The 119,265-nt window shown below is 38.8% G+C and overlaps 5 protein-coding genes, 1 long non-coding RNA gene and 2 other non-coding genes across 11 annotated transcripts; 5 read left to right on the forward strand and 3 right to left on the reverse strand.

Moving 5' to 3' along the window:
- Nucleotides 1-24,852: 24,852 nt before the first annotated feature.
- On the reverse strand, nucleotides 24,853-24,959 carry LOC141593544 (small nucleolar RNA R71). Its single transcript, XR_012521621.1, has one exon. It is a non-coding gene; the product is annotated as a small nucleolar RNA R71 (small nucleolar RNA).
- A 14,251-nt stretch (nucleotides 24,960-39,210) lies between these two features.
- LOC141591969 (exopolygalacturonase clone GBGE184-like) lies at nucleotides 39,211-43,018 on the forward strand. The gene is made up of 5 exons (XM_074412496.1): nucleotides 39,211-39,537; nucleotides 40,480-40,788; nucleotides 41,306-41,595; nucleotides 41,968-42,187; nucleotides 42,582-43,018. The coding sequence occupies exons 1-5, from the start codon at nucleotides 39,367-39,369 to the stop codon at nucleotides 42,828-42,830; spliced, it is 1,239 nt and encodes a 412-aa protein (XP_074268597.1). The 5' UTR covers nucleotides 39,211-39,366; the 3' UTR covers nucleotides 42,831-43,018.
- An 11,229-nt stretch (nucleotides 43,019-54,247) lies between these two features.
- Nucleotides 54,248-67,637, forward strand: LOC141591968 (putative GTP diphosphokinase RSH1, chloroplastic). Its single transcript, XM_074412495.1, has 24 exons — nucleotides 54,248-54,514; nucleotides 54,670-54,872; nucleotides 56,579-56,749; nucleotides 57,664-57,729; nucleotides 57,817-57,909; nucleotides 57,986-58,117; nucleotides 58,242-58,337; nucleotides 58,415-58,492; nucleotides 58,573-58,644; nucleotides 60,120-60,227; nucleotides 60,531-60,628; nucleotides 61,188-61,248; nucleotides 61,355-61,417; nucleotides 61,520-61,576; nucleotides 61,680-61,781; nucleotides 62,064-62,216; nucleotides 62,329-62,460; nucleotides 62,568-62,654; nucleotides 62,729-62,800; nucleotides 64,307-64,393; nucleotides 64,731-65,154; nucleotides 66,498-66,559; nucleotides 66,643-66,711; nucleotides 67,187-67,637. Exons 1-24 carry the CDS (start codon nucleotides 54,487-54,489, stop codon nucleotides 67,271-67,273), a joined length of 2,601 nt encoding a protein of 866 aa, XP_074268596.1. The 5' UTR covers nucleotides 54,248-54,486; the 3' UTR covers nucleotides 67,274-67,637.
- Nucleotides 67,638-79,140: 11,503 nt separating this feature from the next.
- On the reverse strand, nucleotides 79,141-81,550 carry LOC141590971 (uncharacterized). The gene is made up of 4 exons (XR_012520564.1): nucleotides 81,287-81,550; nucleotides 80,432-80,619; nucleotides 80,275-80,325; nucleotides 79,141-79,318 (listed from the first exon to the last, which is right to left on the reverse strand). It is a non-coding gene; the product is annotated as an uncharacterized LOC141590971 (long non-coding RNA).
- Nucleotides 81,551-83,275: 1,725 nt separating this feature from the next.
- On the forward strand, nucleotides 83,276-94,340 carry LOC141591970 (uncharacterized). Of its 3 annotated transcripts, none has more exons than XR_012521014.1 (15): nucleotides 83,335-83,710; nucleotides 86,003-86,164; nucleotides 86,333-86,398; nucleotides 86,544-86,687; nucleotides 86,755-86,868; nucleotides 87,563-87,664; nucleotides 87,748-87,933; nucleotides 88,493-88,582; nucleotides 88,660-88,794; nucleotides 89,404-89,526; nucleotides 90,829-90,914; nucleotides 90,988-91,600; nucleotides 91,730-91,807; nucleotides 92,217-93,382; nucleotides 93,866-94,340. XR_012521014.1 is itself a non-coding variant. In XM_074412498.1 (14 exons), the coding sequence occupies exons 1-14, from the start codon at nucleotides 83,459-83,461 to the stop codon at nucleotides 93,258-93,260; spliced, it is 3,195 nt and encodes a 1,064-aa protein (XP_074268599.1). In that variant the 5' UTR covers nucleotides 83,276-83,458; the 3' UTR covers nucleotides 93,261-93,738. The 3 variants fall into 3 exon arrangements, 1 of the variants encoding a protein (XP_074268599.1); XR_012521013.1 differs by having other exon boundaries at nucleotides 93,888-94,340; XM_074412498.1 differs by lacking the exon at nucleotides 93,866-94,340 and having other exon boundaries at nucleotides 83,276-83,710; nucleotides 92,217-93,738.
- Nucleotides 94,341-96,394: 2,054 nt separating this feature from the next.
- Nucleotides 96,395-99,759, forward strand: LOC141591971 (large ribosomal subunit protein eL19z-like). Its single transcript, XM_074412499.1, has 5 exons — nucleotides 96,395-96,707; nucleotides 97,818-97,940; nucleotides 98,655-98,968; nucleotides 99,088-99,137; nucleotides 99,513-99,759. Exons 1-5 carry the CDS (start codon nucleotides 96,596-96,598, stop codon nucleotides 99,544-99,546), a joined length of 633 nt encoding a protein of 210 aa, XP_074268600.1. The 5' UTR covers nucleotides 96,395-96,595; the 3' UTR covers nucleotides 99,547-99,759.
- LOC141593409 (small nucleolar RNA R16) lies at nucleotides 98,139-98,225 on the forward strand. Its single transcript, XR_012521493.1, has one exon. It is a non-coding gene; the product is annotated as a small nucleolar RNA R16 (small nucleolar RNA).
- An 804-nt stretch (nucleotides 99,760-100,563) lies between the features above and the next one.
- On the reverse strand, nucleotides 100,564-106,749 carry LOC141591972 (putative ethylene response sensor 1). 2 transcript variants are annotated; one of them, XM_074412500.1, is made up of 6 exons: nucleotides 106,434-106,749; nucleotides 103,784-104,701; nucleotides 102,279-102,647; nucleotides 101,924-102,190; nucleotides 101,482-101,597; nucleotides 100,564-101,077 (listed from the first exon to the last, which is right to left on the reverse strand). In XM_074412500.1, the coding sequence occupies exons 2-6, from the start codon at nucleotides 104,681-104,683 to the stop codon at nucleotides 100,837-100,839; spliced, it is 1,893 nt and encodes a 630-aa protein (XP_074268601.1). In that variant the 5' UTR covers nucleotides 104,684-104,701; nucleotides 106,434-106,749; the 3' UTR covers nucleotides 100,564-100,836. The 2 variants fall into 2 exon arrangements, with proteins under 2 accessions (XP_074268601.1, XP_074268602.1); XM_074412501.1 differs by lacking the exon at nucleotides 106,434-106,749 and adding an exon at nucleotides 106,041-106,428.
- Nucleotides 106,750-119,265: the final 12,516 nt, after the last annotated feature.

Genomic DNA, 119,265 nt, shown 5'->3' on the forward strand with positions numbered 1-119,265 from the left:
AACATTTTAAAGCGATGTAGTTGAATTGTTAAATATTCAACTCGTAATATTATTTTGTAAATATAGGGTAACTAAAAAGTAAAAAATAATGGTATATACTTCATACCTTTATTAAAATAGAAGACACTCTATCAATAACTTATTTCTAAATGACAAACAAAAATTGTTCTTTACTCTTCTTTACCATCTTAATTTTATTTAATTATGTAGAGATCAAATAAAAAAAGATGTCTAGGGTTCCTAGGGTTTCTGTCTAACGCTCTTAGGGTTTTCTCCTCTTGCTCGGGGCTTTTCTCACGATTTCGATCGTGAGTTAGGGCTTTGTTTCTCGTTTTTGTTGTTTGTTTCTTACGCAGGTACAGGAGATGAGTAGCACAAGGGAATCCAACCGAAAAGGAAAGGGGCCGATGCACAATGATGCCGAAGGGGTTAGGGATGATCGTGGAGGATTTGTTTGGGAGGAAGAACCTGATGATTCTCGTGGGAAATCTATACTTGTTGCGAAGTTATGGGGGTCGAGGCCGATTAATGTGCGTGCGGCTATCGACACAATGATACGAATATGGAATCCGATGAAACCGGTTACTGGGAATGTGGTGGATGCCAAGGAGAAGACATTTGTGTTCCGTTTTGAGGGAGAACGTGATAAAGCGAGGGTTTTGGAGGGCCAACCGTGGCACTTTGAGAAGTTCGTATGGTGCTTTAATGAACCTAACGATTCAGGTAAGGTTACTGATGTACCTCTATATCACTTTCCTATGTGGTCGAGAGTCTATGACCTCCCCCTGTCGGGGAGATCTAGTGAAGCTAATTTACGGAGGATTGGGACGTGCTTGGGAACCTTTCTTGAAGCTGACAATGGTTCGAACTGTGAACTTAATAGGGCAATACGGGTTCGTGTTATCCGTGATGTACGACAGCCCCTGCAGGCAACTATACCCATAACCATGAAAGACAATAAAATTGTGCGCTTTGATGTGAAATACGAGAGGTTACCCATATTCTGTTACGGGTGCGGGGTAATGGGGCATGGAGAGAAAGACTGCGAGCAAGGCCCCTATGAAGATGATGAATTACAGTTTGGGGAGTGGCTGAGAGCATCCCCTTGGAAAATCACTAAGACGTCAAGTGAGGGTACGGGTAAGGCAAGAAGGAATCTGAGCACTGTTTTTGAGGACGAGGGGAAGAAGGAGGCAGAGAACGATATTGCATTGATGATTGAACGCTTACAAGCTATTGCACTGAACCTAAAAATTAAGAAGGGAGCTGATAACTCGAAGCAAAATGAGCAGGCTATGGTGAGGGAGAGCGGGGAGCAGGCTGTGGTGGTGCCTAACTTGAATGATGTGGTTAGTGTGGATGAGGGCAGAAGGAGTATTGATACTGAGGTGGGGATGGGAGCTGCGAAGGGGGGGGAGGTGGAGTCAACAGTTGACGGGGAAATAGGGGATGAGTTTATGGTGCTGACTGGGGATGAGGGAGCGGTACAGGAGGTAGCTGGACAGGGGGTTTGGGAGGATGGTGGCAGCAAAGGGAAGTTGGGTGGTAAAAGGAGAGAGTGGAAGAAGCAGGCACGCGTTGGGGGAGGGGTAGAAAGCGGCTGCGAGGGGGTCTGTGTCAGTGGAGGAAAACGGGGGAGAGGGGAGGAGGCAGCTTTGGCCGGGGGAAAACGTTTTAAAATTAATCCAGACGGGGGCGTCTTAATACCTGAGGCGGAGGTTGAGGGTACTCAACCCCGCCAGGCCCAATGAGTCTTCTAAGCCTCAACTGTCGGGGCTTGGGCAACCCCGACACGGTTAATGCCCTACGGACTCTGGTCCGTAGGGAAGCCCCGGCCATGATCTTTCTTAGCGAGACGAAACTTTGTGGTCGTGATATGAGGAGGGTCAGGGAGAAACTTGATGGGTATAATGGGATTGATGTGGATAGTGCTGGGAGGTCGGGAGGTCTCGCTTTTATGTGGAGGAAAGATATTGATTGTTCCTTTGTGTCGGCTTCTATGCACCACATGGATTTTCATATTCGTGATGGGGATAAAGAATGGAGAGTAACGGGTTTTTATGGATGGCCTGCGGTGACTGACAGACATCTTTCTTGGGACTTACTCCGACTGCTGAACGGACAATCCTCATTACCATGGCTTTGCATAGGTGATTTTAATGAGATTTTATACTCTACAGAGATGAAAGGTGGGAGTCGAGCGCAATGGCAAATGAATAATTTCCAAGCTGCTGTTGATTTTTGTGGATTAAAAGACGTGGCATGGGAGGGCTATGCTTTTACTTATGATAACGGTCAAGCTGGAGAAAATAATAGACAATGTATGCTGGATCGCGCGATGTGTAATGAGGCATGGCTCGACATTTTTCCTTATGCGAAGAATTATCATCTAGATAGGGAATGGTCGGACCATGCTCCACTGAGACTGATTTTTGATAGACGCGAGATAGGAGGGAAAACGAGGAGTAGGTTCCGGTTCGAGCAAGTTTGGGTTGGTGAAGAGGGGTGTGAAGAGGCTGTTTGTCGAGGGGTGGTAAAGGGACAGGGGAATTTGGTACATACAATTCAGGCATGTGCAAAGGAGCTCCAAGCGTGGAAGAAAATAAGCATTGGCAAAATTAATCGGGCATTGGAAACGAAACGTAGACAATTGACCCGATTAAACGAAGGTGACAGGTCTGAAGCCGCGGTACAAAAAAGAAGAAAACTTATTGCGGAAATTGCAACTTTGTATAAACAAGAAGAGCAATATTGGCGGCAACGGTCTCGGGCTCTATGGCTGAGAGATGGGGACCGGAATACAAAATTTTTCCACTCAAAAGCAGGGGAAAGAAAGCGAAAGAATTTCATACCGCTGCTGATCGATGATGAAGGGCGCGAGTGTATTGGTGACGAGGAGGTTGCAAAAGTTGCTGTGGATTATTTTGAGAATTTATTTCAGACATCCGAACCAACAAGTTTTGACGATGTTCTACTGGGTTTGGAAGGGAGGGTCACGGACGGGATGAATTCGCTGCTGAGGATGGAATATCGTGAGGAGGAAGTGGTGGAAGCGCTTAATCAGATGCACCCACTTAAAGCCCCGGGTCCGGATGGTATGAACGGTCTCTTCTTTCAGTCGTATTGGCATGAAATTGGCCCCCAGGTTATTACTTCGGTGTTGAATATTCTGCGAGGGATTGAGAGTCCGGAGCAACTAAATAAGACCAACATTGTTCTCATACCGAAGAAAAAGGCACCAGACAAGATAAGGGACTTCCGACCCATTAGTCTTTGTAATGTGGCCTACAAACTTGCGTCGAAAGTTCTGGCAAATCGACTGAAGCTGTTTCTAGGAGAGATTGTGTCAGAAAACCAGAGCGCTTTTACACCTGGCCGACTGATTACTGACAACATTCTTACGGCCTTTGAAGTGTTCCACTTTATGAAGAACAACAGACAGACGGATGGGTACATGGCAATGAAACTCGACATGGCGAAGGCCTATGATAGGGTGGAATGGGTCTTTCTGCAAAGGGTGTTGGTAACGATGGGTTTCGACATGAACTGGATTAGACGAGTTATGAGCTGCGTGACAACAGTCACCTTTGCCGTCCTAATTAATGGGTCCCCCTCGCGGGAATTTCGACCTAGCCGTGGGTTACGCCAAGGCGACCCGTTGTCCCCATATCTATTTCTCCTATATGCTGAGGCGTTGTCGAATATGTTACGAAGGGCAGTTGAATATCAGGCGCTGCATGGCATCCGTGTTACAGCTGCAGCTCCGGCTATCTCCCACCTTCTCTTTGCTGACGATAGCATATTCTTTGTGAGAGCAACGATACAGGAAGCTGATGTAGTAAACGACATTCTGAGACGATATGAAGCTGCTTCCGGGCAACTTGTGAGTTTGGAGAAAACAACTGTTGTTTTTAGTAAAGGAGTAACCAGTAGCCAAAGAGAGGCTGTGGCGGCTAGATTAGGCGTGGAGGAGGTTGCGGAACACGCTCGTTATCTCGGTCTTCCGACGGTAGTGGGTCGATCAAAAAAGGTGCTTACTGATATCATTAGAGATAAACTTAGTAAAAGATTACAAGGTTGGCGCGGAAAAATTTTGTCTAGGGCTGGTAAGGAGGTTCTGATAAAGGCAGTGGCCAATTCACTCCCTACCTATGTGATGAGTGTGTTTAAAATTCCGGCAAACTTTTGTGATGAACTAAGAACTCTTGTAGCACGGTTCTGGTGGGGCCACGACGAGAGTAAGCGGGGTATTCATTGGGTGTCTTGGCGAAGGATGGCACAGCCTAAGGGTGCTGGGGGTTTGGGGTTCCGTGACTTCCGACAATTCAACCTTGCACTTCTTGGAAAACAAGCATGGCGCTTGTTAACAAACCCAACTTGCCTATGGACCCGGTTAATGAAAGCGAAGTACTTCCCCAATGATGAGTTCATGACTGCTAATTTAGGCCACAATCCTAGCTATACTTGGCGTGGGATTTTGGAAGCGAGAGAGGTGTTGGTGCGTGGGATGAAGAGACGTATAGGAGATGGGTGTACGACAAGGGTGTGGGGTCACTCGTGGCTGCCTAATACGAGTACAGGCCGTATTATTTCTCCATGTCCACACGGCCTAGAGAATTTGACGGTTGACGAGCTGATGGTGCCGAATACTACTGAATGGGATGGGGACAAATTGAGTCAGCTGCTCCTTCAGTTTGAAGTACAGCGTGTTCAAGAAATCCGCATAAGCCCGAATAAACCGCCTGACATTTGGTATTGGGGATTTGAGAAGGATGGGTCGTATACAGTCCGGAGCGCGTATAAAATGCTGGTAGGTGACTTGGGTGACATGGCTAGTGGATCGGACTGGACTAGGGGGAAGTGGTTGTGGAATCGGCTTTGGAACTTTTCGGTTTGGCCCCGTGTGAAACTCTTCTTCTGGCAACTGTGTAGTGAAGCACTCGCAACAAGAGCTAACATAGCAGCCCGGGTGGGAGGTGAGTACTCTCTTTGTTCCTTTTGTCATTCTAATGTTGAGTCGAGTCTGCATTTATTTCGTGATTGCAGGGTGGCTAAGTGGGTATGGAATGGCTTGGGGTTGGGGGAGATGACTGACGTGATGGGTGGGGATGTAAAGGATTGGGTGGAGGGGTGTTGGAAAACAATGTGTAGGGAGGAGGGAGCGATGTTGATGATAGGATGTTGGGCCATTTGGGAACACCGTAATAAGGTAATCTTCGACAATGTGGAGGTGATTCCGGAGGACGTGGTGAGGCGGGCGAGAGATGTTGCACTGGAAGGGATTGGGGATGGTGGAGTTGAGAGGATAGTGGGTCGACGAAGCAACCAGGGGGACTCTAGAGGGGAGGACGGTTTGGGATGGAGACCGGCGCGTATGGGGTTTGTCAAGATAAATGTAGATGCGGGTGTGAAAGAGGGTGAAGGAGTGTGCACGGGTGTGGTATGTCGGGATGAATATGGGAAAGTGCTGTGGGGTATGTCGAATAGCCGGAGCCAATGTTGGGAGGTTCAGTTTGCAGAAGCAACCGCAATTCTGGATGGTCTCGAAGAAGCAGCTGCACGTGGATTGCGTAAGGTGGAGATTGAGAGTGATTGCTTACCGGTGATAGAAGCTATTCGAGATAAAAAGCGGGGACGATGCATGTTTCATCAGTTACTAGAGGATATTATTTCTTTTAGTCTTTCTTTCGAGTCTGTTATTTGGTCTTTTGTAAGTCGAGTCAATAATTGTGTCGCTCACGAATTAGCTCATTGCGTTCCAAGAGTCGTAGGAAAGGTTGTATGGGAGGATGGTCTTCCGTCTTCTGCGAACACTGCTGTTATTTTTGATCGGTTATTAATTGAGTAATGCCTGTAGGCATTTTTCTTCACAAAAAAAAAAAATTGTTCTTTAAAAGAAACCAACTTTAAACCACCACGTACGGCCATATAAAATAATCTGATATAATTACTCTAATCCACATAATTGCACAACGTAAGGCCATATAAATTAATCCTAACATAAAACTATATACTGTATTTTTTGCACTTTGTGTAGCGGTACAACGTGAAAACCTTCTACAATTAATTGTCAAAGTTGACGCATTTTTAATGAGACCAAATTTCTTTTCAACAAAATACACGGGTCGATAATAATTTTTTAAAGCTCATAAATCATACTTCTAGCAAACTTGACTCAAAATACAATTACCGTTTAATAATTTACAAATTATAAAATATACGTTTTTATACCGTGAGACGGTCCACTTTTGTAAAATAGAAATAAAAATAATAATTCATTTATTGCTTATAAATAAATAGTCTTTTTACATTATGTGACCGTCTCACAACATGAAACCGTCTCACGATAGTATTTCAATTATGGTTTGCCCATAATGTTAGATAGGCTTGGACTGCTATTTTGACTTGATAGTCGTGCATCTTATTGAGTTACATAAATTGATAAGAAAAATATATTAACCATGCATCGAAAGAGACCGAGTTACATAAAATAATATAAAAATATTTTGTTGATTATTAACAAAAAAATTGATGTCTTTGTATGAATAAGTAGCCTTCATTAGCTTGCTGCCACCATCAGTCCATCCCACTACCTCCTCATCAATCTCCCTCCATTCATATCATTTCCTCCCCTACTTCTTTTCACCTCACTTAACCTTGTCTATCGGATCATGTACATAACTTTTTCTTTCAATCATCCTAACCCAAATTTCATTTATCACCCTCATCAACCTCACCCTATAAAATCGTATTTTAAAGCAATTTTTGTGCAAAAATCATGTATCCCAGGTGTTTATAGCATGAAATATGTAGATCCGTGTTTGCATGTATTTAATGACATGATTTTTGGTCAGTAATATTGATTTTCGATTTTTGTTTTCTTTTGTAAAGGTTTATTTCGAGTCAATATAATATTAGCGTAATTTCCCTATTATCAAAATATTTCGATCTACGACATTTTCGTGTATTAAGGAGTTTTTAATGGTTTTATTTAATTAAATTTCCGGTAAAATTATTTTTGCCTTCTACAGAATACTCTAGTTTTTTCTAGATTTTTGTAAAGGTGTAGCAACAATCTTAATTTTTAAATAAGACTTGTTGGGTTACTATCATGTTTATTTCACTGTTTTTGCACACTAATGTTCCATATATTTTCACTTAATACTCTTACAACTTTCTATTGGTATATATATGTACTTGGTTTAATTAGCCTTAAAAATATAAGGGAACTTAATTATTTTGCATGCTACATTTTTTTCCCTGGATACGATAAGATAATGTTAAATGTTAATTTTCCTTCTGCCTGAAAATAGGTAGTTGCAATTTATATGATATATTATACCGTAATTTCCTCTAATCGTTTCAAAAATATCTTAGATTTTCAATCAATTTACAATTTAAAATTTTCTACTACGTATTAAATTTTGTACGTAAACAACAGAATTCTTTTTTTTCTGTTTTTTCTAAAATAAGTTAATTTTAAGATTTCTCTAAAATTAGTTTCATGCAATTTTAAAAGGATGAATTGTTGTAAATAATTGTAATTGTAAAAGTTAGTTAATCTGGATATTTTTATTTTAAATTTTACTCCATTGTAATTTATTTTTTATATTATGACGTTTATTTGTATTTTTAGCTTCATTATTAATGTTGATGTAATTTATTAAGATGCACCTCCAATGAAATCATGACTTATCAAGTTATTCTCCTAATTAAATTGTAACATGTACGTGGTTCCTATTTTTCAGGAAAAGCAAATGGATGTTTGACTTATTGACTTTCAACCACAGAGCGCCACATAAGCTCTGTGGTTGTTGCTTTAATAAATAGGATGCCACTAAATGGCCCACCTCCTTTTACCAATAAAATCCACCCTAGTCTATTTCTGGCCCAATTAGTGTTCCTAATCCAATCCACCCTTCACTACCCTTCCCTCCAAATTATCCTAACCCAACCCATATACTCCCCCAAATCCATTCAAAAAAATCTCTCATTTAATACCCAACTCCATTTACTCCCATCATCTCATTTACTCCATTCATCTACCCAATCCGTCTATCATTATCTCCATTCATCCAGAAACTTCCAAACCCTAAATCTCTCATCTCTCTCTCTCTCTCTCTAATGCCGCTTCCCTCATTCATCCTCATCTCAGTAAAACAAAAAATCCGTCATTCATTACCCTAGATCTATTAAACCCTAAATCTATCTTGTATCTTGATTACCTTTCAATCATAAATCGTTGTTCCTATCTATTTATCAGTGTTCTTTCAATATAAATAATGAATCCTTCACATAAAAAATGCGCTCATGAATGTTTGATGTGTATGCTTGATTGGTATCGTAATGGTTCATCTAAAGATGAGCAAGAAGATGTTATTAAAGACTCTGCGCCTAATTCACCTCCTCCAAACATCGTTGTTCCTGATTCCCTAGATCCTGAAGATTTAGGGAGTCAGGTCTTGGAGACGGAGTTCGATGTTTGGTAAGATTCTTTTCCTATTTTGTTGCCTATCCTACCACTCTTCACATCTAACTTCTCACCTATTAACCTTGGTTTTTTGGCTAGTCTCCATACGTTAGATATGCTTCTATCACTCAAACCGTATCTTGCAGCTACCTCTTTGATGGTGCCACGAGAAAGCTTACCATTTTGCGACTTTTCGAACATGTAAATGGCGATTTCTGTCCGCTGATCTTCTGTCATGCATTTGAAGCCCATTTTGCTGTAATTTTATGTTTGTAATTTAATGTTATGGACTGTAAGAATTTATGGATTGTAAGGTTTTTTTTGTTGTGTTGTTACTGAATGGAGAGAAAGATGTAATTTAAGGACAAATTTGTTGTAAATAATGGTGAAGTAGTACTGTTATATTGCTGGAGTTCCTCGGTTTTGGTAATATAGAGTTGACAGGAAGTGGAGGGAAAATGTAAAGGGAAGTTTTGGTGGGGGTTTTAAAATGTTGAATATTTTGGTGGGAAGATTATCCCATAATCAAATCAGGTTTAGAGCCACATTTTATCATTTAATAAAGCAATATGCACAATTCCAAATGTACTTCTATTGTTTCTTTAATTTTTCTTAATAGTTGTGCAAAACTCCAACTGGTAGAGTGGAGTTGAATGAAGGAAGTAATTGATAAATCAGTTTTAGTTTTAAACTGACATGAGATGACTAGTAACTTCAGAATGATTCGATGGATGATCGTTAATAACGATCTTACTTAATAATAATCTATCAGTCCGTCTTGCTTCAGACCGCCTTATTTCAGACCGCAATAAAACCTCTCATAAGTGAGAAGCACATGGGTGGTGGGACACCCCCATGTGCTTTCCCACTCACACCCTAAATGGATTTTTTGTGAGAGAAAATGGTATCCGTCTGACCATTTCAGACGGATATGGCGGTCTGAAATAAGAATTTGTGATAATCTACATACGATCATATTACATTTTTAATTTTACCTTCAAAATAATTAAAAGCATTTATAAATAACTTTAAAATTAAAGGGATATTATTCTCTCGTGTACCCCTCAACTTTTTCATTTTCTAAGATGTACCCTTCTTTTCTTGCAAAAAAATTTTGACCGTCAATAACTTTTGGCTACAAGTTCAGAATACGAGAGTTTTTTTTTTAAATTAACCGTCTTTAAGAGGTCTTCAGTTTGAAAAAGAATTCACCGACATCTCAACTCGTAGTCGGGAATTATGATCGGTCAAAGTTTATTCGTTAAAAAAATCTTTGACCAACCATAACTACCGGCTACGAGTTCAAAAAACGGTGATTTTTTTTTTCAAATTCAAGGTCTTGACGAAATAATTGGTTTGAAAAAAAAATACCGTTTTCTGAACTTGTAACAGAGAATAATTGTCGGTCAAAGTTTTTTTGTGAAAAACGAAGGGTACACCTTAGAAAACAAAAAAGTTCAAGGGTACACGAGAGAATATCCCAAAATTAAATTATCAATTTCAATATGAAAGTATAAGATTAAAGATATGTTGATATCTTGAGAGTTGAGCTGATAGTGACTTAAACGGAACCCGACGCAATTTGTCACCCGATGATGACTAAATAGAATCTTAACTAACTTGAATACATTATTGATGGGGCATATTCTGCACCCGTTGACCGAGTCAACATATTGAGCAAGGTCAAAGATATCCACAAGCAAGTCAACGACTTAGACAGCCTAACCGACGCAGCCCGTCGGCCTGTCTCTTGGGTCTCGGCTGGGACAACTGGCCAGCCGGGGCACACATCCGCGAACTCATATCCAAGACCCCTTGGCGGCGAGTCAACAGGGCCCGCCGGCCTGCCATGGGTCCCTCGGCCGAGGGTAGATCAGTCTTTCCACCTGTTAGCCACTTGGCCACTTGGCCACTACGTGACAAAAGGTGAAAGTCTATAAATACTCCTCAACTCTCATTGAGGAAAGGATCCACAATTCAACCTAAGAATCACTATTCATCTGGTAATATCTTCCTTATCTCTCTACAAAATATACTTCGCCAAGTAACAACAACTTATCTCTTTAAGTCTACTGACTTGAGCGTCGGAGTGAGTTCGCTCGGTCCAAAGCCGAGCCCTCAGTTTGTTCATTGTTTCAGGAGACCGAAAGGAGGATTCAATCAAGGACGTCATTCTACAAGCACGGGTGGTAACAAGTAACTGCTCTGGAATTACACCCGGAACAATTGGCGCCGTCTGTGGGGAAAGATACTAGAAGCTAGTCACATTCATTCCCAAACAAAAAAAAAACAAAACAAAAACCCACCCAAAAAGCTAAGAAGATGTCGAAACAACAAGAAGTATTCGTGACCGACGAAACCGAATTCTACCAAGATGATACCGTCCACAATTCTGGGGTTGCGCAGCCCTCCACCGGCCGAGTAATCCAACCGGAGTACGGGATGCCAATAATACCAGATACGCCGCTGCCCGCCGACCAGGTCACCATCATGGGACATGTGGTCGATGCAGCTAAGCTAAAACTACTCCTGGACCTAATTGGTAGCACGCCGGCTCACACTGTCACACCGACAAGAGCGGCGACACCCGTCCAGGAGACCAGGGCCCAAAATGTGACTCCGAGAAACTTGAACGGAGCACTAGGAGAAGCTGACCCTGTCAAGACGCCGGGGGAGCCCAGAGTGCTAGTGATAGACCTGAGTCCTTCCCGCACTCGCGGGAGGACGGCGTCGCCGCAGCACCGACGAGGCATGCCCCAGAGGAGTGAAAGAAGTCCGACTCGCCAGAGTCAGAGAAGAAGCCCGACTCACCAGAGTCGGAGAAGAAGCCTTTCCCGCCACGGGGAGAGGAGCCGGACTAGGGATGCGAGGAGCCGATCGCCGCGTGTCGTTCGACACGTGGTCAGACAGCCCCTCAGCGCCTACGTTCTAGAGACCCCGGTGCCGACTAAGCTAAAGTTGCCACCCATATCGTACAAAGGAGAAGGCGACCCAACCGACCATGCCGAGGCTTTCGAGTCTTACATGTCGGTTTGGGAGCAACCTGATAAGGTTTGGTGCCGAGTCTTCCCAACGACACTGCATGGGATGGCACAAAGTTGGTACAAGGGGCTACCCGATGGGTCAGTATACTGTTACGCCGGTCTAAGGGACGTATTTTTAGCCCAGTATTCTTGCAATAAGAGGAGGGCCGTCGAGACATCGGACCTCCTGACTATCAGACAGGAGGGAGGCGAGTCTCTCCGGAGTTATGTGAAGAGGTTCGACGCCAAGGTTCGTGATTCGTGAGTGAACAATGGCTGGCGCCTTCGCACTGATGAAAGGCCTCCCAAGAGGAGACTTAAAAAATGAGCTCATCAAGTGCGGCGGCCTGAACCTAGACTCCGCCAGGAAGATGGCCGATCAGGCCATAAAGGTGGAAGACTATCACAAAACCTGGGTAGGCCCCAGCGAGACCGGGCACTCAGAGAGTAAGAGCCGCCGGGAGGACAACCCAGATGAAAGACGCCGTGACAATAATAGGTCACGGTCTGACAGGTCCGCCAGGAAACAGAACTCGGTGGGTGCCGAAGGGAGTTCGGGAACGTACTACCAAAAGCGGTACAATGATCACACCCCCCTGGTCGTATCTGCCGCCGAGGTCTTCGCCCTGAGCAAGAACGAGGGTCAGAAGTGGGAAAGGCCCCCCGGGCCGAGGGGGGACGGTGACACGAGCCAGTACTGTGAGTACCACGGCCACACCGGACACCTAACTGACAACTGCCGGCATCTGAAGAATGCCATCGAAGAGCTGATCCGGAAGGGGAGCCTCGGCAAATATGTTGCCAAAGGCCAAAAGACTGATGCCGGCGGTTCAAATAAAAAATCCGTCTTTGAACGGATAGGAGTGATCCATGTTGTCATCGGGGGCAACGAGAACGGCGGGTCCGCTCATGCGCACAAACGGCACCTGAATGAACTATATCAGGCCATCAACTTTGTGCCCAACACAGCAACCCCCGCTTCCAACATCCCCGATATAACTATTGGGAAGAAGGACTACGAGGGAGTCATCGCCCCTCACAGCGACCCACTTGTAGTCCACTTGGACATAGCCAACCACCTGGTGAAGAGGTGCCCGATTGACACAGGCGCCTACACGAACATCATGTACAGAGAGTGCTTTCTCAACCTCGGTCTGAAGGTTGAAGACTTGAGCCCCTGCACCAACCCATTGTACAACTTTTCTGGGGTCGGCCTGGTACCCCTGGGGTAAATTAGGCTGCCGGTGATGTTCGGCGAGGGGAGTGCGGCCAAGAATGTTATGTCTGAGTTCGTGGTCATTGACGGCTCGTCTGCCTACAACGTTCTCATAGGCCGGGTCACTTTGAGTGAGGCCGACGCTGTGATGTCCATCCGGGCCTTGACATTGATGTATGTCTCGGACCGGGGGGAAGCGCATAAGCTCGTCTCAAAGAACGAGAAGGATGAAGTAGTCAATGTCCAAGTATCTGCCAGAGGGTGCAACATGCAATCCTTCAAAGTGGCGAAGAAATCAGAGAAGGGGAAGAGCCCATCCTTGCAACAGGAGGGCGAACGCATGGATACCTCCGTCGGCATGGTCGAAGGAGCGGAGACTGAAGAGGTGGAAATTGCCTTTGATGAGCCATTGGAACGCTGAAAATCTCAGGAAATACTGTGTATAGCGGCGGAGGTGCCCAAGATAATTGTTGGCACCCCGACGCATGTTTATATCTAATAAAGAACCATCCAAGTTTTCCATCAGTGCATCCCCTCCATAGTCATATCGAGGTAGACGCCACGGCCCAAGCCGGGCAGTCACCCCAAGAAGTAGACGCCACGGCAGTCACTACCAGCGCAGTTGATACTCGCGAAAGCGACCAACATGCCATAGGAACGTATAAGTACAGTTGAGACGCAATTCTAGCCGCCTCGGCCAACCGAAGGCCTGGCAGAGGAAGCGATCAATATGTCTACAGATACGAACGCTGTCGCGCCGTAACCTCTAGTCCCCTCGGCCAACCGAAGGCCTGGCAGAGGACACAACGGTCGATACGCTAACATGTTCACAGCGGCGGTTGGGAAGCGCAAATCCGACGCCTCGGCTAGACCGAGAGTGAAAGAGGAAGCGACCAACATGCCAACATGTTTAAAAAGACGTTAAACACAGTTGAGTTATGCATTCTAACTGCCCCGGCCAGGCCGAAGGTAAAAACGAAAAAGCACTCAATTATTAACGCAAGAAGACAAGCAAAGGATTGTGATCAAAGCCCCGGCCAAAGCCGAGGGCCCAAAAAGATAACAAGTTTATTAAAAATGATTACAAGTGAGGAGAATACATACGACGGCCGTCCCCATAGGGATAAGCCAAAACACAACCTACCAAAGTTTACAAAAAACAAGGAAAAGAAGAGCAAAAGATTACAGACATATCGTTTAAGCGCCAAAATATGGCAGGGAGGAAAGGCTTAATAATTGGCCCCCGAACAGCTGAAGCTATCCGAGATGCCGGGGGAATCTGGTGACAACCGCCCGTCTCCCTATGCCTGTTGCTGCTGTTGCTCGCCATCAGCGGCGTTAGCAGCATCATCCTTGGTAGGCGACCCAGAAGCCGTCTTGGAAGCTTCAGCCTCAGCAGCCTCAGCTGCCTTCATCCTCTCAGCTTCCTCCTTGGCCGCCTTAGCCTTCTCAGCAAGGGCCGCCTTCTCCGCGGCCTCCTCTTCCTCCTTCTTCACCTTGGCCTCCTCTCTGGCCTTCTCCTCCGCGGCCTTCTCCTTGGCTTCAAGCTTGTCATCAAGCATCTCGTCAAATTTTGGCCATGGAAAGGAGCCATCAAGAGGAAAGAGCTCCCCAATCACTTCCCGGGCGGCTTCCTCGGCCAGGTCCCGGTATTGGGCACACATGTTGGGAAGAATCTCGCGTTGGAGCATCTCAATGTCCTCCTCCCTCTGGGCGATGATAGCATCCTTATTCCGGACCACCTTCCCCTGGGCCTGAAACCTGGACCTCCATTCTTCCCTCTGCTTAGCATTAAAATCGGCGACTTTCTGAAGGTGGTCACGCCCCTCCAAGCGACTTAGCGGCTTCGGCCGCCGTGACCTCGCCTTGGCTCTCTCGGCGAGGATCGCTGTTCAGCGTCCTCCCGAGTTTTCTCTCAAGCACGGATCGCCTCTTGACCTCGGTCTTGGCCCTCTCAGCTTCCTTGTTCGCAGCGTCGAGTTCAAGCCTGAGCCGCTCGAGCTGTGGGGCAGCTTCGGCAATGGCCTTCTCTTGCTCCACAATAAGAGCACCGGCCGTATCAACCCACTTCGACAGCAACCGGGCCAAACTTAGGCCCTCCGACTTAATCTGGAGGGGGGTAGGCTTCGGGAAGGAGGTGACAACGGTGGCATCTTGACCACTTGCCTGCGCAGTTTTCTTCTCGACGCCGTTCAAAAGCGTGCCGGTGGACGACGGCGGTTGATCTACAAAAATTCAATTAAAGCATCCGTGTCAACATACATGGACATACCGAGAGAGCTTTGTCATCGAGAACGCCTAATGAAAGCTAAGTCCGAGCCACAGGATAGATCCGTACCATGCTTGGCCTTCTTGGTCGGAGGTCGCATTTCTCCGCCGGCATGGCAATGAGAAGCATCGGCGGCGGTAGGCTCTTTCCTCTTACGGAAGAGAGGGGTTTCCATTGCCAAGGTGACCACCTCCTCGGCGGTAATATCAACGACCTCCACCGTCTCTTTCGGGTGAAGGGATGGGAGGTGGAAGCGATGTCGACGCCGTCGCCGCCGAAGACTTTGTTTTCCGCGTTCGGCGCGGCATGTTACCAAAGCAACCTTTGCACCGGGCCGCCGCCACATTTAAGCCCTTGTTGCGATCCATGAGGTCATTCGGCGACGTTCTGCGATCACGAGCTAGAGCCTTAGGATGCAAATCAACAACGGTCTTGTCCTTGGCAAGCCCCATTCTCCGGAGGATATCCTCAGACAGGTCCGGGCCAAAATGATCTGCAAAGGAAACAAAGCAAGAGTTAAGTAGAAGAAATAAATCAAAGTTCAAGAAACAGAAACATTGAGAGCAGAGATGGGCCTCACACCGACCCCACTCACCCTGTGCTAGGGCCGGTATGAGGCCGACATGGCAGAGCAGCTCATCCCGAAGAATGATCTGCGTCGAGGGAATCCATCTCTTCGGCACCCCATTCTTCTCCGCCTCAAACAGCCTCATCGCCAGCTTCTCATCCGCATTAAGAGGAACCTTGCTGGCGTCCATCTTAAGCTTACTCCGGGTGACCCATTTGCCATGCTCTGCCTTACTCTCGCACCGCAAATTAACTTGGTCTTTGGAAGGACCGGGCGTGGATAGTCACCCTAAGACCTCAACGTACACCCACCGATCTTTCCAGTCCTTGCAGGAGGAAAGCTTATAAACGGAGACGTAACCCGGCTCCATTTGCACGCTGTACCATCCGACGCGACCAGGAAACGACGGCCGAAGGTGGTGAAGCCGACGGAATAAATTAACCGTTGGGGCCTCCCCCTTAAGAGACAGAGCCAGACAAAGCCGACTATGGTCCTAATAGCCAACGGGTGCAGCTGGGCCACGGCGACGTTCATGGCTCTAATGATGGCCATAACGTATTCATTCAGCGGAAACCGGAGCCCGTACTCCAGGTGCCGGATGTATACGCCAATGCAACCCGGGGGAGGGCAACAGACGGCCTGACCCTCCTCAGGGATAACAATTTTGTATCCCCTGCCGAAGTAGAAATGGCCCTCGAAAAGTGTTTCGCCTGAACAACTGGCGAACTTGTGGGTCCAAGCACGGTCAGGGCCGACTTTATAGGCGCCGCCGTGATCCATGACGTACTGCCTCCCCTCATTAGGATGAGCCCTTTCAGCATCATCACCGTCATCATCACCGTCATCATCAACATCATCATCATCCTCCCAATCCTCCAAAGCTTTTGGATCAACTTCGGGAGAAGGAGACCTAGGGCCCCCAGACCTTATCGGGATGGCGTCTAGTATCTCCTCCTCATCAAGACGCGACGGGGAACCCCCCGGCGCAGAAGTACTAGGCTCGGCGTCAGCAGAAGACATGGTAGCAACAATTACTTAACAAAATAAGATATTGAGAAAAATTTGTTTGTTTACCTTGAAGAAAAGCACTAGCCGAAGTAACGACTCTGAAGATTAGAAGAGAAAGAAGCCCTCGAAAGTTTAGAGAGAAGAAAATTTTAGAGAAAATGAAATTGGTGGCCAATTTCAGGACTAACTGCCCTATTTATAGGGGAAAGCCCATGAAGAAGGACCAATCAGGGCACGGCCCATGAAACGTCAGCCAATCAGCGAACAGACACGTGTCGGACATGCAACCACGGAATGTCAATCGTTGCGGTTGAACGTCAATCAACGCAACAGTGACCAAGCGTCTTCAACACGCCCCTTCATATCTCTTTGCCTATTCATCTTCCTCAACAAATTCCTAAGTATCTGTTATCCGCCGGCCACACGATCAACCAAGCTAGGTAGCACCGGCCGGGAGCAATCGAAAACAACCGGCACTCTCAACCCTGGTCTCGGCCAGCGTCACTCTCTTTTCCACATCGGATGCCCTTTACACATCCATGTGGAGGGGGGGTATGGTACGGCCTAAGCAGAACCAAGCCGAGAAAGAAATTTTTTACTTGCGCAGAATATACGCTCAACATACATCGGAGCCCATACCACGGCATAGACTACGCTGGGGGCAAATTGATGGGGCATATTCTGCACCCGTTGACCGAGTCAACATATTGAGCAAGGTCAAAGATATCCACAAGCAAGTCAACGACTTAGACAGCCTAACCGACGCAGCCCGTCGGCCTGTCTCTTGGGTCTCGGCTGGGACAACTAGCCAGCCGGGGCACACATCCGCGAACTCATATCCAAGACCCCTCGGCGGCGAGTCAACAGGGCCCGCCGGCCTGCCATGGGTCCCTCGGCCGAGGGTAGATCAGTCTTTCCACCTGCTAGCCACTTGGCCACTTGGCCACTACGTGACAAAAGGTGAAAGTCTATAAATACTCCTCAACTCTCATTGAGGAAAGGATCCACAATTCAACCTAAGAATCACTATTCATCTGGTAATATCTTCCTTATCTCTCTACAAAATATACTTCGCCAAGTAACAACAACTTATCTCTTTAAGTCTACTGACTTGAGCGTCGGAGTGAGTTCGCTCGGTCCAAAGCCGAGCCCTCAGTTTGTTCATTGTTTCAGGAGACCGAAAGGAGGATTCAATCAAGGACGTCATTCTACAAGCACGGGTGGTAACAAGTAACTACTCTGGAATTACACCCGGAACAATTATATATTTACCCGACAAAACTCAAACCAGATATGAGCCACCCCGCTTTGACTCATCTCATAACCGACTTTAGTGATCAAATTACCACCTCTTTACCTCTAATTGTACATAGTTTGAGCAAGTTCGTCAAGCTAAATCTGAGCCGAGCTCGGCAAGACTCGTTCAAATTGAGAGCTTGTTTGATTTGTTTTGTATAAATTTGATATTTTAAAATTATACTCCGTGTATATTTTAGATTATTATGTTGATTTGGTATATACAAGTATATCATTTTATATTACTCCGTATATTTTAATATTTTATAATTGTATTTGTTTTCAAGAATATCCCCTATCTACTAAAAGAATATGTGAACTCTATCATTTTCCCGTCAAAAAGCATATTCTTAAAAAAAGGAAACTAATGATAATTATGTTCATTCACTAATTAAGGAAACTAACAATTACAATTTAATTTATCTATAATATTCATTAAAATTAATCTTTTCATCAAATTATATAATTTTCACTCAACTTTAAACTATGTTATTTTAATTAAAATAAAAAAATTGATATAAAACTATAAATTGCTAAATCTTTTATTGATCCTATTATTAGTTGACCCATATTTTGTATAAAACGATAGTTGTTATTACTTTCGTGACAAAGAAAATTGAAAAAAACAAAAAATATTATAACTTGAAACTCATTAGTTTTATGCTATAAAATATTTTAATTATAATATATTTCAACTCATTACTCAATTCTCTTAACTAATTCTCAGTTCTAACTTTTATTTATTTAAGCAAAATACAATGATGACAAATGTAAACAATTATAAGGTATCAATATTATATAAATAATTTTATAAAATTATTAAACTTTAAATACCGTGCATATAATGCACATGGTCTAAAATAGTTGATCATTAATTAATTACTTCATTTGTTATTTAAAAGGCGGAAAATGGAAGAATAATATAATGGCAAATATAACTCAATTTAAGCTCCTGAATCAAGCTTTTTCTTGGCCGAGTTCAAACTTCAATTAATTTTGTACACTCAACGCGCTCTGAGCTTGAGCTCAATATTCTGAGCCGACCTCGAGCCCATCAATACTATATATTAATTTCAGAAACCAAGGGACTTTAATGTAATTAAAGAAAGTTATATAAATTAATTATACTATATAGTTTTAAATTACTAGCACCGTGTGATGGATCCGATTAAGGGATCTCAATGCAAATATTATATAGTTTGGATTAAAGTTAAATTATATAGAAGCTTGGTAATTTTCCTAAACATTTGTAAGAGACTAAAACATGGTCAATTTCCTTAAAATAAAATAATTAAGATGGTTAATTTCAAGAAGACTAAAAAAAAGATGTTTGGTAATTTTCCTAAATATTTATAGAAGACTAGAAGATGGTCAATTTCCTTAAAATAAAATAATTAATTAGTACAAAATGTACACTTATGATATTAATTATTATCTTCATAAAATTATATATTAAATTTAAAATCTATGCAGTTTTATTAAACTTTATAGTTTATTAGATGTATAGAGATGTTAATTATTTAACATACAAAAATATAATATAAGTAGGTTATAAATAATTCAAGTTAGATTCCATAATATATAATACTAGTATTGGTGCCCGGCTTCGCCCGGGCTACCTCTACTTACCATTAATTTTTTTTCATTAAATAAAATTACTTAAAGTGACATAACCCATAAATTTATCACTAATATATTTTTCTATGATATATCCTAAAATTACGATGAAATAAATTTTAAGACAAATTAACTACTCCCGCTATTAATATTTTACTCTTATTAATGAAACAATAGTAATAACATTTCACTACTTGCCCGTAATCATTGTTACTTTCACTACTCCCGACGTAATTATTGTTACTGTCACTACTGCCGCATTAATATTGATAATTTCACTACTCTCGCCGTAATTATTGTTACTTCCACTATTGCCGCATTAATATTGATTATCTCACTACTCCTGTTGTTGTTTCTACCACTTTCACTAATCTCGCTGATAATATTGTTACTTTTACTATTTAAATGAGTGATTACTATCATATAACTATATCCAATGTTACCACAATTCTTTTCTTTACTCACGAAATTACTTTTACTACTTAGGCATGCGATTTTAAGAGGATTATATATTTATATAAATATATTACATATATGCATTAAATCAAATCGAAAGAATTATGCAATATTATATAGGGTTATTTCAGAACAATAATCCATCCTATTGGTGGTCTGCAATAATCACTCCATCCTATCAATAATCCCAATTAAATTCAACCTAAGCACCATACCTTCCAATATCGAACCAGCTTATATTATGAAATCTAACTTGAATTATTTATAACCTACTTATATTATATTTTTGTATGTTAAATAATTAATATCTCTATACATCTAATAAACTATAAAGTTTAATAAAATTGCATAGATTTTAAATTTAATATACTCCCTCTGTTTTTTTTTAATTGTCATTCTCACTTTTCGAGACACTCACTTCTCTCTTCAATATCTCTCAAAATATATGACTAAATATGTTGAAATGTATACTCATATTAAAGCTCTATTCGTAAGGAATTTTATAGTGTAATTTTTATAATTTTCCGACCAATATATTTTTGTATAAATTGAATTCAAAGACTCACTTCGTAAATTGAAAACGTCAATTATTTTAGAACGGAGGAAGTATAATTTTATGATGATAATAATTAATACCATAAATGTGCATATTTATACTAATTAATTATTTTATTTTAAGAAAATTTACCATATTCTAGTCTTCTATAAATATTTAGGAAAATTATTAAGCATCTTCTTTCTTTTAGGCTCCTTGAAATTGATCATCTTAATTAATTATTTTATTTTAAGGAAATTGACCATCTTAATTAATTATTTTATTTTAAGGAAATTAACCATGTTTTAGTCTCTTATAAATGTTTAGGAAAATTACCAAACTTCTATATAATTTAATTTTAACTCAGACTATATAATATTTGCATTGAGATCCCTTAATCGGGTCCATCACACGGTGCTAGTGATTTAAAACTATATAGTATAATTAATTTGTATAACTTTCTTTAATTACATTGAAGTCCCTTGGTTTCTGGATTTAATATATAGTATTGATTGTATAATTCTTTCGATTTGATTTAATGCATATATGTAATATATTTATATAAAATATATAATCCTCTTAAATTGCATGCTTAAGTAGTAAAAGTAATTTCGTCAGTAAACAAAAGAATTGTAGTAACATTGGATATAGTTAATTATATGATAGTAATCACTCATTTGAATAGTAAAAGTAACAATATTATCAGCGAGATTAGTGAAAGTGGTAGAAACAACAACGGGAGTAGTAAAATAATCAATATTAATGCGGCAATAGTGAAAGTAACAATAATTACGGCAGGAGTAGTGAAATTATCAATATTAATGCGGCAGTAGTGACAGTAACAATAATTACGGCGAGAGTAGTGAAAGTAAGAATGATTGCGGACAAGTAGTGAAATATTATTACTATTGTTTCATTAATAAGAGTAAAATATTAATAGCGGGAGTAGTGAATTTGTCTCAAAATTTATTTCATCGTAATTTTAGGATATGTCATAGAAAAATATATTAATGATAAAGTTATCGGTTATACAACTTTAAGTAATTTTATTTAATGAAAAAAAAATTAATGGTAAGTAGAGGTAGCCCGGGCGAAGCCGGGCACCAATACTAGTCAAAGCTCAAGCTCGGATCGACTTGGTTATAGCTTTCTGGGGAAGAATGATGGAAGGGTGCTGGTGGACCTACTAAAACCAATCCAATTTATATTGGTAGGGGTGTTCATTGGTCCGGGACCGGACCAGACCGGGCCAAACTCTCTGGACCAAAGACCAAATAAGGGTTAAGAGGTGGACCGAGGACCGGACCATATTAATATTGGTCCAGTCCGGTTTGGACCATAAAAACACGTGGACCGGACCGGACCAAAGTGGACCAAATATTATTGTCATTGACATGTTTTAGCATATAAAAGTAGAACTCGAGAAGTTCGTAATGATCAAAATAAACAATATTATTTTCTTACAAGATTTAGCTACATAATTACACATCTTAAAATACGTGTAAACAAAGTAGAAAATAAAATCAATAATAACAAATTTAAAAATTCTTTTATTACATAACTTCGGTCCATGGGTCCGGTCCGCGGTCTATTCGGGTTGGTCCAGGACCGGACCGAAGATCAAAATAGAGTAAATAGGTGGACCGTGTACCGGACTGATATAGGATCCTTTTACGCCTTTTTCCCCTCTATTTTCATGCCAACCGACTCCATTTGAGTCGGTTTTGATCGTTATTTCTCGTGTTTTGTGTCTCGATTCCCTTTTACTATGACATTTTGGCCTCCTTGCAGAAATTAAGGCGGGAACGGGTGAAACGAGGCAAGGAAGACGGGTTGATTTGGCTATGCATGGAAGTAGAAGGAAATGAAGCTGAGGAAGCACCCCCAGCCGGTGGCCCGGCAGCCGGCTGGGAGTGCAAGTATTTGGGATTGAAGCTAAAACCAAGCAATGAGGTATTCCCAGCCGGTAGCCCGGCAGCCGGCTAGCCGGCTGGGAGAACGTTCAAGCTGAAGACACAAATTTTTGAAGGAAGATACAGGAATCTCGCGGCCGGTCAAAGGCCCGGCAGCCGGCTGAGAGTTCCCCCAAAGGCTAAAAGTCAAGTTCAAAGTCAAAGGTGTCCCAGCCGGTTGACCGGCCAAGCATACCTGATGACTTCAAAATGTTCATTCAATTTCCAGGAAACTCCCAGCCGGCCAGAGGACCGGCGGCCGGTTGACCGGCCGGGAGTTCGGACTCGTGTTTTCAAAGCCCATTCCAAATTCTATCCTAATCCTTGTGGAAACTATAAATACCCCCCTCCTTAAACCCTTTGTACACAGAACCCTAGATCCAATTTATTTCCCTTTTCAAGTTTCAAACTTTGCTAATCTTTTTGTTAATCTTTCCTTAATTAGAGAAGTTCTTCAATTAATTAGTAATTGAATTTGGGTTTGTAAGAAGATTGAAGGTTCCTCCTTCTTTATTATTTCTATCCAAATTCCTCTTTTGCTATTGAGTTGGTATTATTTCTCTCCCTATTTTCATTAGTTTACATTTGTTCTTCCTTCAAGTTTGTTTGATTGTTTGTGTTAAATTTGCATTGTTGTTGGTTTGTTGATGTTGTTTTCACCATTGTTCATCTTTTCATTGTTCATCTTTTCTTTGATTCTCTTTCCTTTGTTCATCTTTTGCTAGTTGTCCTCAAAGACTTAATCTTTGAGTTGATTGGGTTAAAGATTGTGTCTTTTAGTTTAACCAACCTTGTTATTAGATTAAATCATCTTTCTTTACAACTATTGTTGGATTGTTGCATGTTTAGTAGTAAAATTCATCTTCCCACCATATTTATGACCAAAGTTTCCATCTTTATTGTTTATCTTGCAATTAGGACCATGATTAGTGAGTAGTCTTCCACTAGGGCTCGGTTTGACCCAACCTGAGTAATTTCACTAATTGAATCTCATATAGGCTAATTATTTGGGGAAATTGGTGAGGGTAGTTTGGAGGATTGATTTGGGATTATGGATTGACTTTTGGGTAGTGTTGATTTATGACCCTTGTCCACCAACGAGAGTTGGTTAGGTTGTGATTTGGATACCCGGAATTTGACCCTATTGCTAACCTTGGTTGAGACCGAAAGGGAGAACCGGGTAGGGCACCTCTAAATTAGCGTTTGAAATCGACCCTCGAGAGAGGGAGTGGGATGACCCGGAAATTGATGGGGCTTAATGACCTTAGCAAATATTGGACTACCTTGGGAAAATGCATGTTTTTGGGGTAGTCGGGTGTTGAGTTAGGGATTCCGACCTTCGAACCCGAGAGGGGGGTTGGTGGGTAGTGCTAGTGTCCTATTTCGAACCCGAGAGGGGGGTCTTAGGCGAATTAGAGCCGTCACCTCCTCACCTAGCTACCCTTATGATTAGCCTAGAGACTTAATTGCATGGAGTTACGAATTGTTTTGTAAGAACCGAGTCTTAGGCTTTTAAACTATTTGATTTACAACTTTTCATTTTCTCTTGCTCATTTACCTATTTCTTATCTAGTTTGGATTTGAATTTGTCTTTGGTAGTTCTAGTATAACCATTTCATCCCTTATTGCCGACTTAGCTAAACGATAGGATTATAACAATTAGTAATCTTTTCAACTCCTTGTGGGATCGACCCTTAATAGTGTACAACGATAAAATCGTGCACTTGCGAGGTATAGCTTGACTACCATCAAGTTTTTGGCGCCGTTGCCGGGGAGTTCGGCTAGATATTAATTGTTTTCGTTCTTGTTTAGACTAAGTCTTTTGTGTTACTAATCCTTCTCTTAAGTGTGTAGGACTTTTTGCATGGTTAGGAGAGCTCGAAGAGGTCACCAATTCGTCCGATTGACCACGAGATCGAAGCTACCGCAAGAAGACTAAATTCACTCCGTAGAAGAGGGTTTATAGAAACACCAATTCCTCAAGAAAATTTAGTAATTGAGGACCTTCGAGAAGAACCAAGTGCTTTTGAAACTTTCGAGAATCCCTTTGCAACTCCGGAAGCGGAAGTAACAATGGCCGCGGTTCCTATGCGAGATAACTTGGCTCCGAAAAAGATGGTGAATCCGAGTATTGTCAAGCCACCTATTCAAGCCAACAATTTTGATGTGAAAGCCACCTTGCTACAACTTGTCCAAGGGAACCAATTCGGAGGGGGAGCCACCGAAAACCCCAACGAGCATCTCAACGTGTTCTTGGATAGTTGTGACATGTTCAAGGCCAACAGAGTGACGGAGGACGCCGTACGCCTTAGGTTTTTCCCTTACTCCTTGAGGGTAAGTGCCAAGGAATGGCTTAAAAGTTGTGAACCCGACTCTCTTCGGACTTGGGACGATGTCTCTAAGGCTTTCCTAAACAAGTATTTCCCGCCTCAACGAACCGCAAGAATCAAGAGTGAGCTCCAAGGTTTCACCCAACAAGAAGATGAGACCCTTTATGAAGCATGGGAGAGGTACAAGGGCCTCCAAAGGCTATGTCCTCACCACGTTATTTGGGATGATGAGCTCATCAACAATTTCTATGAAGGGTTAAACAATGAGATGAAGATGAACCTTGATTCCGGCTCGGGGAAGGGAGCATTGGATAAGATAGATCACAAGACGGCGAAAGAGCTTATCGAAGAAATGGCTTCTCGTACCTTTCATTGGAACAATGATAGGCACAAGAGAAAAGGGAAGTCAACGGTCGAATCGGCCAACAATGTTGAGGTAAAAGAGATGATAGAAGAGCGTAAGCAACAAGTTGCCTTGATGAGTTCAAGCAAAACATCTAGCAATTCTTCTATGAGGAACCAAGTCTATAGTTGTGAGCTTTGCGGAGACCAAGGACACCCACCCAATGAGTGTCCTTTGGTGGTTGGAGATGGCAATTGTATGGAGCAAGTGAACGGGATATGGGAGTCTAGTCCGGCCAAGCAAGCATTTAACAATAACCAATATCACCCCGGAATGAGAGCCCACCCAAACTTCTCTTATGGCTCTCAAAATGTCCAAAACCCAACCTTCCAACAAAAATCACAACAACCAAACTTTCAAGCTCAAAAACAAAACACAACATTCAATCAAGGTCCACCGGGTTTCCAAGGAAGAACCTTCCAACCAAGACAACAATTTCAACCACTCAACCCACCCAACAACCCGCCTTTCCAACAAAACACCCAACTTTTCCAACAAAACACCCAACCAAAGTCAAGCTTGGAACTCATGATGGAACAATTGATGACTTCCCAAAACCAACTTGCCAATACTCAAACACAATTCATCAACCATTCCACTCAAAAACATGACGAGACAACCTCATCCATCAACCAACTTAGGACCCAAATGCAAGCTTCTCAACGGATGACGGACAACCAAATCTCCCAATTGGCTACCCAAATGAGCCAACTACAAGCCTCCCAAGGGAAATTCCCGGGTAAAACCGAGGAAAATCCGAAAACCATGAATGCTATCCACTTGAGGAGTGGTCGAGATTTGGAAGACCAAGCATTTGTCAAGAAGAGGAAGAGTAGTAGACCGGGTGAAGTAGTCGACCCTCAAGTTGTGGGTGAACCTCCTAAGGTAATTGAAGAAAAGGAGGGAGAAGATGAACTTGTGGAAGTTGTTGTGGAAACTCCAAGAGTGATTGATGAACCAACAAGGGTGGTTGAAGAGCCTAAACAACAAGTTGTAAGAACTTATGTGCCACCAATTCCTTTTCCACAAAAGTTGGCGAGAGCTAAACTTGAACAAAAGTATGGAAAGTTCATGGACATGATGAAGGGTATCAACATTACCATGCCTTTCATTGATGCCGTAAAGGAGATTCCAAGCTATGGAAAGTTCTTGAAGGAGCTAATCTCAAACAAAAACTCCTTGAGCCCGACAACTACGGTGAACTTATCCAAGGAGTGTAGTGCAATTCTTATGAATAAGGCTCCTCAAAAGCTTGAAGACCCGGGGAGTTTTTCCATACCTTGTAAGATTGGGACCGTGCATATTGAGAGAGCTTTGTGTGATTTGGGGGCAAGCATTAGTCTTATGCCCCTCAAAATTTTCAAGAAATTGAAGGGTTATGAGCTTTCAACAACAAGGGTTTCTCTCCAACTTGCGGATAGGTCGGTAAGATACCCAATTGGTCTTGTGGAGGATGTCCCGCTCAAGGTGGGGAAACTTGCATTCCCATGTGATTTCTATGTAATGGACATCCCCGAGGACTCAAATATTCCCATCATATTGGGGCGCCCTTGCCTTGCTACGGGGGGTGCCATGATTGATGTGAAGAATGAGAGGCTTTCTCTACAAGTGGGCGAAGATAAGGTTGAATTCTCCTTGAACAAGGCTATGAAAGAGCCTTCGGAAGAAAAGTCTTGTTATATGATAGATGTGGTAGAGGAATGGGTTGATATGAAGAAATTTTATGAAGACAAGGGTTTGCAAGGGCTCCTTGAGGGCAAGGTAAAAGATTGCAAGGAGCATCGGGAGTATGCTTTAGCTATGGAAGCAACAATTGAAGAAGACCCGGATAAAGAATTTGAGAGCTTGAGAGGAGATGGTAAAAAGGAGGAGAGATCTACGCCTCCTCAAGTGGAGTTGAAACCTCTTCCCTCTACTCTTAAACATGCTTTCCTTGGCCCTAATGACACTTACCCTATTATTGTCAATAGTGCACTCAATGACACCGAACTTCAAAAGTTACTTGATGTTGTGAGAAAATACAAGGATGTCATTGGGTACTCAATTGATTATATCAAGGGGATTAGCCCTTCTTTTTGCACCCATCGCATTCATTTGGAGGATGAGAGTGCATCTTCCATTGAGCCTCAACGCCGCCTTAACCCCGCTATGAAAGAAGTGGTAAGAAGGAGGTGTTGAGGCTCTATGATGCAAGTATAATTTACCCTATCTCCGATAGTGCATGGGTGAGCCCGGTGCATGTTGCGCCAAAGAAGGGCGGGGTCACGGTAGTCACCAATGATAAGAATGAGCTAATTCCAACAAGAGTCACAACCGGGTGGAGAATGTGTATAGACTATAGACGCCTCAACAAGGCAACTAGGAAAGACCATTTCCCCCTCCCTTTCCTTGACCAAATGTTGGAAAGACTTGCCCAACACTCTCATTTTTGCTACCTTGATGGGTTTTCGGGATTTTTCCAAATTCCGATTCACCCTAATGACCAAGAAAAGACCACCTTCACGTGCCCGTTTGGCACCTTTGCTTATAGGCGCATGCCCTTTGGGCTATGCAATGCGCCGGCCACATTTCAAAGATGCATGCTAGCTATATTTTCCGAATATGTTGAGAATATCATGGAGGTGTTTATGGACGATTTCTCCGTCGTAGGCACCTTATTTGATGGATGTCTAGCTAATTTGGGTAAGGTCTTGAAAAGATGTCAAGAGACCGGTCTAGTCTTGAATTGGGAGAAATGTCACTTCATGGTGACATCCGGAGTTGTTTTGGGTCATGTAGTGTCAAGTAAAGGCTTGGAAGTTGATCAAGCCAAGATTGAAGTGATCAAAACTTTACCCCCTCCCACTAATGTCAAAGGAGTTAGAAGTTTTCTTGGGCATGCCGGTTTTTACCGGAGATTTATCAAGGATTTTTCTTTGATTGCCCGACCTTTAACATTGTTGCTTGGAAAAGATGTGCCATTCGAATTTACTAATGAGTGCTTGGATGCTTTTAATAGGTTGAAGGAAGCTCTCATCACCGCTCCAATTATGCAACCTCCCACTTGGGGAGAACCTTTTGAGTTGATGTGCGATGCTAGTGATGTAGCGGTGGGAGCGATGCTTGGACAAAAGAAGAATGGTAAACTTCATGCCATATATTATGCAAGCAAAACCTTGGATGAAGCCCAATCACACTACACCACCACCGAAAAGGAGCTCTTGGCGGTCATATATGCCATGAACAAGTTCCGTTCTTACTTGGTGGGCTCTAAAGTAATTGTGCACACCGATCACACGGCATTGAGGCACTTGCTAATCAAGAAGGAATCAAAACCACACTTGATTCGGTGGATACTTTTGCTACAAGAGTTTAATAATGAAATTAGAGACAAGAAGGGTGTGGAAAACGTGGTAGCCGATCATCTTTCTCGGCTATTCCATGTCAAGGGTAAGGATGGATTGCCAATTGATGACTCCTTGCCGGATGATCAATTATTCGCACTTGCTTTAATGGATGTCCCTTGGTACGCGGATTATGTCAATTACTTGGTATCCGGGGTCGTCCCACATGGTTATGACTCCCATAAGAGAAAAAAATTCTTTCATGATCTTAAGCAATATTTTTGGGAAGAACCATGCCTTTACAAGTCTTGTGCGGATGGGATAATTAGAAGATGCATCCCACATGAAGAAGTAAAGCCCATAATCTCTCATTGCCATGACATGCCAAGTGGAGGGCATGGTAGTTCAAGAAAAACCGCCGCAAGGGTACTCCAATGTGGTTTCTTTTGGCCTTCCCTATTTCATGATGTGGCAACCTACGTCAAGGGGTGTGATAAGTGCCAACGAAGCGGCAATATTACAAGGAGGGATGAGATGCCAATGAACTACATTCTAGAGGTGGAGGTATTCGATGTATGGGGAATTGACTATCAAGGCCCTTTTCCCTCATCCAATGGATATGAGTACATCCTTGTTGCGGTGGACTACGTGAGCAAATGGGTTGAGGCTATCCCGACAAAAACTTGTGATGCAAAGTCGGTAGCAAAACTCATGGAAACGATCATATTTCCAAGATTTGGGGTTCCACGAATTGTGATTAGTGATCGTGGAACACATTTTCGGGAAAGGACTTTGGATGCTCTTCTAAAGCGACATGGGGTGCAACATAGGCGTAGTCTTGCCTACCACCCACAAGCTAACGGCCAAGCCGAAATCTCAAACCGCGAGATCACGATGATTCTTGAGAAGACCGTGAGCCGGTCAAGGAAAGATTGGTCAACCAAGCTCAATGATGCATTATGGGCTTACCGGACCGCTTTCAAAACACCGATAGGAACTTCACCGTTCCGGTTGGTGTACGGGAAGCCTTGTCACTTGCCGGTAGAGTTGGAGCACAAGGCGCATTGGGCAATCCGACTTCTTAACTTTGACTTGAAGAGTGCCGGAGAGAAGCGACTACTTGACATCAATGAGCTAGAAGAGTTTAGGCTAGAGGCTTATGAGAGCTCTAGATTGTATAAGGAGAGGACCAAAAGATTCCATGACAAGGCCATAATTCGGAGAGAGTTCAAGGAGGGAGAGTTGGTTCTCCTCTTTAACTCAAGGTTCAAGTTGTTTGCGGGGAAGCTTAAGTCTAAGTGGTCGGGACCTTTCACCGTGGTCCGAGTCTTTCCCCATGGCGTAATTGAAATATCCGATGGAGATCAAGCTTTCAAAGTGAACGGGCAAAGGCTCAAGCATTACATTGCCGGAACCCCTATCATAAAGAATGTGAGCTCCATCGCTACCTATCTTCCAAATTATTGATTGTGATTCATGACTCCGTCGAGCCTACGACATAAAACAAGGGCGCTACATGGGAGGCAACCCATGCAACTTTGTAAATATCATGCATTTAGGTAAAAAATGAGGAATTTTGGACGTATGATACTTGTCGTTTTGATTGATGTCGGTTACGATTGTTGAAGAATTTGGGATTTTTGTATGAAGAACAAGCGTTTTACCATCTATTGGCCTTTATCCGACGTCATGAGTCGGTTTTGAAAGTCGAAAACACGAAAGTCGAGGCCAATAGGTGTTGGGATATGAGATAGGGGCATATTGGAGAAAATGTGATGGAACGTAGTCCCAGCCGGGTGACCAGCGGCCGGTCTCCTGACCGGCTGGGAAGTTCCTGTAACTTTAATTAAATTTCGTCATTTTGAAGGATGTGTTGTCCCAGCCGGCCGGCCGGCAGCCGGTCCACCGGCTGGGAATGCGTATATTGGTGAAAGTGTGACAAGTTGACTTGGAAGCGAAGTCCCAGCCGGCAGGCCGGCAGCTGGTCCACCGGCTGGGAATGCGTATACGAAGGAATTGATGATTGGGTATCCTCCCAGCCGGGTGACCGGCGGCCGGTCCTCTGACCGGCTGGGAGTTAGCTGTAACCTTCAAAGAAATTTTCAAAATAGCCCGTTTTCCCAGCTGGTTGAACGGCGGCCGGTCTTCTGACCGGCTGGGAACCCACTGATGCTTTAATTTACCCGAGAAACACCCAAATCCCTTCATTATTTCGCCTACTTCCTTCTCTCACTCTAACCCTCATCACCCTCCTTCATTCCCATCAACAACCAACCGCTCCCACCACCCCCTACCACCACCCTACCACCATCAAACCCACCACAACCTCTTTCCTAACCATTACCCTCCATCAAAATCACAAATATGGCCCCAAAGAAAAGAGTGAGAAAGGGGGATTTGGCACTACAACAAGCGGAGATGGTAGCGGCGGCGGCGACCGACATGAGCACCGATCCCGACTTCCCGGACATCCAATTCACTTCAATCACCATGAAAGGTAAATTTGTTTTATTTAAGAGACGCCCCATTACCCCAACCCGATTTATCGATAGACAATCCATGCGGGAGTTAGGGCTAGACCAAGTTACTCTCGAATTATTTGATGGGGTAGGAATGAAAATGATGTACGGGATTCATGAGAAAACCTATGCCCATCTCACATGGGAATTTTTAAGCTCCCTTCGTCTTGACAAGCATCGACAATCCCAAAAGGTAGCCTTTTTGCACTTCCGATTGATGAACAAGGACTACTCCTTGACCCTCCCAACCTTTGCTTCCCATTTCGGGCTTGACACAAGCCCTCCCCATAAGGCACCCGAGACCTTTGACCATGGTGCCTTATGGAAGGCCATTACCGGTTTAGATGATGTTCCGGGGGTCAAGAGAGCCGCTAACACTGTCCATAATGCGGCTATTCGGGTTTGGCATCGGTTTATGGGGTGGACTGTTTTCGGCCGAGAGGAAAATCACAATTTCCGGACGGAGGAATTGGAAATTCTCGGCTCTTATCTTCGTTCCAACCCCACTACCTTCAAAATCGACATTGCCCACCACTTGGCCCTTACATTGCAAAGACTAAGCAACTCTCCGGGGTCTTTTACTGTAATTGTCGTGGGTGGGCTCATCACCCATTTGCTTAAGAGGCTCAATAGGAGGGTCAATTTGAGTGGTATGAGATATATGATCGGTGATACGATGCTTTTCAAGAATTATATCCACCACAACCTCGGTTGGTTGAAGACCAACCCGGATGATGGCCTTGACTATTGGCAAATTCGGGTGGATGGTGTTGACAAAAATTCTATCCCTCTTCCTAACCCCGACAAGATGAAAGTGGTGCCTAACTCGGAGTACTATTTGCTTGAAATTGAAAACCTTGAAGACCCCTCAATTCCCCAACAAATAAACCCAAATCTTCGGTATACTCGTGGCCGACCTATCATTCCCGCAAGGTCTACCTTGTGGTATGCCACACCATCTACTCCTTTCGTTGCCGGGCCCTTCCAACAAGGGGAGGGGTCCTCTAGTCACCAACCACAACAACCGCCCCCTCTCCACGCCGACCTCATTTCCTTCATGGAGGACATGAAACTTAATATGGCAAACGCCGCAAGTGAGCGGCATGGGCTTCAACAACGGCTTGACCGGATTTACTATGACCATTCCCTTGGTCAATTCCCGGTTTATGATGATATGATGAGGCACCAATACAAACATCCTTCCAACCTTCACCCCTCTTACTATTTATTCCCGGATGGCGGACATCCGGAAGATGGGAGGATCCTTTACGGAGATATTAATTTGCAGCCCGACTACTATAATGCCCCGGTCTTTCCCACCCCGCCTACCACTCAAGGGGAGGGACATGACACGAGGTGGTTCGGGAGTGCCCCTTCTATCTTCAATGAGGGCGGGTCTAGTGGTGCCGGAGGGCACCCGGAGATGTTTGTCGGCATGAGCTCGGGGATGGAGGATTTTAGTTCGGATGCCCCTTTGAACACGGACGATTTCATCCGTGAGTCCGAGTTCGGGGCGACTCAAGGTGATGGTGAAGGTGATGATGATGATGGAGATGGTGATGGAGACGGTGATGGTGATGACGACTATGAGTAGAGCCTAGTAATGAGGGCTCCACTCCCTCCCTTTTCAATTCAAAGCCTTCGGTTTGCTCCTCAGATTCAATCCAAATGACAAGTACAATCTCTCCCTTTTATCCAAAAATCTCTCATTCATGTTTAATTTCTCGCATGCATTTAGTTAGAAATTCATATAATTGAATTCATATAGGATTGCATTAGATTTCAATTTGTAATATATTGTTACATTTAGTAATTGCATTCACTTAGCATAACTTGCATTGTCATTTACATATTGCATATAGAATAGAGCATGCATTGCATTTTCAAAATAAAAACCAACTAAAAATTTGAAAAATGACTAAAACCACCAAAAACAAGTTCTTTTATTTCTCCAAATTGCCCTCCCATGTCTATAAATAAGTATGGGGAGGGCCTAAAAAAAACCTAAAACATGTCTTTTCATTTAAATTTCCTCCACACATTTATTTCCATTTAGAAGTAATGTAAATAAATAAGTGTGGGGAGGGAGTTCTTATATCAAAAATCAACAAAAATATGTCTTTTTAATTTTTCAAAAACAAAAATCACAAAAATATGTTATTTTCCTTTTGAAAAATCAAAAATAAAAAAATATGTTCCTTTCTTTTTCTTATTCACTCCCTGTGCTTTTGTCCATTGAGGACAATGTACATCTCAAGTGTGGGGAGGGAAATATCCACTCTTGTGAATATTTGTTTATACTTGTAAATACTTGTAAATTTGATAAAATTTGATAAAATGCCTAAAAATTGAATTTTTTTTGAAAAATTCAAAAATATTTGCATTGTATATATATGTTTTGTCTAACCTTTGGCACGGCGCATTGACCACTTGAGGTAAAAAGGAGCTAGAAGACCGCTTGGTATAATCCTTCCTATCTCTTACTCCTTTTACTATTCTTTCTTTTTGGTATCTTGGATATTTTGAAGGAGAATGGGAATTTTGTTGCCTTGGGTGTCTCCTTGGGAGACCATTTGGATTGTTGGTGTTGATGTGCTGCTAGGATTAGTTCAAATTGTTACATGGTTACCTTATGTTATTCCCTTTTCTTGCTTGCATTTGTTCACATGTAAATATGTGTTGCATTTCCTTCATTTTGCATTGAGTTTGTATATAAATTTTTAAGGAAGAACATGGTCAAGGAAGGGAACCAAGTACCCCCATGATGAACTAATGTGCCCAATTGTGCCTTTCCCCTCCTCGTGACTCGCACCCGTGGCCTCTTAGTTAGCCGAGGAAGGAGGGCTTGACCAATGAGTTTAGACCGATCTTGTGAGACCTAGGGCCGTAGACTAGACCTTTGGCTCGACTTAGCTACTCAAAGGTAAGGGTAGAGCCTCCTAGGGTGGGTACATTCATACCCCGCCCTCATCTAGGTTCGAGAGTAGGTATCCTCGCGAGGCGTGTCACATCATTACGCATAAGTGTGTCGCATCGTCCTTAGACCGTGAAATTGCATTACATTTTTGTGCACATGATATGAAGCAAAAATCAGTTTTTTTGAACCTCACATAGCCAAATAGCCTTGTTTTCTCCCCTACATCGTTTCCCTTTTTGATTCACCCCCTTTGAGCTTAGCCTTTTCATTTGGCAAACCCACCTAAAATAGCTACATTCCCATAACCACCCTTCCTTAATCAAGAATTGGTCGGTTTTTGTAGTTGTGTTGTAGGAGGTGATTTGGGTCGTGACGGTGGATGGCTTGCACGTCCACTTGGGTCGGATTTCGATGTGAATTTGGTTTTGTATATAAATAAGAGGTTGTAAAATTGTAATGAAAAGCAAAATAGAAAAGTGAAAATGTCGTGAAAAATCAAAAAAAATAGTGAGTCATGTTGTATATATGTTATAAAGAAAAGAAAAAGGCAAGCAACACCCCTCCTCATCATTAAATGGGGTAAAAAAGCCGTTGCTAAATAAAAAGGGCAAATTGATGTTTTTCCAATGATGAGTCGGGTTTACACATTTTTTGCATGGCTTGGAAAATCGAGCCGTTGTTACGGTGTAGACGTTACCATTTGTTGAAATAAAAGGAGTTTTATCAAATTTTTCCTACTTGAGTTGGGTTTATGCAATTTTTGCATAGTTTTGGTCATCAATGCTATGTTAGGGCATAGACGTGTCTCATGTGTTGCAATAAGAGATGGGATGTGATGTGTCGATAATTCTTGATTTGAGCCCCCACATGTCCAAACGGTGCTTGCACCAACCCCGTTTCGACCTTCTCCTTAGCCCCGTTTTAACCCTTGCTTCATTTTGCGTGCATTCTACCATTGTTGCATTTCATAGGATATAGGACGATCTTACACATTAGATTGCGGGCACGTTTTCGCTAGTTGAGTGATTTTGGTTACTATTTGTCACAAAAATCACCTTGTTCTTTCATTGAGTGACGAGTGAAAACCGTGAGGATGTCGTTGCCTTGGTCCCCTTAGTCATGGGTCCTTTGGTTGAATCTTGTGTTGGTTTTGTAATTCTCGGCGGTCTTGCCCTTTCTCCCCTTTCCCCGCTCTTGAATTTGTTTCTTGAGCATTGGTCACACGAGGGTTGCTTGAGTCATGCTTAGGGGTTGGCACCTCAATTGGCACTTCTGAGACGGTACTCCCGACCAAGACTGTGTTTTGTTGTTTGAAAAATTCGGCCACTTAGATGAGGAAAGTGGATCATTTTGTTAGATACATTCTATTTATTGATTACGTGCTTTCATGATGGATGTGTCAAAAGTTTTGTAGCAAGACCCAACTTGCCTTGCAATAGGGCACTCTTCCCTCATGAGTGTCAAATTGCGAGTTGAAGGGGCGTTGAGTGCGCTAATACTCGATCGGCTTAGGTAGTAGTTTTGTTGAGTGATGCTTATATTGTGCACCCACTCTCCGTATTTATCTTTTTTTTGTACATTGGTTGAGGACTTACTCGGGGACGAGTAAGGTTCAAGTGTGGGGAGGTTTGATATAGGATCCTTTTACGCCTTTTTCCCCTCTATTTTCATGCCAACCGACTCCATATGAGTCGGTTTTGATCGTCCTTTCTCGTGTTTTGTGTCCCGATTCCCTTTTACTATGACATTTTGGCCTCCTTGCAGAAATTAAGGCGGGAACGGGTGAAACGAGGCAAGGAAGACGGGTTGATTTGGCTATGCATGGAAGTAGAAGGAAATGAAGCTGAAGAAGCACCCCCAACCGGTGGCCCGGCTGCCGGCTAGCCGGCTGGGAGTGCAAGTATTTGGAATTGAAGCTAAAACCAAGCAATGAGGTATTCCCAGCCGGTAGCCCGGCAGCCGGCTAGCCGGCTGGGAGAACGTTCAAGCTGAAGACACAAATTTTTGAAGGAAGATACAGGAATCTCCCGGCCGGTCAAAGGCCCGGCAGCCGGCTAGCCGGCTGGGAGTTCCCCCAAAGGCTAAAAGTCAAGTTCAAAGTCAAAGGTGTCCCAGCCGGTCAAGGACCGACAGCCGGTTGACCGGCCAAGCATACCTGATGACTTCAAAATGTTCATTCAATTTCCAGGAAACTCCCAGCCGGCCAGAGGACCGGCGGCCGGTTGACCGGCCTGGAGTTCGGACTCGTGTTTTCAAAGCCCATTCCAAATTCTATCCTAATCCTTGTGGAAACTATAAATACCCCCCTCCTTAAACCCTTTGTACACAGAACCCTAGATCCAATTTATTTCCCTTTTCAAGCTTCAAACTTTGCTAATCTTATTGTTAATCTTTCCTTAATTAGAGAAGTTCTTCAATTAATTAGTAATTGAATTTGGGTTTGTAAGAAGATTGAAGGTTCCTCCTTCTTTATTATTTCTATCCAAATTCCTCTTTTGCTATTGAATTGGTATTATTTCTCTCCCTATTTTCATTAGTTTACATTTGTTCTTCCTTCAAGTTTGTTTGATTGTTTGTGTTAAATTTGCATTGTTGTTGGTTTGTTGATGTTGTTTTCACCATTGTTCATCTTTTCATTGTTCATCTTTTCTTTGATTCTCTTTCCTTTGTTCATCTTTTGCTAATTGTCCTCAAAGACTTAATCTTTGAGTTGATTGGGTTAAAGATTGTGTCTTTTAGTTTAACCAACCTTGTTATTAGATTAAATCATCTTTCTTTACAACTATTGTTGGATTGTTGCATGTTTAGTAGTAAAATTCATCTTCCCACCATATTTATGACCAAAGTTTCCATCTTTATTGTTTATCTTGCAATTAGGACCATGATTAGTGAGTAGTCTTCCACTAGGGCTCGGTTTGACCCAACATGAGTAATTTCACTAATTGAATCTCATAGAGGCTAATTATTTGGGGAAATTGGTGAGGGTAGTTTGGAGGATTGATTTGGGATTATGGATTGACTTTTGGGTAGTGTTGATTTACGACCCTTGTCCACCAACGAGAGTTGGTTAGGTTGTGATTTGGATACCCGGAATTCGACCCTATTGCTAACCTTGGTTGAGACCGAAAGGGAGAACCGGGTAGGGCACCTCTAAATTAGCGTTTGAAATCGACCCTCGAGAGAGGGAGTGGGATGACCCGGAAATTGATGGGGCTTAATGACCTTAGCAAATATTGGACTACCTTGGGAAAATGCATGTTTTTGGGGTAGTCGGGTGTTGAGTTAGGGTCCGACCTTCAAACCCGAGAGGGGGGTTGGTGGGTGGTGCTAGTGTCTTATTTCGAACCCGAGAGGGGGGTCTTAGGCGAATTAGAGCCGTCACCTCCTCACCTAGCTACCCTTATGATTAGCCTAGAGACTTAATTGCGTGGAGTTACGAATTGTTTTGGGAAGAACCGAGTCTTAGGCTTTTAAACTATTTGATTTACAACTTTTCATTTTCTCTTGCTCATTTACCTATTTCTTATCTAGTTTGGATTTGAATTTGTCTTTGGTAGTTCTAGTATAACCATTTCATCCCTTATTGCCGACTTAGCTAAACGATAGGATTAGAACAATTAGTAATCTTTTCAACTCCTTGTGGGATCGACCCTTAATAGTGTACAACGATAAAATCGTGCACTTGCGAGGTATAGCTTGACTACCATCACGGACCAAACAAAATTCGGTCCGGTCTGGTTTGGACCAAATGGTCCGGTCTGGTCCGATCTTTGATCTGGACCACTGAGTAAACATCCCTATATATTGGCTTTACCCAAAATCGTTTTAGATGTAAATAACAAGAAATGACATTTATCTATCAACACGACTTAGCTAGGCACCATTCTTTTCGACTGAAAAAAGCTGAACTGAACTGAAGTAAACTTAATGGAATTGAACTGTAGTTAATTTGTGATTTATGATTAGATGAGCTGAATAAAACTGAATTGAATTGAACTGAAATGAGCTAAACTTAAGTCAAAAAGAGACCGTTCTTTTCGACTGAAAAGAGCTGAACTGAACTGAAGTGAACTTAATGGAACTGAACTGTAGTTAATATGTGATTTATGATTAGATGAGCTGAATAAAACTGAATTGAATTGAACTGAAATGAGCTAAACTTAAGTAAAAAAGAGACCACTAATTTGTGGTTAAATGGTTAAATATGTATGTAGTAATGTATTATCAATATCCCCAATCCCTATTTATACGGGTTTTTTTTAACATGTGCCCTAAGGGCATATGATAAGAAGCTAAGTAGGAAAAGATTTTCAACATTATATCACTAATTATGGTAAATATGAATTTCAACTTTAATTTGTCATGATTAGCTTATTATCATGTGCCCTAAGGGCACATGTTATAAAATCCGAAATAAAATGAGCACATGCGTCTTAACTTAAAAATAGTCAAATAAGATAGATGAGATAAAAGTAGAATGTCATTTTACCAAAAAAAAAAAAAAAAAAAAAAAGTAGAATGTCAACAAAAAAAACTTGCCCTATTTAACAAGTTTTAATTTTACGGCATGCATGCATGCAAATAAAAATTCGTCTTGAGTTATACTCCCTCCATTCAACTCCACTTTACATGTATTCCATTTCCGTCCATTCAACTCCACTTTACAGGTTTCCTTATTTGGCTAAAAAAATGACAATTCTATCCTTATTGAAAATCTTTATTTACAAAAAATGCCACCCAAACCCCACACTAACTCACCATAAAACCCCACCTTTATATTTTTTTAATATTTTTAACTTCTTCTTTCTCTTTCCCCATGTACTTTTAATACTTTTTTTATCCGCTCCTTAATATCCGTGTAAAAACTAAAGTTGCAAAGTGGAGTTGAATGGAGGGAGTATTAATCTGTTTCAAAGTACCATTAACTATACGCCTTGAGTCGTCTTTGGTTAAGGCTTATGAAATACGAACGAATGCCAAATTGTTTATGCTTCATTGTCTCCATTTAGTAAAGCAATATGAATACTATTTTTTTGTACTTCCATTAAAATGAAACTTTTAGTTAATTAATTACTTAATTCAAAACAATATTGTCTCTAGTATAGTTTTTTAGTGGCCAAGGTCAAACAAATACGGAAAAAAAAAAAACTAAAATATGATAATTTGTTAATTGTAGCATCCTATTATAATTCTGATTCCCTAATTCTTGGAGAAATTAAATTGGTAAATTAATGTTAGGCTAAACTAAAAGATAGTAATAGATAATACTAAATATAAACGAATTAACAATTATTCCTTATGAAATTAGATAAACAAAAACAAAAACAAAATCAATATAAATTCCGAATAATTCAACAATAAATCAGATCTTGAATTTTTTAAAAAAATAAAAATAAAAAAAAAGTTGGTCTTGTAATATAGACCTAAACAACCCTGGAGCAAAGAGTTGCAAGGTCACACAATAATGGCGATTAATAATAATGTAATTGTATTAGGCCTATTGATATCGTCAATGTACAGTGGCCTTGCTACGACTGCCTTTGCATTACCTGCGGTTTTTGATGTAACCAAGTATGGTGCAGTCGGAGATGGCTCCCCTGCTACTACTGATGATGGAGACTCGGCCAATTCCTTGGTAATTTAAAAGAACGTCGTTTGGTCTTGTATACGATTGTTTTATGATGTATGACGGTTTTATAATAATTTATGCAATGTATAAGTTATTATGAGGTCGTTGGATTTGTCTTGTTTATGAATTTATGAAATATGGTTTTGTTTCATTTATTGTTCGATTAGTTTTAACGCTTTTATTAGATGGAAATTTTATTATGATAAAAACGTTATAATCATGCAGAATACTATTTTGTTTTTTAGACTTAGGTATATGAGCCAGTAAAATATTAATCGTGATAGAATAATTGAGAATCTTTATTTCGTTATTATTGAGGTGTTAATTTGAACACAAATTCTTGTTTAGGACAGATACTTCCGTGTTAGACAAGAATTCGTGTTGTTTTATATCATTCCTTTTTACAATAGAATTGTATTGGCCTTGGATCATGTAGTATTTTTGACTTTTTTGTTTTGAAATAAATTAGGTCAATCAAATTACACAAATTCTTATTATAGACGGACACTATCCATCTATAATAAAAGACGGGTCAAATACAATACCACTTTCCTAATAGGACAAACAACAAGTGGGATGGTGGGGCAAAAAATGCCACCACTTTCATTGTATTTGACCCGTCTATCGCTATAGACGGATACACCCGTCTATAGCAAGGTTAGCTGAATTACACAAATTGTTTGTTCATGTGTTGTTCAATGTGTAGTTTTCCTGAACTGCATGCATACAAAACTTACATGCACGACTTAGAACTTTTTTTTTTTTTTTTTTTTTTTTTGGAGACGATGAACTTTAATAAATAAAAGGAGATTATATAGTATTTGATTACATTTAAGACTACGCCTTGTTATTTAATGTTCCCCAACATTTGAAATATATACAAAATTTACTATCTTTTTACCATTGTATATTATCAAATGATGATGAAATGTACGTATACATACGCAGGCGTTTATCCAGGCATGGAGGGCAGCATGCGATAGCCCCGGGGTAACTAGAGTAATAATTCCAAAAGGAACATTTATGGTAGGACCTGTTTTATTTTCAGGACCCTGCAAAGCTACCGTGACCGTTGAAATTCAAGGAATTGTGTTGGCTAACCCTGATGTCACTCTCTATTCTGAACCCGAATGGATTTTATTTGAGAATGTCGATGGTGTAACCCTCACCGGCACTGGTGTAGTCGATGGTAACGGTCCTAAGACTTGGAAGTTGAACGATTGCGCTAAGAGTTCCGATTGTGCACCTCTCCCTACTGTAAGCTTCTATTATTTCTTTCATCGTGTTCTCATACCAGGTGTTATTAATATCCGTTTTTAAGTTTTTATTATGAAATTGGTTTTCGAAGTTCCATTTTAGGCTATGTTTGATAAAACTAGCTTAAAAGATAGCTGAAACCTGAAAAGCTACCCAAAACCTAAAAAGGTAACTGATAAGGTAGCTGAAAGGTAAGAGCTGATAAGGTAACTGATTATAAAAAAAATGTTTGATAAATTAGCTGAAAAGGTAGCTGATTTTGGGTAAAGTGACGTAAAAATTTATGATAATTATTTAATATTATAGATTGAAGGGGTAATAAATGGAAGATAATTAGGTAGCATTTCATTTCAGGTAACTTATTTGACCAAATAAGCTACTTGTCAAACACGTGCATCAGGTAGCTGAAATTTTGGTCAAATAAGCTACCTGAAGTGTCGTGTTAAAACGGAGCCTTAATAAGTTATTATCTCTTTTACTAATTGATGAGTTGTTTGAATTATATATGCACTTGCAGTCTATAAAATTCCACAGAGTTAACAACGGAGTGATTGATGGAATTAAATCAGATAATGCTATGTTCTTTCATATGTTTATTACCAATTGTCAAAATGTGGCAATTCGTAATGTAAAAATCACTGCCCCGTTCAACAGCCCTAATACTGATGGTATTCACATTGGTGGCTCTACTCTTGTCAATATTACTAATTCCATTATTGGAACCGGAGACGATTGTATATCTATTGGACACGGTTCTAAAGACATTACTGTAACCGGTGTAACTTGTGGCCCTGGTCATGGTATCAGGTACACATATCCATAATTTACTGTGTATCAATCAACAATTCTCCCTTGTGACGGTCACAAATTGCGACGGGTAAATGTGACCACTTTTTGATAAAATGTAACCACTCAAGTACTGTTCATAAAATGTCGCCTTAAAAAAATGGTCACATTTTATCAAAAAGTGGTCACATTTGGCCCGTCGCAAATGTGAACAGTGTTTGTGACGGAATAGTACCCGTCACAAGGGAGAATTTGCGTGTATCATATAGTAACACAATTAGTTTTCCTTAAAATGGATATATTGCTCAACAGTAAAACGGACATATCCGTCTTAACCAAATTAATCTAGTGATGAATCATGACTTTTTTTTTATTTATATTGATGATTGATAGTATTGGGAGTCTTGGAAAATATAACAACGAGCTAGAAGTGAGCAAAGTGCTAGTTAAGAATTGCACACTTATTGGAACTACAAATGGTGCAAGAGTTAAATCATGGCCAGGGAATAAACCAAACAAAGCCTCGGGAATTATATTTGAAGATTTGATAATGGACCATGTGAAGAACCCTATTATTATTGATCAACAATATGGCAAGAAAAAGAGCACCGAGGTAATTTATTCAAAACTTACAAGAATTATCTTCATTTTAATTTTAATTAAATTTTACCTTCAATTGAACTATAAAAAGGGTACGAAAGATACTCAAAAGCGGTACAAAGAAATGATCTTTCAATAACTTATTAAGAGAAGGTCTCTTTTAAGATTTATCACTAAAACTCTAGAGAAACAGTTATTATGACTCATGGTAACATGTTAATTTCATACATATTTACATAATAACTGTACTCATTTTATTATTATTAATCATAATTTATACTTATTTTATTATTTATATTTCCATTTTTTCTTTAAATTATTGTAAATTAGTCTTCTAATTAACTTCTTGAAAAACCGTCTCTGAGCAAACTTACTCGATTAATTGCTTTTGTGTATTGATTATGCAGGCATCTCATGTGAAGATTAGTGATGTTCACTTTAGAAATATTAGAGGAACCTCGACCACCAATGAAGTGGTCACTTTAGCATGCAGTCCAGCTATACCTTGTGAAGGAATTGAGATTTCAAATATTAACCTCACTTTTGATGGGAAACAAGTATTACATAGGAAGGTTGCTCCTAATCTAGGAGTTTTGGCTATTTGTTCAAATGCTAAGGTCACTTTTAGTGGAAAACATGATGGAATTAATTGCTAAAAATTTAGAGGAAAAAAAAAAACAAGAAAAATGGAAAGAAAATTCAAGAGAAAAGTAGGGAAGACCAAAACAAGTAGTGCTTGTTTTACTTTGTAAGGTGTATCATGTTTTTTTGATAATCTATTTGATAGTAGACATATGAGGGTGTATAATTGTTTTTCCAATTAAGATAATTTTGTTCTCAAGTACTCCATTTATCTTGTTTATTAATTTACATTTTATATTATTTGTAAAGAGTATATATGTTGATTAAAAATAAACAAATCATTAAGATATATAGAAAGTACATAAGATCAATTGAAATACACATTCATTTTATGTTGGTTTCAGGGCAATACTAAAGTTCTTATTCTTTAGAATGTATATACTTCCATAGATTAAAGAACGAGAGTTAGTTCAAATAAGAGCTCTCTTACCTCAATCTAAGGTAACGGTTTAATTCTTACCAGCGATATAATGCGCTCATTTGACAAAAAAAATTTGTATACATATATCTTAATTTGAAAATAAAAATTGTATAATCACACCATGGTTCCAGGGGAAAATGTATGAGTTTGATAAAACATAAAGTAGATTATTATGACGGAACAAAACCCAATATATAAATGTCGGAAAGATTACGCTAGTAGGATTTTAAGTACTTCCTCCATTCAACTCCAATCTACCACTTTTTTTCACGTTTGTCAACGCGTGTTTTACGCGCTAAATATCATTAGCTACGTATTTGCAAAAATTAGAAAAGTTAGATATTTTTAATGTACTCGTAAAGACGAATCAAACAAGATCCCACATGAATATATTTCCACTTACGTATCGGGAGAAAATCGAAATTGAATACACAATTGTAAATAGTATATAAAAGTGAAATAGGTAGAGTAAAGTTGAATGGAGGAAGTACTATAGAAAAATGTTTATGTTTGGGTGTAGTTATCAGAAAAACCCTTATACTCCCTTAATTAAACATTTTCTTCACCTTTTTAACTCGATCAATTACACCAAAAAAATGTCAAATCTATAAGGTCACATTATCGCCAGTCTCCAAATCAAGTTACGTAATTAACAAAAACATTCCACCTTTTTAAACTCAAAGTTCACAGATGAGTTCTCAAGTTATTTGTAGACAATTTTATTGCACTAATTTATCGAATAATTGAAGTAAATTATTGTCTAGTTGTTTAATGCATTTCCAATACAATTGGTCTCCCTTGTGACGGGTTACCATTTGTGGCGGATATTTTGTGAGATAAAATGGTAACAAAATGGGTTAGTGGAGAAAGGGGACCACATGAATAGTGTTGCAGAGAGAGAAAAAGTGGGTACATTGTAAGGTAAAATGGTATCCGTCTTCAGCTTGTGACGAATATCTCATGTCTTCAATGAGAATTTGTGTTTCCAATATAGGTAGCTTTGAGATGTTAATGGGTTCTTTTAAAGCCAAGTGTTTTAATTGGGTGAAACCCAAAAAATCATATTTGGGGATTAACTATTACAATGCTTGTTATGAGAGACTTTTACTTTTGAATTTAGAAGATCTTACCGGGTTTTTATATAGAACTAGTTTTTGAACCCGTGTAATGCACGGGTGGAAACGAAAAGTATTATTAAAAGTAACAACTTACATATTTTTTGGATTTAGTAAATTATTAAATTTTAGAAAATTTCACTTTGTCTACTACCCATACACTTTTGATACTATGATTTTTTTTTAATTCGAAATACTATGATTTTTTTCTCGACTTTTGATAAGTTATTAGCAAGTAGTCGAAGTAGGCGGCTGAGGTAACTTAAACTTGTCAAAATTGAGCTGATCCGAATAACCCTACCTGACACCCAAATTCAGGACCAAAGCTTGATCTGAACCCGAATTGTGTAAAATAATGGAACTATTGCAATGCGACACATGTTATTTTCCTACCCCGTTGACGTATCAATGTTCACGTTCTCGTACGCATTTAAGTAAAGATGTATAAAATGGTTTTCCTACCCCGTTGGCATATCAATGTTCACATTCTAAATTCTAATACCCCGTCTTAAACTTTATCCTCATCAAATAAAATACATAGGACAAAAGCATAATATCTAGGGATTAATAATAAGCTTGTCCGATCCATCCAAATACGGTGTTATTTAACCCCATCTTAAGAAATACCAACTATGCATTTATAATGTGAAGTATCAAAATGGTGGTAAATACAACCATAACCGTTGTGAATTTCTACGTCATTGGTTAGGGTTGTATTGTCACTTGTGTAAAATTATATGGTAGATATATGTTTTTAAATCAACCTTAATTAGAGTATCTGCAAGTTAAAAGACGTATTGTGAAGAGTAGATTAGAGCACAAAAAAAGATGAATCAAAGGATAAGTTATTTAACATATCAATTTATACGAATCCAATATTAACCTCCATCAAACTCGTCTCTAATAAATTGTTCAATCAATTTGTGTTAGTTACATTTCTTGAAAGATACTCTCTTCGTCCAATTCATTTATTTCTGTACCTTTGGTTAAAAGACATCTCACAAAGAATATCAAAGATAAACAAATGATTTTGACGGAGGCAGTAATATGGAGTACTCCAGTCCAATCTACTCATTGGAATATTAATTGGAAATGAGTCCTTTTTTTACGTTAATGATGATAATCATAATTGGAATAATCATAATCCAAATCATTTTAAATGAATTTGGCCAAATTAATATGCTAATTTTATAATTGGAATATTAATTGGAAAGTAGTCCTTTTTTTCTTAATTTTGTGGGAGATGCTGTTGTTTGAAGTTAATGAGGATAATATTCAAATTACTGATGAGTAAGATGTAGGTAGGGTCAAGTCTCTTATCACCAACAATTATTTAAACCCAATTTAGTGTGTAAATCGGGGTCGAACCACGAGGATGGAGGGGTTTCTATTTAGCCTAAATAGGAGTCTAGTCTAGTTAAAAATGAAAGGAAGGGAGTTGAATTAAACTACTAGATGTAACTAATGCAAGCAATTGCGAGGAAATGTATACGATTGATTAAAGGTTATGACTTTCGAGTTCATCTAAATGGTTTAAGGGGCAACATGATGATTTAAAGGGTCTATGGTGAGAGTTTATCCTAGGATGATGAATCAATGTCTTGATTATCCTAAGGGTGACCAATAACTTTCATTAAGAATCACACCTCTCTTAAGCAAACAACAAGACCACCAAAAACTTTCATTCAATGGAGGAATTAAGCAACAATGAAAAAAGGCACAAGCTTTCACTCATGCAAATCATCAAACACCTTGTGTGCAAGATTAAGAAAGATAAACAATTTCACCAAAGACTCAAATAATCACACAATCATGCCTGTTCCGGGTGTAATTCCGGAGCAGGATTTGTTACCACGTAAGCTCGTAGAATGATGACTTTGCTTGACTCTTCCTTTCGGCCTCTCCTGAAACAATGAACAAACTGAGGGCTCGGCTTTGTACCGAGCGAACTCACTCCGACGCTCAAGTCAGTAAACTTAAAGGGATTAAGTTGTGTGTTACTTGGCAAAGTATATTGTAGAGAGATAAGAGAGTTTGTACCAGATTAATTATGGATTATTAGCTTATTTTCGGATCCTTTCCTCAATGAGGGTTGAGGAGTATTTATAGACTTTCACCTTTTGTCACGTAGTGGCCAAGTGGCTAGCAGGTGGAAAGACTGTTCTACCCTCGGCCGGGGGACCCATGGCAGGCCGGCGGGACCTGTTGACTCCATGCCGAGTGGTCTTGGATATGAGTACGCGGATATGTCTCCCGGCTGGCTAGTTGCCTAGCCGAGACCCAAGTGACGGGCCGACAGGCTGCGTCGGTTAGGTTGTCCAAGGTGTTGACTTGCTGTGGATATCTTTGACCTTGCTCAATATGTTGACTCGGTCAGCGGGTGTAGAATATGCCCCATCAATTTGCCCCCAGCGTAGTCTATGCCGTGGTATGGACCTTCGATGAGTGTTGAGCGTATTCTGCGTAAGTAAAAAATTTCTTCCCCGGCTTCTTCTTCCTCGGGTTGGTTCTGCTCAGGCCGTACCGTATCCCCCCTCCACATGGATGTGTAAAGGGCATCAAATGTGGAAAAGAAAATGGCGCTGGCCGAGACCGAGGTTGTGAGTGCCGTGTACTTTTGATTGCCCCCAGCCGGTGCTGCCAAGCTCGGTTGAACAGCGGGCCGTTTGGCAAGTAGATACCAAGGATCGTGTTGAAGAAGATACGTCGATTGGCATTCTGTCAAGGAGCGTGTTGAAGAAGTTTTGTAACTGTTTGTCGATTGACATTCCATGGCTGCATGCTTGACACGTGGCTCGGCGTTGATTGGTTGACGCTTCATGGGCTTTGCCCTGATTGGTCCGTTTCATGGGCTTTGCTCTATAAATAGAGCAGTTAGCCCATGATTTTGGCCGCCAAAAATTCACTTTCTCAAAAAAATTTCTTCTCTCTAGCCTTCTTTGACGAAACTTCTCTCTAGTCTTCAAAGCGTTACTCGGCGTAACACTTTTCCAAGTTAAACAAACAGATTTTTCAACTTTTATTTATTAAGTATTTGTTGTCATGTCTTTCGCGATCTTTGGACCTAGTAATCTGCGCCGGGGCTCCCGTCGCGCCCGATGAAGAGGAGGCACTTTGGTTGTCACCCGTTAACGTTGGGGTCCCGGGCCGCTTTCTCGAGATTGATCCAAAATATTTGGAGGATTTCGAGGATGATGGTGATGATGTTGATGATGACGGTGATGATGTTGATGATGATGGTGATGATGAGGAAAGGACTCATTCCGATGAAGAGAGGCCGCATCTCTTGGATCATGGCGACGCCTGTAAGATCGGTCCTGATCGTGCTTAGACGAACAAGTTCGCCAGTTGTTCAGTTCGAACTTTTTGAACATCATTTCTCCTTCGGCAGGAGTATAAGATTGTTATTCCTAAAGAGGGTCGGCCGTCTGTTGCCCTTCCCCGGTTGTATCGGCGTATATATCGACACCTGGAGTATGGGCTCCGGTTTCCTCTGAATGACTACGTCGTTGCCATTATTAAAGCGATGAACGTCGCCGTGGCCCAACTGCATCCGTTGGCCATCAGGACGATTATTGGTTTTGTATGGTTGTGTCTTTTCAAAGGGGAGGCTCCAACGGTGAACCTCTTCCGCCGGCTCCACCATCTCAAACCAACTACCCTAGGCGGCCATGGATGGTATAGCATACAAACCGAGCCGGGCTTCGTCACCGTGACCAAGCTAACGTCTTGCAAGGACTGGAGGGGGCGGTGGGTGTACGTTGAGGTTCCGGAGGATTATCCGCTGCCTCGGTCCTTCCAAAGACGCGTCAATTTGCGTGCGAGAGCAAATGGGAGCATGATAAATACGTCTCCCGGAGTAAGCTTAAGATGGATGCCAACAGGGTCCCTCTTAATGAGGACGAAAAACGGGCAATGAGGCTGTTTGAGGCCGAGAGGGATGGGACGCCGAAGGGATGGATGCCCCCGACGCAGATCGTTCTTCAGGATGAGCTGCTCTGCCACGTCGGCCTCATACCGGCCCTCGAACGGGGTGAGTGGGGTCGGTGTGAGGCCCATCTTTACTTTTTATGCTTCTGTTTTTGAACTTGTGTCATTTCTTTTGCTTAACTCCTGCTTTGTCTTTTTTGCAGACCGATTTGGCCCGGAACTGTCTGCCGAGACCCTCAAGAGGTTAGGACTTGACAAGGACGGGAAAGTTGTTGATTTACATCCTAAGGCCGCGACACGTGATCGCAGACCGGCCCCAAACGACCTTATGGATCAGCAGTTGAAGGTTTTGGATGCGGGGGCGGCTCAGAGGAAGATCGCCGGTAACGTGCCGTGCCGAAAGCCAAGAGCAACGTCTACGGCGGTGACGGCGTCAACTTCAGTTCAACCTTCAATCCCTGCAGTTCAAAAGGAGAAGGTGGTGGTCGTTGTTGATGTCGATGAGGAGGTCACCGTTGCAGAGGAATCTCCTCTTCTACGTAAGAGAAAATAGACAGCGTCTGCTGCTGCCGCTGCTACTGGTACCGAGGCCGGCAAAGAAATGGGTCCTCCAACCAAGAAGGCCAAGCCTGGTACAGATCTAACCTGTGGCTCAGATTTAGCTGGTTCATTAGGCGTTCCTGATGACAGGCTCTCTGGTATGTCAATAAATGTTGACATGGATGCTTTGTCCGAATTTTTTGTAGATCAACCGCCGCCGTCTACCGGTCCCTCTGAATGGCTATTAGAGAAGCGGCCTGTGCAGACGGGTGATAAGAATGCTGCCGTCGTCTCCTCCTCCCCGAAGCCTTCCCCCGCCCAGATTAGGAAGATGCTGGCGAAGTGGGCTGACGTGGTCGGTGCTCACATTATGGAGCAAGAAAAGGTCATGGCTGAAGCTGGCCATGCGCTTGAACGGCTTGAGTTTGATGCTTCTAAGCAAGAGGCCGAGAAGGCGAAGAAGGACTTCCAGGCCGCTGAAAATGATTTCCTCGCTGAGCGAAAGCTCAGGGAGGATGCTGAGAAGGCGGTCATAGCCGAGAGGGCCAAGGTTGAGGCTGCGGAGGCTGACACCGCTAAGCTGCGGGAGGAGCGGGATAAGCTTAAGCCTGCTTTCGACTTTGCTGTTAAGAAGAGGGAAGATTGGAAGTCTCTGTATTTGGCTCAGTCGAAGGCACACAGGAACACAAGGTCCATCCTCGCCCAGAGGGAGGAGGACATTGAGACGCTCCAAACTGACGTCATCCCTAACATGTGCGCCTAATACCGGGACCAGGCGGAAGAAGCTACCAGGGAAGTAATCAGAGAGCTCTTTCCTGACGGCTCCTTCCCGTGGCAAAAATTCGACCAGCTGCTTGATGATAAGGTGGCTGCTGCGGATGCAAAGGCTGCGGAGGAGGCAGAGGCTAAGAAGGCCGCTGAGGAGGCTGCGAAGAAAGCGGCCCATGCTGAAAAGGTGAAGGCGGCCAGGGAGGAAGCTGAGAGGACAAAGGCAGCTGAAGCTGCCAAGTCGGCTTCCGGGTCGCCCACTGATGGTGATGTCGTTATCTTGCGATGGCGAGCGAAACGAGCATAGGGGAGACGGCGGTCGTCACCGATTCACCGGCATCTCGGATAGCTTCACTGTTCGGGGCCAACTATTGAGCCTTTCCTCCCCGCCATCTTTTGGCACTTAATTGTCTTATGTCCGTAACCTTTTTTTGTTCCTTCTCTTTTTGTAAACTCTTGGTAGGTTGTGTTTAGGCTATCCCAATGGGGACTACGCCGACTTCTTTCTTGTATTACCTGTAAATACTTTAATAAGAGTTTGTTTATTTTGCCTCCGGCTTGGCCGAGGTCTTTATCTCATTTTCTTGTGAGTTGTCTTCTTTCGTTATTAATTGAGCGCTTTTTTCCCGTTTCTACCTTCGGCTTGGCCGAGGCAGTTAGAGTGCGTATCTCAACTGTACTTAACGTTTTTAAACATGTTGGCGTGTCGGTCGCTTCCTCCACCGCCCGAGGCGGTCAGATTTGCCTTTCCCAACCGCCGTTGGGAACATGTTAGCGTATCGGTCGTTGTGTCCCCGTCACTCTCGGTCTGGCCGAGGCAATCAGGGTTACGGCGCGATAGCGTTCGTATCTGTAGACGTGTTGATCGCTTCCTCTTTCACTCTCGGCCTGGCCGAGGCGTCCGATTTGCGTTTCTCAACCGTACTTATACGTTCCTAAGCATGTTGGATCAACTGCTGTGGGGCAAGTCGCGTTTCCCTCGTCACCCGCGGCTTTGGCCGAGGTGATCGAGTTTACGTTTTGACTGCTGTTGTAAATATCTTGGTATGACTATGGGAGGGACACTTCATTTTGATAGAAAACTTGGAACATTCTTCATTAGATATAATCAAGCGCTGGGGTGCCCACAACGGTCTCGGACACCTCCGCCGCTATATGAAGTATTTTCTAAGATTGTCGGTGTTCCAGTGGCTCATTAGAGGCACTACCTCCATGTCTGTCAGCCGGTATGTACCCGGCCTCATTTCTTCAACCACTTTGTAGGGTCCTTCCCAGTTGGCCGTCATTTTGCCATGGATGTTTCCTTTGTTGGTGGCGGCCGACTTTCTTAGGACTAGATCTCCTACTCTTAGGTCCCTTTTGTGGACCCTTCGGTTGTAGGCTCTTCTCATTCTGTTTTGGTAAACGGCTAAGTTGAGCCGTGCCGTGTTTCGACTTTCTTCGACCAGGTCTAGGGAGGCTTTCAAGCCTTCCTCATTTTCGACTGGATTAAAGGTTTGCGTTCTGAATGTCGGCACCGCTGCTTCAATTGGTAGGACGGCTTCAGACCCAGACAAGGTGGAATGGACTGTATCCCGTTGCTTCTTTCTCCGTGGTTCTAAGGGACCACAGGACGCCGGGTAGTTCATCAGCCCACCTTCCCTTTAGATCTTCAACCTTCTTTTTCAGCCCGTTTAGGATTGTTTTATTAGCCGCTCCACCGCCCGTTGCTCTGAGGGTGGCAGATGGAGGAGTATGCAAACTTGATACCGAGTTCTTCTAGCCAGTTCATCACCGTGTCACTCCAAAACTCTCGGCCGTGGTCAAATACCATGACTTGGGGTAACCCATCGATTCCACTAAGACTTCCCCTAAGCCCTAGAAAGATTACTACTCACTCATGTTCAAATTGTTCAAACAAACAAATGAAAAAGAACAAACAATCAAAGGGGGTGGCATGGTAAGGATTCTAACAATGATAAAAGACAGGTTAAAATGTAAACAATTGATTAAGCAAGTAAATAAGAGAAGAGATGTACCAACAAAGAGTAAAGATGATTACGTTGATTGAATTAATGAAGAGAATCCTTCAATATCTCCCAATACAATCCAAGAAACCAAATGTAAACAATTGACAAATACTACTACTAAACTAATTTTACTAAGTAATTAATAATAATTGATATTAATTAAGGAAAGATTAATGCTTTAATTAGGGAAAGATTGCATAAATTAAGGAAAATTTTCAGATCTAGGGTTGTGTGTCGAAAATGAATAAGGGAGGGGTATTTATAGTTTACAATCATTTAGGTCAAAAATTACAAGGAAGTTCAAAATGCGGGAAAAGGAGTCTGAGCCGGTCAACGGGCCGCCGGTTGGAGGACCGGCGCAAAACCCGCTGGAAGTTTTTGGTGTCAATTTAAATCGTCAGGTGTGGTGGTGAGCCGGTGGGGACCGCCGCTTTCGGACCAGAAGCCCCAGAGGAGGACTTCCGGTAGGTTGGCCGGTGCCGGCTAGCCGCTTGGAGTCTTCCTTCACCTTTCAACTTCAATACTCGTATATGGGGACTCTCGGTGGTGGGGCCAGGATTCAGGCCGACCTAGGAGTCCTGCTTCTCTTCTTATTCACTCTTCTTCTCTATGCACGCCTTGTAAGCTCCTTAGCTAGCTCCTTTAACCCTCTCCCTGATGCAAAAACCTGCAATGAGGAACATAAAGCTCATAGTACGGGACTAAAGTTACAAAATGGAGCTAAAAGGGTCAAAAACCGCGTATGATCGGGAAATATGCATAGAGAAGAAGGATGAAATTGACAAAAAATGGGCACTCATCAATTACACCTGCCAAATTTAAAGCAAATCACACTATTGTTATTTGAGGTAAATTTACAATTCTTAACAATTAACAGTTTGGCAAATATAATATATGGTAATAATATTTTAATATATAGTCGTTCACCTGGTTATGACACGTGACATTCAATACGAAGTATACATCAAGATGTCCTACTATAAAAGAACATTTGGAGTTGTTTTATGGTAAAAGAGTAACATTGATGTAAGATACCAATAACTTTATCGAGTATAAATTAATATTTTAACATAGATAACATCTTTCCTATTATCTTATTCTATCTAATATTCTCTAATATTTGAAGTATAAATATAAAACTATAAAAAAGGATAAAGCGAAAAACGCAACTAAATAAAACAATCAATGACTCCCAATAGTTATCAAGTTCCTTGGTGGGTCTAATGCACTTTTGGAGTCTAATGGACTTTTGCAAATTGAAAATGAACAATATGATAAAAAAAAATTGAAAAAAAATGACATAATTCTAATTTTTGTTCCTTAAATAAAATTTACCCTAAACGAAGGCAACGAATTTATTCGCCTAAAGTGTAGATTAGACGGAATCCCAACAAATCACGATTTAATTCCAAATTTAATTTAATAATGATAATTTCCCCTAGTTAATTCCTCCAATAAGCTCTCCATATTATAGAAATAATATCATATCAAATATTCATGTGTTTAGGAAGAAAGCAAATGACACGTGGCGTAGGAGTAGGTGTTGACACGTGGCGATCAAAGGGGCAGCTGGTTTCAGTTTTAATATAATGCTGTATATGATATGATATGATGAAATTATTATCGAATTTCCCTTTAAAGAATGATATGGTGGAATTTGACATTTTTGGTGTAATTAACTGAAAAGGGAGAAGAATGATTAAATGAGGGGGGAGAAAAAGGATTGTACATCGGATGTACTACATCATACTTAATGATTTTTTGAGTTTTTGTGTATTTTTTTCGAGTACTATATAGTTTATAAATTACATTTTAGTTTTATGATGTCAAAAATCAAATTTTTTTGAGTTATAATGTAACTTTTTGAGATTAATTTTTTTTTTTTTTGAGCTTATATGTAATTTTTTTGAGTTATAATGTAACTTTTTGAGATTAAAATTTAAGTAAATAAACTCAAAAACTTTAAAATAAAACTCAAAAATTTTAGATTAAAACTCAAAAACTTTATCTTAATACTCAAAAACTATACCATCTGATGTACTACATCAGATATATAATCCACTTGCTGATGAGGGGGAAAATGTTTTTAAGAGGGCGTATTTTGTAAACACTAAGGTTATCTGGTAGGAGTTAATAAGATTATCTTGTAAAATAACCCAAAAATCAAAATTCAACCAGCCTAGTCACTGGCGAGCCGACTTATTCACCGATAAATATGTCGGAATTAAAGTAAGGGTCACGTCAATAAGTATTGTAATAGAATATAGAATATAAATCAATCATATACGAAGTACGTTTATCTTATACAATTTAAAATATCCTAAATTATTTACGGAGTATATTTGAACCCAAATTCCAAACATAACAATTCAAAAGACAGATCACACATTCACACTAGAGCTATAGACCAATAACCATGTCTAATTGTCTACCCAATTTATCAAAACAAACTTTCTAACCACAAAACTAAACACCAAACCTAAATTAGTCGTCAATCAAAACTAAGCAAGCAAAGAATGAACCACAATTTATACACCTTCCCATGATAATTATAATTAGTCGTCAATCAAAACTAAGCAAGCAAAGAATGAACCACAATTTATACACCTTCCCATGATAATTATATCTCCCATATCCTTCAACACCATACACCTCTTATGTTCTCCTCTCATTCCCTTCTCCAACCAAACGCTCACCTTATCAAATATCAATCCAACATACACAACACAAACACACACCTTATTATCCATTAATCAACAACAAATACACTACTCCACTAATCTATCAACTCTATATCAACTTCCTTAATTTATTCACTAAATTAATCGCGCAAATTCCTCTTCCTTCGATGTTCTCTTCGATTCTCGATGCTTCGCTGTAGATTTCTATGGCCTCTTCTCCATCAACTCTCTCAGGTACTAATTCAATCATCTTCTTCGCAAATTCCGTAATCTTCTTGTTTTACTCGATTTTTTGAGGTTTTTTGGTCGATTATGCGAATTTTGTCGTAATTCTCGTAATTGAATGACGATATATTGATATGTGTGTTGAATTGTTGAATTTTGTGTAGTTTCGGTTGAATGCGTAAGCGTTTGTAAGCTAAAACCATGGCGAGGAGGCGGCGGTGGTGGTGGAGGAGATTGTAGCGTGTATTCTTGTGCGTGGAAGGCGCCTAGGGTTCTTACTGGTTCTTTGGCGAGTACTACGCAGTGTTCGTTGTCGTCTTCGTCTTCGTTGTTCTCGAGTGGTCAGAGGATTAATCGGTATAGATATGTAAGTGAACTTGTTTTATGACATTTTGAGGTGATGATATTGATTCTGATGCTAGGAAATGGTGTGGTTATAATGTTAGTTTTTCTTTTGGTTCAATTCGAAAGTTTTGTTGTAGTAATTGATTGTGAAAAATGTTGTAGTAATTGATTGAGTAATTCGAAAGTTTTGTTGTAGTAACTAATTGAGAAAAAATGTTGTTTAATAAAAATGAAGATATTTGAAATAGATGTTTTAGGAGCGATAGTTGGAATGTGATACTAGAATTGGGAAGGTGAATGGATACATAAGCATAGTTGCCGGTAGTTAGTTAGAAGGTTGATGAACATTTGTTTAGTTCTGAGTAAGACGGAAATGAAATTGATATTGAAATATAGTCAGTATGTTTTAGGAGTGATAGTTGGAATGTTATACTAGAATTGGGAAGCTTTAATGGGATATAGAAGCGTAGTTGCTGTAGTTAGTTAGAAGGTTGATGAAGATTTAGTTTCATTTGGAGTAGTATTGTGAAGAATTCGGCATGTTGTTTGAGATTATTCCATTGTGAGAATGTGATACGGTTATCATTTTTACCTACAAATCAACTCAACTAGAAATGTAATATAGCCGATGCAAGGATTTGTTTGTTCTTTTGCTACGTATTGACGTTATTGGTGAAGGCAGAAAATATTATTAGAAGTACCCATTGCTTTGGCTCACAATGAAGCTAGAAAACAACTATTGCCAAAAGTATAACCGAAAGAATGTGTAGTCCCTGAAGAGAGACGGGAATTATGCAACAAAAGATACCTAACAGGACACATTTCTATAATTGCTTGCCCTATTTTCTACTAACCAGGTCATGAAATTTAATGGTAAGAAATCTACTATGGAAACAAGACACCCTCACTGCTTTTTTACATCTATGATCAACAATTAAAGAAGGAATATATGCTTCCTTGTCCAAAGGTAGTTATTCCTACGCATGGCACACTGCATGCAACTCTAAAGATTGTCATAAATGTTTATTCTACCTAGGATCATAGTCCGACAAAAGCCACTTACTTTAGATGGAGATTCAGATTTCCTAATGTGTTTCATCACCAATCCATAGTTAGTAGAATTGGTCTGGTGAGAGATGTCATTAAATATTTAAAATTAAAATCACTTGAACGATATTCAATATCCAAATTGTCAATTGAACGATATTCAATATCGAAAGTAAGACCTTATCTCATCTATCTTCTACTCATAAGAAGACCATTTCAAACGGAGATCCGATGAATGCCCGGTCAACTCGTAGATAATTTAGACAATGGCATTTTGTAATATATGAAGACAACATCGGGAGTGTGCTGAAAGACCAAACATTATTTCCCGAATGGAGCTATGTCTTCTAAGTTCTGTCTACGAAAATATGAGATAATGTTGTCCACTATTCAGCCGCGTGTTTACTTCTGGACTCTGAAAAAATAGCCTGAAAATTTGTATCGGGCTATTTTTTCTTGATATTGTTCTATTATAGTATGAAATTTGCTAACAAAGGGCTTTACGCTTTCGTATCTCTACTTGTTAGAAACATAAATGTTTTGCACTTTTATTATTTTTTGTTTACTTCCATCCTTTTCTGTTTTTTTGCTTGCAGCCTCTTGCAAGTTGCTATAACTTTTATTATTCAATATAATGTTAGATTACACCGCTACTGACTATGTGTTTGCTATTTTAACCAGAGATCGAGGGTTGGAGGCAGTGATTGGTGCGGGGATTTCTGCTTCAAGGATTTGAGTCAGATCTTTAGTTTTAGCTTGGAAGGTCTTAGTTCTAAAAGATGGAAATGCGAGTGTTCTTCATCTTCTGATTCAGGCTCTTTTGATGATATTTCGGCTGAATATTTGTGGGAGGTATGCATAAAACACAAACCTAATTTATATTAGTGATAACATTTCTTCGTCAAGGGATAGAGGTGATATGATTACATAGTGATTCGTTAGTCCGTAAACACACTTTGCTGGTGAGACCCTCAAAATTTCGCATTCCTTATTAATTTTCGAAATTGTTGTCTCAAAAGAAGTGATCGACATGAAAGGAAAGAGTAAATACTAATTCATGTTTGGCATTGATGCGAATCACGTAGAAGGATTGGAGTTTGCAGCGGAAAACCAAATAACAAAGAATAAGTTTGATGATTGATTAACAACCGTTAATAAATTAACAAAGGAAAAAGATGAACCGTTTTTGTGCAAACTCAACCAAGTTCTAAAGTTGAACAACCGTTCAAGGGGATTAAATTCTCAATTCAGTAATTCAAGTCTATACAAAATAATACGTAATACAAGAGAGTAGTATTTTATTACAATGCATAAAGGCTAAAGCCTTCCTCAAAGGAATAGCCTACTAGGATTAGGAAACTTAGAAATAACCTACTCGGCTTAAGAAACTAGTTTTTCACCTATTAGAGCTAGAAAACTAAAAATTAAACAAAGGAAAGAAATCTATCGTCTAAAACCGTCCTGGACGTGCCCCAATAGTTCTTCGCGCCCGTAATCTGTTTCCTCAGCCCAAATTCGTCTTCAGATCGCGACTCCTTTTCCATGCTGAGTTCACAATCCAATTCGCTTCGGCTTTGATTCTCCTCCATTGATACACCTCGAACGTAGTCTATAACAAAGCAATGTCTCATTTCAATTAAAGGACTATACATCTATATGTTTATTATAACTTCTTCTCTGTTCCTTTTGGAACAGTCTTTGTTTTTATGATGTCTGTCATTAGCTTGGTCTAAATATTTTATGTTCTACTTTCTAATTGCTCTCAGGATCTTTTACCCGCCATTTCGTACCTGCCTGTTGGTGAACTCAATCTGGTTCAGAAAGCTCTCAAGGTATAAGTTATGAGTTAGTTCCCTTGGTCACCGACGAATAATTTATTTCGAATTGCTGGTTTGAAGTCCTATAGTTGGTTTCTACAGCTAGCTTTTGATGCTCATAATGGTCAAAAGAGGCGGAGTGGAGAGCCCTTCATCATCCATCCAGTTGAAGTTGCACGCATACTAGGCGAACTTGTAAGCTGGCACAAGCTTTTATTTTTTCTCATTTTATTTTGCGAGGCTGTTTTATAGATTGTGGTTATGATCCTAGGAATTGGATTGGGAGTCTATTGCGGCTGGATTACTGCATGATACAGTTGAAGATACAAATGTTGTCACTTTTGAAAGAATTGAGAAGGACTTTGGTTGCACTGTTCGTCGTATTGTAGAAGGGGAGACCAAGGTGCATCGAACAGTTCACAGCGACTTATAATAATCAATATTTGATTGTGGTAAAAGTGCAAAGCTACTGTATCAATATGTATTTGTCTCTTACTTCAGTTTTTGTACGATCATCTTATATTCAGGTATCAAAGCTGGGGAAGTTGAAATACAAGAATAAAACCAGTTGTGATGTCAAAGCTGATGATTTAAGACAGATGTTCCTGGCAATGACTGAAGAGGTGATGGACACCATTTACTTGTAGCTCTAACTTTCAAAGTGTATTTCATCAACTAATAGTTGAATCTTCTGCTTCAGGTTCGCGTCATTATTGTCAAATTAGCCGATAGATTGCACAATATGCGCACACTTTCACACATGCCTGCTCATAAGCAGGTAATGTGATAGTTTGGTTAGTGGGTTGGATACTTTCTATGTGTATTTTCTGTAATCATTAACATTTTTATTATATCTAGGCAAGTATAGCTCTGGAGACGCTGCAGGTGTTTGCCCCTCTGGCAAAGCTGCTAGGAATGTACCAGATTAAGGTATGTGTAGATTCAAAATCTCTCTCATTTTGTAGCTGTTTGTTAGCCACAATTTGACTTGTTTAATACGGAGTACTTTAATGTGCATCATCTTGCCTCTACTTATTGAACTCACTATTACAGTAGAGCCTCGTTTGGCCTTCCTGTGTTAGCTACTAGGCTACCTAATTAACTAATTACGGATATATCCCTTGCAAGACTCTAGTGTGCATACAAGTTTCTCATCCTTGAAATTTGGCAAAACCTCAATTAGTATGTTTCCCACCTGCTTGAAATTATAGGTTAAATTCTTATCAAACTCTGGTCAATTTGTGTGCTTATATACCATATGTGTCATTTTATTTCAGCCATCTTTTTGTCCTTGGTTCCTTTTCTGTGAATCACAATCGTTTCTCCCTTGAGTTTTATGTACAATAGTTGCTACCCTTGAGTTTAGAGATTATCTTACAAGGAATGTCATTTTCTGGAGATAATATATGTAAAATATTCATGCATTCAAGTTCTATTCCTCCTGTTATCTGCGATGGTTCTTTCTGCGTACTAAACTTATGAGTGGAGTAAAAGTGTGTCTTATGATAGATATATTGGGATTTTATCGAATTAAATATGTTCTGAAGCTTGTCTCTGTTTTTCATGTTGTTTTTCAGCTTGATTTTTCTATCATATCTGTGGCCTTTATGTATATATATGTGGCTCTATTTAAACGAATACTGAGCACTGTCCATTTTGTCGATTTGAGTCTAAAAGCATAATAGATGTCTTTAGAAAGGAATGTATCAGGACAAGTCATGAGATGAATGGTGAGCTTTGTTTTTTCTAGCATCGGTTGAAATTTTGCTATCAACAAGACCATTTGTATAGGCTACTGGTAAATATTGTTTAAAAAATAATCCCTCCTATTCTATTTGTTGTTCCCTCTTTCCTTTTCCATTCAATTCAGGTTTTGTTCCCTCTTTCCTTTTTTGGACAACTTTGTGTGGTCCAAAATCAATTTGATGTTGGTTTATGTGTATTGTATGATCCAAATTGATTACCTTATTTCTTATGCCCAAAAGAAAGGGGAACAACAAATAGAGTAGGAGGGAGTATTATTTATCAGTCTCGCTTTACAGGATTCCAATAGGTAGTTATAGGAAACAGATCATATTTCTGTAACATCCACAACTATCTGGATGTACATAACTGTGCTGGAATATGAAATGCATGATTGTTTTGCTTTTTTGAACGGAGCATGATTTTGCAACACACTCTGTGTGTTTGCTCAAGGGCCTCCTTGGATGCCATAAACAGGTGCCTTTGAAGCACTGGGCTAATGTTGCTTGTATTGATCCTAGTTTTTTCCATATCTGTCATGATATAGGCGCTTGCCTGAGTTTTCTGTTCTTACTTCCTCTGAAATCCTTATAACTGTCTTTCTCTTTTACTATGGAATCATAAGTTCTGAGCATTTGGTTGTTTCTTGTCTGGTGCTGCAGTCCGAACTTGAGAATCTATCGTTCATGTACACAAATACTCAGGACTATGAGAAGATCACTAAAAGGGTTGCTGAGCTTTATGAAGATCACAAAAAAGAATTGAATGAGGTGATTATTTCTACTGCTGCTTACTGTAGACATGAGAACTTATTCTATAACTTTGTAGAAATAACCAATGTAATCTATAACTCTGTTCTTGGTGAACCAGTTCAGCCTCCCTTTAGGTTCTCGACGACTCACGCAATATACATAATATCTATTTTATTGCTAGAATTCTGTTGGGAGTTGTAACTCTTGGAACTCTTGGAAAGTTATGATTATTTTGAAGGCTGCATGAGAAGTTGAGGAATATATTGTAATTATGACTTGTTTCATTCTTATTGTTCATAGTACACTTTTCCTTCTTTCCAGGCAAACAAGATTTTGGTGAAAAAAATTGAGGAGGACCAATTCTTAGAACTTGTTACTGTCAGAACTGAAGTGCGTGCTGTAACGAAGGAGCCATACAGGTCCAAGAGCTTTGTCTTTGTTGTACTGAAATTGCTGTTGCGTTAAATCTTCAACACGTTTTCAATTAGACCGATGTTATTTTGTGCTAAAAAAATATTTCAGCGATGCGTTTTTTTTTTAAAGTTGTGTTGCTAACATAGAGGTAGGGCTGCGTACATCCGACTCTCCCTTTACCCACTATAAAAAATTGATGCATGTTAGTTAAGTGGAGGAAATGATATCGCTGTAGATGAGAGGTCATGCTTCATGGAAATGCTCGTCTGTTTTGATTTTGTGTGCTCCATTTGACATTTAAACATTTCAATAGAATTGCCATAGTGTTCATGGTGCTAGAGCTATCATTTTTGTTGTATGGCAGATCCTCAGGGTTTTTTCTCATTATAGCCGAGTAGCTTTAAGATTGTAGAATCACTATTCACGTCTAATTGTTTGTATTCATAGTTATATTCAGCATGTTGATAGAGCATGACTGAAAATGACTTTTTTTTCTGATTTTCTTTAATGCATTTTCCTCGTGTCTGTATTATTTTATTGAGCTTGTGTATTTTGTTTATGTAGCATCTATAAAGCTGTAACTAAAGCAAAAGTTTCAATCAGTGAGGTCAACCAGATTGCTCAGGTGTGTAGGATTGGTTTTAGGATGTTATCTTATATACAGGTCGCTAAATCAATTTAAGGAACCATTTATCTCTAACTATAGATTGCGGGTTACTTTCTTTTTTCAGCTCCGAGTTATAATAAAGCCAAAACCTTGCATTGGAATTGGCCCTCTATGCAATGCTGAACAGGTTAGTATCTGTATTTTTCTCAGTTGTACAAAAGCTTTTGCCCGACATATCGACTTATTTAGTATTTACTACTAAAAGATCTTCTTGCTCTGAATTATGCAGATATGCTATCATGCTCTTGGCCTTGTCCACAGTATATGGACTCCAATTCCTCGATCTGTGAGTCTTTTGATCTCTATATGATAGGGCCTCTTTATCAAATTCAACGGAAGTTCCCTTGTCCTCACATTCGTTAATTTTCCTTCATCTTCATATAAAACAGGTGAAAGATTACATCGCTACCCCAAAGCCTAATGGCTATCAAAGTCTGCACACAACTGTCATTCCATTTCTTTACGAGAGCATGTTCCGTTTAGAAGTTCAGGTTACTCTCTAACTTTTACTTTTCTTCTGGACATGTCTTTCGCATCACTTTCGATGTCGTCCATCATAATATCACGTTGACTGTGTGCGTGCTTATTGCTTCATCTGTCTCGTGTAAACTGTCTCAAAGTTGACATTGCCGTCTGTAACTCTAGCTTGCATTTGCAAGATCTTTGTTTCTCACATTTATCTAGAGAATTGAAGGTCTTAGCTGTTATAATGCCTGCAGTTCTCACGATACACTTCTTTACCTTTATTCTTTTACATTCTTTCATATTTTCAGATAAGAACAGAAGAAATGGATTTGATAGCTCAAAGAGGCATAGCGGCACACTATTGTGGGAGGGTGTTGACTGATGGTATGGCTGCGCATTTGATGCCCAGATATTCAATAGGGAAATCAGCCTGTTTTAGAAACAACAATGTTGCTCTCAGGGTATTGATTATATTCTTTATTTTGATTTGTTATTAAAGTACCTTTTTTGTAGAATACTTTCATTATAAGCACCCCACTGATCACGTGATTGATGGCTTCTTTATTGCTCTAGATTGGCTGGCTTAATGCAATCAGAGAATGGCAAGAAGAATTTGTTGGCAACATGAGTTCTAGGGAGTTTGTGGATGTCATCACTCGTGATCTTCTTGGTAGCCGTGTCTTTGTATTTACACCGCGTGGAGAGGTATAAAGTGTTAATTATATGTATATGAGATTATTTAAACCATATTAAACAAATTGTTTTTATTTGTTTCTTTGTTGCGATACCTAATTTGTTTGTTGGGCTGGCAGATAAAAAATCTGCCGAAGGGAGCAACTGTTGTTGATTATGCATATATGATACACACAGAAATTGGAAACAGAATGGTGGCTGCAAAGGTATCCCTTCAGATGAGTTAAACTTGAGCACCAATATTTAAAAATTGTGTCATCAGTGGGCTATTTTTTACTAGGTAAACGGAAATCTTGTTTCTCCAACACACGTACTTGCCAATGCAGAAGTTGTGGAGATAATAACATACGATGTAAGCTCCCCCTCCCCCTCCCCCTCCCTCCTCTCCATCTCTCTATGTGTGTGTGTCCCCCTTTCAAGTCTTAATTTAGAAATGTCAAGTATTGTGGTATGAATTACATACATCCGACCCCCTTATACACCACAGTCAGGAGTACCTATAAGATACTGGGGTAATGATGTTGTGCCGTTGTGGCAGTATCAGAGAGGTCTTTCATTATCATGTTTTCATGTGTAGCCGGGTAGGTCTCTTAGTTCGTTCCAAAACTTTTTTATATGTGTGTCACCTTAATAGTGTCTTTTTTGTACATAGGCATCACCCATTCACCCCCTTTATATCCCTTAATTAATAGTATGTCTCCATGAAAAGAAAGGTTATTTTTAAGCTTTTAAACCCCCAGTTATCTGGAAATTAAGGTTTAGTGAAGTAAACTACTGAAGCAGACCTATAAGGCTATAGAAGATTCTGTGAATGGTTAAGATACTGTCTATGGATAATAGAAAAGGCTGACTTTGTGATTGCAGCAGTTAATTTAGTTTTGTCAAAATTCACATGAATTAAGATATTATCTGTGAACTGCATTTGTATTTTGAATATTTTGAAGCAAAAACGGATCCTCTTTCTCGGTAGGGTATACCTTGTATCACTGCATACAACAACATTACCCCAGTGGCCCAGTGCCTCAATGGCTCCCTTAAATTGTGGGGTCGAAGATGTCGGATGTACGCAACCTTACCCTTGTGTTAGCAACATAAAGAGGTTGTTTATGAATTACCAAAGGTTGAGTATAAATATGAAAATTGGGGTATTGTGGGTTAATATATTGCTTCCAAATAATTTCACTTCGGAGTTATATTTGAATTATTTTTATCCCCACTATTTGAAAAATAATGCTTGATGAAGCAAAGATATATTCTACTGAACGTCTTAAATAACATAAGTGGAAGCCTTTATTAGGTTTTACTCTATGATGGTCCAATTATCGATTAGGGATGTTCGTATTAGATATCGCTTTGGGAATTGATTATGGAGCTCGCCGTGACTGTCACAGCTTGGTCTCTGTCTTTGCGCGATAAATGCGTCCGATACCTCCTCAAAATGTGGTCCTGGTAGCGCGGTGACCTCAAAATGTGGTCACAGTAGGGTGGTAACCTGAAAACCATGATAACTCAGTCATAATTCAGTGTCGTGGCTGGTATAGTGGTATTAGATGCCATAGAATCATAAATGAGCCAGTAGGCTTACTCTCTTTGTGCGGAAACAAATTAGAAGTTGTAGAATTTCTATCAACTGACATATTATAAGTGAACTGATTTTGTTGTTTTTGAATCTGGATCTTTCCTTTAGGCAGTTTATAATTAATGTCAAACTCTCTCGTAGTATCAGAAATTTATCACAGTTTAGTTCTGCTTCATGTGCGTAGCCTGCTTATATGTTTCTTCAGCTCTGCTGGTTTAGTACATACACCAGTCATCAAACTAATTTGGCTGTGCTATGGTGTCTAACGGCATGTCTCAGGCACTTTCAAGTAAATCAGCTTTTCAGAAGCACAAGCTGTGGCTGCAACATGCCAAAACCCGCAGTACTAGGCACAAGATTATGAGGGTGAGCTCGCTGTAAACTTGTATGTGAAACTGTTACTCCCTCCATCCCATTTATATTTTATATTGTCCTAATTGACTTTAATGGTCAAACAATGTTGACCTTGATCGATATTTTCTCATAATATACAGTAGTTTACAACTTTTTAAAAACGAACATATGGAAATAGTTGGTGTGATAAATCAAACATCCAAATAGACGTTATATGTTGGGAAATTAATGGTTAAAGTTGACATATGTTGACCAACAAAGTCAAATGAGGACAATAAATTTCGGTTGGAGGTAGTATACTCTCTCTAGAGCATCATATTAATTTTAAGATTTTTTTTTATTTTTTTAGTTTTTGAGGGAGCAAGCCTCATTGTCTGCTGAAGAAATTATGACTGATTCAGTTGGAAACTTTATTGCTGATTCTGATAAGAAAGATGTAGTTGAGGAGAGTTCTGATCTTTCCAAGATGAGTGAGATCTTTGAGGCATTGCTTTCTAGAAGCTCGGAAGATCTTCACCCACAGAATGGTGCTATTCAACTCCCAAAGGTAAATGGAAAACACAATAAGCAAGTGGAGAAATCAAGCTTGAAGGAGTGGGGGCAATTATGGTCTCGAGATAATGATGTTGCTAAGACGATATTTGCTAACAAGGCAAGGCCCAGGGAAGTTTTGCCTGGTCTCGAGTGTTGGCAGAGTAGCAAAATTGCTGCTTGGCACAGTCTTGAAGGAAATTCTGTTGTATGGCTCTCTGTTATTTGTATTGATAGGAGAGGTAAATTTTCATCTCTCTCTCTGGAAATGTTTTCTGAAGTTTCTTAGCTTCCTGTTTACTCATTCTATCCCCGAGCATTGCGTATGTGCTTGTTGATATCAAGTTAGTTAAAAGGTCCATCACTGAGGTGATCCTGATAGTTGTGAATTTGGCGAATAAAGTATAGTACTTTCATTCTCCTGCTTGTTCGAGTCTATTTGTATTTTATAATTTCAAGAAGCCGAGGATTAACCTTTAGAAGCGGATAACCATGGAAAGCTCCTGGCATAACATACTGAAGTAGGCAGATGGAATATGGGGAATATGTATTTGGGAAAGGAATAAGTTTTTTCTGTCGATATTTGATGGCATTTATTACTCCTTTTGCGTATAATAGAAGTTGGCTTCTTAGAGCAGTAGCAACAATACGTTTTGAAGGGAGATCTAACTTAGGCACAAATTTACCTTGTTGTGGGATGTAGTTTGCAGAATTTCACCCATAGATGTCCCCACAGATAAACGCGTTCGTGACTTCGTTCTGTAAGGAAGATAGAGATGGAAGGAATGGGAAGAATGAGGGAAATACATGAGGTGAGGCGTTTGGTGCAGAGTGAGCTATGCTTTAAGCGTGTAATTCATTGATGGAAATTGTGGGTGACTAAAAACGGAGGATGAATGACGTATAAGGCCTATGAAAACCAAATCCTTTGCCCATACTTAAATGTAGATAATTCAACATTGACAACCCCATTTATTTGCAGAGAAACCCATTATATGTTCAGAATATTTCAGTACAATTTCCATGCGCATTATATAATTAATACTCCATAATTTATTATATTGAAAAAACTGTGTTCAAGTAGGTATTACGGGATATGTGTACAGTTTATATTATACGTAGTATTTAAGTCATTTTAAAACACTTGCATCAAGTATGTATTGTTATGGTAAAAAATAGAGTGAGTGATTTGTAGGACCCATTTAAGAACTAGAAAGAACTTCATTGTTGATACCGGGTTTTCAAAAGTTTGAGTTTTTTGTTGAATGATGTGAAGAATAATCCTGAAAGAATCTCTCGTTGCTATTGCTCTTAAAAAGATCCATGCTTCTTTTCAATGAACTCCTGTGTTTAGTTAAAATTCTTTTGAAAACTCTTTTATAAAGATAGGGTACGTCCGACTGGTGAAGTTGAGATGTTACCGTGGGTCCTGTGACATAGCATGTGTGGTCCCAACTCCCTATGAGCAGTCTCTATAAATAAATAAAAGAAAATTGTATAGCTGTTTACGTTAATGTCTTTGACTGATTCAGTGCCACTTTTACGCCTGTGGATTCTGAACTTCTCTTGAAAACATAAATTTCAGGTATAATGGGTGAAGTGATAACAGTTTTGGCATCGTTGGGCTTTTCAGTGTGTTCTTGCGTGGTAAGGCAGTCTCTGCTTGCTTCTCATTGCTGAAATTTTGGAGTTGCAAGTTTAACTTGCTGTGTGTACTAATTGACCTGCAGGCTGAAATTGACCGAGGGAGGTGTATGGGAGTCATGCTGTTTCACATTGAAGGAAGCACCGATAATATGGTATGTTGTTTATAGCTTATTTATAGAAGTTAGATGTTTCATGCATTGCTACTTGTTCACTTAAGTGTGTGCGCGCTTCTATATTGTGAAGCTATGTTATTTCAACACCTCACTTTGTTTATGTGCCTCTTGCCTGGTCTCCAGCCGTCTGACACTTCATTAAGTAAAAAAAATATACAACTCTTTCACAAGACGGTAGTGTCCGACCCTTACTACTATGTAGAGGCAGACAATTGCATCGCGTTGTAGTAAAATAGTTGACTTGTGAAGTATTAATCAATAAAAAAAGTGTCAATGCAATTTTTCATCAACGGCCATTTTAACCTCTCCTTGTAGAATCAATCGTAGTTGTCAGAACTCAGAATGCTTATAATCGACCCCCTTTATCCTGCCAAAGGCAAGAGCTGTTTAGGCATCGGGATATCGTTATTGCCACCAAGCCAGGAAAAAAGCTTCTAATTTTTTTTATTTCCAGGTTGACGCATGTGCAAGGATTGATCTTATATTTGGTGTTCTGGGATGGTCTGTGGGTTGCAGTTGGTTAAACTCGTCTGAGCAATAGTGAAACTCTAGTATGATACATGTACATTCTAGAACATTCAAAAAGAAGGGTGAAGGAAATCATGATTTGGTGCTGATCGTGGTCTTTTGTTGTTTTTTCCGTTGTAGAGTCCTCAATTTGTTGTCGTAGTGTATAGTGTCATATAATTGTCAAGGCTGTGTATATAGAGAAGAGCGTAATAGTTAGGGATAAAGAGGAAAAGAAGGTATACATGACTTCGTCCAGAAAGAGAAGTCGAAACAATAATAAACTAATTCGCTTAGTTCGTTGATGTAATTTTTTCATGAAATAACTGCAGAAAATTGCTTCTTGTATTCTTTGGGATGGTTATACTGTAAATAACGAGTCTCTGGAGTTCGTATAATCTCTTACTCATTTAGTTTACCAGATCATAGACTATACATCTGAGGTAGTACCTTACCCTTTATTTCCAAGCTTCAAGAGTACAATGGTATATACCATGCTTTTCTAAAAGACGGTAAGAAGAAATGTTATTGAGATCCTTCGGTTCTTGTAGACATTTTGCCTCTCGCAGAAAAACAAAGAAATAATTTTAATGTTTGAAGAACATCAATTTTGACTGCATTTACGGTTTACCTTTCCCCTTTTTTCCAGTTTCAGCCTTTGTTTATAAACTTTGTTAATTCATTCAGCGTTTTTGGTACAATTTCATGGAAGGATTCAAAACAAACTTCCAAATCGCTCTACAGCTTTGGTGTATCTAGTTGATCTGCCATTGTTGGACTTGAAACCGCACTTGCTTCTATACAATTGAGCATGACATCTTGTTGAGCTCGCCTGAGTTCAGGAAGAGATCCGAACCCTGACAAATATACTTATATGTGGCATCAACTAACAAGCATTAAGTTGTCTAAAAAAAAAAAACTAACAAGCATTAAAAAAAAAACATGGAGTTTCAAAAGGCTTATTTAGGAGAATGTCTTCAATTTTAAGCATCAGCTTAATCGATTATACTATATAGGCCTATGGTAGTACCATTTCAGTCCATTAGGCAGTTAATTACTTGGTTTTCACAATCTTCTGTCCAAAGTTTTATTAGTATTCAAACACCAAGTAATCCTCCTACATTTTTTCTCACAAAAGCACAAGAACTCAAGAAGCTTAAGCATCCAATTTACATTAAAAACAAAACATTTGTTGTTGACGCCAGTTAGCGATTTCACCTTTTCCTTTGAATTTCCAACTGCTCTTAATCTTTGTAAATCCGGTTGTTTACAAAGAAACTATTGCAAATTTATGATCTCATGCCCTATCATCGTAATTTGTACACCTTATGTCTCATTCATCTCTCTATCATTTTTATTTTTTGTTGAAAAATCTTTTAATTAAAGATAAACAAATAAAAACCTTATGTAATGTCTTGTACAAATTGGCTTGAAAGTATTAGTTGGCAGATTAAAAGGTTATTTGGATGAATTAGTTGAGGTGGAACAAAGTGCGTTTATCCCGGGACGTCTGATTTCGGATAACGCTATTATGGCGTTTGAATGCTTTCACTTTATCAAGTCACATTCTCAGGGACAGAATGGGTATATGTCCTTAAAATTAGACATGAGTAAAGCGTATGATAGGGTGGAGTGGGCCTTTTTGGAGCGGGTTATGGTGAAGATGAGCTTTGCGCCGAGGTGGGTTGAAATGTCGATGCGATGTGTTCGAACTGTAAGTTTGGCTCTTCTAGTTAATGGTGTTGCATCTGATTCCTTCCGTCCGAGACGGGGTCTTCACCAAGGTGATCCTATTTCGCCGTATTTTTTTATTTTATGTGCCAATGTTTTTTCTAGACTAATTTCCAGGGAAGTGGCTAGGAAAAATTTATACGGTGTTAAAATTTGTCGGAATGCTCCTTGTATATCCCATCTTTTTTTCGCGGATGACTCCTTGCTTTTGTGCCGGGCTGACAAAAAGAATGTTGATGCTATTCGGGGGGTTATTGAAATGTATCAATCGGCGTTAGCCGTCAACGGTTGAATTTGCAAAAATCTGAATTGTTTTATAGCCCTAGCACTAGTATGGCTTCGAAGACCTGTGTGTGTTCGGTTCTCCAAGCGGAGGTTGTCTCTGCTCCGGGGAAGTATGTGGGTATCCCAGCGGTTGTTGGACGAAATAAAATGATGGCGTTTAACCCAGTAAAGGAACGTATTTGGGAAAAATTAAAGGGTTGGAAAGAAAAGTTGCTCTCATATCCGGATAGGGAAATCCTCATTAAGGCAGCGGCCCAATCGATTCCCACTTATCATATGGGGCTCTTTAAGTTTCCGGCTACTTTATGCTCCAAAATTGAGGGTAATTTGGCTCGGTTTTGGTGGGGACATAGTAGTGACAAACGACATATTTTCTGGCTTTCATGGGAAAGGATGTGTTGTGCTAAAAACGATGGTGGTCTGGGTAATCGACATTTTGAATCCTTTAATCTGGCCATGCTCACTAAGCAATTATGGAGATTATATGATAGACCCCAGTCTCTGGTGGCGCGTTTATTAACTGCTCGGTATTATCCGGCCGGAAATATTATGGACGCTACTATTGGACATCATCCGTCCTTTGTTTGGAGAAGCTTGATGGAAGCGATGCCTGGGTTTCGTAAGGAGAGTAGTTGGCTTCTAGGGGATGGTAAGACCATCAGATTTTGCCAGGATCAGTGGGCAAAACAAGCATTAGGTTCCCGTCTGATTTCACCGATTAACGGTTTGGAGCAGAGTGTTGTAGCGGACTGGTTTACGGAGGAACCGAGGAGGTGGAATGAGGAATTATTAAGGCAGCACTTATATGAGTTTGAGGTTAATGAAATACTTCGTATTCCGCTGTATGATGATCATGAGAGTGATCAATTAGTTTGGAATCACTCAAAAGACGGAAAGTATTCGGTTAAAACTGGGTATCATTTTTTTAGAAGCCTGAAGGAGAATGATGTTGGGCGTGCATCTACGAGTGTGAGGCCGAAGCTCTGGTCGCGTATATGGAAGTTGGAGTTGCCTGCTAAAATTAAAAAATTTGTTTGGAGAGCTTGTAAGGGTGTACTGCCTTACGGTTTGAATGTGCAAAAACGGGTTCAAGATGCTGATCCTACATGTAAGTGTTGCCATCGTTATGTTGAGAGTGATTCACATGCTTTGTTCGGTTGTGCTTTTGCTCAGAATTTTTGGGAATATGCGGGTTTGGACGAGGAGGAGTGGCCGAGTGGGGGCGGCATTCTGGCAGTGTGGCGGATTGGGTGGATGGGTTCATGGCGGGCTGAAAGGGGATGAGTTGGGGAAGAGGTTGGTGGTGTTATGGGCTTGTTGGAATGGTAGAAATGAGGACTATTTCGGGAAGGAGCTGTTGATTGGCTGTCGTGTTTCTGACAGAGCACGAAGTATTGTGAATAAAGCGGTGTGCTATTGGGAGGCGTAGAAGAAAGTTCAGCTAAGTTGTGAAACCGGTGGTCGTGTAGTTAGGGAGGAGAGGGTGAAATAAGCAATTTAGTATTAAAAGTATTATTATTTAGGAATAAGCAATTTAAAATTGCAGCCGGTTATTTTACTTATTTCCTAATTATCGAATAAGAAATATAGGGCAATTGTATTAGCTTTAGGAAAGTCGAGTTTAGGTAAGTTTCGGCGTGTTTTAAGCTGGTTTTGGCTTGTTTAGCAAGTCAGCCTATTAGTATAAATAGGGAGTCAATTGTACTATTTTAGATATCGAAGATTGAGTTATTGAATAAAAACAGTGAGTTTTTCGTGTACAGTTGTAAACATCAGTTCGATGAGTTCGTTTCAAAATTGTTATTGTTTGACGCGTTTTCAAGCATTAACCCGAGTTATAATCAATAGGTCTTGATTATAATTCACCATTGTTCGATCTATAGGTCTAGATCGCGCAAATATCCCATTGTTTCGATTTCAAGACAGATTTCGAAGCAAATATCCTTATTTTATTATTGTTTGTTTTCTATTAAACCGCTCCCGTGCAATTTTCGTATCACTCTTGATCACGATGTTGAAGGCTAAATCTTTTCCTTTGAATTACTTTGGTAGAATTGGGAAAGTCGTTTCTGACTTGGCTAGTTATTTTACTTGCATTCAGTTTAGTTTTATTCGCAGAGAGGGGAATGTCGTGGCTCATGGTTTGGCTCACCTATTACCGTTATCTTACTCGACTCGGTTTTGGGTTGGGTCAGTACCGGAGGCTATTGTTCCTCTTGTACTTATGGATAACATTGGCTTACCATCCTAATATTAATGTTACGTCTGTTTACTTCAAAAAAACAAATAAATGAGACAGCGACAGTACGTCAAAATTATTTAATTATTTATTGTTTTAGAGAGAAATTATTTAGTTATTATATTTAGTTTATAAAACTTATTTATGATTATTTGTTAGTTTACCACCTATGTTGAGAGCTTTTCATTGTATATTATATTTCACAAATTCTCATTTGTGACGGACAAAATCCGTCACAAGCTTGTAACGTGAGACAAAAGGAGAAGTGGGAGTCAGGGGCGGTACTTGGGGGGTGCAGGGCGCAACCGCACCCCCCCTGAATCAAAAATAAATAAATTATTGTGCAATATATTTGACAATTAGTCTCCCTTGTGACGGACGCTATCCGTCACAAGGTGAAGACGGGGCGAATCGGTATCATTTAGCCTAATATGGATACTAGTGGGGTAGGTGATAGATAATATTATATGATATTTATGATTTGACAATTGCAAAAATAAAAAATAAAAAAAGGGAACTCCCAATGTTAGGCGACAACTTTTCAGATTTTTTTTTTTTTACTTTTCACTCATTCATTAAACAATTAACCTAACCTCTCTCATAACCTTACCTCCCTCTTCTCTCTTAACCTCGCCGTTCTTTACTAAAAACACAAAATAGCCGCCTGTTCTTCATCTACCGCCGATCACCATTTTCATTCTCAAAACTGCCCAGAAAAATTACTCTGACCAATTGAAAGCTTCGAGAAGAGGATGGGAAGAAAACAAATGGCTAAAAGGACCCCCCCCCCCTCCCCCCCTCGAATAAAAAAATGGAAGGTATTGTGATATTGTTGTAGTTGTTGATTTGATAGTGGTAATTTTTGTTTAGTAATTAATACTAGAAAATGATGACATTCGTATAATTGATTTTTGTGATTTTTGTCGTATTTAAATGTGATGGTGACGGTGGTGACAATGGTTACATTGCATGCTTCAATGGTGTTGTTTAATTGATGTATTGTGTTGAATTTATGTTGTTTTTTGTTCATAAAATTGATTATTTATACTATTCATGCATAAATAGATGCTGATTTGCAAGGTGCGGGCTTAAGAAATTTGTTGTTTGATTGATATTAGATTTGTTATGTTTTTTGTGTACTAGTATTGGTTTATGCTGGCATGCAGGTGCGTTTGAAAAAGTTGTGAAAATGGCAGCTGCAATGGGTGGAAAAAAGAAGAGCAAGGAACAGACAAGCACAGTAGATGGTAAGCAGAAATGTGACCATGTAATCTGAGAAATGTTCATAAGTTAAGTTAAAAATGTAACCTTCTTATCAGCGTTTTTTTTTTACCTCTGTTTGTGTGGTTTAACGTGAACTGAACAGGGTAATATCTAAGCTTAACATGGTCACATATGTTGTCAAGTTTAAAATGTCACCACTTTGACAATTAAATATTGCTTATGTGCTTAAAAATAAACTTAATATGGTGTCATATATATTAGGGGTGAATATGTCATAATCTTATTCAGTTGATGTACCCATTTTAGGTTGTGATTGTTTATAGGTAACATCATCTGAAAATGGCAACCATAATTAGGAAGTATGATGACATATGTTTGAGTATGAAGTTGTGACCATCTTAGTTGTTATATGTAGGTATGTTTAAGTGGCATCTATGCTTATAAAATGGTGACATGTATATTAGTGGTGAATATGTGATCATATTAATCAGTTGATGTACCCATTTTTGGATGTGGTTGATTATAGGTCACAGCATGTGAAAATGGCAACCATAATTAGGAAGTGTGGTGACATTTGTTTGAGTGTTAAGATGTGACCATCTTAGTTGTTATATGTAGGTATGTTTAAGTGAGATGAACATTAAAGTAGTGTTATCAGATTAGTTTAATCTGGTGACATCTATGCTTGTAAAATGGTGACATGTCTGTTAATAGTAAAAAAGTGACCATCTTTGTTAGTTGATACACCTATTTTAGGATGTGGTTGATTGAATATGGAAGCATTAAAAAAGGTAACAATATGTATGAAAAATGATGACATATTTTATAGTTCAAAAATGTGACCATCTAAGTTGTAATATGTACGTGTGTGTATAATGAAGATGAAGATTATAGTATTGTCATATGTTTAGTTTAATATGGTGACATGTTTGTTAGTCTAAAAATGTGGCCATCTTTGGTAGCTGATGTACCACATTGTTGATGTGGGTGAATTTATGTGAAAGCATTTAAAATGGTAACATTAAGTAGGAATAATGGTGACATAGTTTTTAGTATCAAAATGTAATCACCTTAGTTGTAATATGTACAGGTGTTCAGTTGAGTTGAACATTAGGGTAATGTAATAAGCTTAGGTTAATATGGTGATATCTATTCGTCTTAAATGGTGACATGTTTGTTAATAGTAAGAAATGTCATCATGTTTGTAAGATGAGATACCTATTTTTTTTTTAGGTGCGTGATTGTTGTGAAAGCATCTAAATTGGCACTATTATTGGAGTTAATGGTGACATGAGTGTTTTCTTTAGCAAATTTATAAGCCATTTTTTATTCCGCAGATATTCATGTGCAACCAGAGCCTTTGAAAGTGGACAGGAAAAAGGCCACCGCTGGAGAATGCTCGAAGGAGTTGGAGCATGGCGGATCCTAGCGTGTCTGAAGCGGTGCAGCAAAAGCGAAAAGCGGATCTGATGGAGAAGCGGAAGCATCAGAAGAGACATTCACGCAACAATTGGAAAACGACCCCGTCTTGATCAGGTGGACAATGTTTTGGAGACCGTTAATGTAACCGTCGGTGTTGATTAATGATGTAATATTTTGGATTAGTAGTTGGTGGTTGGCTTAACAATGTAATATTTTGGTTCACACTTTTAAGACCTTCATGATGGTGGGGATTGTGCGATAATCCTTGTTTTATAACAACCTTATAACATAACAATGTTGTCATATATGTAGACTAATGTGGTGACAGTTTAGCATTAATGTGGTGACATTTTCATGTTGTACAGCAGTGTTACCATGTTATGAAGCAGAACTTATCATCCCTATGTTGGCAAAACTTGTCTTTTTTATAACGTTCAGCAAAACATAGGTACATTTCTCGCTTAAGGTGGTAACATATTCAAGAATCACTTATATGTCACCATCTTTAGAGTATTATGTTTACATGTAAACAGAAATCCACCCTGACATATGGGTGATCATGCTTGCAAAACTTAAATTTTTATCACCTTACATCTATAAATACTATTAAAAGGCTACCCTAAAACGATTAATTAAGTCCACGTAGATAATGCCACGTATGATAAAAAAAGCCACCCAGACATTTGAAGCTCACGTCATCACCGTTGCTACCGATAACGACAATCCCCCTTTTTCAGCTCATTTCGTCAACCGGCATTAATTTATTATTACATTTTTTTTTTGATTAGGTAAGAAAAATTACATGGCATTAATTTAATTCATTTATCTATAAATTAATTTAATTCACTTATCTATAATATTATAAGATATTATTTATATTCTTAAAAGCTTTTTGTATATTAAATATATTGTTTTCCCAAATTTATGTAACCCTTAGAAATTTACAATAAAATTTCATAATTTATACTTAATATTGACATTTTAATTGAAATTTTTGTGATAAAACATGTTAATAAAATTTATAATTTATAATTAAATTGAAATTTTTGTAATAAAACATGTTAATAAATTAATTAAAACTTATTAATTAAAACTCTTCATATTACTTACCACCCACCATTTTTATTAACATTTTTTCCTATTTAATTCATTTTTTTAATTAAACATTGTAATAAATTGACTAAAACTCTTCATAATACTTAATACCCACCAAATTAATTAAATTATTTTTCTATTTAATTAATTTTTATAATATAATATGTTAATAAATTGAAAAAACTCTTTATATTACTTAACAGTTAACACCCATAATTTTCATTAACGTTTTTTCCTATTTAATTCACCTCTTGAGTTTCTTGGCAATCAATTATCCAATTAAATAATACCACAAAATAAATTAAAAATAAAATTAAAATATTGGAATTTATGGTTGTATAATGGCTATAAACCTTATAAAACCTATAATAATTTCTATCTACCTATAAAATCTTATTAAAAGGTTAACCTAAAAAATGTGACATTGCAAATTTAATTGTGATGTGACAACTTTTAATGTGACATGGTAAAAAAAAGGTGATATGGATTACAAATTTAAGAAAATTAAAAAATATAAGGTAAAAATTTTTTAAAAATATAAGGTATAAACACAAAAAAGAAAGAAAAAAAAAATGTAAAACATTGATCCCCTCTCATAATTTTTTTATTTTTCTACCTTATTTATTTAACCATTATTTCCATTATTTAATTAAATGACCTTTTGACTTTCCTTTCATCATTACTATATATACTTCGTATTTATGTACCATATTTTTAAATTTTCTTTCATTCATAAAATTTTGAGAGAATTTGTAATAGAATTTTTCATATATATAGCTATTATATTCACCCTAATTTTCAATTTTATTAAAAAAAATAGCACCTAAAGTATACATAGAAAAGTAAACTAATTGTTTCATTTTTTATTTTACATATGTTTTGTATTAATTTGTTATTATTTTTTGTGTTTGTATTAATATTGCAGGAGAATGAATTTCCAACTTTATTCAAAAAATTGGTAGGTAAGGTATAGCTAAAGAACTAAATTAATTATTTTACTTTTTATTGTTATTATTTTTGAATTAATTAGAATCTTATCAGTTATTTTTTTGTGTTTCTATTAATAATGCAGGAGAATGAATTTTCAACTTTATTCAAAAAATTGGTAGGTAAATTATACAATGAGAACTAAATTAATTGTTTCACTTTTTATTTTTACTATGTTTTGAATTAATCAGAATTTTATTAGTTATTTTTTGTGTGTGTGTTTGTATTAATATTATAGGAGGATGACATACTCATATATCAATAACAATGCACGAGATTCGAAATAATGGCTATGGATCTTCTTTACAGATTTTTTTTCTTGGTTTGGATGACTCTTTCATTTTTGTCAGTTTTTCTTTTTTTCTACAATGGTGTATTTGAAATATCGAATGGTAGCAAAAATCTTTAATAAGTTGTTGACATGTTGTTACATTATTGTCCTTCACTCTTTCCTACACTTTAGTCTCCTTTGTAACACTTATGTTCTATTTTTATTTTGTCAAATAGGTTACAAATCAAATTGCTTAGCCAAATTGTTAAAGTACGATGCACATATGTCAATTTGATCTTATCATAGTGTTATAATATGCATAAATAGTAATTAGTTAGAAACCGATTCTTATTCTCCAATTCATTGTTCCAATTCCAATGCTTTCAAGCATTTAAATCATGTTTTTGTTTTCCATCAAATATACTACTCCGTATTCTATAACTCACAATATTTTTTGGTTTTTTGAATGATTTGTTTATATTTTATTTTCTCCTGAATTAGGAAAGGCTAATATTTCGTATAAAGTATAATAGTATTGTTTTGATTATAATGTTTGATGAATATATGGTCGAATATGAAGAAGCTATGTTTAGAATCGTATATGCATAAATCTCTATTTATTGCGTCATTCCGAGAAATGTGTAATTAGTTTTGCTCATCTTATACTACTAATAATAACTATTAGAGTTCACCTATAAAGTTTTGATCCTTTCTTTACTCCCTTACTTTTTGTCCCAAATCTAATCTTATATATACTACGGAGTATATTATTATAACAGAAAATGTGATATTTTAAGTATATGTAACTTTTCCTTGGAATTATTTGGAATAGTTGTTAAAGTTGCTCACATAAAAGTTCACGACCATTTCTTTTCAAGATAAACATAGGGCAAAGTACTTTAAAATGCACCAAAATGAAAATAAAAACAATGGTTAAATAAGGAGGCAAAATGCAATGTTAGTTGGTGAAAAAAACCTTTCATATTATATAATCTTTAAGCTGGTCAAAGCAATGGTTAAATAATAAAGAGAGAATTGAAAAACACTAATTAAAGAGGCAATTGAAGAACCGTTAATTAAACAAGCAATTGAAGAATCATTAGCAACTCAAACGAGAAAATTGAGAGTCATTGATTTTCTTTCTATAAAATCTCATCAAAATACCAATTCATATTGTCTTATTTGATACCAGGTTGTCCAAACCAACATTACCCGTCCTTACAAAAGTCAGTTTTTTTTGTTCTCTTTGTAATTTAAGGTATTTTATTGGAATTTTGTGTCTCCTTTTTCCTTTTCTTTTTGTTCATGTATTTATATTTAATAGTCTTAATTGGAGGTGTCAATTCAATTAATTAACTTGATAATTTAATTAATGATGTTATTGTAGGAGGTATGTATATGTTAATGCGATCCTAAAATAGATGTGCTTTGAATGTCGCGTAATTATTTTGCATACTCGATAAGAAATATTTTTACGAGACTAGCATAATTATCCATATTGTACGAGTTTTAGAATTTTGATGGGAGTATTTATTTAAATTCTATATCTATATATGTGTACTTACTATAAGTGAAGTAATAAGAAGGTTATATATTTGTAGAGAAAGAAAGGATAATGAATGAAAAGTAATCACGCTATATATTTCGAAGTTAGGAGGTTTTTAACTGCATATGTAGTAGAAAATAAATTTCAATGCAATTTGTTCATATATGGAAGAGTGACTTCTTTTAATGTTTTATTTTTTTGGTAGAAACTTGTACTCATATTTTTAAATCCTTTGAAAACAGGGGACGACAATGGAACACAAATTCATGTTCCAATACTTTTATGACGTCAAGATTGTCCATAAGACCAGAAGTACCCGAAAATTCAATTTGACGGATTGTGTCATCGCTTCAAAACAACCAAGCTATTCACATTTTGGTTTGCATATCATCAAGAATACAAATTTTGGAGTGTATTAAACTTTTGTTTTAAAATACCGCTCTCTCAGTCGTGTTCATTTATTTACCTTTTTTTTTTAATTATTTGTGAGTGTTTTTTTAATTAAAAATAAACAAATGATTGAGAGAGGGGGACTGGACTACTCCATATAAGTTATTCACAAATTAAACACTTAAACACAGTCAATTATTAACGATCCCGTGATTTTCACGGGCTCCAAAACTAGTTATCTAGTTAAAATGGTAACATATTCCCATACATTAATCACATTTTGCCAAAACTTGTTTTTATAACATTCAGCAAACATAGGCACATTTTTCGCTAAAGGTGGTAACATATTCAACAATCACTTATATGTCACCATTTTTAGAGTATGATCACATTTTGCAGAAACTTGTCTTTATAACATTCAGCAAACATAGGTACATTTCAGCTTAAGGTGGTAACATATTCAACAACCACTGATATATCACCATCTTTAGAGTATTATGTTTACATGTAAACAGAAATCCACCCTCACATATGGGTGATCATGCTTGCAAATCTTACACATTTTTATCACCTACAATGGTCATATAAGACGAGGGACAGAGACGTACATAGTACTCTCTACTTCAGTCCCTTTCTTAGCCTTCTTCTTTAATTTGGCCCCATGTTCCTTTTTTTTCGTTGACTGCGGCTCTTTGTCGTACAACATAACGGGTTAAGAATAGGAGGCACGGTGGCATCTACTGTTGTTTCCTCTTCCTCCATATTAAGGTTAGAAAGCATCAATGTTACCTCCTCATTAGCCTTAACAAACAGCTTATCCACAACAACTCTTGCATCAGCAACATCGTGGCTTATGTTAGAAAGTTGCAATGTCCTAAATGTTACCACCCTGAGGAAGAAAATGTATCCATAATAACAATGTATAATATGTCTTAAGACAATAAAGCACATTGTGACCATTTTAGCTTATGGTAATACACTGTAAGATGGCAACATTTATGTAAGAATGTGGTGACTTGAGAGAATATGACACAATGTAACCATGTTAGCTTATGTTGCCACAAATTAAGAAGGCGATATTGATGAAAGGACGTGGTGACATAAGACATTATGACACAAATGTAACCATGTTAGCTTATGTTGCTGCAAACTAAGAAGGCCACATTGATATAGGGACGTGGTGGCATAAGACAATATGACAGAAATGCAACGATGTTAGCCTATGTTGCTACACGCTAAAATGGTTACATTGTGACACGTTCTACTTTAAACAAATATGTGACCATGTTTAAACAAGTAAGTAACCATGTTTGTATGTTAGTTGATGCAAATATGTTGTTATGGTGACAATTGTACAATCACACTAAGATAGGTATATGTATGATAAGGTGGTGACATTCACCAATTATCCAAATATCCTTGTTAAGGTGGTGACATTATCAAAATGCAATTACATGTCACCATATTTTGTTTATTATGTTTAGATGTTAAGGAAAATTCAAAACATAACAATTGTCAGCTAAGGTGGTCACAGTAGAAACAATTGTATAATCACACTAAGATAGGTACATATGTATGATAAGGTGGTCACACTCACCAATTATGTTAACAAGTTAATAATATTGGTACATTCCTCAAACATAGCTAGGTGATCACATTTTCAAAAGTCACATTTTCAGCAGTCACATATCCTTGTTAAGGTGGTGACATTATCAAAATTTGATTTCATATCACCATGTTTGTTTAATATGTTTAGATGTTAAGAAAAATTTAAAACATAACACTTGTCAGCTAAGGTGGCCACAGTAGAAAAAAAACCACTTGTATGTTAAGAAAGGATATCACCTTAGTTTAAAGTGATAACATATAAGCTCAAATATGGTCACATAGTGATTCCTGCAAATTGTTTAATAATTAGTCACAAATGTCAAACATTTTTTTATGGCATTTGCTATTGCTTGGTCTTGGTCAGTGAAAATTGAGACAGGGCGGACATACTCACCTCTGGATTCATTGAAAACGTTGAACAACCACTCAAATGATTCTTCCCTCTCGTTCGACAGGAAAGCACAACCGAACATAACTTTGGACCAATGATTGTTTATACCTACAAATGCTCCACACACAAGTTGTAAATAAGTTCCCATTTTGAAGCTTTTATTCCAAGTAAACTGCGTGAAAGATCAGTACCTGACAATCAATAAATTTATAGCCTTGGTTAAAATGGTAACACTGAACTCTAAACTGGTCACACTGTAAGCTAAAATGGTCACATATATTACTGAATAACTACTTTTCAGCTGGCATTTAAATTGACATTACACATTGAACATATGGTTAGTGCACGCCAGTTTTCCTTACCATTGAACATATTGTACAATTATCAATAAACCATTGCTTTGCATTGAATAATCAAATCTTGTACATAGTTGATAATTGCTCATCTGTGATGAGATTTCTTTGAAGTTGTTTGAAGTTTAAGTTAATGTGTAAAAACCCTAAATATATGCAAGCAATATTTTGATAACATTAGTTTTAAATTTAAGTTTCCAACATTATTAGAATCTTCATCAAAATTTGATATTTTCCTTCATCTAATTTAACAACAACAACAACAAAGATTTCCTTCATCTAAAACAACACATTACATCATACATTATATTGATGAATATGTCTATTATCGTCCTAAATGGTTGCCTATGAAGTAAAACATTCAACTAAAAGTAATTAAACAACAACACCACAACAATTTCAGCCGTAAATTTTGATCTAAAAATGCAAATATATCGACCCAAACATATTGTTGCCCTAAAATCTGATGAACCAAAAAAATAACTTTAAATTAAAAAATACACACCTTACTCATCAACATCTACAATTCCGTTTTCAAAATCAATAATTTCAGTGTTAACAATACCGTGTTCAACATCAATTTCAGCCTTTTTTTTTGTTGTGAATTTATGAGGATTTTACAAAGCTAATTAAAAATATGAATTTGTGATGAACATTTGGTGATTGTTAGATGGATGAATATGAAGAATGAAGAATATAGGTTGAAGATTTGAAGATGGGAAGGTTTGGTAGCATGTGGTTGTGTTTGTGTTGATTTTTCACGTGCCTCTTACACAGATTTGATGGGTATGTACTAATTGTCTCCCACCACTAATAAAATAATACTAGCTTCTCAAATACACTATCCACTATCTATCCACTGTCCGTCCCATATTAGTGTAAATGGTATCGATTCGCCCCGTCTTCACCTTGTGACGGATAACGTCTGTCACAAATGAGAATTTGTGTATATTTGATTGTCATTTGTTTGGTTCAGTGGTAAGAAGCATTTATTCTAACCTAGAGGTCGTGGGTTCGATTACTGCAATCAACAATTTCTGATTTTTGTTTCTTTTAATTATTTTTCACCTATTATTGTACAAAATAGGCCTAATAAATAATTAAATACTCTCTCCCTAATATAACAAGTAGTTTTAGTATTGTAATTATAAAATTATTGATAAATATGTCAAATCATTATTAAAAAAATTACCAAAAAGAATAATTTGTTTGGTATATAATACTCCCTCCAAATTCCTATTATCTTCCCTCTTTCCTTTTTTCACACAAGTTTGATTATCTTCCCTATTTCCTTTTTTGGTAAGTTTCATTCATTTTTTATTAATTTCTCTCTCCTAAAAAATCAACAACTTTCATTACTTTATCTATTCTTTATTCCTCATTCATTATTTATTATCTTCTCTCACCTATAAATTTCACAACTTACAATACTTTATTCTATTTTATTCCTTCTTTCTTCCTCTTTCTTAATTTTTGTGCCCAAAAGAAAGGGGAAGATATAATGAAATAGGAGGGAGTAAATGTTTTTTCCGTATTCTAATTTTGCGTTTGTTTGATATCCTCGTATTACAAAATCCTTTAAAAAAAGACATCCTTTAAGACGTATGTGAAATTTGTGAAATTTTATTATAGTTAATATTGATTTCGCCGCCACGTACTAAAAGTCTTTTGATTTTGTAAAATTTCTGCACCCCTCTGTTCAATTCCTAGAGCCGCCACTGGTGGGAGTGCAAGTGAAAGAGCATTGTGAGGTCACAAGCTTATAACCGTCACAAGTAAGACGGATCGAGTATATTTTTACCTTTGTTGTATAAAAATTAGGGATATTCTACGGTGTACCCTCGAGTTTTTCGGTATTCTATGCTGTACCCCTACATTTTTGAAATTCTATGGTGTACCCTTGAACTCTATACATTAGTCTATACCATGACCTTATTTATTGTCTTTGCTAACTTAATTTCTTAATTGACCTATTAAATCGTTTATTTACCATTCCAATTACTCGACAACTTACGTATTTACTTTTTAGTTCGCCGAATTACTCATTATCCCACCAAATAGTATACAAATCTAACCTAAAGTTCATCAATTCTCCATTATTATGTCATGAATCATAACGGATGTTTTAATAGTAGTTTGTGCTTATTAAAGATAATTTGTGATGTTTCTCATGTAGAATGGTGATACAACATTAATACGTCAAAATAAAGGTCAAAGTATGGTTGTTTGATAGTGATAAAGTTAATTGAGAGTTAAACGAGAGGTCATGATAGAGAAATAGGTAAGGAATTTAGGGGTACAATGTAGAATATAAAAAAAAGAGGGGTACAACATAAAAAACCGAAAAACTCAGGGATACACCGTAGAATATCCCAAATTGTAAATACCAACTCCTATAACTTTGAACAAGTATAATTCTATTTTTTTTTAGGAAAACAAAATCATTTTATCTACATCGTTGACACAAACAAAGTTCGACCTTCGAGACTCTTCCAAAGTTCCAAGTCCGAAGCCCAAACTCCAATAATACCGAACTTTACACTTGTAAAACCCAAAAGGACCCACCAAAAAGTGCTACTACACCTCCTTCTGTTCTGTCCTTCTTACCCAGTTACCGTTCTCCTTTTCCCCTTTCCCCCCAAAAAATAATCAAAATACCACTCCCAAAAAGTAACCTATGAGATTCTTCCGCGCCAAAGACGGCGATTCTTCTCCGCCGCCGACAACTCCACCAATGTCACCGGCTGCGGTGGCGTCAACATCAATCACTGGACCACCGCGGCCGATTAGGTTTGTGTACTGCGACGATGCCGGAAAATTCCGTATCGATCCCGAGGCGGTGGCGGTTCTTCAACTCGTTAAGGATCCTATTGGTGTTGTCGCTGTTTGCGGACGCGCTCGTCAAGGCAAGAGCTTTATTCTTAACCAGGTAGCCTATCTCTCTCTCCCTCATTTGACTGAATTTTGACTTTTTGGTGTTGAATTACGTTCAAGTTTTGTGAGAGGAATTTGTGCCTGCGGATTTGTGAATTGTGAATTTTACTTGCTTTACGTAGGATCTATGTGCTGCATTTCTCGAATTATAGTGTAAGACGGTCTCATGGTGTAAACTGTCTTACACTATAATTACTGGCTGCATTTAGTTTGTGATTTTGTAATTTTTTTTATAGAAATAGACCGTCTCACAGTGTAAGATCGTTTGCACTATAATTACTGGCCGCATTTAGTTTGTGATTGTGTAGTTTGGTAAATTATGTTGAAGACTTGAAGTTCGTGAAGATACCGGTGGAATGTGAGTGGAGATTTGATTTGATTGTTTGCAGATAGCATTAAAGTCAAACTTTAATTAAGTAATGACTTAATCAAAACTTGTTATCGGTTTTTTAGCATTGGAAGTTTATAATAACTTGCTCAAATTATAGAATTAAGACCGGACGGTTGTAGGGTGCACATATATACACTCCCGAAACATATTGGGACACTAATTTTATGTGCAATAGACGTTGTACCCTAATAAAATTAAACAAGCAAGTGGGGTGATGTAAGGGTGTTTTTGTCTACTGCAAATAAAATTAGTGTCCGAGTATGTTTTGGGAGTGTATATATGTGCACCCTTGTTTTATTGCCTAAACACTCATTTGTTATTAACAATGAAATAATGAATGGATGTTTTTTTATATATGAAAGGATCGTCTCACACTGTGAGTCGTATACAATACTTGCAGGATAATACGGAGTATGAGTTTTGGTTAATCCACTTTTATGTTTTTGATCAAGTTATTAATGATGTCTCGAGATTTGAACTGAATTTTTTTTCAGATGAATGGCTAAGCCGCTAAAGTATAAAATAGTTCGATTTCATCTTTTCATGAATTTTTTCATCATAATGAAGTGTAAAAATAAACAATGAAGTATATGTCTAGGAAAAGTGTGTGAACATATTTTGGCGAAATCCTACTTAGCTAATTACTACTATATGTTTTCTTAGTGATATTACATTTCCGGTCAATATATTAGAAATATCTCAAATATGAGGTATCGAGCTATGAAAGGGAAATTGGTGGAACCACAGCTCACAGGGTATTAAAGTGAAATTAGCCAAAAGATCAGGGCACGAAAGTTGAAACATTCCTAAGAAAAGTGTATAAGTATGTATTGTGATGAGAAATAATAAGAAAAGTCGGCAGTGCTTTTGACTGGAGTCGGCTGTTAATCAGTATCACTGTATACCCTGAAAGTAGTAAAATCAAGAAAGGTTTATCACACAAGTTTTAAGAAAATTTGTAGTGATGCATATAGTAGCAAAACTCTCGTCACAAGTTCACTGAACGATACATAGTAGTGTTTTTCTAATGACAGGCCTTATAATTTGTTAAACTTTTAGATGTTATTACACAGAAATCATGATCCATAAATTTTTTCAGCTAAGTCAAGTTTATTCAAAAGAATAAAGAACGTGTATGTGAGGGCATATAGGACAATGAGAGTAATATATCTTCTCTGAAGTTCTACAAGCTAAGGTATAAATAGGCCATTGTGTACAAGGTTGGTTAAAGATCAGCTAATGTTCACATTGTGTAGCTAAGGTTCAGAGTGGTCTTTAGGGCTTAAATGAAGTTAAGCGATGATGTAAAAAAATATGACCGATAGAACATATTCCAGCTGTTGGGTTAATTAGGCTTTTCCATGAACACAAGTGACCTTTAGAAAATGTTATAAGCTCATGGAAAATTATCTCAGTACCTTCTAAACTTTGTGTGTATTGATTAAGTAATGATTAGGATGAAGAAATTTTGTTCAAGTAAATGATCTGGCAATCTGCCACCTTATTGTTAAGTCATTTAGCGTTGACGAAACTTTCCAGGCCTCTACTAGCTAGAGATTCATTTATTGGAGCGACAAGCTATATCTCACATAATCTTATTGGGGCTACTTTCGCATTTCCTCTTTTCATGCATTACTTAGCCAATATTCTTGAGAACTTCATAGTGTCTCTTCAGTGGGGCTTCTCTCTCAATTCGAGCAAAATACCATGGAACTTGTATAGTCTGAATGTTGTTGGAGGAAAACCTTTTCCTTCATGATGAACACACCCTCTGATGCAATTCATTTTTTTTTTACATTGTATTGTTCTGCATGACCTCAACTTTTTTATTCTTTTTCGAGCAAGGATATTCCTTACGAATTTTAAATCTGACATTCTTCATGAACTGAGTTTTAGCTTATTGGAAGGAGCAGCGGATTTCAAGTTGCATCAACTCATCGGCCATGTACCAAGGGGCTTTGGTTGTGGAGTGCTCCCATAAAGAGGACTGCAATTGATGGTACAGATTACAATCTTATACTTTTGGATAGTGAAGGGATTGATGCTTATGATCAGACGGTGAGGTTTTCTCTTTTTAAGATCACTCTCTTATGTGAATGTTAGGATGTTGGGTCGATGAAGTTAGTTTCCTTGGTTCACTACGAAACCGGTCATATTGATCTGTATTCTTCTGTTTGGTAACTTTTTTGTCTTGTTAACATGTTACATCTGATTTTCTCCATACAGGGAACCTACAGCACCCAGATATTTTCATTGGCTGTTCTTTTATCCAGCTTGTTCATCTACAACCAGGTAGGGCTTTATTAGATGCGGATTCTGATTTTTCTCTTCAGTGAGAATTCGTAGAAATTAGGTTTTTTTAAATGCTTACCACACTGTGGATCATCTTATAAGTTTAATTGCAAAGCAAGTGGACTAAAGTTATCTTTATATACAGATGGGTGGAATCGATGAGGCTGCACTAGATCGTCTTTCACTTGTGACGGAAATGACTAAACATATACGCGTCAGGGCGTCAGGAGGAAAGACTACTGCTTCTGAACTGGGGCAGTTTTCCCCGATTTTTGTTTGGCTGCTGAGGGTAATATTTGTGGCAATGCCTAATCGTAATCTTCTTGTTTCGCGAATTGACACACATTATGATGCAGGACTTCTATCTGGATTTAGTTGAAGACAATAGTAAAATTACTCCTCGTGATTATCTAGAGCTTGCTTTGAGGCCAATTCAAGGTAGTGGAAAAGCGACAGCTGCAAAGAATGAGGTATACCGAACAACAATATATGTTCTAGAATTCGCCTGCTAGTGACAGCTTAAATTTAGTTATTTATTCATCTTAGTTACCCTATCTCCATCTATTTCGGATGAGGCCAAAGAGATATTAATCTTTTGTTTCCGGGATGGACTATCAAGATGGCTCTTAAATCCTTACTTGCTTTTTGCATAAAGTAGTAGATGGACGTCTTAGTTTTTGCCGTGGGTAATTGGAAACCGTCTTTTTGCCCTGCTTTTTGCGGGAGCTTATTTATAAGCATTGAGCATGTGACGATATGCCGTAAGTTTGTTTGAGGAAGACACTTTTGTCCCATATATGTGTACTGCACTTCCACGGATTTTAGTCCCCTCTAAAATATAATCCTTGTAAATTCTACCCTGCAATACTTATTCAAATGTCTCTTCTTGTGAGGGTTAATTGTATCAAATGCAAAATAATTTAAAAGTGAAGGTTTCAGGACTTCAACCCAACACCCGAGCTCCATTTGGGGTGAGGTCAGTGAGGTGATACAGATTATGGACCACCTTTATGTTGTGACCAGTGAGAGGAAGAATCCACCGACCTCCTTTTTGTGGTGCATAACCTGGCAAGAACAAGAACTTTGACTAGTGACCATGATCTAGCTTTGAATAGAACTGAATTAAGCTATGGTCACACTGATGGGTTTTATGGTGTCAACTAGGTTCGTGAATCAATCCGTGCTCTTTTCCCTGACCGTGAATGCTTCACTCTCGTAAGGCCATTGAACAGTGAGACTGAACTCCAGCAGCTTGATCAAACTCCTGTAAGCATCTGAATCCTTTCATTCAGTTTACTTTAGACTATCGCACTTATTCTTGTATTAAACTGTGTATGCATTATATGTAGTTGCAGAACTTCAGACCAGAATTTAGAGCTGGCTTAGATGCATTAACAAGGTTTGTGTTCGAGAGAACTAGGCCCAAGCAAATTGGGTCAACAGTTATGAATGGACCTATACTTGTTGGCATAACTCAATCTTTCCTAGATGCAATCAATAATGGTGCTGTGCCTACAATAGCTTCCTCTTGGCAGGTAAATCTTTCACCGGGTACCTTTTAGTTATTGTAACTGTATTTCTAGTGCTGATGCTTATGTTGATGGTAATGCATATGGATGGTTTCAAATATATACTCCTTATAACTATTGACCATTTGAGCTACACGTAGATGACTTTTTTCTCCCGTTTATGCGGTTGAGCTTCTTTACATGTAGAAGTCCTCATCCTTGTGCGGTCTCCAATTTGTAGAGCAATTGCACTTTCACAGGCAACACAACCTCTTCTTATCTTTAATATTACCAACTCGACTGCAAGTGTCAAACTTGACTAAATTTGGTGATCAGTTTACATTTTCGCTTAAAATAAAGTGTGGAAATATTCTGTTGCGTCAACATGCACCATGCAGCAAAATTGTAGCGTCAAAGTAATATTCTTGGTGACCAAGCGACAGGATGTAAAGATCAAATTTTTAGTAAATGTCTTGAAACATTCTTCATAGTTTTCTGCGCTATTTCTTGTCTGTCGTAGAAAAGTTCTTGAAATGTCCTGTGGATAATCTTTGACAGGGCGATTTTTGTTTTTATTTTTGACTAGAGTGTCGAAGAAACAGAGTGCAGAAGGGCATATGACTTGGCTACTGAAGTGTATATTTGCTCCTTCGACAAGTTGAAACCACCTGAGGAAGTAAGAATCTCGACAAATTTCAATTTTGGTATAGATCTTCTCTTCCACTTATGAATCCTGATTCCACTCCATTGTAGGTAGCACTCCGAGAGGCACATGATGAAGCAGTCCGAAAGGCGTTAGAGTTGTTTAATTCGAATGCTGTAGGAGTCGGTTCAGCAAAACAAAAATTTGAAAGGCTCCTGCAGAATTTCTTAAGGAAAGAATTTGAGGTGGTTAACTTCAGTGCATTATACAGAGTATTTTTTAATCCATGTAATCGTTGTTGTTTTTTTTGTTTTTTTTTTTGCTTTATACGGAGTATTTCTTTTAATCTATTAATTTTAAACTATAGGAAATATGTTACGAGTAATAGTTAACCTACCCATCCAGGATATGTTAATGAACATTCTTGAATATAAGGAATCGGAAAAAATAGCAGTTGCTAGAGAGTAACTATGATAAAAAGTGTCTAAAATCAAATTCGTAACAAAAAGAGTACACAGGAAAAAATGATAATACCTCTAAAGGAAAAGTTTCCATTTTATTTCCTAACCCCCGAAACAGTTTACCAAATGTTGCAAGAACTCTTGCTTCTTTCAACAATTTTGCCCAAATTTCTTCAGAACAACAATAGAAAATCTAACGCATTGGTGATTTGTCTCATTTGTGGAGTCTCGGAACTAAATGCGGAACATATTATGGTGTTCATTTTAATCAGTCTCGGAACTGAATTGAATCATACTATGGCACATTGGTGCTCAATGGATAGGTCTGAGGGTCTCTGTGGTTTAACGTTCATAAGTTACCTAAATACTTAACAATCCTAAATTCGGATGCAGGGCTATAAGAAAAATGCATACATGCAAGCTGATTTACAATGTTCAGCTGCCATCCAGAACATGGAAAAGAAACTAAGAGCAGCTTGCCATGCTCCTGATGCGGACCTGGCTCAAGTTTTGAAGGTGATTATGCTTCTTTACCCTCCGTCCCTACAATATTTCTAACTCTTTGCTAGTGTGTTATCTCAGCTTTCTCTGAAACTTTTCTATTTTTGGCATAGCTGTTTTGGCTCTCATATGGTTTCATTGTGTCAACAGATCTATCAAGTTTTGAAAGCTTACATTGTACAATCCTTGCAAGAGTCTCTTGGCATTGTATTCATAGCTTTAGACTAAGAGCTTCTTCCCCTTATCAAAAAAATATCTCGCTTTTTAATATGGTTCTAGTTTGAGACTAAAGAGCTTCATCCTCCTTTTTAAAAACTACCATTTTAATATAGTTTTACTATTGGGCGATTATTCAGGGACCTGCTACTGTAGCGAGGTATGTTCTAGTAAATACTCCTAGTTGACCTTCTCTACATAAATAGGGTTTATAAAAACACCGTATCAAGTTTCTGGGTGTTCTTGGTGATACTCTTACAAATTGTTCTCTCTTACATTCTGCACTATGCTACTACTGTGATGAATGCCTTGCAAAAAATCAGCATATATCTATATACATAGTTACATACTATGTTTTCTTAGCTTGATTTTGGCTTATTCGGCTGGAAAAGCAAGATAGAATTTCATAATCTTAATTGACATTTTTGTTTGGGAGTATACATGCCATAATAATGTTATTTACGTATGTTTATACCCTAATCTTTGTCTGTTTGTCATCCTAATGTCATCTCTTTAATCATCTAAATCAGCGTCTCATTTTTCTCATGTTTTTTTTGAGTGTCCATACAAAAAGGATTTAACTTGTATATATAGCTAAGGACCTCAAACCTGACTTCTGTTACTTTCGTGCAACTGTCTGTCAAATTTTTCCGTCATTGATCAATAAAAAGAAATAAACGGGTTGGTTTCTTATTTAGACTTATTTTTTGGTACTCCTCCGTCCCGGTCATTTGTTTGCCTTTGGTTTTTGCACAAAGACCAAGGAAACAGGAAGTGACCAATTATTAGATGACAAGTGGACCAAATTGAGTGTGGAGGATCCAATTGCCCATTAAAAGCATTCCTAAAATAGAAAGGCAAACAATTGACTAAGACACCCAAAAATGAATAGGCAAACAAATGACCGGGACGGACGGAGTATATAACTCAACCAACTTCGGCATCAGTTCATCAGCTCTGAAAATCTGGAACATTCTTAAGAGCATGGTGTTGGATAAAACGAAGTCGGATGTATGCTGCCTTACCCCAATAGTTCTTGTTTGTAAGCCTAGAGTAATTTTTTATGTTCTGAGCACTGTTGAAACGCATTTGTTCTAGTAGGTTATTGATGATCTCTTATCGGAATATGAAGAATCATGTCATGGGCCGGGGAAAGATCATAAAAAGGCTATTTTCTTACAGCAGAGGTTAGTCTATGATTTTAGTTAGTGCCATCTAGTCTGGTTTCAATATGTCATCTCACAGTGGACTATTTTCCAGTTTTGAAGGCCCAATTTCCGACCTTGTTGAGAAGCAGATTAATCAGATGGAATCTGACAGAAGTGCTCTTGTATTGAAATGCCACTCTGTTGAAGATAAGATGTCTCTACTAACCAAACAGTTAGAAGCAAGCGAGAAGCAAAAGTCTGAGTATCTTAAGCGATATGAAGAGGCTATAAATGACAAGAAGAAACTGGCCAATGACTATATGAATCGAATTACTAATATGCAAAGTAAATCTAGCTCAGTAGAAGAAAAGAATTCTGCCTTGTCTAAAACACTGGATTTAGCTAGAAAGGAATCTCTTGAATGGAAGCAAAAATATGAACAGCTCTTTTCAAACCAGAAAGCTGAAGAAGATGAGGCCTGTGCTGAAATAGGTGTTTACAAATCTCGGGCCAGTGTTGCTGAAGCAAGTCTCGCAGCTATTCGTGAACAAGCCCACTCTGCTAAAGAGGAAGCTGAGGAGTGGAAACGCAAGTATGAAATTTCTGCAGGGCAAGCAAAATCTGCCCTTGAGAAAGTAGCTTTTGTGCAAGAATCTACAAATAAAAATATGCAAGCTCGAGAAGATCTGCTCAGAGCTGAATTTGCGAAGAATTTGGCTAACATGGTCTGTAACCAATTACCTTCTTAATTTGTATCTTCTTAGGAACCTTTTTATCGGTTTCATGATATCCATGGATAGCATATAAAGGAATCATATTTTATTTAGTTTTGAACTCACTGTCATTGATTGTAGGAAGAGGAACTGAAGAACAAGGTCGCAAAGATTGAAAGGACTGAGCAACAACTAACAACTTTGATGTTACAGTTGAAGGTGAGTACCTATGGGTCTAAATGTCTCCAGTGTCTATTAGAATCTCAGTAATCTCATTGTGACACTTGAAAGAATTTCTGCTAAATACAATCATAAAATCGTCGTGATTCACATGTATACCAAAAGTCAAAAACCCTCTGAATGGCCTCCAGAGTCCAGAAACTGTAGGCAGTCTATGACTATGGTAAAGTAGTCTTCATAATATGGGAGTGACTGATTGTGTTACAGTCTAATACAGTCTTAACATAGCTGGTGGGACACTGACTGGTTACTGATGTAAACTGCACTCCATCACCCCCTAGTTGATGCTCCTATGTCTGTATGATTGCAGTGCTCAATATTATTAGCATACGTCGCAGTGGCATGTGCTGAGTGACGTTTTGATTCACAGTGCTTCTAATATTCTCAGGCCTCTGAATCAAAGGTCAAAGACAAAGAAACAGAACTAGCTGACTTAAAATCTGAGGTTAAGCTGCTGAAAGAAAAGTTGGAAACTGCTAATGCAACCGCACAATCTCATGAGAGAGAGGCTAAAACCCTAGAGCAGGAGAAAATCCAGCTGGAGGAGAAGTATCGATCTGAGTTCATGTTGTTTGATGAGTTACAAAATAGATGTACCTCTGCTGAAATCCAGGCTAGGAAAGCCAGTGAGATTGCAGATAGAGCACGTGATGAAGAAGCAAATGCCCTAAGGGAAAAGAGTGACATCCAGCGAATATCCATGGAAAGATTGGCTCGTATCGAGAATTTAGAGAGGCAGGTTGAAAAGCTGGAGAGGCAGAAAATAGACCTGACTGATGAACTGTCAGCCATCCGTGCATCAGAGGCAGGTGCTAAATCTAAAGTCGCGCTTCTAGAAGCTCGAGTAGAGGAAAGAGAGAAGGAAATAGAATCACTCATGAAATCAAACAATGCACAACGATCTAATACAGTACAAGTCCTTGAGGGATTACTCGAGTCTGAGCGCAATTCTCAAGCTGAAGCTAATCAACGGGCTAAAGCGCTCTCTGTTAAGCTCCAATCCACCCAGAGTAAGCTTGACTTATTGCAGCGAGAGTTGACTTCTGTTCGTCTGAATGAATCGGCTCTGGAAGCCAAGCTCAAGTCTACTTCACATGGAAAACGTTCAAGGGTGGAAGACCCTGAAGAACTGACGGAGAATATAAACTTTAATATTAATGATGGAAAGGATTATTCTGGTGATGATGGTGATGTTAGTGGCAGACTTACTCGAGTGACGAAGAAGCTCAAAAGCATTATTAGTCCTTTCAAGCGAGCATCACCAGAAGGCGATAGCGAAAAGGATTTAGAAGATTACACTAAATTCACAATTCAAAGGCTTAAACAAGAGCTTGTGAAACACAATTTTGGTGCTGAGGTATTGAAGTTGGCAAATCCCAGCCGAAAGCAAGTCCTTACATTATACGAAAGATGTGTTCTTAAGAAATTATGAGATGATAGATGAGTAATCCTCTTGCGGCACTATGTTTATAGTTCTGTTTATAATTGACGTGAAGCTGCCTCCAAGACGATAATACCAGCCAACGATTCATACAGAAGGTACATGCTTGATTGGTAAGTCCTCTTGCGGCACTATGTTTATAGTCCCGGTTTTCTTTTCGTGCTTTTTGGTATCAAATTCTTGAGCTTGGTGGTTCTTCTTGCGAATCCGTTTGATTGGCTGGAACTTTCTGCGATTATTTGGGCGTCTGTTCCATTATTTGCTTATAAGTCTATAGGAGTAGATGCTTTTTAAACACTTATTGATTGCGCCGGAGATGTGGAGTGGTTTGAGATTTGTGACACAGAGTATATAAAGAGTTGGTTGATTATTCTTGATTTAAGTTTTAAACAATTTCTCTCGTGTTGTATTCTAGTATCCCTGTATTTGGATCCTGTTCAATGACCTTATTGATTTATTTTTTCTCGTACATAATTGCCATTGATGTATCTAATTAGTGTTTGTGATTATCAACTTAATGCACCTGAAATCAGAATGGTTACAACTTACAACTATGCTATACGTGTATTTAATTCTGGGTTACTACCATGCTTCAGAATGGTTAATTTGCTACTGCAGAAACATTTTGAGGCGGCATCAAAGATCTGTTTCAGAACCAACGCGAAAACTGATGCCCGATCCTGAAACAGCGGTCTTTGACACTGCCACAAAATTATACAATCAGGGAAATAGAGTAAAGGACTAGACTGCTAGAGCGTTGAGCCTGCCATGGGAAGCTACAAGGGCCTGGATTTTTGCGCTCTGGCCAATTTGGGGGCGGATCCAAAAGTTAGATGATACTCCATAGTTAAATGCTATCGACATTTTTGTACAACATTTTTTCCGAAAATTCAAATTAGACGGTTAGGCGTGGAACGACGTCTTCATCTCATATTACTCGTTTCATTATATCTTAGCAATAATAATTATATTGTAAAATATCATACAACGATCTTACAGTAAGATCAATTGAAGATTTCTGTCAAGCAAGAGACAAGCCGATGGTATTATAAAGGTGGTTCAATTTATGTAGTATACTTTACAACCATCTTTTACACTTTTTTTGCTGTTTGACAAAGGTACAAGGTTATATAAGAAGAGTAAAAAATGTAAAAATGGAATTACTCTTTCACATACGAGTTTTACTCTATCACAAATACTTTTTCACAAAATTGACATATACTACCCTTTTAATCCTCCCTCTCAAATTATTATCCACCATCTTCAATAAACCCTCCAACCTCTCCCAACCACGCCGCATCCACCCCCAATCAGCCACTGCACCTTGTTTCCACCATCGCCAGATTCGTCACATCGCCGTCGCGTTCTATTTTGCCGCCTCGTGTGTAATTTACTCCATATTGGTTCGGAAACAAGGTGTTTTTGCACAGAATTATATCATGATTGCATTGTATCTCACGTGTATATTGTTATGGACCTTTATGGTCGTTATCTTTAGTTATTGGTCATCATGACCTTTTAATTATAGTAGTCATCTCATGCGAATCATATTGCCTTTATTGTTGATATTGTATTTGGTTGGACATTAGTAGATTAGGGTTGATAATTTGCTCTTATAGTGTACTTGTATTCATTGACATTATACTACGTATCCAATTCTCATTCGATAATGTTCAACACTTCACAAATCTATCGATATTGATAACGTTTTATTTCCATTGTAAGGTAGGTTTTACGGAAAATTGGATGATTAAATTCATGGTTGAAGTGAAAAATTTTACCCAAAAAACTCTAATAATTCTAAGGAATTTAATCAGTTTTACGATGAAGGTTGTTGACGTGGAGCGGGGAGGGGAGAGAGGGCGTGGGTGGTGGTTGATGGGTGGGTGGATGAGTTGTATTTGGTATTGACTATTGAAGGAGGGAGATGAGAAAAAATGACAAGGTTCAAATCGTAAAAGTTATATGTGAAAGAGTAAAGTTCGTATGTGAAAAAGTACGACCCCAAACAAAAAAAAACAAAAAAACTAATCATTATATTTTACATTAACGGAATTAGTAAATAGGTTATTCGGGTTGAATACATGGCCAACTTAGTTCTATTCAACATTTCCTTACAAGTTCATATCAATACGACAATACATACATTCTCGTGATTTGGCTCAATGGGTTGTGGTTAGGGATGGCAATGGGTAGGGTCTGGGTAGGGTCCTCCTAGACCCGGACCTGACCCGAGATTTTCCCTTTGGACCCGTACCCGACCCAGACCCGCAAGGGTCTAAAATTTGAGGACCCATACCCGGACCCTATGGGTAAGGGTAGGGTCTGGGTCTACCCGCGGGTCCGAGTTTCAGCCACTTTAGTAACAAGATTAACAGCTATGGGGTCTATAATATTAAAAAAAAAAAAATTCATACTACTTTGACATTATGAGTTTATTAATCTGCCGTTAATGGTGGTTGTCGGTCGCCGGCTATTAGAGAGGTGGTTGCCAGTCGCGGTATTGTAGTGGTGGTTTTCTTGTGTCAGTGGTGGAGTGGTGGTATTGTCAGAAGAGTTTGGTTGGGTTTTATCACCCTATGGGATGAGGGAAGAGAAAGAGACTTTAGTTGGGTTTCTGATGCACAAGTATGAATTCGAGAAAAGTTGTAATTTTGAATTTTTTTTCTTTAATAAAGGGTCTAAGGGTCGGGTATGGGTCTCATAACTTAGACCCAGACCCGGACCCGAAATATTTTCTTAAGACCCATACCCGACCCATACCCATTGGGTCTGAAAAAATGAGACCCATACCCGACCCATTAGGGTCCGACCCCCAGGGTCTGGATCGGGTCCCCGACCCACTGCCATCCCTAGTTGTGGTATTTGTTCATGCTCGAGGTATAACCTAATCAACCCTCATCACGAGCTCGATTAAGTTCAAGGTGTCTTCAAACAAACTTAAGCCGAATTTTAACCAACCAAAATTCAAATGATCGTCAAACGAAACAATTTTATTTATGCACATCCCACAATTTTATGTCGCCCGTAATAAATGAACACGGTAAGAAACGCCATTTCTGACCGTCTTAATTTAAACAAATCTCAAACCCAATTAAATAAAGATGGAAATACCCAATTAAAGACGGAAATGAAAAGAGATGTGAATCTTAGGTTAAACGGTGTTAAGCAAGACCAACCGAAAAAAAAACCCAATAATATTCCCAAAACCCTTGAACCCAACATAGTCAAAACCCTAATTGGGTACAAAGTGGTGCTATAAAACCTAAAGCTTCCTCCATTTCTTATCTTCCTGTATCTCGAGAGAAATCAATCCACCGTCAAAAATGGTGTCATTGAAGGTCCAGAAGCGTCTCGCAGCAGACATCCTCAAGTGTGGTCGTGGCAAAGTTTGGCTTGATCCCAATGAATCTAATGAAATCTCCATGGCTAATTCTCGTTCGTCCCTCTCTCTTTTTCTTACACTTTTTTTATTTAGATTTCCTGTTTTTTGTACAAAATCTGATGTTTTATGTTGTGGGTATTGATTGATTATTGTATCTGATGATAAAGTTTGCATTTTTTTATGTTTTTTTAATGGTTTTAGAAATTGGGTATGAATCTATGAGGTGTTCTAAATTAGGTTTTCGATTGTTGGGTATTAATTTTTATGTGATTTGTGATACTTTGTAGTTTAGATTGGTGTTTGGGCTCATGATTTTTGTTTTTTGATCGAATATTTTGATTCGATTGAGTAATTTGGTGTTATAGTTATACTACTCACTTGTATGGTTGATAGTTATACTACTCACTTGTATGGTTGGACTTTAGAATATTACTCCCTCCGTCTCGATCATTTGGTACATTTAGTTGAATTAAAATTACCCTTGGAAAGATTATAAATGTTAAACAAATGATTAGGGCGGATGGATTAGTTGTTATTATGGTCATTTGAAGTCCGAGTGTTCATGTGTGATATTGATAGCTGGATCATGTAACCTGTAGTCCCAAAATATGTGAGGGGAATTTCAAACGATGCGAAATTTTGGTGTGGATTGGAAGTGGTAAATGTTAGCTAGATGATTAGTCTTGAAGTAACCGTTTGTTTTCGCTTCGTAGTAATTAGTATTACATCTAATTCATGTATTTCTGGTACAAGTTTTTTTATTCGTCTTCTGTAAAGATGTAATTACATAATGTCATTTGTTCATTCTGAATGTGAGATGTTTTTATGTTGGTGATGGTATTGATTGTATGCTGTGTTAACCTGACTCTCCAACACCCCGTGTCATGTGTGACACGTGTCGAGTGTTGGATACGGCTATTTTGTCCGGATTTTTCAATTTTTTTGGTCTAAAGTAAAGTGTCGAACTGTCGTGTCGGTATCGGACAAGTAGGTCTCCCTTTTATTATGGGTGGTAAGCTCTAAAGTTTCATATTAGGCAAATTTGACTACGTAAAATGTCATTTTCTTTAAAGCTAAGGGGTCTCAAAACCCTATTTCTTACTATGTGGCTGTGTTGCTTGCTACGAATGTGATTGTGATTTATAGTGGATTATTTTGTGTAGGCCAAAACATTAGGAAGCTAGTCAAGGATGGTTTCATCATCAGAAAGCCCACCAAGATTCACTCCAGGTCTCGTGCTCGACGCATGAAGGAAGCCAAGAGAAAGGGTCGTCACTCTGGATATGGTAATTTTGAATGCATAAACTCCCTTTTGTGCTATTTTAGTGTTCTCTTTTGTAAACTCATACTTCCCATGTCATAGCCAATAAGCCAAGTAGCCAATGCCCTAGGCTTTCCATTTTTGTCTCCTTGACTCTTGAGGCAATAGTTTACACTCTCTTAAGGCATGTTTTGGATTGTCGAGAATGAGAGAGTATGGGTTTATTGGCAGCGAAATAATGCAATACTTATCCTACACTTTTTTCTTTTTTCATGTAGACCACAATCTCCGCCTATTATCTGATGCCCATCTAATTTATTGTTTATGTTATTTATTGAAAATTTTATTATAAGATTTGTTGGGGGTTAAATAAGTTCTGTTTGGAAATGCTATCAATGATGAGATATTAACAGACGGGCGGTCGGAATTGATGCCATGTCGAATGTCTGTGTATTTCCTTAATTGGATTTCTCTGAGATAATTAATTTTTTAATCTTTGTATTAATTGATAATAGTTTGTTGATGGGAGATTTGGTTTAGGACGTCTTGCAGTGATGATGAGCAAAATTATGTCTGGACTTATGAAGTTCTCTAGAACACTGAAACAAGGGTAGTTTACATATTTGATATTTTACAAAATCAGCGTCTCTTGTTTGACTATATTTGTGCGTCGTTAAACATAGTGCTAGTTATAACTTTTATGATTTTATCCTACTAAGAAAATTGCCAAACAATGTAGGTAAGCGTAAGGGTACAAGAGAGGCAAGGCTGCCAACTAAGGTATTGTGGATGAGGAGGATGAGAGTTCTTAGGAGGTTGCTCCGTAAGTACCGAGAGTCAAAGAAAATTGACAAGCATATGTACCATGAGATGTACATGAAGGTGAAGGGTAATGTGTTCAAGAACAAGAGAGTCTTGATGGAAAGCATTCACAAGACTAAGGCTGAAAAGGCAAGAGACAAGACTTTGTCTGACCAGTTTGAGGCCAAACGTGCTAAGAACAAAGCCAGTAGGGAGAGGAAATTGGCTCGTCGAGAGGAGCGTTTTGCACAGGTATATTCCGAGATATAATGGATTTTTCCTAGTCTAGTTAATTCTCCCTGTTATTTATTGTTTAGTTGCTCGGATGTATGTCAAAGTACTCATTTATATTCGGTTGCCATTTTGAGCAGGGACCTGGCGCTGAACCAGTACCAGCAGCAGCAGCCGTTGCACCTGCACAGTAAGTTTATTTTGACAACTCATTAAACGTGTAGCCGTGTAGGGCAGTGAAGTTCTAGTTTAGTTTGAAGGTTTTGTGTCTGATTTAGGTCAACTAGAGGTATCAAGATTAATTACATAGCAACGTATCACGTTTAAGATGAGAGCTTTACTTCCCTTGTGGGGTACTACGGGCTCAAAGCTAGGCTTAAAACCGGATGTTACAAAACTCCAAACCAAATAAAACTGGTTTTTGTGTGATTCCTTCATGTGAAACTTTAGCAGAACATACTGCAGTCAGTCTTACCTCCTCAACTTTAGTCTCATAAATTTTCTTCGTCTTTATTTTTGTGTTAGATTTGATATCTGATTCATGGTTCACCGTTATCAATTACAGGGCCACCAAAAAAGCAAAGAAAGGAAGTGCGTGAGACTTGGCTAGGAAGCTTTAGGCGGTTTAGAGAGCTTGTTACTTGAAACATAGTACTCCGTATTACATTTTTGCAGCAACTAAGTACGTTTATGTCGAACCTTTTATGTTGTGGTTTTGAAACAGAGCTTTATATGTATTACTGTCAAATACTTGTTCCCATCTTGTATTACTCTTGCTTTGAGTATGCTATTCAAATACTTTTTTCTTTTAATCGTCAAGGCGAGCTTCGACACTTTTAGCCTTTTGCACATTATTTTAAATTGGGAAGGCCGTACATCGGTTGAAGTTTAACCTGGATGGTCAAATTTTTTCTTAACCCTAACAACCTGCCATCCATGTATTGACTTACACGTCGATGGCTAAGTTCGATAGTTTGGACTAATAATTAGATTAGTTAATCGGTCTTCCGTGACAGGATATACTCGTACTCTTTAGCCGGCCAAAATGGGTTTACTGTCTTTAGCAGGGCACAAATTTGTCGCGGGAGACCGCAACACTTGGAGCTTTTCCTCGTCTCAAGAATACTTTCCTAAAATAGAAAAATCATCGGTGGTACGACTTTTCTATTGGCTCACACCTCTTTATCCCTGAGATCTACAGAAAACATCAGTGCTGAGCTCATAACTCGGAGAATTTCCAAATATAACTAACTTATTACAATTTCGACATCACTGTAGTTCCAAACAAATACCTCAGTTTTTGGTCAATGGTTGAAGTAGATCCAAGACGAACTATTTGCGCCATGGAGGGAATATTAATGATTTTATACATTTTATTGTGTAGGCAAACTTAGATATTGAATGTAATTTTAAATTAGTTATTTTCAAATCGTTTATATCATCTCATATCAGGTCATCTTGTAGTTCCGTCTACTTGAAATTGTTTCTATCGGTGATAAGTGTAGACATGCAGCTTCAATGAAGCGTCATACAAAGTTATTAACTTAATGGCATTTGATTCATCCGAAAATTTGAAAGCATTACGAGTGCAAGTCATTCCAATTAAGATGGTAAAATTAGAGACAATTAGTGACGCAAAAGCCATCACTCCACATTTCATTGAAGGAATGGGGTTTTTAGATGCAATGTCGTTATTCTTTTAAGGAGTCTCAAACTTGAAAATATCGACATATACAAAAGTCGGGATTCATATGATATATAAGACACCTCAAATATTGATTAATGGGGTCTTTTTCCCTAATACTGGTTAGAGCTCTCTTACAGTTGCAATGAATCTTGCTTGCTTACTTACCTATTTCCGCCCTAGAATTGTCGTGTCACATAATACTTCAGAAGTTTCTTTCATAACACTGATATGATGAAGTGATGGAATCATCGGTCCGGAAGAATGGGTTGTTGCTAATAAACTCGGTGCTTGCTTGCCTTACATGCCCTCTCACTGCAACCTGTTGAGTTAATGAGCCACTTGAGCTTTTGCACGAACCCAGTTTCACCATAAATGTCGCTATACTTCCCTTTCCATGGCCTTCGCTTTCTATCCAAATTTGGCCACCCATGAGATGCACATATCTGTTTTGTTCGGATTAAATTAGCATGGTCAAGAAAACCGAGGAAATGAATTTGGTTACATAAAGAATCAATGATAAATTTCGATTTCCATTTAAGGCCAAGATTTGTTATTTTGGGTGTGGAATGTAACACAAAAAATCAAATGACTCATCAAGGCAGCCAAGCTCTTGTGCTTCATTTACGTGAAGCACGTGAAGCACAACCAATTGATCCAATACGAGTCATCTGGAAACAATCTCTCTATATTTTTAACATGGAAATAAGGTCGCATACACATAACCGTCCTTGACTCGCCTGAGCCTTTTAAGATCACTAATGAGGTAGTTATTGTAAAAAGCTGGCGATGATTTCAACGATCATATTTGCCTATTTGGAACAAAAAAACATTGAACCTAAGATTATACCTTTTACAAATAGCCAGTCCGAGTCCGATGCCAGTGTTGTTTTGTGTAAACTGAGTGAATTTGTTGAAAATCATAGGAATATCCTGTGGATTAACACCGCAGCCTGAATCTTTCACCTGCATATGTAAAGTTGATGGGGGTTAACGACACTCAGTGACAAAAGAAATCATCCGTACACCTTCCATTGTATTGAATAAGGTGTGGTATCAAAAATAGGTATCAATCGTGATTTCAGAATCAGTCGTAGAGCTGTCTCTTGGTCACTGTTAAAAAATGTGCAATACCGCCTCAACTACACTCCCAATAACCTTCAAACAGATGTCACGGAGCAGACTTGATAAATGAAGAAACTAGTAGTACATTGGCAAGTACGAGACATGATTGTAGAGAAGTAAACTATGCAACTAAAAGATGACTAAAGCTATGAGTCGAGCTCAATAACCTGCACTTTTAAGTAGAAGTGGCCATCACTCAAGACTGGGTGAACTTCAGAAGATCTCCAATCGGTCAAAGATTCTGGCCTTGCAACGGTTGCACTAATTGAAACATATCCCTCCTTTGTAAATTTTACAGCATTTCCAACAACGTTCAGAATCGTCTGCATCAAACGTTTTTCGTCCCCGATGGCACAGACAGGCACCTCTGGAGCTAAAACTAATGTCAAGGATAACTTCTTCACGGATGCGATTGGCTTTATCAAGTGAAGTACCTGCAATTATTAGAATAATTTTGTTAAGTGTCGAAAAAAAAAGATGACAAAGATTAATTTAGTACGGAGTACAAGATTACATATCTACCTCTCTGAAAACCCCATGAAGATTGAACGCAATGGAAACTAACTCCAAGCTACCATCTTCAAGTCTAGAAAGATCAAGCACATCGTTGATCAATGTTGACAACAGGTTGCTACTCTTGAGTATAATCTCTAGCATCACTCTTTGCTCAGGTGTTAATTCAGTTCCCAAAAGAATAGACGACAAAGCAATAATAGCATGCATAGGTGTCCTCATCTCATGGTTCATGACTGCCAAAAAGTCATTACGAGCACGAATTGCCATCTCAGCCTCGCGACGAGCCAAGTCCAAAGCAACATTTTGTTCCATTAGCTGATCCCGAGCCCTCATAGATTCTTCCAGAATAGCAGCATGAGAAAGGGCGACAGCTACCTGCGAAAATAGATTCGACAGAGATGAAGTCTATTTTTTTATTGTCTTGACAAGATCAATGTAGAAGATCTACAAGTCCAATGTAAAGACTAGATGAGCGAAATCATCTTACGCGTTTACAGCAACACAAGTACATCAAAATCAATTATGGTAAAAAGAGCCAATACTCAAATGATATCTCTGAAAACTGAAGAGTATCTTCTACCAATGCTTCCACAAGAATTTTAAAATTAAAAAAAAATGTACTCCGATATGTGTAAGCAGTATGGGGGTGGGGAGAAGAACAGAAATACGGAATTATGGATGGCCTAAACAAGATGGAAAGGATGGAGAATAAGAAATCATAGTTCAATGATGAATGTAGACCAGATAAAGATTATGCAACTATTCCCTTAAGCATTAAGAGGCCTAGACGAAGTGATTCTTTTATAGGTAACAATTTAAAAAGTAACCTCTGCATTTCACTAACTAACTTTTGGTTGCTTTGAACTTATACAAAACCCCGGAAAAGGTAGCCATTGCCCATCATCCAACTTAATGGCAACGGGTTGTAAGAAGGTTGTTATTACCCACACCCGTACAAAACAGAAGGTTAAAATAGATGAGAGAGAACTCAATGTACTAAACTGCATCTTGTTTATTAGTTTGTTTTACAATATATCTGCAAAAAGTCGCATTCATATTCTTTCCCAAAGCTTTATCGTAAGACCATATACACGCAAACCTTCCGGGCCTTCCCACAGACCCTGGACAACCTATGTTACTCTGACTGACTGACTCTTCATGAAATTACCCTTATATGACACTCAAACACACAGACATGGGTATGACATTTCAATATTTCGGGCAAAAAACTAAAATATTTTTTCATAGAATAGCAGAGATTCTGCCGTGGACACAAACGGCACACCCCATTTATAATAGTAGCCCCAGATTTATAAAAACGTGGAGTTAACTAAAACTGCTCGAAGTCTAATTCACACAAAAGTCCATAGAAAGAACAGAAAACACTCAACGCATGAAGTACTAGACGTAGAGAAATATTAAGGCAGGGAATTACATGTCTAACAACTGGATTTCTGTATACAAACTCACTATAAAGGTTTTGCATTGATTGAACAAGAGAGAATATCAACCTGGTCTGCAACAACTTCTACTAGCTCCAATTCATGATCACGAAATTTTCTGACACCGTCAGAAGGAGAAATCAGAACCATCACTGCATAGTTTTTCGCCGAAATATCCGGCCAATCATTGATTTGAAAATTTGAATGATGTAGAAGGGGGACCCGGACAGCAACAACATCAGGAGCTCCATATCTTCCGGCAACAGGCCTAGTCCTAACCAAAGGACACGTAAATGGTATTCTCACTACACTAGAGTTATTGAAGATCTCAGCAATAACAGAGAGATTCATTGAAACAGTTGATCCAACAACCATTGAGTGATTCAGAGTATGAGAGAGTCGCATTGTCATCCCAGTTTGTGATGGCATCCATAATGCACATTCTTCCAAGTTGAGTGTGCGACCCAACTCAACTAGAGTCGTTTTCAGTATGGTGTGTCTGTCAAGTGTGCTTCTAATCTCGTGAGTGAGCATTCTAACATGCCTTCCAGTTTCTTCTTGTGTAAGGATAAGACCCATCTCTTTGTCAAGCTCCTCTGCTCTGTGCCTTAGAAACATTTCCCTTGTTTTAACACTTAACAAGTCCGGGATTATGTGAACAAGCATTAAAGCTGTCACGCATGATACAGCAGCCGTGGACATTTTTGCAATGGTCATTACTATAGCAACTGTTTTTGTGTGCATCGAGAATGTCCATAGGTTTATAAGATGAGTGGCACCACATAGAACAATGAAAGCGCCAAATTGCATAAGCACCCATCTGTATGGGAAGAATGCCGACTTCTTTACAAAATAAATTAGCTCCAACGGGATGGAGAAATATGCTAGGGCAATAAAGAAATCTGATATATACTGATATTTTACTAGAAGTTCATCTTGCCATTGTGTATCAATGCAATCGCAGTCCATCCTTCAACCAGTTTCGACCTGAAACAGCCAGAATTTTTTGTATTGAAAAATTAGCTTCAGTACATTAGCAATTATACTGGAAAAACGACAGCGCACTTCCAAACGTATACTGACGCTCAACTGAATAACAATTATAGACGCAAAGAAATTCTACATCTGACTAATGAGGGTCGCCTAATTGCTCATTCTCCTACTCCACTCATTCCAAAAAGTATTTGACCTGATTTGACTATAACTAAGAACAATTTGGTAATGAGACAGGGTTTCTCGACAGATACGGGTATATGATTTAAGTACTTTGTAAGTAAACACCATGAGATCACACTGCAGATATTGTAACAAGATGTACAAGTCCTGGTTTCTTTCTAGCTTACTATATTATAGCAAGGGCCCTAACTAAGTTACACCTTCAACAATTAGACAAGAATGTCAATGACAACTAAACACATTGCTTCTGCTGTGAATCGTATAAAAACTCGAAACATTCAAAATCCAATGCTAATTATAGCTTCTTTCCGTCCCAATCAGCTATACAAACATGCGTTGACTAGAGTAAGAACTAACTAAGTGACACATATCTTTCAGTGGTAATTAAGATCTAACAACTCAAGCTCCATGACCAAGATTTTTTATTTCTTTTATCATCTATCTATCTGATGTCTCAACCACCCTTTCCACGATTGTAATAGGAATGGACACCTAGGTATATGAATCACCTACAATAGAGAAATGGATGAAAGCAGCAAAACCCCGTTTAAACACTTAACAACTCGGAAACTTCCAACACAACAGAGTCGCATCGACAAAAGTATGAATGCAGAGCCCTCTAGAAAAGTTTTGCATTTGGCCTTACAAAACTTCCCACAACTAGCTAGCAACTATCTAGCACTCATTCTGCAGAAGATAAAATACTAATATACCACATGCAAATCAAAACCTCCATGATCCAATTCAGAGTCTAAAGCGTCCAGCCGATAATCGCTAATATAACAATGATTACATCAGTGCTAATTAGTTCCGTGTGAGACAGTTGTCCACTTACAACCAAAACATTAATTCATTTGCGAAATGTGGTATATAACATGAAACGAGTCATTTGATTTCTTATACATCCTTGCACTCATACATTCATCATTTCATCTCACCATGAGCTACAAAATTTACAACTAGCCCTTGAGCAATACAACACATAGATTTAGAAAACTTCATAAATCATAAATAAGCCTGATTAACTTAAGAAAATCACTATTCATTTCATAGGCTCAAAACCCTAGTAACATATACAGCAACATTATCCCAATGCCTCAATGGCTCCCGCAAATTGCAGGGTAAGGGGGTCGGATGTAAGCCGTCTTACCCTTGTGTTATCAACACAAAGCGACTGTTTCCGAATGATCCAAGATGAAACTGCAACATATAAACTGAAAAAATTAAACCCCTTTTCTGGATCCACAAATTCACATAAATCCCAACTCCCAAGTTCATTTCTTAATCAAAAATCTTCCTTAAAATTTCTATAAGCTCATCAATTGACACTAGTTACACAATCAATAACATAACTTCTAAAAAATCATCAAAATCCAATCAAAACCCACAAACACAAACATGATTACAAACACAACAAAACATCAATTAACATAAAAAGATATGAACTTTGATGCAAACCCATGAATCTGATCCAAACAACAAGCATGAAACACAAAAGGGTTAACAAAAATGGTGCTCAAGATTCAATACATAATCATATTACCTTGAAAAAATTGGATTAAAAAGTTAAAAGCTATAAAATGGTGATCACATTTTGCAAAAATTAAAGGGTAAAGAGAAGTGTAATAAGCAAAGGGAAAGATTTGGTAGTTGGGGAATTGTATTGTATGTAGGAAGCGCGCCGTGACTTGTTGAAAGAGAAGGGGAAAAGGAGAAAGATATAGAGAGAGAAAAAGATTGCTTTACAAAAGGGGAAGTATGATCTGAATAAGGTGAGCAAGCGTTGACAGGATGAAGAAATTTTTGATTCAACAACAGTTTACTATGGAAAGGGGTAGTGTATGTGTAGACTCTTAGTCAATCACCGTTTGTGGATTTGATTTTTTATTATTAAAAAAAATTGACAATTATTGATACTTTTTTAATTGTCTGGGTAGGGCAGAGCACGGATCGAATATCCGATTCAAAGTTATTTAGATTGAATATTCATATTAAAAATTCCTAAGAGCCTCCGCAAAGGAGAGAAATAGCATCTCCTAAAATTGTTAAGAGCATCCGCAAGGGAGAGAAATAGCCTCCTCTTTTGCCTTCTCTTTCCTCAAATGAGCATCCTCATTGTTGCACCAAACTCACCATTATTTGAAACTCCACTGTTTTTAGGAAATGTCCCAAAAAAAACAAGGCAATTTGTGTTACTTTTAGCCTTTTAGGGAGGTTCTCAAATGTTTGTGTGTGAATTTGGGGAACCCCATCATTGCATAAATGTAGTTATAAAACGGGTATGGTAAATGAAAAAGTTAGTGGAAAATTAGGTGGACGAATAAGAAAAAGAAAGCGAAAATATGGGGAGCCCCACCTTTGCAGATGCTTTAAAGTCAATATCCATATACAAACCAAAATGTTTTGGATATCTAATGTTCGAATATCCAAAATAATCGGATCGGATGCGATATCCATATTTTGAAATTTACTTTAAATTAAGTTTAAAATATGATCATATTCTTCGTCTTATATGATGTGTTTTTTTAGTATTCTTACTCTAATGTTCTTGACATAAAATTTAAGTACCACTTACATATTTCTCTACTATTTATAACTTTAATTAAGTTTTTGTATTACATAAAACTGTATTTTCACGAAATTATATTAGAAAATTGTAGTTTCGGATCGGATGGATATCCAAATGTTTTAATTCTAATATCCATATCCAAACCAAAACAAAAGATTTTCGGAGCAGATACGGATAGGATATCAGATTGGTTTAGAAAATCGATTTTTTTGTTCAACCCTACTTACTCTTGTGACGTCACAAATTATGACGACATGAATGTGATCACTTTAAGATTAAAAAAATAAACATTAATAAAATGTTACCTAGTAAATAATAGCCACATTTTATCATTAAAATGGTCACTTGGTCCGTCACAATTTGTGAAGAAAAAAAGCTCGGCGCAAATGAGAATTTGCATACTTTTAGAGTGTTGATTTACGTGGTACGTATTTTACATTTTACTCATCGTGTACACTTTTTATCATATTGCCTACCTCATTTCCCATCTCAATTTTTCCAGTTCATGGATGATACGTCAAAAGTAGTACCTGAATTAATTCATCTTTTCAAATCTTATACCAAAATAACATTCTTTAAAATTCTATTTTTTTTCCAAACTCAATACCAAATCTCAAAAGGAAGGACAGTTTTACTCTTACTAATTCACCCATCCCCACTATTTCCCTCACAACATTAACCTTAAACTCTCACTTCGACCACAAACACCTGACTACCACCATTAGGGCAGAGTACGGATTGGGTATTTGATCCAAAGTGGCAAGTGCTAGTTCGGATCGGATATCCATATTAAAATTCCTGAAGTTAGATACCCAATATCCAAACCAAATGTTTCGGATATCCAATGTTCGGGTAACCAAAATAACTGGATCGGATGCGGATATCCATACTTTTGAATTTACTTTAAAATTAAGTTTGAAACACGATTATATTCATAGTCTTACATGATGATTTTTTTTAGTATTCTTATTCCAATGTTTTTGACATAAAATTTAAGTACCGTCTAGATATTTCTCTAATATTTTAAACATTAATTAAGTTGTTGTATCAAATAAAATTTTATTTTCTCAAAATTATACTAGAAAACTATAGTTTCGGATCCGATTGGATATCCAAATGTTTTACCAAACCAAAACCAAAGATTTCAGATCAGATATCCAAACCAAACTTAACTTTCGGATCGGATATCCAAACATTCGGATCGGATATCGAATCAGTTTGGATGATCGGATTTTTTGCTCGGCCCTAACCACCATCATCACAACGACCTACCTCATCTCTCTTACAACACCACTCTCGTTGCCACACTATCACCGCAACTCCGCAAGTGCCCTCCCATCGGCGGATCGTCCTAAAGAAATAAACCCTTACAACTAACTCACAACCTTGCAAAACTCAAATCAACAACACTGATGCGTGTCCAAAATATGATGTTTCACACTTTATTCTACGCGCATTTCAGAGCTCAAATGTGCAATTTATACCATTATTTCCCTATTTTCCTCTACTTTCGTGTTTTTGACTATTATTGCAGAAATATGAAGAATTGAGCGGAAATCGAGCCAAATCCATCCCTAAGTGATTAACATTGCATTTGACATGAAGTATTGACTCGAGGAATGAGCTTGGTGCGCGTTTCAAGGCCTAAAGATAGCAAAAGCATGGGTGCGTACGAGTTTTACAAGCGAAGAAGCACTTCACAATATTGCAGCCTGCTTCAGATGGCAATATCTCGAGTTCTAGAGCTGATAATCCAGTGATTCCAATTGGAGATGAAAGCTTATCCTCTTAGCTTTCCAACGCCGCATAGAACGCCTGATTTGACCAAGGAACGAAGAAATGGCAGCTGTTTTAAGATCGGTGCGCGCTGCAGAATTCGTCAGAATGCACTACTGTACAGCAATTTTGGTCGATCGACTGAGCAACATGGTCGATCGACCAGAGCACGAGATCAGAAGCTACTGTTCAGTATAGGTTGGTCGATCGACGGCGTAACATGGTCGATCGACCACTCCACGAGCTGATACGAGGATTAAAAGACCGAGATTTATCAAGCCCATGAGTTATTAGGTTTAGGAATAATAGCTGCGTACTTTTCCTATAAAATGCAGCATGAACATTCAGAAATTCATAAAGTCTTTACATTAAGTTTTACATACAGTTCTTTAGGAATAATTAGGGTTCGAGATTACTTTCGGTATTGAATATAATTCGCTTTGTTATTCGGCTTTGTTCTTTTCCTTCGCAATTCACACGGTACTCTCTGATTTTATTCTGTTACTTTACTTTCGTTCATAGTTATCGAATTGCTAGATCAGTTCCCAAGCCGATTTGCCATCTTTTGTTAATTGTTTATTTTATCGTATTAAGCATGAATTCCGTAGTTTTAATCCTTAATATTATTGTTGCCTTTAATTTCAGTATGAGTAGCTAATTTATTCGTGCTAGGATGTAGGGGAATTATAGTGTAGGCGGCGTAGAATAAACACGGACTGAATCGCATGTCAGTCGATCGACTGCTATGCTTGGTCGATCGACTGACCACGTGAGGTTTTCCTTTCGTTTTAATTGTTTTAATTCTTAATTCGACGAATCGAGTGCACACGACTAGTTGAATGTTTAGGATTTGACTGACCCATTAGATCGAGAGATAGGGACAGTTGTTAGATCACCAATTAAAATGACTAAACTATGCTGAGATCGAAAGATAGGTAAAGTTTAGATGATTAGTCACTTTTCAGGACGAGAGTCGTATTAGTGATATTAGGGACTTTTAGCGAGATCGAAAGATGCTATCTGTTAAGAGTGGACCGAGAGGACCTCTTTATTTCCCGCCTCATGTGCTTTGATTTAGACCTGTTTAGTATTTGCCGAAACTATAACGAACCGACCATCCTAGTACCTCTTTTATTCTTGATATTTCATTAATTTACTTTTCTTTTATTGTTATTAGCTATAGACCAAATCAATCAAACCCCCACACAACTGTTACCTTAGACCAGATTTAGACAATTGAAATTCCCTTCCTCCCTGTGGTTCGACTCGTGCTACCACTAGCTTCTGTTAGTTTAGCTCGGAATTATAAATATTATTTTTGATACTAAACGACGGTATCAAATTTTGGCGCCGTTGCCGGGGAGGTAGCGCTAGTTTTAGTTGTTTTCATTTTGGTCTGTCTTTAGCCTCAAGGGAAGACTGAGTACCTTGAGGCAGTTTTGATCTTCCTTTTTAGTGTTGTTTCGATAGGTCCTACAGGTCCTATTCGCAGTACTTCAGGAGGATTCACCATGTTCCGTCCTTGGGAGCAGCAGGTGGAATTTTGTGAGAGATGTGGTGCTGAGGGGCATGATTCTGCTATCTGCCGAGCAACTATGGACCAAGTTTATGCTTACAAGCAATATAAACAAGGTCATTATACGCCGCCACATCCGTACTATCATCAAGGCTTTCAAGAGCCTCCATATTCTTTTGCACCACCTCCAATCCCTCTTCCCTCTGACGAGATAGCGGATCTCAAAGCTATGATAGAAGAGATTTCGGCCAAAACTGCAGCATGGTTTAAATCGACTCACTCCCGAATGGCCGACCTTTCTTCTCTTCAACGCCTGGAGACCGTGCATGCTATACGCGGTTGTAATGGGTCAACCCCTGAAAAGCCTGCTATGGAAAGGGTAAGCCCGAATAAAGATGAATTGGGAAGAGAAGAGGCTGAACTCTCGGAGCAGAAGAATAGCGTTAGGAGTAGAATTGCTGCATTTGAAAGTCAATCGACCTCGCCTACTGCTGATATTGTTGATAAAGATGAGACCGGGCAAAAAGAGACTTTGAATGCCATAACATTGAGGAGCGGGTCTACTATTGTCGGGTCCACTATGGCGAAAGATGGGTCTGAAAAGAAGAAAAAAAAGACGATCGCCAGGCATTTGATCGATCGATCAAGTACCCGATCGATCGATCGAATCACGGGTTACAGGAGCTTCTGGAAGTGTACAGACCAGTCGATCGACTGAGGAGGTTGGTCGATCGACCAAGATCACTGCTGATAGTGAGGAATTTCGTCCTTTAATGCCAACTAATCTAAGAGACCACTTGTTCCGGGGTACCCTGATCCGAAAATATTGAAAGCAGACCGAGTCTTGATGGGTCGATCCCGCTCCAAGTTCGATCCGATGACGGTTAATGGCTCACATTTGAGACGGTCTGAAGGAGGGTCGAGCTGCAACAAAGAGAAGGTGACGGACTTCCAGCCAAAGTCCAAGGATGCCGGCACGCGTGATTTAGAGGAGAGGGCTAAGGTTCTTCTTACAGCCCCTTACCCGGAGAGGTTAGTGCCGACCAAAGAACAGGTATCTTTCAATAAGTTTGAGAAAGTTATCCGTAGTCTGAATGTGCAAGTCCCCTTCCTTGAGCTAGTTAACCAAGTACCCGCTTACACCAAATTTATGAAACAGCTGTTGTCTAAAAAGCGGTCACTTGAAACAGTGCACACTGTCGCACTTACTGAGGAGTCTTGCTCCTATCTGTCTCACACTGCGCCCCTTAAGTTAAAAGACCCAGGCAGTTTCTCTGTTCCTTGCAACATAGGTACCTTCTCAATTGAGAGGGCATTGTGTGACCTAGGAGCCAGTATAAGTATCATGCCCTTGAGTCTAGCTAGGAAATTGAAATTGACTAGGTTTACGATTACTAGCATGACAATGATGAGATGGTCGATCGTTCTGCGGTCCGGCCAATAGGAGTCTAGAGGACATTCTGTCCAAATAGGGAAGTTTTTCTTCCTGTTGACTTCGTTGTACTTGATATACCCGAGGATGCTCATATTCCTATTATTTTGGGTAGACCATTTCGCACACTTCGGTGCGATTATAGATGTAGGCTCGGGGACGTTGACCTTTAAAGTAGGGAAACAGTCCATCATTTTTACTCAGCCTGCTAAGAAGAAAGACCCCATGTGGCCGGTTACTTGTAATACGGTTTCGAAAAAGAAATCGTACTTTGTGCTTCCCTGAATTAACTGTCTCTATTTCTACTCTGTTGTAACACCTCCGCCCCGGATTGGGAGCAAATTGGAGGAAGATTTTCTGCATTTCGATATTCAGCAGGATTTGGTTTGGGAAGGATGAGTCGCAAGTTGCTCGATCGCAAAGAAGCCAGTCATTTCGAGGGGTGGTCTTGGTTGCCTAAGCTATGGGACTGATGAGGAAGTCGATGAAGAGCCAGTCAAAGTGAGATGGTCTGATTTGGACTCCAACGATTCCCAAGAGGTCATTGATTGGGGAGATATGGAAGATGTTGATCCGTTGAGCTATACGGACATGGAGGCTAAGAAGAGTGCAGCTGAGAAGATGAGCACTGCTGAGGCTACCTCATGTAGCCAGAAGCCGACGAAGTGGGCCATACCGTGGTCCTTCTTGATCAACTATTAGTTGATCAAGTTCGTTATAAACTTCATTTTATTGCTTTCGAACTATTTTATTTTCATTTTTATTGCTTTTGTGTGCGCGGAAACTCCGCTTTTATTTTATTTGCTTAGGATTTTTAAGTACTCTAGTCTTTGTTCTGGGTTTTGCGCAATTTTGGGCGCGTATTATTGTGCACTTGCAGGTATTTAGAGCTTGTCAGCTCAAATCATTGAGCTATTACGAAGAAATAAGACGCTGCAGCAGTGTTTTCAGTCGATCGACTGGCATATATGGTCGATCGACTGATCTGCAGGTCTCCAGAGCCACTGTTCACGATCACCTGGTCGATCGACTGGGTTAAGTGGCCGATCGACCACTGCTGCTGCTGTATTCGTTCACGACCTCTCCCCTGCTGTGTTTGGTCGATATGCGGACCTAAGGTTCTTATTGGTAGCACTGCTGGCTACTGAAACCTCCTAGCTCACGCTGGTTTGGGGAGGTTTCCTTTGCTGCGCTTAAAGTCTTGTGAGTTCCCAAGTCTTTACCTTTATGTCTTTGTTTTTATTTCTTTTCTCGCAAATTCCCATTTCTCTTTTCTTCATTATATGATTTTGCACAATGGGGACATTGTGCGACTTGGTTTGGGGAAGGGTTTTGCGTCGCATATCATTGTTTTGCATTCACGTTTACTTTTGTTTTGCATTGTTTATTTCATTTCATATATATACAAAATTCAAAAAAAAAAAATTTGAAAAATTTCAAAAAATTCCATAAAATGCACGTTTATTTTAGCATTTAGGTCGAGTCGGAACGATAGTATTTCAAGGATGATATTGCTTTTTGCACCTGTTTTGCCTGAGCCTTGCTTGACTTACATGTTATTAGTAGAATCGTAAAATGCTTATCTACGAGTTTTCGTTACATTCTTGCTGAACTTGAGACTTGACTTGGATTTTTGGCAAGCTACATCATATTTCTGAGTTTTAGAGCCTATAACTGGTGACATTCATGACCGGTTTATTTAGGAATGTGAGTAGTACTCCTTATGAGACATGTTTCCTTAATTTGCATAATTATGAACTTGATCTACTTAATACCTGTATGCATTTGGTCTGTGGTTTGTTGACACATGTGGTAGAGGTCCCCTTTTCTCATTTTACCCATGAACCCCTCATAGCCAAAAATAGCCTTTTTGTCCCTTAACTACATCCTATATTTAGCCTGCCTTTGTCAAGCTAGTAGTATTAGTTTTGGGAATGTGTTTATTTGCGGTTTGGTTATATGCTCATTTCGAGATGTTGGGTGAAATGGTGGAAGGAAAGAAAAGAAAGAAAAGAATAGAATTGAAAAGAAAAAAAAAAGGAAGAAAAATGACTCGAAAAAGAAGAGAAAAAAAAAAAAGAGACGAGTGCTGTAAAATCCGGTCGGTCGACTGACCATATTGGTCGATCGACTGCATCCCGAGAGAAAGAAAAGTTCGAAAAAATCACATGTTGCAATTGTTATGATTTGGTGATTTCCACTCCCATATTATCATTTGTATTCTTTGGGGAGTCAAATTTTGTGGAGATTGTGAGTTTTGTGCCTTGAATTGGCACCGTATTGTATCATTTACATTAAGCTTGAAGTTGGGATTCGTTTATGGTTTGGATTGTAGTACTAGCTTGGCTTATTACTCCTCATATCCAAATTCATCTTAGCCCCTTCTTACCCTGTACCTCACATATCCATATATATACCTCGGCATGTGTCATGGTCATTTGTTGGTTGGAATGCATATGTACGGTCATAGAGATCATTTTCATATTTTATTGCTGGCATGTCTTCATAGGTCGTAGTTAGGTGAGAGTCTTTACAAAATAAATTCTTTCTATCCTCTTATATATTCACCTTGTTCTTATTTGAGTGATTTGAGCGACCCGTGAGAGTCCAATTTGATAAGTCTCTATGGTTGACGGTTCAGCAGTTTTTAACGGCTTCATAATTCGTTTTGCATGATTCACATTGCTAATTGATTGTTGGTTATGCATTAAATTGGTTTAGGCTTTACATATTGCAATTCGCTCTGAGACTGAACTCGTTCCATTAGGTTTTAGGATCGAGTCTAGTTCTTGCTTGGGGACAAGCAAGGTTTGGTTTGGGGAGATTTGATGCGTGTCCAAAATATGATGTTTCACACTTTATTCTACGCGCATTTCAGAGCTCAAATGTGCAATTTATACCATTATTTCCCTATTTTCCTCTACTTTCGTGTTTTTGACTATTATTGCAGAAATATGAAGAATTGAGCGGAAATCGAGCCAAATCCATCCCTAAGTGATTAACATTGCATTTGACATGAAGTATTGACTCGAGGAATGAGCTTGGTGCGCGTTTCAAGGCCTAAAGATAGCAAAAGCATGGGTGCGTACGAGTTTTACAAGCGAAGAAGCACTTCACAATATTGCAGCCTGCTTCAGATGGCAATATCTCGAGTTCTAGAGCTGATAATCCAGTGATTCCAATTGGAGATGAAAGCTTATCCTCTTAGCTTTCCAACGCCGCATAGAACGCCTGATTTGACCAAGGAACGAAGAAATGGCAGCTGTTTTAAGATCGGTGCGCGCTGCAGAATTCGTCGAATGCACTCTTTGTCTGACAATTTTGGTCGATCGATCGAGCAACATGGTCGATCGACCGAGCACGAGATCAGAAGCTACTGTTCAGTATAGGTTGGTCGATCGACGGCGTAACATGGTCGATCGACCACTCCACGAGCTGATACGAGGATTAAAAGACCGAGATTTATCAAGCCCATGAGTTATTAGGTTTAGGAATAATAGCTGCTTACTTTTCCTATAAAATGCAAAGCATGAACATTCAGAAATTCATAAAGTCTTTACATTAAGTTTTACATACAGTTCTTTAGGAATAATTAGGGTTCGAGATTACTTTCGGTATTGAATATAATTCGCTTTGTTATTCGGCTTTGTTCTTTTCCTTCGCAATTCACACGGTACTCTCTGATTTTATTCTGTTACTTTACTTTCGTTCATAGTTATCGAATTGCTAGATCAGTTCCCAAGCCGATTTGCCATCTTTTGTTAATTGTTTATTTTATCGTATTAAGCATGAATTCCGTAGTTTTAATCCTTAATATTATTGTTGCCTTTAATTTCAGTATGAGTAGCTAATTTATTCGTGCTAGGATGTAGGGGAATTATAGTGTAGGCGGCGTAGAATAAACACGGACTGAATCGCATGTCAGTCGATCGACTGCTATGCTTGGTCGATCGACTGACCACGTGAGGTTTTCCTTTCGTTTTAATTGTTTTAATTCTTAATTCGACGAATCGAGTGCACACGACTAGTTGAATGTTTAGGATTTGACTGACCCATTAGATCGAGAGATAGGGACAGTTGTTAGATCACCAATTAAAATGACTAAACTATGCTGAGATCGAAAGATAGGTAAAGTTTAGATGATTAGTCACTTTTCAGGACGAGAGTCGTATTAGTGATATTAGGGACTTTTAGCGAGATCGAAAGATGCTATCTGTTAAGAGTGGACCGAGAGGACCTCTTTATTTCCCGCCTCATGTGCTTTGATTTAGACCTGTTTAGTATGCTGCCGCCGAAACTATAACGAACCGACCATCCTAGTACCTCTTTTATTCTTGATATTTCATTAATTTACTTTTCTTTTATTGTTATTAGCTATAGACCAAATCAATCAAACCCCCACACAACTGTTACCTTAGACCAGATTTAGACAATTGAAATTCCCTTCCTCCCTGTGGTTCGACTCGTGCTACCACTAGCTTCTGTTAGTTTAGCTCGGAATTATAAATATTATTTTTGATACTAAACGACGGTATCAAACACCCACATACTGTAATACTACGGTTTTACGAGTCTTTGGGTACTCTATCGAGTGGGGCTTACTCTGTCGAGTAAGTATGTTTTGTATACGTATCAGTAGTCTGCATGTGGGGTACTCGATCGAGTAGCCTTGGCACTCGATCGAGTAAGGGGCACTCGATCGAGTAAGTGTGTTTTACGGGTGAATTTGACGGGTTTTGTTAATAATGCGGGATTAGTATATACCGAACCTCCGTCATCTTTCCTTAATCTCTTTTATCATTCTAAAAACCCCTCTTGAGAAGAAATAAAGTTACGTAAGTGTGTTCCTCGCATTGTTAACAAATCCCCAAGGCTAGGAGTGTCGGATCATCTTGTTCTTTACGCCGTTGTGATCTTTGCGTTGAGGGTAAGCTTTTTATATAGTTTTTATAATGTTTTGTTAAAGTGGGTTGAAACCCTAATTGGGTAATTTTGGGGGTTTGGGGAGTATTGTTGATGTTAGATTGTGATTGTATGATTGTATGTTTGATAGGAAGTAATTTTAGTGAAGGGCGATGTGGATTAGCTGAGTGTGACCGTCTGTGGTGATTGTTGTTCCAGGTAGGGTTTCTCTACTCAGTATTAATTACATGATTTGTGGTGATTGTGCTGTAGTTATGATTGTTGATTGATTCAAACGGTTGCGATTTCATATTGTTGATTATTTCAGACGGTTGTTGATGTTGTATTGTGGTTGCTGTTTAACTGTCTGTGTTCTTCGGGGTGCGTCCCTGGCTGAGTGGAGTCACTTGCGGGAATTGCTTCACGCCCTTGATTCGCCTCTTGTGGAACCCGCCACATGAGGGATATGCACATTAAGGAACATGGGTTTATCGCTCGATGAGATGAGCGGTGTTTCGTGGGAACGACTGCGGTCCCCCACTGGCGATGTGGAGTATCTGTTGCGATGGGTACTCTGGAAGGGCTACACACTTTAGTGTGTAGTCAGTTGTGAGGTGATTGGAGATGGAGATTGGGATTGTGTGTGAGTGATGAGTAAGATGTAGGTAGGGTCAAGTCTCTTATCATTAACAATAATTTTAACCCAATTTAGTGGTATAAATCGGGGTCGAACCACGAGGATGGAGGGGTTTCTACTTAGCTTAATTAGGAGTCTAATCTAGTCAAAAATTAAAGGAAATGAGTTGATTTGAACTACTAGATGTAACTAAGCAAACAATTGAGAGGAAATGTATACGATTGATTAAAGGCTAGGGCTTTCGGGTTCATCTAAATGGTTTAAGGGCAAACAAGATGATTCAAGGAGTCTAGTTGTAACTAAGCAAACAATTACCTGTCATAATCTGCTCACCATCCCCGAATGGATCACCGCAGGTTTTACAAAACAACAACAACGGGGTCAGTACCGTTCAATCAAGATAAGACAAACAAACAATGTAACCGGCTGATCATCCTCCATCCCCGGTCTCCCGATCTCACACAGTAACCGACTACACACCGAAGTGTGTAGCCCTGCCAGATTACCCATCGCAACAGGTAATTCTCGCCGCCAGTGGGTGACCGCAGCCCATCCCCACCAAGTTCAGCTCATCAACGAGCGACTAACAATCCCTGTCCCTTAATGTGCACACCCCCTCTCGTGACGGGTTCCACGGAGGGCGAACTAGGGTGTGAAGCCACTCCCGCAAGTGACTCCACCACAATCACACAACACCATAGCATCACAGCTGTCACAACACCACAACCGTCACAACACAACCACATCACCACCGCCAACACAACACCCATACTCCGATGATCAACAGATAACAACAATTACAACACAAGCATAGTCTTAAATCAATTAACAGTAATTGAGTAGGGAAACCCTACCTTTTCGCAATCCGCTATGCTGCAATCAATCATACAATATGTATAGCAAATACCACATCGTTACCTACAACAATGATAATCAACAATCACATAACGCAAACACTATACGCAAAACCCCATTTCCCCCAAATTCATAATTAAAGTCAAACCCTAAAAATAATCATCAACAAACATGGGGATAAAGACTTACCGACGGAGGAATAAAGGATCGAATGCGATTGCTACGATTATCCACACACACAGAGGAGAGATTCGGAGTGATTAGAGCGTCGTACGATGATTAGGTTTTGTAAATTATGTTTAGGAAACTGCTTAACGAAATATATATCGTTCTAATTACTTCCGAATCAAACCATTTGAAATATTACTCGCGGGCCAGGATACTCGGTCGAGTATAGAGTATACTCGGTCGAGTATCCTCTACTCGGTCGAGTATTCATCATACTCGGCCGAGTATTCCTCGGCAGAAGCTAAACAGAACATACACTTAGCACTACTCGCCGAGTAGGCTCTACTCGGTCAAGTACTTAGCTTAATAAAATCCGTAGTATTACAGTACTACTTTAGTAGATATGATTTATATTATATAAAAAATAGTTTTCATTTCAATAGATATATATCAATGAGTTTATAAGGAATTGTTTCGAGCATTGTTCTCCAAACTCTGTTGTCTTTGAGCATTGTTTTAT

Source organism: Silene latifolia, chromosome 7, assembly GCF_048544455.1.
Source record: "Silene latifolia isolate original U9 population chromosome 7, ASM4854445v1, whole genome shotgun sequence".
Lineage (NCBI taxonomy): Eukaryota > Viridiplantae > Streptophyta > Magnoliopsida > Caryophyllales > Caryophyllaceae > Silene > Silene latifolia.

Coding starts and splice junctions, on each gene's coding strand:
- LOC141591971 (XM_074412499.1), top strand. CDS start 96,596: ATGGTGTCATTGAAGGTCCAGAAGCGTCTCGCAGCAGACATCCTCAAG. Junction 98,969..99,087: donor GAGAGGAGCGTTTTGCACAG/GTATATTCCGAG, acceptor CATTTTGAGCAG/GGACCTGGCGCTGAACCAGT. Junction 99,138..99,512: donor GCAGCCGTTGCACCTGCACA/GTAAGTTTATTT, acceptor TATCAATTACAG/GGCCACCAAAAAAGCAAAGA.
- LOC141591969 (XM_074412496.1), top strand. CDS start 39,367: ATGGCGATTAATAATAATGTAATTGTATTAGGCCTATTGATATCGTCA. Junction 39,538..40,479: donor GAGACTCGGCCAATTCCTTG/GTAATTTAAAAG, acceptor ATACATACGCAG/GCGTTTATCCAGGCATGGAG. Junction 42,188..42,581: donor GCAAGAAAAAGAGCACCGAG/GTAATTTATTCA, acceptor TTGATTATGCAG/GCATCTCATGTGAAGATTAG.
- LOC141591970 (XM_074412498.1), top strand. CDS start 83,459: ATGAGATTCTTCCGCGCCAAAGACGGCGATTCTTCTCCGCCGCCGACA. Junction 86,165..86,332: donor TTGATGCTTATGATCAGACG/GTGAGGTTTTCT, acceptor TTCTCCATACAG/GGAACCTACAGCACCCAGAT. Junction 89,527..90,828: donor ACCTGGCTCAAGTTTTGAAG/GTGATTATGCTT, acceptor TTGTTCTAGTAG/GTTATTGATGATCTCTTATC.
- LOC141591968 (XM_074412495.1), top strand. CDS start 54,487: ATGGCCTCTTCTCCATCAACTCTCTCAG. Junction 54,515..54,669: donor TTCTCCATCAACTCTCTCAG/GTACTAATTCAA, acceptor AATTTTGTGTAG/TTTCGGTTGAATGCGTAAGC. Junction 58,118..58,241: donor TTGTAGAAGGGGAGACCAAG/GTGCATCGAACA, acceptor TCTTATATTCAG/GTATCAAAGCTGGGGAAGTT.
- LOC141591972 (XM_074412500.1), bottom strand. CDS start 104,683: ATGGACTGCGATTGCATTGATACACAATGGCAAGATGAACTTCTAGTA. Junction 101,598..101,923: donor ACTTCTACTTAAAAGTGCAG/GTTATTGAGCTC, acceptor TTACATATGCAG/GTGAAAGATTCAGGCTGCGG. Junction 101,078..101,481: donor GGACTGGCTATTTGTAAAAG/GTATAATCTTAG, acceptor CGAACAAAACAG/ATATGTGCATCTCATGGGTG.